This window comes from Dasypus novemcinctus, chromosome 23, assembly GCF_030445035.2.
Source record: "Dasypus novemcinctus isolate mDasNov1 chromosome 23, mDasNov1.1.hap2, whole genome shotgun sequence".
NCBI classification, from domain to species: domain Eukaryota; kingdom Metazoa; phylum Chordata; class Mammalia; order Cingulata; family Dasypodidae; genus Dasypus; species Dasypus novemcinctus.
The window spans coordinates 69634634-69740191 of NC_080695.1; the positions used below are offsets into that span (position 1 = coordinate 69634634).

General features: G+C 49.4%; 2 protein-coding genes and 1 long non-coding RNA gene across 5 annotated transcripts; 2 read left to right on the plus strand and 1 right to left on the minus strand.

Moving 5' to 3' along the window:
* Window positions 1-35184: 35184 nt before the first annotated feature.
* Window positions 35185-40105, minus strand: LOC131275631 (uncharacterized). Its single transcript, XR_011647232.1, has 2 exons — window positions 38193-40105; window positions 35185-36933 (listed from the first exon to the last, which is right to left on the minus strand). It is a non-coding gene; the product is annotated as an uncharacterized lncRNA (long non-coding RNA).
* Window positions 40106-40162: 57 nt separating this feature from the next.
* SLX4 (SLX4 structure-specific endonuclease subunit) lies at window positions 40163-64668 on the plus strand. Of its 3 annotated transcripts, none has more exons than XM_004474337.5 (15): window positions 40163-40585; window positions 42627-43348; window positions 44696-44920; window positions 47239-47428; window positions 48693-48905; window positions 50671-50876; window positions 50968-51281; window positions 51967-52231; window positions 52677-52765; window positions 53707-53853; window positions 54513-54682; window positions 56152-58397; window positions 62316-62418; window positions 62947-63336; window positions 63754-64668. In XM_004474337.5, the coding sequence occupies exons 2-15, from the start codon at window positions 43012-43014 to the stop codon at window positions 64106-64108; spliced, it is 5250 nt and encodes a 1749-aa protein (XP_004474394.1). In that variant the 5' UTR covers window positions 40163-40585; window positions 42627-43011; the 3' UTR covers window positions 64109-64668. The 3 variants fall into 3 exon arrangements, with proteins under 3 accessions (XP_004474394.1, XP_004474396.1, XP_004474395.1); XM_004474339.4 differs by having other exon boundaries at window positions 40177-40256; XM_004474338.4 differs by having other exon boundaries at window positions 40231-40476.
* A 16656-nt stretch (window positions 64669-81324) lies between these two features.
* NLRC3 (NLR family CARD domain containing 3) lies at window positions 81325-100733 on the plus strand. Its single transcript, XM_071211417.1, has 17 exons — window positions 81325-81408; window positions 81584-83580; window positions 83904-83990; window positions 85219-85302; window positions 85862-85945; window positions 87098-87181; window positions 88169-88252; window positions 89120-89203; window positions 89785-89868; window positions 90344-90427; window positions 90882-90965; window positions 91325-91408; window positions 93882-93965; window positions 94365-94448; window positions 95237-95320; window positions 95740-95823; window positions 96107-100733. Exons 2-17 carry the CDS (start codon window positions 81608-81610, stop codon window positions 96195-96197), a joined length of 3243 nt encoding a protein of 1080 aa, XP_071067518.1. The 5' UTR covers window positions 81325-81408; window positions 81584-81607; the 3' UTR covers window positions 96198-100733.
* Window positions 100734-105558: the final 4825 nt, after the last annotated feature.

The following is a 105558-nucleotide window of genomic DNA, read 5'->3' on the forward strand; positions in this document are numbered from 1 at the left end:
TAGAATAAAAAAATACATTTCATAAAGATAAAGGGTCAATTTATCAAAAGTACATAATCATCCTAAATGTATATGCGCATAATAACAGACACTCAAAATACATAAAGAAAAACTTACAGAACTAAAAGGACAAATAAATCCACAAATATAACTGGAGAATTCAACACTCCCTTCTCAGAAACGGATTGAACATTTTGAGACAAAATCAGTAAGGATATAGAATACTTGAACTGCACTATCACGTTACTGAATTGAAATTCAAAGAACACTAAAATACCAACAACAGCAAGACAGACATTCTTTTCAAGTGTACATGATTACACCATATTTTACAGAGATAAACCATATATATTCTGAGCCACAACAACAGTAATATATTTAAGAGGAATAAGAATACACAAAGTATGTTCTATGAACATAACTGAAGTAGAAATCCATAACAGAGATTTATTTTCAAAACCACTACATTTTTGGAAAGTAAACAACATACTTCTAAACAGCAATATAGGTCAAAGAAGAAATCTCAAGGGAAATGAGAAAATATTCTAACTGACTGAAAATAAAAACACAACATAAAAACTGTGGCTGCAGCTTAGAGTTATAATATTAAATTCTTATATTGCTTAAGAATTAATTTCTCAAATAAGTGATATATGAAATTAGAAGATAGAAGAACAAATTAAACTCCAATTAAGCAGAAAGAAAGAAATGAAAAATGAATACAAGTCGATGAAATTGAAATCAGAAAAGAAATAGAGAAAACTCAGTAAAACCAAAAGCTGGTTCTTTGACAGAATCAGTGAAATTAATACACATCTAGCCAGACTGATCAAGAGAAAAGAGAAGACACAATAAAAACATGAGGAATGAAAGAGGGGATGTTATTACAAATCTACCAACCTTGAAAGACTAGGAGACCAGAAGTGGCTCAAGCGATTGAATGCTGCTTCCCACATGGCAGAGGTCCCAGGTCCACTCCCGAGGGCCTCCTGTAAAGAGAACAACAGCAGACAACAGGCAGACAAGTGAAACAACTAGCTCCGGGGCACGGATGTGGCTCAGTGGCTGAGCGCTGGCTTACTACATATGAGGTCCCAGGTTCAATCCCTGGCCCCAGTTCCTAAAAAAAAGAAGAAGAATAGTAAGAGAATATGCCAAACTTAAGCTAATAAACTCAACAACTTACAAGAAATGAACAAACTCCTTAAAAGAGAAAATCTCATAAAACTCTTTCAGGAAGAAATAGTTACTTTATACATCCCTAAATACATTGAGTTTGTAGCTAAACACCTTTCCACAAAGAAAAGCCCGTGTCTCAGCTGTTCTCTGTGATGAATTCTATCAAAGGTTAAAAAGAAATAATACCAATTCTACACAAATACTTCAAGAATATAGAAGAGAAAGGAACACTTCAAATTGCATTTATGAGGCTAGCATTACCTTGATACCAATATCAATGAAAATTACAGACTAATAACCCTCATGAAGATAAACACAAAAATATTTACTAAAATTTCAGCAAGTCAAATTCGGCAATATATAAAAAAGAGAATTAATTAGAACTAACAGGACAAATCCCAAATAAGAAATTGTTTTAACACCTGAAAATCAATCAACACAATTCACCATATTAATCATCTAAAAAAAGGGGTCAAATGTAAACCCAAACCACCATGAGATACCACTTCACGCCGCAAGAATCAATGAGAGAAAGTAAGTGTTGGTGAGGTTGTAGAGAGATCGGAACTCTTATACACTGCTGATAAGATTATAAAATGGTACGGTCACTCTAGAAACGTTCGGCAATTTCTTAAAATGTTAAACACAGGAGTACCATATAACGAGAAAAGCCATTCCTCAGAATATATCTGGGGCAAATGAAAGCAAATGTCCAGACAGGACTTGCGCCTGAATGTTCATGGCAGCTCCAAGCAGTGCTCTTCAGCAGTAAAAAAGAAAGAAATACTGATGCAGGCTACAACACAGATGAACCTTGAGAACATCATGGTCATTTAAAGAAGCCAGACACAAAAGAACAGATATCATATTATTCTATTTATATGATATGTCCAGAAAACAGAAACCTATAGAGAGAGTAGATTTCTTTTGGGGAAGACTATAAATGGGCAAGAGTTTTCTTTGTGCAGTGATGGAAACATTCTAAAATTAGATTGTGGTGATGGCTGTATATATACTAAAATATACTAAAAACCATTGAATTGTACATTAGGATGAGTTGGTGCTGTAAGATTACAGTATACAAGAGCGATACATAAAAATCAACTGCATATATTATAAAAAATAAATTGGGGGAAGCGGATGTGGCTCAAGTGATGAGGCCTCTGCCTACCAAATGGGAGGACCTGGGTTCGATCCCTGGGGCCTCCTGGTGAAAAAGAAGAGAAAGCGTGCCCGCACGGCAAGCCAGTGCCTGCGTGGCAAGCCAAGTGCGTGTGCAGCAAGCTGGGTGCCCATGTGAGTGCCTGTGCAGTAGGCCAGTGCCCGCATGGTGAGCCAAGTACCAGCACAGCAAGCCGAGTGCCTGTGTGGTGAGCCAGTGCCCGCGCAAGTGAGTCACATGGCAAGATGATGATGCAACAAAAGAGAGACGAGGGGTGAGGCAAGGTAAAATGCAGCAGAGACCAGGAACTGAGGTCGCAAAATTGACAGGGAACCTCTCTCCATATCAGAGGTTCCCAAGATTGAATCCCTGTGAATCCTAGAGAAGAAAGACAAAAAGAGAAGCAGATACAAGAGATCACACAGCAAATGGACACAGGCAGCAGGGTGGGGTAGGGAGAGGGGAAGAAAAAAAAAAAACCACTTAAAAAAACAAACAAATTGGGGAAGCTGATGTATTTCAGTGGCTTAGCGCCAGCTTCCCACATATGAGGTCCTGGGTTAAATTCCTGGCCCCAGTACCTAAAAAAAAAAAAGTTGACTAAAAAAAAAATTTAAAAATCAAAAAAATTTTAAATGTCATTTATAATAACATTGAATTTGTGAAATTCTTAGGTGTGATGGTTAGGCTAATGTGTCAACTTGGCCAGGTAATTGTGCCTAGTTGTTTGGTCAAGCAAGCACTGGGCTAACTGTAATACAAGGGCATTTATGAATTTTAGTCACCACTGACTTTACTGTAGTGGTAAATAAAAAATAGCTAATTACATCAATCAGGGAGACTGCCATCAGCAATGAGTGACATTTATCCAATCAGTTGAATGCCTTAAAAGGAGAAGTGAGGGAAGCGGACTTGGCCCAGTGGTTAGGGCATTTGCCTACCACATGGGAGGTCCGCGGTTCAAACCCCAGGCCTCCTTGACCTGTGTGGAGCTGGCCCATGTGCAGTACTGATGCGCGCAAGGAGTGCCCTGCCATGCAGGGGTGTCCCCCGCGTAGGGGAGCCCCACATGCACGGAGCGCGCCCCGTAAGGAGAGCCGCCCAGCGTGAAAGAAAGTTCAGCCTGCCCAGGAGTGGCACCGCCCACAGAGAGCTGACGCCACAAGATGACGCAACTAAGAGACACAGAATCCTGTGCCGCTGACAACAACAGAAGCGGACAAAGAACACGCAGCAAATAGACACAGAGAACAGACAACTGGGGCAGGAGGAGAGGAGAGAAAATAAATAAATCTTAAAAAAAAAAAAAGAGGAAGTGATTCTAGCATTGAGTAAGAATTTTCCAGCTCGTCTTTAGACAGCCAACATCTCCCAGAACTCATCAAGGACTCTCACTGGACTGTCATCGGAGCCCCTGGCTGCAGCCTGCCTGTGGAACCTGGACTTGTGCATCCCCACAGTCACGTGAGAGACTCTGATAAAATCTCTTACTATTGACAGATATCTCTTGTTGATTCTGTTTCCCTAGAGAACCCTGACTAATACGTTAGGGATAAAGTTAACAAAATAATGCAATACCTGAACCCTTAAAATATATAACATTTCTGAGAAAAATTAAAGAAGACCTAAATAAATGAAGAGAGATACCATGTTCATGGATCACAAGAATCCATGGTTTATAATGTTAAAACGTCAATTCTCCCCCCAACCTACTCTAAATATTCAATGCAATATCAATCAAAATCTCCTAAAGTGTTTTTATAGAAATTGACATGCTGATTCTAAATTTTATCTGGAAAGACAAAGGCCTAGAACAGACAAAGCTATTTTGAAAAAGAAGATAATTGGAGGACTTACAATATCTAATTTCAAGACTTATATAAAGCTACAGTAATCAATAGTGTGGTACTAGCACTAAAGGATAGACAATGGGCAGAATACAGTACAGAAATAGACCCCCATAGATACAGTCAAATAATCTTTCAATAAAGGGTCAGGGTAATTCAATGGGGGAAAAACAGCCTTTTCAACAAATATGATAGAACAATAGATAATAATATGCAAAAAAAAAAAAAAAAAAGGACCTCATCCCTTACCTCACACCACACTCAAAAAATAACTTGTAATGATCATATCCCTAAATGTAAGAACTAAAACTCACTTCCAAAAGAAAACACATCAATAACACCTTTGTGACCTCAGGTTATTCATGAATTTTGTAGATAGGACACAAAAAACATGAATCACTTTTTAAATTAGATAAATTGAAGTTCATCAAAATTGCTCTTTGAAAGATACTGTTAAGAGATTAAAAAAGGCAAGCCATAGATTGGGAGAAAATACTTGCAAAACATGTATCTGATAAAGGACACTTACAATTTAATAAGGCAACTCAATTTTAAAACTAAGCCCGTAATAGGCAGTTCACCAAAGAAAATAAAGGAATAGCCAATAAACACATAAAAGATGCTTAACAGCATTAGTTATTAGGAAAATGCAAATTAAAATCCCATTCTACTAATTAAATTAAACTAAAACTATTCTACCACTAGAATGACTGCACATGGAAAGATAGACAGTATCAGTATTTACAAGGATGTGTGTTGTGAGAATGCAAAACTGCACGGCCAATTTGGAAAACACTTAAGCAGTTTCTTATAAAGTTAGACATATACTCACCATATGACTCAGCAATTCTACTCTTATGCAAGAGAAACACAAACATGTTCACACAAAGACTTGTACTGGGATCACAGCAGCTTCGTGCAGAATAGCCTCAAACTGCAAGCAATCCAAATGTCCTATTAGGTGGTAAATGGATTAAAAATATTGTGACACAGCCAGACAATGGATACTACTCAGACAAGAAAAGGGAAGGAACTACTGATACATGTAACGATATGGATGAATCTCAAAAGCATTATTCTAGGTCAAAGTGGCCAGTTACAATAGACGGTCTGATTTCATTTACATAAAATTCTAGAAATGGCAAAACTATAATGACACAAAGATCAATGGTTGCCACAGGCAGGTGGCTGGGGGAACAGATCGGCTGCACAGGAGCGTGAGGATTCTGGAATCGTGGTGGCAGGAGCTCTGTAAACCTGTTCCTCAGTGAAACAAGCATAACTGGTGAAAATTATTGAAGAATAACCATTTAAAGTCTCTGAAAATTGTCCTAAGGACATATGAAAAAACATTTTTTCTAGGAAGTCAGTATGAATGGTGAGAATCGGTGCCATTTCAACAATGGCCTGCTTCCTCCCCTATACAGCATCTCCACTTCAAGCAGGTGTGGCCAAGAAAACGAGGCGCCCTTCCCCCAGCTCCCAGTTGCCAGCGATGGTACTTCCCTGGGAGGAGCAGGATGCCAGTACTCTTCAGCCCTCCCCTCCCAGCTCCATGGTTCAGAGGCTGAATTCCAGGTAAACGCGCCTGAGTGGCCACCACCTCCCTTCCTCCACCCAGGCCCTCTTGCCGACCTGAGAATACACGGGGGCCCTGATTACTCTCACCCGCAGTCACCTGCAGGGCAGATAGTCCATGCCCAAGAGGGGCAAGCCAAGACCAGGAGTTCCTGTTAGAGCCGGGGTTACAGAGGCTGGGAGACAGACGGAGATTCAGGCAGGAGGTTATTAGGTCAGACGTGAGACCCAGCCGCCTGAGTGAGCTGGGGAGGACCTTTTGAACAGGTGGACTTGGGCAGGGTTGGAGAGGAGTGTGAAGGTATGGGGCGGCAAAGTGCCGTGAGTCCAGTTCTCAGGGCAGGGAGTGGCTTTCGAAGGACTGCGTCATCCTCGGGGAGAGAATTTTCTGTGGTTTGGCGGGGATGTGAAAGGAGCAGGTGCCGGAATGGGACATCAGGTGTCTGAGCACATACAACTCAGGAGGCAAGACCTTACATTCTAACAGTCACTCTGGTGGCTTTGAGTATGTATTTTTTTTTAAATTAAAAAAAACCCCACCTTATTGAAATATATCATTCACACATGAGCACATATAAGCGTGTAGCAAAAGTTGTGAACTTATAAAACAAACATATCCTACAAGTCTCCCATACATCACCCCCCTAACAACACCTCACATTGTTGTGAAACATTTGTTACAAACTATGAAACGCTGTCAAAATATTACTACTAACTGTAGCCCATATCTCTTACATTTGATGTATTTCCCCCAACCCACCTGATTATTAACACCCTGAATTAGTATTATATATTTGTTACAGTTCATGAGAGAATATTCTCATATTTGTTCTGTTAGCCACAGTCTATCTTCCACCACAGGATCCACTGTGTCACAGAGTCCTGTGCCTTGAAAAATCCACTCAAAGTGTACACTCACTGGCTCTCATTTTCATCACAGTTGTGCTGTCATCACTTCAGTCAACTTGTTCTCATCATCACTCCAAAAAGGAAAACCCCATATTTCTTTATACCCCATATTTTTGTTCCTTAGAATTGATATATCTTCTTTGCCATTGCTGCAAACAATATTATTGTTAACTATTGTCCATAAATTACATTTGTTGTAATTTTCTCAGGTAACACCATATCCTTAACTCTTTGTAAAATAAGAATATTCTTATATTTATACTATTAACCACAATCTTTTTTTTAAAGGTTTATTTTCTTTATTTCCCCCCACCCCCTTGTTGTTTGTACTTGCTGTGTGTGTGTTGGTCTACCTTGTTTCTTTAAGAGGAACCAGGAACCAAACCCAGCACCTCCAATATGGGAGGGAGGCACCTAATCACTTGAGCCACCTCCATTCCCTGCTTTATTTTATCTCTCATGTGCTTTTCTTTTTGTGTCTCTTGTTGCGTCATCTTGTTGCATCGGCTTGCCGTGCTTGCCCGTCACGTCAGCTCGCCGTCTTGTTGATTCTCTTTAAGAGGCACTGGGAACCTCTGCTCCCTACTTTGTTGTGTCTCTCATTATGTTTTTCCTCTTGGATCTCTAGTTGTATCAGCTTGCTGTCTTCTTTAGAAGGCACTGGGAACCAAACCCAGGACCTCCCATGTGGTAGAGGGGAGCTCAATCGCTTGGGACACATCTGCTTCCCTTAACCACAATCTTCACGCATCACCAAAATCATATTATACAGTCCCTAGATTTTTCTCTAGCTTCCTTTCAGTTGTTATTTACATCCCTAGACTAGCGCTTTCAGCCACAAACACATTTTAAGTCACCAGGGTTATTCTCGCTATAATGTATCATCAACTCTATTCATTTCCACACTTTTAAAATAAATCTTATTAAAAATTCTACATGCATTAAACATCAGCTCCCATTCCCAACCAGTCTACATCCTAGTAACCTGTAGAGTTTATCTCCATGAGTTTACTCATATTTAGTTCATATTAATGAGATGATAAAATATTTGTCCTTTTGTGCCTGGCTTATTTCACTCACCATGATGTTATCAAGGTACATCCATGTTGCATTATGCACCCCAATTTAATATCTTCTTACAGCTGAATAGTATTTCATTGTGTGTATATACCACATTTTGTTTATCCATTCATTGGTGAACACTTGGGTTGTTTACATACTTTAGCAATTGTAAATAATGCTGTTATGAACATCAGTGTGCAGATGTCAGTTCATGTCCTTGCTTTCAATTGTTCTGAGTATATTCCTAAGAGTAGAATTTGCTGAATCATACAGCAGCTCTATATTCAGCTTCTTTTTTTTTTTTTAAGATTTCTTTCTTTCCCCACTCTCCCCCCCCCAACCCCGGTTGTCTGTTCTCTGTGTCTTTTTGCTGCGTCTTGTTTCTTTGTCAGCTTCTTCTGTTGTTGTCAGCGGCACAGGAATCTGTGTCTCTTTTTATTGCGTCATCTTGTGTCAGCTCTCCGTACGGATGGCGCCATTCCTGGGCAGGCTGCACTTTCTTTCACGCTGGGCGGCTCTCCTTACGGGGTGCACTTCTTGCACGTGGGGCTCCCCTACGCGGGGGACACCCCTGTGTGGCATGGCACTCCTTGCGTGCATTCAGCACTGCACGTGGGCCAGCTCCACACGGGTCAAGGAGGCCTGGGGTTTGAACCGCGGACCTCCCATGTGGTAGACGGACGCCCTAACCACTGAGCCAAGTCCGTTTCCCTATATTCAGCTTCTTGAGGCACTGCCAAACTGTCTTCGACAGAACACCATCTACATTCCCACCAACAGTGAAGGAGTGTTCCTATTTCTCCAAATCCTTTCCAATACTTGCAGTTTTGTTTGTTTTTATTTTTTTAAAATAATGGCCATACTAGAAGGTGTGAAATATCTCATTGTAATTTTGATCAACATTTCCCTAATAGCACATTTTTCTGGGTGCTTTTGGTCATTTGTATTTCCTCTTTGGAAAAAAAGGCAATGAAGTCCTTTGCCCATTTTTAAATTGGGTTGACTGTCTTTTATTGTTGAATTGTGTGTGCTCTTTATATAACATGGATATTAAACTCTTGTCGGATATGTAATTTCCATTGAGTAGATTGCATTTTTACTTTCTTGACAAAGTTTTTTGAAGAATAAAAGTGTTGAATTTTGAGGAGGTCCCATTTCTACTTTTTCTTTCATTGCTTGTGCTTTGGGTATAAGTTTTAAGAAACTACTGCCTACCACAAGATCTTGAAGATGTTTCCCTACATTTTCATCTAGGAGTTTTATGATTCTTCCTTGACCCCTTTTGTGTTAATTTTTATATAAGGTGTGAAAAGAAAGGTTCTCCTTTTTTTTAGAGATGGATATCCAGTTTTCCCAGCACCATCTGTGCAACTGGGTGGGTTTGACAGGCATGTCAAAAATCACTTGACCATAGATGTGAGGGTCGATTTCTGTACTCTCAATTTGATTCCATTGGTCAATCTATCTTTATGCCAGTACCATGCTGTTTTTACCAGTATAGGTAGATAACATGCTTTAAGTCAGGAAATGACAGTACTCCAACCTCATTCTTTTTAAAGATATCTTTGGCTATTGTGGGGCACTTACCTATCCAGATAAATTTGATAATTGGCTTTTCCAATTCTACAAAGAAGGCTGTTGAAATTTTTATCAGGGTTGTGTTAAATGCTTAGATCAGTTTGGGTAGAATTGACATCAGATGGATTTTTAAAAACCCAGTTGTATTTAAAAGAAACACTCTAAAAAGCATAAGGAAAACAGAAAAGTTGCAAGACATGGAAATATTCACCCAAAGAAAATTGGTATAATCCAATTAATATCAGATAAAAAACTTTAAAGCAAAAAGCATTTATTTTTATTTTTTTGTTTATTTTCAAAACACATTCTTAAGGATAAACAGCTTGCTATACATTTATTTTTTAAAATTTCCAGAAAGATGTCAAATCTACATGCATCTAGTAACATAACCTCAAAATACTTAAAGAAAAAATGGACAGAACTAAAATGAGAAATTGAGTAATCCACATTCATAGTGAGTGATGTTAACACACTTCTCTCAGTAAACAATACATTAAACAGAAAAAGAATAGGAAGATAAAAATAATAAAAAATAGTAAGAAAATTTCAATAAGACAGTTTCAAGCATATATTAAACAATCAGAAAGCTAAACATTCTTATCAACCATTAATGAACATTTATGAAAATCAGCCTTGTATTAACCTTAAAAAATCACTATCATAGAGACCATATTCTCTACTGACAATACAAAGAAATTTAGAATTGGTAACAAAAGGATCATTAAGAAAACCCCACAGAACAGAAATTTTCAAACACAGTCCTAATACATGGGTCACAGCGGAAATAACATTAGAAGTTAGAAGATATTTAGAATTGAATAATAAAACATTACATATCTAAATATGTAGAATGCCAATTATTCAGATTAAACGAATATATTAGAAAAGGACAAAAGTTTAATATTAATGAACTGAGTATCCAACACAAGAAAAGTGAAGAAGTCGCCAACTCTCATTGTAGAGACATCTATTTCTACCTTCAGTTTTGCCAGTGTGTACCTCATGTAACTTAGTTAAGTGCGTTAATATTTATTGCAGTTATTTTTTCTTGGTGAATTGCTCCTTTTGTTAATATATAATGACCTCTTCATCTAACAGTTTCACATTTAAAATCTATTTTGTCCAGTAGTAGTATCACTACTCCAGATCTTTTTGGTTACTATTTGCATGGAATATCTTTGCCAACCTTTCACTTTCATCCTGATTGTGTCCTTACTTCTAAAGTGAATCTCCCATAGACAACATATAGATGGCTCATATTTTTTGATCCATTGTGTCAGTCTATATATCTATATATCTATATTTTTAGGCAAGGGAATAAAGAGTTTATTAAAAAACAAGAGTAATGGTGCTTCAGAGGTAATCACCGGACATTGTAAATCCTCACAGGGCCTACATGATGGAATAGAGGAGAGTATGGGCCATGATGTGAACCAATGTATATGAGGTGCAGAGGTGCCCAAAGATGTACTTACCAAATCCAATGGATGTGTCATGATGATGGGAACGAGTGTTGTTGGGGGGGGGGGGGAGAGGGGGGGTGGGGGGGTGGGGTTGAATGGGACCTCACATATATATTTTTAATGTAATATTATTACAAAGTCAATAAAAAATAAAAAAATTAAAAATAAAAAAAAAAAAAAACAAAAAAAAAACAAAAAAAAAAAAACAAGAGTATACAATCTGAGTATAGCAGGCGTGCTATATCTTTTTGATTGATGAGTTCAATCAATTAACGTTCAATGTTATTACTTTAAAGGCATTGTTACTTTCTTCACCCATTTTATCTTTTGGTTTTCCATTGCCATATCTTACTATTTTCTGTCATTTTACCCTTATTAATGATCTTCATTTCTACCATCTTCTCCAAGTCTCTCTCCCTTGCCTTTTTGTTTTGTTTTGTTTTGTTTTAGTATTTGTTCTCTTTTTTTTTATTTGCTTTTTAAAATATTTTTTTGGTTAGAGAAGTTATACATTTACAGGAATATAATGCATAATATATCCCTTGCCGTTTTCTTTCATGTTGTAGCATTAGCTTTAGTATTTCTTATAAATCCACTCTTTTGGTAAATACTCTCTCAGTTTTTGTCTGTGAAGACTTTAAACTCACCATCATTTTTGAAGGACAGTTTTGCCAGATAAAGAATTCTTGGCTGACAGTATTTCTCTTTCAGTACCTTAAATACATCACACCACTGCCTTCTACCTCCATAGTTTCTGATGAGAGACTGGCACTTAGTCTTTTTTTTTTTAAAGATTTATTTATTTATTTCTCTCCCCTCCCCACCCCCACCCCCCCACCACAGTTGTCTGTTCTCTGTGTCCATTTGCTGTGTGTTCTTCTTTGTCTGCCTCTGTTGTTGTCAGCGGCACAGGAATCTGTGTTTCTTTTTGCTGCGTCATCTTGTTGTGTCAGGTTTCCGTGTGTGCGGTGCCATTTCTGGGCAGGCTGAACCTTCTTTCATGCTGGGCGGCTCTCCTTACAGGGCACACTCCTTGTGTGTGGGGCTCTCGTACACGGGGGACACCCCTGCATGGCACGGCACTCCTTGCGTGCATCAGCATGGCACATGGGCCAGCTCCACATGGGTCAAGGAGGCCCAGGGTTTGAACCGCAGGCCTCCCATATGGTAGACGGATGCCCTATCTGCTGGGCCAAGTCCGTTTCCCTCCAGATAGACTTTGATGAGGGAAGTAACTTATGCTTTATGTCCTGGTATCTGTAAGCTCCTACCCCAAATAAATACCCTTTATAAAAACCAACCAATTTCTGATATTTCGCATCAGCACCTCTTTGGCTGACTAATACATCATGCAAATAGCAACTGTAAGAAAGCTGGAGTGGCTTCAATATAGACAAAATAGACTTTAAAGAAAAATGTAACTGGAAGAGTGACATTTTATAATGTCAACCTATCAGGAAGATATAACACTTATAAACATATGGTCACCTAGCAGCAGAGTCCCAAATGCATCCATCCATCCACTATTCAATAAACATCATGGACTTGCAGGAAGAAGGTGTACTAGAAAGATATAGGACTCTCTTTCTCCCAGAAAATTAGCTAGAGAACAGGGTGAAACAGTCTGGAAAAAAATCTAGGGTTAAGGACACCAGGTGAAGACTGGACACTGCCCAGAAGAAAGAGGGACAACGGAAGAGAATCACAATGGCAAAACTGTTGAACCAAGAATCAAAGAACAGGAGTAATACACAGCCTCCTGCCACTAAATCCCTAGGAAAGAGAGAAGAATTGAGCATCTGAGTAAACTACCATCCTAATCAGAAGCCTAGATATCAGCAAAAAATTATGAGCCATACTAAGAAATGGATGACATTGCCCAAGAAAAGGAATATATCAAAGCCCCAGAAGAGAAGCAGGATTTGAGATAACAAGATGCACACAAATTTCCAAAATCAAATTAAAGAGTTGAAAGACTATATGGCTAAAGAGATAAACGACATCAAGAAGACACTGAGGAAAGCAGGTGTGGCTTAAGTGATTAGGCTCCCATCTACCATATAGGAGGTCCAGGGTTCGATTCCTGGGGCCTCCTGGTTAGGCAAGCTGACTTGCACAGAGTGCTGGCCCATGAAGAGTACTGACCCACATGGTGTACTGGCCTGTATAGGAGTGCTGGCCTGTGCAGGAGTGAGTGCTGGCCTGTGCAGAGAGCTAGTGCATTGAGATAATGCATCAAAATAAGGCACAGAGGAGAGACAATAAGAGATGCAGCAGAGCAGGGAGCTGAGGTGGCACAAGAGATTGAGTGCCTCTCTCCCACTCCAGAAGGTCCCAGGATCGGTTCCTGGTGCTGCCTGAAAGAGAAGACAAGGAGACACAGAAGAACACACAGTGAATGGACATAGAAAGAAGACAGTGAGCACACAAACAACGGGGATGGGGTGGGGGAGAAATAAATTAAAAAAAAATAATAAGACAACATTGAGTGAACACAAAGAAGAACTTGAAATCCTGAATAGAAAAGTAATGGAATTTATGGGGATGAAAGACACAATAGGTGAGATCAAAAACACATTAGAGGCATGCAACAGCAGACTTGAAATGATAGAAGAAAAAATAAGTGATACTGAAGACAGAACAATTGAAATTGAACAGAGGAAAGAACAGAGAGAGAAGAGAATGGGAAAACTGTGCAGGGGCCCAGGGAATTAAATGATAACACAAAATGCAACAACATACGTGTCATAGGAGTTCCAGAAGGAGAAGAGAAGGGAAAAGGGGCAAAAAAAGTACTTGAGGAAATAATGTTTGAAAATTTCCCAACTCTCATGAAAGAAATTAACTTACATGTCCAAGAAGCGTACCTTACCCTAATCAGAATAAACCCAAATAGACCTACTCCAAGGCACATACTACTCAAAATGTTAAATGTCAAAGATAAAGAGAAAATTCTGAGGGCAGCAAGGAAGAAGCAAGCCATCACATACAAGGGACATCCAGTAAAACTTAGTGTGGATTTCTCATCAGAAACCGTGGAGGCGAGAAGACAGTGGTATGATACAATTAGGATACTGAAAGAGAAAAACTGCCAGCTGAGAATTCTTTATCCAGCAAAACTGTCCTTCAAATATAAAGGTGAGTTTAAAATATTCACAAACAAACAGAAACTAAGAGAATTCATAAAAAAGAATCACCTTTGCAGGAAACATTAAAGGAAACCTTAGACTCTGAAAGAAAAATACAGGAGAGACAGACCTGGAGGAGAGTTTAGAACAAAGAATGGCAGAAAAGATAATCAAAAGAGTAAAAGGACAGATGAAAATATGATATGACAATGAAAACCAAAGAATAAAATGGAAGAAGTAAATAACACATTTACAATAATATCATTGAATATTAAACTTGCCAATCAAAAGACATAGGCTGACAGAATGGATTTAAAAAAATGAGCCATCCGCATGCTGCTTACAAGAGACTCACCTTAGTCCCAGGGATACAAACAAGCTGAAAGTGAAAGGTTGGAAAAAGATACTCCAACAAATAGTAAACAAAAAAGAGCAGGGGTAGCTATTCTAATATTAGACAAACAGACTTTAAATGCAAAAAAGTTTAAAGAGATACAGAAGAGCATTACATATTAATAAAAGGGACAATCTACCAGGAAGAAATAATAGTCATAAATATCTATACACCTAACCAGGGTGCCCCAAAATACATGAGACAAACTCTGGCAAAGCTGAAGGAAGAAATAGACATCTTTAAAATAATCGTTGGAGACTTCAACACACCACTCAAATATCATTAGATAGAACAACTAGACAGAAGATCAACAAGAAAACAGAGAACTTGGACAATATGATAAACGAGCTATACCTAAGAGGCATATACAGAGCATTACATCCAAACTTATCTGGTTTTACATTCTTCTCAAGTGCTCACAGATCTTTCTCCAGAATAGATCATATGTTAGGTCACAGTGCAGCTCTCAACAAATATAAAAAGATTGAAATTATACAAAGTACCTTCTCAGATCATAATGCAATGAAACTGAAAATCAATAACAGACAGTAAAGAGGTAAATTCTCAAATGTGTGGCAGCTAAACAACACATTCCTAAATAATCAGTGGGTCAAAGAAGAAATTGCAAGTGAAATCAGTAAATATATTGAAATGAATGAAAATGAGAACACAAACTTATCAAATAGAGCAAAGGCTGTCTTGAGAGGGAAATTTATAGCCCAAAACACCTATATTTAAAAAAGGAGAAAGAGCTAAACTCAAAGATTTAACTGCATAACTAAAGAAACTAGAAAAAGTGTGGCAAACTAATCTCAATGCAAGCAGAAGGAAAAAAATAATGATTAGAGTAGAAGTAAGTGAAATTGAGAACAACTACAACAACAAAAAAGAGAAAATCAACATAACTAAAAGCTGGTTCTTTAAGAACATAAATAAAATTGACAACCCCCTAACTAGACTAAGAAAGAAAAAAAAGACAGAAAATGCAAACAAATACAATCAGAAATGAAAGGGCAGAAGTGACAACTGACCCCATAGAAATAAAAAGGATCATAAAAGGATATTATGAGAAATTGTATGCCAACAAACAAGACAACCTAGATGAAATAGACAAATTCCTAGAAATGCACTAATAACCTACACCAACACTATAAGAAATACAAGAACTTAACAAACCAATCACATTTAAAGAGATTGAATCCATCATTAAAAATCTCCCAGCAAAGAAAAGTCCAGAACCAGATGGCTTCACAGGTGAATTTTACCAAGCATTTCAAAAAGAAATAATACTAGTCCTGTTTACACACTTCAAAAAAAAAAATTGAAGAGGAGGGAAAATTACCCAACACATTTTATGAGCCAACATCATCCTAATACCAAAGCCTAAAAAAATAGAAAATTACAGACCAATCTCTCTAATGAACATAGATGCAAAAATTCTCAACAAAATATTTGCAAATTGAATCCAACAGCATATCAGAAGACTTACACATCACAACAAAGTAGAATTTACTCCTGGTATGCAAGGCTGGTTCAACATAAGAAAATCAATGTAATGCACCACATTAACAAATTGAAGGGAAAAAAATCATATAATCATCTCAATCGATGCAGAAAAGGCATTTGACAAAATCCAGCATCATTTCTTGATTAAAACACTTCGAAAGATAGGAATAGAAGGAAAATACTTTAACATGATAATAGGCATATATGAAAGACAAGGATGCCCAGTCTCACCATTATTATTCAACACTGTACTAGAAGTTCTAGCTAGAGCAATTAGACAAGAAAAAAAATTAAAGGCACCCAAATAGGTAAAAGAAATAAAACTATTTGCAGATGACATGATCCTATATTTAGAAAATTCTGAAATGTCTAAAACAAAACTATTTGAGTTAATAAATGAGTTCAGCAAAGTGGCAGGATACAAGATCAATACGCAAAAAACAATAATATTTCTCTACACTAGTACTGAACAATCTGAGTAGGAAATCAGGGGGAAAAATCCATTTACAATAGCAACAAAAGGACTCAAATACCTAAGAATCAATTTAACCAAAGAAGTACAGGACCTACATGCAGAAAACTACAAAACAATGCTAAAAGACATCAATGAAGACAAATGAAAAGACATTCTGTGTTCATGGATTGGAAGACTAAATATGGTGATGATGTCAACCCTACCCAAACCGACTTATAGATTGAATGCAATACCAATCAAAATTCTAAAAGCCTACTTTACAGAAGTAGGAAAATTACCAAATTTATTTGGAAGGGAAATTGTACCTGAATAGCCAAAAGCATTCTAAAATGAAGAGTGACATGGGAGGAATTTCACTGCCTGACCTTGAAACATATTACAAAGCTACAGTGGTCAAAACAGCATGGTGGGGAAGTAGAGGTGGCTCAAGCGATTGGGCCCCTGTCTACCATATGGGAGGTCCCTAATTAGTTTCCCAGGGCCTCCTGGTGAAGGCGAACTGGTCTGTATGGCGAGCTGGCCCATGTGGCAAGCTGGCGCAACAAAAGAGACAAAGAGGAGAGACAATGAGAGATACAACAAACCAGAAAGCTGAGATGGCTCAAGCAATTGAGTGCCTCTCTCCCACATCAGAGGTCCCAGGATTGGTTCCCAGTGCCTCCTAAAGAGAAGATGAGAAAAGACAAGCAGACACAGAGAGCATACAGCAAATGGGCCCAGAGAGCAGACAGTGAGTGCAAAACAACAAGGGGGGGATAAATAAATAAAATAAATCTTTATGTAGCAGTTTGATATTATTGATGAATTCCAAAAAGAAATATTGGATTATGTTTGTAAACTGGTCTTTTCCTCTGGGCATATTAGATTATGATCACTTAATCAAGTAAACCTCTTGAGCCTATAGGGCATTGAGTCCCCACCCCTTGGTGGATGGAGACTCACAGATAAAAGGTACAGAAAAGGACAGAGTTGGAGGACAGTTTGATGCTGAAGCCTTAAGCTGGAGCCCCGGGAAGTAAGCTCACAGAGGAAACAGAAGAAAGCCCCAGGAAGAGAGAAACACTGAACCCAGGAAAAAGAAGCCTGAGAAACGGAGGAACCCAGGAAGCCTGAACCCTCGCAGACATCAGCAGCCATCTTGCTCCAACACGTGAAAATAGACTTTGGTGAGGGAAGTAACTTATGCTTTATGGTCTGTTATTTGTAAGCTCCTACCCCAAATAAATACCCTTTTTAAAAACCAACCAATTTCTGGTATTTTGCATCAGCACCCCTTTGGCTGACTAATACACTTTAAAAAGAGCTTGGTGGGAAGTGGATGTGGCTCAAGCAGTTGATCACCCACCTACCACATGGGAGGTCCTGGGTTTGCTTCCTGGTGCCTCCTAAATAAGACTTGCTCATGCGATGGGCTGGTGCAGCAAGCTGGCGCAACAAGATGATGCGGTGAGATGATGCAATCAGGAGACACAGTGAGAAAACACAATTAGAGACACAACAAACAGGGAGCAGAGGTGGCTCAAGCAATTAGGTGCATCCCTCCCACATGGGAGGCCCCACGTTTGGTTCCCAGTGCCTCCTTAAAAAAAGATGAGCAGACAGTGAGCGCAAACAACAAGGGGCAGGAGAGGGAAAAAAAATCTTAAGAAAACAGCATGATATTGTTAGACACATTGATCAGTGGAATAGAATTGAGAGTCCAGAAATAAATTCTTACCTCTACAGTCAACTGGTTTTTGACAGACCTACCAAGTCCATGTTAACGGGACAAAATAGTCTCTTCAACAAATGGTGCTAGAGAACTGGATATCTATAACCAAAAGAATGAAAGAGAACCCCTATCTCACTCCTTGTGGCAGTTTAGTATTGCTTATGAATTCCAAAAATAGATATTGGATGGTGTTTGTAAACTGGTTTGTTCCTCTGGGAGTATTAGATTGTATTAAATTCAGAGGTTTCACTTGTACTTGATTAAATCATGATCAAGGCTTTGACTCAGCCAGGTCGGTAAGATGTTGAGTTCCCGCCCCCGCGGTGGAAAATTATACAGCAGAGGAGAGAGTTTGAGGGTTTTTTGATGCTGGAGCCCCAGGAAGTGAATGCATGGAGAAGGAGAATGTAGAGGAAGAGAGACAGCTCATTAGACAGGATTCTGTGGCCCAAGGAAGAGAGAGGAGCTGTTTCCTTGCTGCAGAGACCAGAGCCCTGAGCAGATGAGCCCAGAGAGAAATGAGCACGGGGGAGAGACACAAGTCTTATGCCTGCCTATACCTGTGATAGGAAGAAGCTGGGACCATGGACCCTTAGGAGGGAGAGGAAGGCTGAACCCTTGCAGAGACTGGCAGCCACCTTGCTCCAATGTGTGGCAACAGACTTTGGTGAAGAAAGTAACTTACAAATACCACAAATAAATACCCTTTATAAAAGCTAAGAGAGTTCTGTCTCTTTGCACCAGCACCCCTTTGGCTGACTAATACACTCCCTATACAAGAATCAACTCATAATGGATCAAAGATGGGAAACAGACTTGGCCCAGTGGTTAGGGTGTCCATCTACCACATGGGAGGTCTGCGGTTCAAACCCTGGGCCTCCTTGACCCGTGTGGAGTTGGCCCATGTGCAGTGCTGATGCACACAAGGAGTGCCGCGCCACTCAGGGGTGTCCCCCGCATAGGCGAGCCCCACGCGCAAGGAGTGCACCCGTAAGGAGAGTTGCCCAGCGCGAAAGAAAAAAAAAGTGCAGCCTGCCCAGGAATGGCGCTGCCCACACTTCCCGTGCCGCTGACGACAACAGAAGCGGACAAAGAAACAAGATGCAACAAATAGACACAGAGAACAGACAACCGCGGGAGGGGGGGGGGGATTAAATAAATCTTAAAAAAAAAATTAATAATGGATCTAAGACCTAAATATAAAAGCCAGAACTATAAAACTACTAGAAGAAAACGTAGGGAAACATCTTTAAGAACTTGTGATAAGTGGTGTTTTCTTGGACTTTATACCCAAAGCATGAATAACAAAAGGAAAAATAGATACATGGAACCTCCTCAAAATTAAACACTTTTGCACCTCAAAGGACTTTGTCAGAAGGATGAAAAGGCAGCTAACTCAATGGGAGAAAATATTTGGAAATCCCATGTCCGATAAGGTTTTATTTTTTCCAGATCTTATTTATTTATTTCCCCCCTCCCGTTTGTTATTTTTCATTTGCTGTGTCTGTTCATCTTCCTTGTTTCTTTAGGAGGCACCAGGAGCCAAACCAGGGACCTCTGATGTGGGAGGGAGGTGCCTAATCACTTGCGCCATCTCTGCTCCCTGCTTTGTTGTGTCGATGTTTTTTCTTCCCTGTTTCCCTTGTTGCATCATTTTGTTGTGTCATCTTGTTGCATCAGCTCACTGTGCCTACCTGTCATGCCTGCCCATTGCATCAGCTCACTGTCATTTTAGGAGGCACCGAGAACTTCTGCTCCCTGCTTTGTGTCTCTCGAATTTTTTCTTCTTGTGTTTCTTGTTGCGTCAGCTTGCCACGTCTGTCCGTTGAGCCAGCTTGCTGTCTTCTTTAGGAGGCACTGGGATCTGAACCAGGGACCTCCCACGTAGTAGGAGGGAGCCCAGTCGCCTGAGCCACAGCCACTTCCCCTGATAACGGTTTAATGTCCATGGTATAGAAAGAGATTTTACAACTCAACAATAAAAAGACAAATGACCCCATTAAAAAATGGGCAAAAGGCTTGAATAGATGATTGTCCAAAGAAGAAATAAATACAACAAAAAACACAAATGAAAAAATGTTCAACATCACTAATAATTAGGGAAATGCCAATCAAAACTACAATGAGATATCATGTCACACTTTTCAGAATGGCCACTATTAAAAAGACAGAGAACTACAAGTGTTGGAGAGGATGTGGAGAGATAGGATCACTTATCTACTGTTGGTGGGAATGCAGAATGGTACAGCCACCATAGAGGAATGTTTGGCAGTTCCTAAAGAAATTGAATATAGATTTTCCACACGATCCTGCAATACCACTACTGGGTATATACCCAGAAGAACTGAGAGCAGTGGCTCAAATAGTCATCTGCACACCAGTGTTCATAGCGGCATTATTCACAATTGCCAAAAGATGGAAATAACCCAACAACCAATGAATGGATAAACAAAATGTGGTGTATTTACACAATGGAATATTATGAAGCTGTAAGAAGAAATGAAGTTGTAAAGCATATGATAACATGGATGAACCTGGAGGACATTATGTTGAGTGAAGCAAGCCAGACACAAAAGGACAAATATTGTTTGATTGTGTTACTATGATTGTGTACCATATTGTATGATTCCATTTATATAAAATGTAAATATAAATCAATGTATAAAGATGAAACTTGAATAGTGGTTATGTAAGGCTAAGGAAGGTATGCTAAGGGGTGGAGTTTTTCTTTCTGGAGTAATGAAATAATTCTAAAAAATTTTTGTGGTGATGAATGCCCAACATTGTGATTACACAAAAAGTCATTGATTATACACTTTAGATAGAGCATATGGTATGTGAATATATCTCAGTAAAACTGCTAAATAAATAAAATAGATAGTGCAACAATAGTCAGAAATAGCAGTTATGTACAGCAGGGAGAGGAGGGAGAGGTTGAGAGATAAAGAATTTTCTTGTTTGTTTTTTGTTTATTAGTGAAATAATGAAAATGCTCTCATAATGATTGAAGTGATGAATGCATACCCATGTGATTATACCAAATACCACCGATTGGACACTTTGGAAAAAAAAACTGATAGAATTGATGGCAGAATTAGACAAGTAATAATAACAATTGGAGACTTAAATGCCCCACTTTCAGTAAAAATTCGAACTAGGTTGAAGATCAACAAGAGAACAGAAGATTTGCCAACACTGTAAACCAACTATCTAACAAACATCTCTAGATTATTTTACCCACAGCAGCAGGACACACACACATTCTTCCCAAGTGCTCCTGGGACATTCTCCAGGATAAACCATATGCTGGGCCATAAAACAGCCTCAATAAACTTACCAGAGTTGAAACCATACAAAGTATGTTCTCTAACCACAATGGAATGAAATTAGAAATCAGTAACAAAAAGAAATTTTGGAAATTAAAACATAATTGCAAATTATATGGGCATAAGGGAATCTTTTAGAGTAATGGAATTGTGGGAATGATTATATGACTGCATCCATTTGTCAGAGCTCATTGAATTGCACACTATAATTGAATTTTATTGTATGAAAATTATACCTCAATAAAGCAAATATTTTTTAAAAATCTGGCACCCAGGCTGCCTGTGATTTTCTCTTGCCCTAGTATACTCCTTTTCTACTGACCCTTGCCACTGCAACTGAAAAAGCCTTGAAGAAATCAAATGAAATTCAAAGTTCTTAATTTCACAAGACATCTTCTATGGCATACTGCTAAAAACAGATATCAGGGACGGGATGTCGCTCAGTGGTTGAGCGCCTCCTTTCCATGTAGAAGGTCCTGGGTTCAATCTCTGGTACTTCCTTAAAAAAACAAACAACAACAACAATCAAAAACAGATAGCTTAGTATTTGTTTACCAGGTGTATTAGCTTATACAGTACACAAAACTCTATTTGTGCCATTTACAGACAGAAAAGTCTTACAGTTATTTATTGTGCCTTTCAACTGGAGAATGAGGCAGTTGAGGGCATGGCCTCAGAGTGTGGGAAGGAGTAGGTGCGGGGAGGAGGTGGAGGGCTGGTGTAGGAGGGTGGAAGGATGGGATATAGATCTGTTCAAAGGGCTCCAAGAAAAGCTCAAGAGGTAGATATTGTTAACCAATGGGTGACAGGGTCACTTTCACATGCACAGAACACATTTATACACTTGGATCTTTAGGTTTAAAAACAAAATTAAGTATAATCGTTTGGTTCTATACCCACACAAAAATTCAATACAAAACCTGCTTTGTTTTTAGTTCTTCCTTAAGCCAGATCACACAACCTTTTTACAAACATAGGAGTTCAGTGAATACACGCTGGCCTGAACATACATAAACAAAAAACCTTTCTTTCCTTAAATCATTTGCAGAAAGAAATGCCTCCAATAAAAGAACAACTAAACACAGCAGGCAAATGCCCTACACATATTTGCTTGTTCAGTTACCCTCTGCCTAAGAAAAAGCTTGAGACTCTCCAAGCACAAACAGTGGTCTTAGCCAAACCACTGACCTCTTGGGTACAGAGCCTTCTTTGATCTGAGCCCTGTAATTAACCTGGTGATAGCTTCTCACCTGCTCCAGTTCACTAAAGGGCATGTTTACCCCCTTATTGACATTTAAGGGAAAAAACACTTAGAGTAGAAGTTCCAGGTGAAGGGAAACAATTCAGGGTTGCTTCCCATGGCCAAGGTACCACTGAGTGATAGCTGAAGCCGTCACTGACGGTGGCACTCCACTCCTCCTAAATCACAGCCCCCTTTGAGCCTCCTTTGTTTCTTTCCTCATCTACCCTTTCCCCCCTTCTCTCTCAAGTATTATACTTACTAGGGATCCTGTTTAGCCTAAGTAGTGGCACAAAAATAGTTGCTACATGTGCTGTACAGACTTACTTATATGGCACCTCGTCATATCCCCGAGTGGAAGAGGACTCTACTCCATGACCACAGCTCCAGACAGCTCAAGGGAAAGAAATGGACACTCTTGCATATGACATCAGTGGTGAAGATTCATTTCATCATTCCAGGATACTGCAATCCTGGAGATACTATATTTCTTCTCAAGTGGATCCAATTCCCCTGAGGGTGGTGCAGAAAAGGGGGGGCAGTTAGTGCAAATTTCAGACCTCTATCTCCAGGTATCAGAAGGTACGAGGAGTCAAGAACATTGGAGGCTTTCCAAATTCAAGTAAACTGCGTCAAGAGTTATAGTCATTCTTGCCAGAGATAAGCAGCCCCTCAGCAGGTGAGTGTGCACACTCACTCTTCCACTTCAGAATATACTAAACAGTATCTCTCAAGAAGCAAGACTAGAGACAGAAAAGCATCCTGAGTCCTCCAGCTCTGCTCTGAGCAAGCTGGAAACAGCGAACCATGCCTGACACTCCCAACACCCATGAGTAGACTAACAATTCTACCACGAGCAAGGAGGCAGGTATAAGGTGCAGTGTTGTTTATATTAGCAAAAAAGAAAAATAAACATACACCTAAATGTCAACATATACAGATTGGTTAATAAATGATGGTACAGCCACACCTTAATTTTAACTATTATGCAACAGCTTTTAAAAAAGAAAGTGGTAAATCTGAAGGTACATGGAAAGCTCTCCAAAACGTCATTAAATTAAGAACAAATTTTGGAACAAATGTTTACAACATGGTCCTATTTCAATTTTTAAAAATGCCTTTCTACATGTATATGTGTGTGTGTGTAAATGCAGAGATGAGGACCTGGAAAGGTACATACCAAATAATTGTTGCTACTTCTAGAGGAGGGGCTAGGGACAAAAGGAGGCTGTTAAGGGTATTATTAGAATTTCTTACAGAAGGATATTCATGTATTAATTGAATAATTAAAAACACACATACATACATACACCCTTTGAGAAGGGAACGCCAATTTCATCAACAGTCAGATTTGTGACCTATAGGCAAAGTCAGAGGAATAAGGGAATTTATACCTATGGGTATAAACCCATTGTAAGCAGAAGCTTTTGATGATGCTACTTCAGTTAAGGCATGCTCCACCTCAACCAGGATGGGTTGTTTTTTTTTAACTTTAATTTGTACATTTAATAACTGAAAATATAAACAATTAAAACTAAAAAGAAAACAGTTGAATAAAAACATTTCTCATTTAAATGTACTGGATACATATAAATTTTCTTTTGAATCATACACTATGTTACACAATATATTTGGTTCATAGTAATGCAATCAAACAGTATTTGTCCTTTTGTGTCTGGCTTGCTTCGCTCAACATAATGTCCTCCAGATGTATCCATGTTGTCATATACTTTATGACTTCATTTCTTCTTACAGTTGCATAATATTCCATCATGAGAACAGACCACAGTTTATTTATCCATTCATCTGTTGATGGACACCTGGGTTGTTTCCAACTTTTGGCAATTGTGAATAATGTCGCTATGAACATCAGTGTGCAGATGTCTGTTTGTGTCATTGCTCAGTTCTTCTGGGTGTAAACCCGGTAGTGGTATTGCAGGGTCACGCAGCAAGTCTATATTCAACTTCTTTAGGAACTGCCAAAAGTCCTCCACAGTGGCTGTACCATTCTGCATTCCCACCAACAGTGAATAAGTGTTCCTATCTCTCCACAGCCACTCCAACACTTGTAGTTCTCTGTCTTTTTATTAGTGGCCATTCTGAAAGGTGTGAAATGATATCTCACTGTAGTTTTTCTTTGCATTTCCCTAATCATTAGTGATGTTGAGCATTTCTTCATGTGTTTTTTTTTTTTTTTTTGCCATTTGTATTTCTTCTTTGGACAAATGTCTATTCGAGTCTTTTGCCCATTTTTAAACTGGGTCGTTTTTCTCTTTATTGTTAAGTTATAATGCCTCTCTATATATCCTGGATATTAAACCTTTAATGGATGTATGGTTTCCAAATATTTTCTCCCATTGATTGGGCTGCCTTTTCACCCTTTTCACGAAGTCCTGTGAGGCGTAAAACTGTTTAATTTTGAGGAGGTCCCATTTATCTATTTTTTCTTTTGTTGCACGTGTTTTGGGTGTAAGGTCCAAGAAACCACAACCTACTACAACGTTTTGAAGATGTTTCCCTACATTTCCTTCTAGTAGTTTTATGGTCCTGGCTTTTTTATTTAGGTCTTTGATCCATTTTGAGTTGATTCTTATATAGGGAATAAGCTTGGGGTCCTCTCATTCTTTTGATTATAGATATCCAGTTGTCCCACAGGATGGGTTTTAATCCTGTAACTGGAGTCAGTCCTTTATAAGTGGAATAAAATTCCGACAGAGAAAGAGAGAAAACCACAGGAAGCAAGAAGCTGAAATGGAACCCAAAAGAGACCGGGAGGCATCACCATGTGCCCTGCCATGTGACAGAGGAATCAAGGCTCACCAGCAGCCAGCCCAGGACACCACAGTCTTTGGAAAGAAAGCATCACCTTGATGATGTCTTGATGTGGACATTTTTCCAGCCTCAAAACCATGAGTGAATAAATTCCCACTGTTTAACTGGACCCATTTCATGGTCAGTAGCCTAGATAACTAAAACTAGTGCTGAGACTATTCAACGGTGGAAAGAATAGTCTTTCCAACAACTGATGTTGGGGGAAACGGACTTTGGCCCAGTGGTTAGGGCGTCCGTCTACCATATGGGAGGTCCGCGGTTCAAACCCCGGGCCTCCTTGACCCGTGTGGAGCTGGCCATGCGCAGTGCTGATGCGCGCAAGGAGTGCCGTGCCACGCAAGGGTGTCCCCCGCGTGGGGGAGCCCCACGCGCAAGGAGTGCACCCATGAGGAAAGCCGCCCAGCGTGAAAAGAAAGAGCAGCCTGCCCAGGAATGGCGCCGCCCACACTTCCCGTGCCGCTGACGACAACAGAATCGGACAAAGCAACAAGACGCAGCAAATAGACACCAAGAACAGACAACCAGGGGAGGGGGGGAATTAAATAAATAAATCTTTAAAAAAAAAAAACAACTGATGTTGGAACAACAGGATATCCTCATACAAGAGAATGAAGTTGGACCCTTACTTCACACCATATATGAAAGTTAAATAAAAATGGGTCAAAGACCTAAATGTAGAGCTAAAACTATAAAACTTTAGAAGAAAGCATAGGAGAAAATCTTTATACCTTGGCAATGGTTTGTTAGATATAACACTACCGAAACACAAGTAACAAAAGAAAAAAATAGATATATTGGAATTGATTAAAATTAAAAGCATTTGTACTTCAAAGGAACTATCAAGAAAGTAAAAAGACAACCTATAGAATGGGGGAAAATATTTTCAAATCATATATCTAAAAAGGATCTCATATCCAGAATTATAAAGAACTCTTGAAACTCAACAGTAAAAGGAAAATAACCCAATTTTTAAGATGGTTGAAGGATTTCTCCTATGAAGATATTTAAAATGGCTATAAGTACATGAAAAGCTACTCAATATCATTAGTCATTAGGGAAATGAAAATCAAAACCACAATAACGGGAGTGGATGTGGCTCAAGCAGTTGGGCACCCACCTCCCACATGGGAGGTCCCAGGTTCAGTTTCTGGTGTCTCCTAAAAGAAGACAAGCAGACACAGAGAGCACACAACGAACATACACAGAGAGCAGACAGTGAGTGAAAATAAATAAATAAATCTTTTTAAAAAACCCATAATGACATGCCACGTCACACCCACTAAAATGGCTACAATAAAAAAAGACAGGCAGTAACAGAGTTGTAGAAGATGTGGAGAAATGGGAACCACTGTACACTGCTGGTAGAAAAGTAAAATGGTGCAGTCACTTTGGAAAACCATCTGGAAATTCCTCAAAAAATTAAATAGAGAATGAGCATGTGACCCAGCATGGTACATACTCAAGAGAATTGAAGACATATGTTTACACAAAAGATGTACTTTAAAGTTCACTGCAGCATATTCATAATAGCCCAAAGATGGAAATAAGCCAAGTGTTCATCAATAGATGAACGGATTAGCAAATTGTGGTACAGGCATACATTGGCGATATTACAGGTTTAGTTCCAGACCACACAATAAAGTGAATATCACAATAAAGTGAGTCACATGAATTTTTTGGTTTCCCAATGCATATAAAAGTTATATTTACACTATATTGTAGTCTAATAAATGTGCAATAGTGTTATACCTAAGAAACAATGTACATACCCTAATTTAAAAATACTTTATTGCTAAAAAATACTAACCATAATCTGAATCTTCAGCAAGTTGTAATCTTGTCGCTGGTGAAAGGTCTTGCCTCAGTGTTGATGGCTGCTGACTAATCACGGTGATGGTTGTTGAAGGTTGGTGTGGCTGTGGCAATTTCTTAAAATAAGACAAGAATGAGGTTTGCCACATTTTCTCTTCCTTTTATGAAAGAGTTCTCTGTAGCATGTGATGCCATTTGATAGTGTTTTACCCATAGAAGAACTTCTTTCAAAAACTGTAGTAATTCCTCTCAAACCCTGCCATTGTGTTTTATCAACTAAGCTTATGTACTATTCTAAATTCTTGTTGTCTTTTCAACAGTGTCCACAGTATCTTCACCAGCAGTAGTTTTCATCTCAAGAAACCACTTTCGGGAAGCAGACTTGGCCCAATGGATAGGGAGTCCGCCTACCATGTGGGAGGTCCGCGGTTCAAATCCCGGGCCTCCTTGACCCATGTGGAGCTGGCCATGCGCAGTGTTGATGCGCGTGAGGAGTGCTGTGCCACGTAGGGGTGTACCCCGTGTAGGGAGCCCCACACGCAAGGAGTGAACCCCATAAGGAGAGCTGCCCAGTGCAAAAGAAAGTGCAGCCTGCCCAAGAATGGTGCTGCACACATGGAGAGCTGACACAGCAAGAAGATGCAACAAAAAGAAACACAAATTCCCGGTGCTGCTGGTAAGGAAAGAGGTGGTCACAGAACACACAGCAAATGGACACAGAGAGCAGACAACTGGGGGGGGGGGAGGGGTGAGAAATAAATTAAAAAATATGGGAACGGACTTTGGCCCAGTGGTTAGGGCGTCCGTCTACCATATGGGAGGTCCGCAGTTCAAACCCCGGGCCTCCTTGACCCGTGTGGAGCTGGCCATGCGCAGTGCTGATGCGCGCAAGGAGTGCCGTGCCACGCAAGGGTGTCCCCCGCGTGGGGGAGCCCCACACGCAAGGAGTGCGCCCGTGAGGAGCGCCGCCCAGCGTGAAAAGAAAGAGCAGCCTGCCCAGTAATGGCGCCGCCCACACTTCCCGTGCCGCTGACGACAACAGAAGCGGACAAAGAAACAAGACGCAGCAAAATAGACACCAAGAACAGACAACCAGGGGAGGGGGGGAAATTAAATAAATAAATAAATCTTTAAAAAAAACAACAACAACAAATGTTTGTAATTAGCAGTATTATTTTAAGGTTATGACAGTGGTTGAAAGGGAAAGTCTGTCATGTATATTACTAAAGGAAAGCTTAAAAATGTAACATGGGACTGTATAGCATAGTAAAACCTCATGTGAAATATGAATATGGGTATAATTGCATATACAAAACTGTTTTTCATTGAAACTGAATATATGTTAATGTTACAAGATGTTAATATCAGACCAAAAAAACATAAGTGAAAGAAACCAGACACAAAGTACTACATATTTATGATTCCAGTTGTATAAAATGCAAATATAAATCAATTTATAAAGATCAACTTAATTGGTGGTTACGTAGGGCTGGGGAAGGATGGAGGATTGAGAGGTGACTGCTAAGTGGTGTGGAGTATTTCTTTACACAAAGACAAGTACTGTATGATTGTGTTACTATGAACCAAAAATATTGTGTAACATATTGTGTATGATTTTAAAAAATTTATTTATATCCAGTACATTTGAGAAATGTATGTTTTTTATTCAACTGTGTTCTTTTCTTTTTAAATTATTGTTTATATTTTCAATGATTAAAAGTACAAAATAAAGTTAAAAATTTTTTTTTAATCAGTGATGAATGCACAACACTGTGAAAGTACTAAAAGCCATTGATTGGAGAGTGGATGTGGCTCAAGCAAGTGGGCGCCTGCCTTCCACATGGGAGGTCCTGGGTTCCGTTCCTGGTATCTCCTAAAGGAGCTGCAAGAAGCCATGCACAGAAGTGGCTCGAGTGTTAGGGCACTCACTTCCCACACGCGAGGCCGTGGGTCAGTTCCTGATGCCTCCTGTCAAGCAGACAGCCATCTCAGGCCATGGGGGGTGTGGAGGAATTAAAAAAAAAAAAAAGACATTGATTGTACACTTTGGATGGATTATAAGTTATGTGAATATCAATAAAATTGCATTAGAAAATAAATGTGCAAGAACAGCCAGACTCAGCAATGACACTATGATAAGGTGTTCAATGAGTGGTATCCCACACCAGTATATGACAGGTGGTGGAAGCAGACTCAAATGCAAAGGAAACGCGAAGAACTGGCCAAATCCGTGACCATATCTCTATCTAAAATGGACACTGAACGCCTACTCTTGAGATGCCTGGGAGCCGACACCCTGGGCAAACTGTACACTTACCTTGTGTTTGGAGAATCACATGAACTCTAATCAGAGTAATAGCACTTTTAAATTAAACTTCCTAGATTTATTATAGGAGTAATGCTTTAATCATGGATTTTGAAAGGGTGTTCCTCAGAGATGAAAGTTGCTGAGCACCTAAATGATATTTCACAATACTTTGGGTGATTCTACTGCTATTTGTAATTTGCTGTATAAAGTGAGCTCCACTTAACTTGCAAGCTGATTGCACTTGGTGTAAGTTTGTTCATTCCTGCTATTTTAATTTCTATAAAAACGTATTTTTGCAAAATGTTTTAAAAAATTGGACCTTCATTGATGATGAATTCCTTTTTTTTAAAAAAGATTTATTTTTATTTCTCTCCCCTCCCATATGGTAGGAGGACACTCTTATCAGTTGAGCCATATCCTCTTCCCAAAGTATTCCATTTTGACAGCGCTTTCAGGCATAAAGCAACAATGTGCTTTATACATTTGAAGTTTATTGTTTTGAACAGAGATTGTTATTTAATAGTGTTGAAAAAAAATTTTTAAAGCTTTATTTCTCTCCGCTATCGCCCCCCCCCCATTGTCTGTTCTCTGTGTCTATTTGCTGCGTCTTCTTTGTCCGCTTCTGTTGTCAGTGGCATGGGAATCTGTGTTTCTTTTTATTGTGTCATCTTGTTGTGTCAGCTCTCCGTGTGTGCAGCACCATTCCTGGGCAGGCTGCACTTTCTTTCGCGCTGGGCGGCTCTCCTTATGGGGCGCACTCCTTGCGCATGGGGCTCCCCTACAGAGGGGACACCCCTGCATGGCACGACACTCCTTGTGCACATCAGCACTGTGCATGGGCCAACAGTGTTGAAATTTGATTTTTACAGTTCTCTATGATCTCACACTGATATTGATTCATTCAGGTTACCAGATGATCAGCACATTCCATTTTGATTCAACAGATTTGTTTTGGAAGCCATTATTTTTCTAGAAATGGTCAATTTTTAAAAGAGAAACACTTAAGGGAAGGTTGTGGGAGAATTTTTTTTTCTTTAAGGGATAGTACCAGCTCTTACTTGAAAACCCATTTTTTGCTGATGGCAGAGTGGTTATTTTGTGTTCTGATGTATATGGTGCGTTGTCTGGTGCTCTCATTTGTTTTTATTTCTATCTGTAACTTTGTTAAATATTTTAACATGACATTAAACTTTGTGACAAAATAAATCTGCTTTATGTAGCTCCTTGGGTTCACTTTAGAGATTTAAAAACTAATAGCATAAATGCCTCCATCTAAACTTGGCCGTTCTTTGATAGCAAAAAAAAAAAAACCTGTCTAAATATTCTAGTTATTTTAAATTATCTTAAAAGGCAAAATAGGATTGCCTTGTATTCTGTAAAAATATCAGTATACAGAGCTTATATGGTTTGCTAGATCAAACATTGTTCCAACCTAATACCTATCTCATTTCTACTTTAGCTACTTTTAGTCATATTTTTTAAGTAATGTAGTTTGTGCTTTTTAATTTTGTAACATTTTGTGATTTTTGTACAATATTGTATTTATACAGTAGGGCGATTCTCAGTTGAATGAATGAAGAAAATGAATAGTTTCAGTTTTATTTAAAAAAAAAGTCAGAAGTAGCAGCTATGTACAGCAGGGGAAGCATAGAAAGATTGAGAGGTGATTAATTTTATTATTATTACTATTGAAATAATGAAAATGCTCTAATAATGACTGACGTGATGAATGCACAACAATGTGATTATACCAAATACCACTGACTATATACTTTGGTGGATTGTATACTTTATAATATTAATAAATTAACAAATAAAATTGATTTGTTTTTAAAAAATGAAGTAATCAAAGAAAACCTACTGAAAGACATAAATAGGGAAAAATAAAAGCAAACACATAGTCTGATCTATGGAAAGCAACAGTATTATAAAATTATCCATTGTCCAAGATTTAAATTAAATTAATGCATTCCTCATAAAAATACCAACATGAATTCTTTTTAACCAGACAAACTAATTCTAAAAGTTAATATGGAAAAATAAACTTGCAAGTAAAGTCAGGAAATTTCTGGGAAAAAAAGGAAGAGTAATAAGCAGGGACTAATCCTATGAACATTAAAACCTTATAAAACTAGTCACGGAAGCGGATGTGGCTCAAGAAATGGGGACCCACCTCCCACATGGGAGGTCCTGGGTTTGGTTCCCAGTGCCTCCTAAAAGAGGATGAGCAGACAGCAAGCACAAATAGTGACAGTGACTCTAAGTTTGGTACTGGTACGTAGCTAGGCAGAGAGTTTAAAAGAACTAGAGTCCAACAACAGCAGCAGCAACAACAACAAAACAAAACAAAAATCTTAGAGTCCAGAAAGAAACCTAAATGTATATGGGTATTCACAAAATGAAACAGGTGGCATTCCCAATAAGTAGAGAGAAAATGGTATGGGGACGACTAAATACCAAGACGAACAAAAGCCAGATACCAACTTCACCCATTACACCAAAATAAATGCCATATGGATAAAAAATATTTAATGTAAAAAGTAAAATAATAAAAAAGCTAGAAAACATGGGAAATCATTTAATAATTTCAGAGCAGAGAACACCTAGCTAAACAATTTACCCCCAGAAGCCAATAAAAAGATACATTTGAATACAAAAGTTTTTAAATTCACATGGCAACAATTCTATTAAAAAGTAAAAAAACAAATGATAAACTGGGAAAAATTATTTGAAACATATAACACAGAATTCATTTCATTAATATGTAGTTCTTTAAAAAGCAATAGGATATGGGATCAAAGCCCCCTCTCAGAGGTGGAGTGGGCATCCATCTCAGAATCCTCAGGACTGGGGAATAAAATATGGACTAGACTAGACTTACTGGTGTTCTACTATAGACTTATTGTGATTCTAGCAATGAAAGAAATTATATGATTGATGTGGAGACAGTGGCCACTGGAGGTGCTAAAGGCAGGGAGAAGGAAAAGAGGTATAATATTAATATAGCCTGTGCATGAATTCAAAATTATCTAATTCTGTATCCAAGTGTGCCTAGTTACTAAAAAGCCAACTAAGTATTATAGACTCTATATAGGCTTTAATTTTCAGAAAGGATGTAGACTGAACGTGTATTCAAAGTTACATCCAGATGGAAGGTGGGCAATACATTAATTCAAGCTTCCCTGGAATGTGGGGGATATGTTAATTCAAAACCTACCTGGTACTCAGACAAACACTTAAAACTAAGACACTAACAAAGAAAAGTCCTTTTTTCATAAAAGCACTGTTTCACTCCCCCGCACCTACATCCTCTGTATAAAAGGGACTCAGAAAGCCTATTCCAGATTCAGGTTGTTGGACAGGTGTCCCCGGGCCAGGCCAATCGTTAATAAATTTTTCCTTCTCAAGAATATTCCCAAGTCCTGGCCTTCAATATGCGATCATTAAATCTCTCTGCTTCCACAACAATATGGGGGCATTTTGGGGGCCTGGAATTGTCCTAAATAACACTGCAAAGACAGATACAGGACATTATCCTGAAATAACCTACAGAACTGAGTGGGAGAGATTGTAAACTACAATGTAAACTATAATCCATGCTGAGTAGCAATGATCCAAATGTGTTAATCAATTGCAATGAAATGTATCACGCTAATGAAAGAAGTTGTTAATGCGGGGCAAAGTGGGAGGTATGAGGGACGGGATATATGGGATTCCCTTATATATTTTTTATGTAACGTTTTATGTAACCTAAGTATTTTTAAAAATTAAATTAGAGTCACCCTCAAACTGGCTGCCCCTGACATCGCTGATTAATTCTCTTGGAAGAGGGCCATCTAAGCTCCTGGGCCAACCGGGACAGGCTTGTGGCTAGGGCTGAGAATACACTTCAACTATTTATGCAGATGGCGGCTTCAGAAATAATGGAAGAGATGGTGCACAAGTAGGATTTGGAGTTTACTGGGGACCTGGCAATCCTCTAAATATAAGTGAAAGGGTTTCTGGGATGGCAGACAAACCAAAGTGCTGTAACTGCTGGTAGCCCCTACAGCAACTGAACAAGCAAATCACTGGACAGATAGCAAGTTTATCATCAAAGGCATAACAGAATGAATGTCTAATGCTAAACAGTATAACAATAACCTACAATCTGTCTAACTGGAAAGAAAATGGATGGAAAACGGCCTCGGGAAGAGATGTTGTCAACAGAAGAGATTTTGAGAGGATTGATCAAGCTTCCCAAGAAATGGATATTTAATGGAAGTATGTGCCTGGTCATCGTGGCGTCAAAGGTAATGACGAAGCTGATAGATTGGACAGAGAAGGATCTAGAAAATAAGACAATTTTCATCTTAGGAGTTACCCATCATCTAGAAGGTTCAGCTGCTGGTCCATTTCTTATCCTCCAAAGAACATCTCCACATAGAATTTCTCTTCTCATCCTTGTTTTGAACTTTCCTTACGCCTCAAATTACCAACCTCTTTAACAAGTTTAACATAATATTCTTGCTTCAAAAAAAAAAACAAAACAATAGGAAAGACTAATCACATAATTTAGAAGCAAAGCAGAAACACATGGTCATAGAAAGGTAGACAAGTAGCTTTTAGCATATGAATGACCAAACTTCCTCAATAAAAGGAATTAAATAAAAGCTCTAAGAAACTATTTTCAACTTCTCCAATTGTTAAAGACCAGAACGTTTCATATTATATAGGTATTGATATGAATAAAAATTTGTCATGTTGATGGAATGGCAATTGTTTTTCAGCCCCTTTGGCATATAATTTGACAGTAATTACCAAAACATTCTCTGATCCAGTACATATCCTTTGACCCAACAACATCACTTACTCTATAGTTCTAAGTGCAAATTTGTGCATGAAAGTATATACAAGGATATTCTCTGGAGCATTGTTCACTGTAGAAACAAGCAGAAAGTCTAATTATCTATCAGTAGGGACTGATACGATAAAGCATGAATATATCCATCCAAAGCAATTGCTTAAAAAGAATGTATAATGAGGAACAGCTCCAAGGTATATTAAGTGACAAAAGCAAGGTACAAAACAATATGTAAACTGGGCTACCATTTATATACAGAAAATCACAGGGATGTATACTTACATATACTTGTATGTGCACAGAATATTTTCGTAAGATTACATATATATACAGTCTAGGGGACTGGGGGCCAAAAGTGGGAGAACTTTTTGTACCTTTCTGAAGCTCCTGAAAAACATTTTAAACAATGTGCTTGTAATACTTTTCTCCAAAACAAAAGGCAAAACTGAATAAAAAATATAACTTTTTAAATAAAATATTTCCCCCCCCCACCTTGTTTGCACACGCTGTCTGCTGTTTCTGTTCATTGCACTGGAAACCAAACCCAGGACCTCCCATGTGGGTAGGAGGTGCCCAAACGTTTAAGCCACATCTGTTCCCTGCTTGTTGTTATCTCTTGTTGTGTCTCCTCATTGTGTCATCTTGTTGTATCAGCTCACTGTCTTGCTCATCTTCTTTAGGAGGCACCAGGAACCAAACCCGGGACCTCCCATGTGGAAGGCAGGCGCCCAACTGCTTGAGTCACATCCACACTCCAAACATACTTTTTAACCCAGCATTACTATGCTTGGGACTCTTTCCCATAAAAATAAAAACACATATACACAAGGATCTATGTACAAGGACGTTTATTGCAGCCTTATTTTTGGTGACAAAAACTATAAACAATACATTTTTATCAGTAAGAGAATATTTTCTGACTTGAGAAATGTTTTTCTGACTTGAGAAATGTTCATGATGTAATAAGAAGAGCAAAATAAAGAACAGTATGACTCCATTTTTTAAAAGTATATCCAACAGAAAAGTCTATGTATGTATATATACTTATGAGAGCATACAGAAAAATTGTAAAGATGTTGATCAGATATTAACATTGGATTCCTCTGGAAGGTGGAAATATAAGAAAAGTGGAAGATTATTATTTTTTCCTTCAAATATATTTGTGTATTTTTGTAATTAAAATGTAATAAAATATTGCAGTTAATAGTACAAATATGAGAACATTGTCACATGAACTATAACAAATGTAAAATACTAATACATGGTGTTAATAATAGGGTAGTTTGTGGGAAAAATACACCAGATGTAAACTATGGACTATAGTTAGCAGTATACTTTGATGATTTTCTTTCATCATTTGTAACAAATGTTCCACAACAATGCAAGGTGTTGATGCTGGGGTGATGTATGGGAATCCTGTATGCATGATTGTTTCGTAGACTCACAACTTCTCTACTAAAAAAAAAAAAGGTAACAAAATAATAATTTACAAAGAGGGAACTGGAGGTGAGGAAGTAGAAATAGGTTACAGACAATTCTTCCAAGTTGTGCTATAAACCAAGCAGAACAGAGAAATAAGCAGAAGGAATACATGGCCAAGGGAACTTTCACTGTTGTTGACTGAATATGGGAAATGTCAAATGCACTTATAAACTAATGTGGACAATCTAGTCAAGAAGGGGAATGCAGGTGAATTTTAGCAGAGAAAAGTCTTTCGTAATATTACCATCCTGGTTTAGGTAGATGATTATGAATCTAAATTGATACCATCTGCCCTGTAAAAACAGTTATTTCCTCTCCTACTTTCAACAATTTTGGCAGTGTAGGAAATGGGATTATTGTACAATAAATAAAAGAGTTTATATGACTAGAGACAACTCAAAAGACAATTCTTCCTTTGTTCAATCTGCCCTTAATCCCCACTCCCTGCCAAGATAAATGAGAGGGAGCTGGTGGCTTTGTGATTTATAGGCAAACCACAGACCTGGGAGAAGGGCCTTTCACTTCTTCCTCAGAAATGTTTAACACATTAACTCAGTGGAAGATATCAAGAGTTTCCAAAGAGGAAATATTCCAGGAGGGTAAAAAGTGATAATAACAGCATATTCAACCTTCGTCTGCTTTCCCTAGACCCAGAAATGGTCTACTCCCAAGGGCTTGGAAAATCTCTTCTTGGCATTAATACTCTTCACGGCATTTCTAAAATTTTCCACACTGTATCCTTTTTCTCTTTCTGATAAATATTTGAGGTTTATAAATAACAAGGATAATCCTGACCTTTTAAAATGTGAAATGTTCCTTCCTCTCCTTGGCTTGAATGTTTTGGCAGAGAAGTGGGTTTCTGCCTTAAATGCTGGCAGAGAAAATATAGTAGCATTCCCAGTGAAATAACATGGATCTAGCAACGCTGTTTCTGGAGACCGTCCCTCATCTTAGTCACACTGGATGACTTGTGCCTAATTCCAGGGGAAGAGCATGAAACCGCAAGCTTCTGCTAGAGATAAATCACAAGTGCAGGTCAAGGAGGCTCCCAAGGCTCACCTTGGGCCAAAGAGAAACGGATCACAGTTACTGGATCACCTTGGGCCAAAGAGAAAGGGACCACAGTTACTGGATAACATCGCTCCTTGAAGCGGGAAAGCATACCTAAATCTACATTCCAATCACTCCTCACCCCCTTAGGCAACTTTTTATACTCAGCTCACAGAACCTGTTCAGTGGGTATTGGTTAAATGCAGTGATTCTTAATCTAGAGGCCATCAGAAACATCTGTAAAACTTTCAAAAGACACAGGTAGGGAACCCTTCCCCAGGATTTATTCAGTAGGTCTAAGGGTATCCAAGCACATCCAATTAAAACAAAAAAACAAAAAAGAAAACACAAAAAAAAACCCCACAGGTGATTCAGTTGAGAATCTCAGGATTAAGAAACACTCCCTTCTCCAAACACTTTTTAACTCAGTTTGCTTAAAACAACAAAAAACACAGTATGTCCCAATTCCAAAAAACAGAGTATCTACAAATGCAAGCAAAACAGTTCCTTCCATCTGCCCCATTATATCTAATCCCCTTCTCAATCTGAAGCAAACCCGGCATTACTATCCCCAAATCCACAAGACTGAGGAATGAACAAACCTAATGGAGAAATACAACCATGGGCCAAAGTAGACATTATTATTACTGTAACAGAAGAACTTGGAACACTGATAAAAAGATAGTGGTTAACAGAGGTTCTGTGGGAGAAGCGGAGGGAAGAATAGGTGGAACACAGGGGATTTTTAGGGCATTGGAATTATTCTGCATGATACTGCAATGAGGGAGATAGGCCATTATATATTTTGTCAGAGTCTATAAAATTGTACAGTTAAAAGTGTAAATCATAATGTAAACTACAGACTTTGGTTAGTAGCAGATATTTGTTCACCAAGTGTTAACAAATGTACCACAATGATGAAAGGTATTAATGGGTGAAAATGTGGGAGAGGAAGGAGGTGAGGTATATGGGAATCCCTATACCTGTGATCTAACTTTTATGCAATCTAAATTTCTCTGTAAAGTTATATGAAAAAAAACAAAACAATGTGGTCAGATTTTGGAGGCCAGGGTATGTTGGGTGGGTGAGGAGGGCTTTTTTCATTGGGGCTCTAAGCGATTTAAATCCTAAACTGGACTCAGGTCCTTCATTTCTGACTGGAAAAAATAATCTACACCTTTACAACTGAATTAGCCAAAAGGGTGCCGATGCAAACTCCCAGAAATCTGTTGGTTTTTATAAAGGGTATTTCTTTGGGGTAGGAGCTTACAGATACCAGGCCATAAAGCACAAGTGACCTCCCTCACCAAAGTCCATTTCCACATGTTGCAGCAAGATGTCTGCCGATGTCTGCCAGGGTTGAGGCTTCCTGAGTTCCTCTCTTTCCGGGGCTTGCATCTGTCCAGGCTCAGGGGCTCTGCTCTCTCCACAAAGCCAGTTGTAAACTATCAAGCAAACAGATAGTCTCTTTTCCCCGGGCCTCTGCCCTGTCTAATCAGACTTCTCTCTGCTCCTCTGTGCACTTACCCCAGGCTCTAGCATTCAAACTCTGAACTCTGTACTCTGCCAAGGCTTTTCTCTGTGAATCAGTAGGATGCAACATCCTACTGACATGGCCCAATCAAAGCCCTAATCATTTAACCAAGTAAGAGTGAAACCTCTGCATCCAATCTAATCTAATATGCCAGGAGGGGCAGACCAGTTTACAAACATAATCCAGTATCTATTTTTGGAATTCATAAATAATATCAAACCACCACAACAACTGTTCTCTGTATTGTCCCAGTCCAAGCCTCTGTGCTGCCTACCACTCATAAGCTACTTAACTAATCCAAATGGAAACTACATTATAAACTCAGACTTCCAAAACAACAGAGCAAGTAACACCTCCTAGCTCTTTATACAAAGCTCTATACGTCCTATTGGCATTTGGAACTCAAGACTCAAGAAGTAAATTTTAGTATGACTCAGCAATTCCACCTCTACCCAAAAGAAACACACAGAAACTTGTACACAGCAGCATTATTCTAACAGCCAAAAAGTGGAAACGATGACCCAAGTGTTCATCAACAGATGAATGGATACACAAAACACTGTATGCTCCTACAGTGGATTATTATTCAGCCAAGAAAAGGAATGAAGTACAGATACATGCTACAACTTTGAAAACATGCTAAGTAAAAGCCAGCCATAAAAGTCCACATATTGCATGATTCCATTTATCTGACCTATCCAGAATAGGCAAATCCACAGAGATAGGAAGGAGATTGTAGAGGGGAGGGGTTTCCTTTTGGGGTGATGAAAATGTTAATAGGGATAATGACCACACAGCTCAGAATATACTGAAAATCACTTAATTGTACATTTTAAAAGGGTGAATTTCAGGGCATATGAACTGTATCTTAAAACACATACAAAACGAAATGTAATCTTCCTCCAAACCTACTCCACCTGTGTTCATTACTTCAGTTAACTGGGACTAAATCGGATGTTCAAGCCAGAAACCTACAAACTGTAAGAAATAACTAGGTCATCATGATTCTACACCTTAATACTCTTGCATTCTCTTCACTCCTCTACAGTCCAACCCCTAATTCAGACCATCCTCATTTCTCACCTAGATTATAGCAGCCTAATGGGTCTCCTGGCCTCCAGTCTTGCCTCTCCCAAATCGAACAGTCTTTAAAAACAAAATCTTCAAAGGCTCCCAAGGACCCCAGGTTGAGGTCTAACACTTAAAAGGATTCATGAAGTCCCTCAAATCTCAGCCCGTGGCGAACCTCTCCAGCTTCATCTTTCCCCCAACCTCTGAACAATTTTGTACCAGCCAGGCTGATGTCACCTCCAGGCTTCGCCAAGAACCTTGAAGAGGGATACTTTCTTCACCTAGCTAACGCTCCCCGACCTCCACGTCTCAACTTCCGCGCTACACCCTGCCCCGGTCCCGGTCCCTTCAGCCTGCGTTTGGCGTCTCTCCAACCCCCCTCACTCCCTTTACTCGTCTTTTCCACAAGCAAGTGCGCCCCAAGGGGGCCGCTATTCGAGCTCACACGGCCTCTACGTGAGCCGGAGCGGAAGCAAACTTTAGTTTAAAACTGCAACGGTGCCCTAAACTCACCCTGGCCCTCCCTCAACACCTAACTTCTTCAGTGCGCTGCGGCCACGGACTCGGTCTGGCGCGACGCTCCCGCCCTGCCTCGCGCAGCCCGGAAACTCTCTCTGCGGCGGGTCGGAGCCGCAGAGGAAGATGGGAAACGAGCCTCCGGAACCACTTCGCGCCTGCGTGCCCGCGATTCTCCGCGGGGGACGCCAGACGGCGCATGCGCAGATGCGTGGGCCTCCGTTGAGCGCGCGCCGCGGCCGCGCCGGAGGTAGGAGGAGTCGGGCGGCGGGGCTGGGATCTGCGCCCCGGAGGAGGCGGTGCTGTCACCTCGGGCCCTGCTCCCGCTCCTCAGGGAGAGGCGTCGTTCTCGCCCGCCTCCCTTGCTGGCCCCCTGCTCTCGGCCGGCCTAGGGCGGCGAGGGGCCGGGACCCGCCAGAAGGAAGGGAGGGTGGGCGCATCCGGATCCCTACCGTGGTCACAGCCCCAGGGTCAGTCTGGCGTCCGGAGTCTTCACCGCGATCGGAATTCTCCGTCCGGCTCTATAGCCGTCAGATTCCTTGGCAGCCCTTTCCCAAGCTGATCCCCCAGCCTCCCTCCGTATGTTGCCGGGTTGGGGGTGAGGGGGTGAGGGTGGGCGCGCCCCGTCCTCATCCATCTATCCATTCATTCCGCGCGGACGGTGGGCCGGACGCCGTGGTGGGTACAAAGCTGAGTAGGCACGAGTCCCGCCCGTCTGAAAACTTGCCGTCTCTCGGGGCCCCTTAACGTCTTTCAGCAAAGATTGATTGAGCTCCTGTAGGAGACGGGCTGCTTTAAGACTAGTATCTACAGGGATGTGGGGACTCAACGCAGTTGTGGAGGAGGTGGAATTTTCACTACCCCCCTCCCATATCCGACGTGCTAGAATTCAGTTTGCTTAGCCTGTCATTTCAGTTCTTTGTGAACTGATCACTGCTTCTCCCTGCAGCCTTCTCTTCGCTAAGCTTAGGCTAAACTCTTGGCAGTTCATTCATTCAGCCAATCATTGATACAAGTCAAGCACTATATCAGCCAAAGGAGGTATAAAATAGATGAGTCTGCCGTGTTGATGTTCTCAGTTTAGCGGGGACAGATAATAAGTAAATGAATGAATATGTAAGAACAGGTGCTTGGCGAACCAGACTGCCCAGGCTTGATCCCAGCCCTGTCACTTCAAAAGCTGTGTGAACTCGAGCCAGTTATGCATTCTATTGTACCTAATTCCGTGCTGTCAGGAGCAAAAATAGAATTCAAACTCTGGCATTAAATTCTGCCTTCAAGGATTGTCGTAAGGATTAAATGAGTTACAGACTTCTGAGGCAATTGGAATGGTGCCTGGTACACAGTTAGCATTCAGTAAATATTATCAATTGTGTATGATTATATTCCTGGTAAATGCCAGGGGGAAAAACAGTGTGTGATGATAAAGAATGATGGAGGTGGAGAAATCCACTTAGAGAAAGGATCAGGGAGAGCTTCTCTAAGGAGGTGACATCAAAGATGATGAGCCAGCTACACCAGACTCTCAGAGGAGAGTCTGAGTAGGTACATCTATCCAGTTCCGGAAAACTAAATAATCAGTTGTGGTATGGACAGTGGGGATTGCATTATTGTATTTTAAATGAAGAACTTACTGCCATTGGATCATTTGATGGTTTGTTTTTAAAGATTTATTTATTTCTCCCCACCACATCGTTTACACTTGCTGTGTCAGTTCATCTTCCTTGTTTCTTTAGGAGGTACTGGGAACTGAACCTGGGACCTGTTATGTGGGAGAGAGGCGCCTAATTGCTTGAGCCACCTCCATTCCCTGCTTTGTTGCATCTGTCATTATGTTTTTCTTCTTGTGTCTCTTGTTGCATAATCTTGTTGGGTCAGCTTGCTGTGCCTGCGCATTGTGCCAGCTCTCTGTCTTCTTTAGGAGGCACTGGGAACCAACCACGGACCTCCCATGTGGTAGGCGGGAGCTCAATCGCTTAAGCCACATTCACTTCCCCAAGTCTGATTTTTGAACCCCACTAAGTTGTTTGCCAAAGTAAATAATCTTATCTGTAAGGCACAGCCTCTGCATTCTGCAGCATTTTGTCTTCTGAGTCTGGAGAGCTCTTGTTGGGCTGAGAGGATGGAGAAAAGTGGCCTTTTTAATTTGGAAAAATTGGTTTTATCAACGATCCTTCCTGTGCTCCTATCATTTGTCTCCTGAGTGTTCAGGTGCCTTTTTTTTCTCTCATGTTACAGTGTCTGCTGATAGAGTATCTAAAGCTGGGGGCCTTAGATCAGCGTAGGAGATAGTTTTTCTGGATTTGGGGATCATCTTGTTTCTGTAGTGACTACCTTTTGTGGGGTTCAGTTCCCAAATTTCATTAAAAACAATACTCTTCCAAGACACACTTTTCTGCCTGTGGAAGAATATGCTGTGACAGGTTTCCAGATCCTTCTCCTCTGTTGTGTTGTATGTCCTTTAGGATGATTAGTCTGTTAACCAAGCTGTACCCGAGTATTTGACAGGTATTGTTATTCTCAAGAGTTTTCCTGTGTCCCACATGTACCTTCCTGGAATCAATGGCATAAAATGGCAATATCTGCCTAATTACACATAGATGCTTTTGGTTTTCCACAGATGTGAAATTCAGTGGCCCTTAGCTGCCTCATCACCGTGGCGACCTTGGAGAATCATCTGAGCACCAAGTTCATATCTGTTCTATCTGAGACTTCTAGTGGATGACAAAACATTCTCTCAGATTTGTACTTTGGCAAAGGGAAGTTTCAGACATGTTTAACCACGGGTCCAATTTGAAGAAAGACGTTCTAAATTATTATGGAGTGGAAAGCAGCGCTTTTTGTTCAATTGTGGAAGCTCTTGGGGAGAAGTCGAGAGAAACCCTAATGAAGCTGTAAGTCTGAAGGAGGCTAAGCTAGACTTCTACTTGGGTTAACTCTCTCTCTGTGCACATGCACCCAGATCCTCTCTTCGAAAACAATCTGAAAGGCTTCAAACTGCTCAGATGATGGATGAGTCCGATGATGATTTTAAAGAACTCTGTGCCAATTTTTTCCAAAGGGTGAAAAAGAATGGAAATAAGGAAGTGTCAGAAGGAAAGAAAACACAAAGGGCCTCACAAGGCACTCAAATAAGAAGCAAATTGAAAAGGACCAAACAAACTACTACCAAGAGGGAAACACCTCAAGGTCCTGTAGAGAAGAAACCTCGGTCTAGCAGCCAGGTTCCAAGGACTAAAAAGCCAAGGACAACCAAGCCGCAAGAGAGTGGAACCGCTCCCACTGTGAATGGGGAGAGAGATGTGCTTGCCCCTGCTTGGGACCAGCAGGGCACCCGGACAGGTAACCCGGCAGGAGCCAACCAGGCATTTCCAGAGAGGAAACCAGAGTGATTTGTATGACTTGAAATCAGGGATTGGAAAACTTTCTGAAAAGAGCCAGGACTCGTCTCTGTCTCAACTACTCAACTCTGCATGGTAGTGAGAAAGCAAGCCATAGACACCATATAAACAAATGGGCATGGCTGTGTAGAATAAAACTTTATTTACAAAAACAGGCAGCTGGGCTATGGGCTATAGTTTGCTGACTTCTGTTTTAAACAGTCGTCACAAATGATTTGACCCCTACGTGAATTTTCCATATGATTATGTGGCACCCTCTGCTCATTCAGAACTTTCTGTAAAAGTTTGCATTTTGTATTTGGCATGTGGTCCATGAGCATGAAAATAATGCTGCTCCTCTCATTTTCTAGAATTTATTCCAAAGTGGGGACTTTGAAATGGGCCAACCAATTTTGTTAGACTGTTGAGCAGGCAGTATGAACATGGCATGTAGGGTTTTGGTCCCAAGAGAATCTTTCGGTCCTTCCTTTCTAAAGTTCTTGTTATGTTATGGTGTTTGTTTGTTTTTTCCAAGCAGCTCTGTTTCCCTCCTGCCTTTAGACAAAGCATATGGCTCTTTGGGCAGAACTGAAAACCAGCTTTGCATTTATAATTGAGCCCAAGATGTTTGGGCTCCTGAGTTCTATTTCCAAATAGTTTTCACCTGCACCATCCCATCTTATATAACATATTTTTCCTGGTGTGCTTAGCATTTCTTCTTCGTAGAGTGACCCTACAGACTTAGCTCACAGGCTGTAAGGCTTCGGGAATGGGCTGCCGTTGCTGAAACAGTCGTTTTCATGCTCCCTTTGCACGTACACTCGTACCTGTGAATTCGATACACACCAGTACGGGATTTGTGGATCCCCACTGAAGGCCGTCTGTGGACCCCAAGTGGAAGTAGAACTCCTGATCTAGGAAAATAGAAATGTTTGTCATTAACACGTCTTTCACAACAGCTCTATTGAGAAAAAACTCACGTTCTATAAAATTCACCCTTGTAAAGTATACAGGTCAGTGGTTTTTAGTATGCTCAGAGTTGTACGACCATCACCACTATCTAATTTTAGAGCATTTCATTACCCCCAAAAGAAAACCTGTACTCATTAGCAGTCCCTCCCCGACTCTCCTCCTGTCCTTGATGTTTACGTCTGTATTACCAGAGGGAGGGTTAGCAGTGAGCACTCGATCCTATTCAAAGGGATCTAGTTGGTAAGGGACCTTTGAAACTTGTGTCTCACCTCTATCTAGTGGGAAAGTCTTATTTCTCCAGCTAGGGCAGATGTGTGACTCTCTTCCTTCTTGCCAGGGGGTGCTCCAAGCAGCGACTCGCAGCCACCTCCCTCCTGTTTGACTGCTGTAGTGCCAAGTCCTTCCAAATCCCGGACGGCGGAACTGGTCGTACAGCGAATGCAGCAGTTCAAGAGGGCAGACCCGCAGCGCTTGAAACATGCTTTTGAAGAGTGCTCGGTGGAGGCTGCTGCTGAAGGAGATGTCCCAGAGGGCCCTCGAGAGGAGGCAGTGGTGGGGCATGGTAAGACGGGGTGTTTCTCTCTTCCCAGCGGAGGGGAGCCACAGCTGTGGGAAAAGAGAATCAGGAAGGCACCACCTCTCCCTGTCCTTGGGCTCCAGGCAGGTGCTCTGCCGGGCATACTACCTTGGTCACTTCATTGTACCTGGCGAGAGAATGAAGGGTACCTCGGCTCATTTTTCACGCAGCCTCTTTGAAAACCTACCTGTTCCTCTTATTTTCCTGCATTTCTTATCATAAAAATGTCAAACATACAGAAAAGTTGAAAAATTAGCACGATAGTCCACATACCCTTGGCCTAGATTTAACAGTTATTAACAGTTTGCCACGTGTATTTTATTTGTCTCCATAAATCCATGTTTGAAGTAGACGTGACACCTCACCGCTGGCTACTCCAGCGTGCATCTCCTGAGAAAAAGAACTCCCCGAGGCGCCCCCACACCGCCTTCACGCCTTGTTCCCCAGCATCGCCTGCCCGCCACCCCACTTGTCTCAGGAATAGGGTGACACCTGCTTCCTTTTCTCCGAACAGGGATCCAGTCTGTTGACACATTGCGTATGGTGTTAGCTCAGTGGTCTCTTAAGGTCTAGACTCCAGAACAGTCCCCCATCTTTTTCTTCTATGTTTTTTTCCATTGACATTGACATTTTGCAGTGCCTAGGACAATAACCTATAAAGATTTCCCATTTTCTGAATTTATTTGATTATTTCCTCCTGGACTCGTTTCTCCCCTTCCCATATCTTCCATATAGCTCTATTAATAAACTTGAGGTCTGAGGAGATGCAGGTTAAGTAGTTTTGGCAAGAATGTTTGCTTCACAGGTGCTGTGTACTATGTCTTGTGCCACCCCTGAGGTACGGCATGCCAGGTGGTCCTCTCCATTATCCCCTAAACGACTGGCTCCTCATCACTGATGAGATTATGCAAAAGCAAAAGAAATAGGGAGAAACTGGGTTGACCAACCTCTTGCTAATGAGCATGCAGTTTCTTGATATTGCACTAGCACATCTCACATTTAGAGACTGGGGGTTCTCAGGCCACCCCAGAGGTCCACTACGGGTAGCAATTGAACATCCTACCGAGGCACTGGGCCTCATGGCACCTGTGGGGTGCAGAGGAGCTGCTCCGTCAGTGCATGAGCCCAGCTGAGCAGCCGGCACCTGCTCTGCCCTGGACACCGTCGTTCTTCAGGTGTCTTCATGCTCATATCCCGTAGTGCCAAGCAAGAGAGTGGTGACAAAGATGGTTTGCAGCCTTCTGTGGAAGGGGTGATAGGCTGTAGGAACATTCTGTGAAACTATTGTGATTAGTAATGAAAGAAATTGTAGCATCGATGTGGAGAAAGTTGCCATAGTAGCTGCTGAGGGTAGGGAGAGGAAGAAGAGATGTGATGTGGGGGCATTTTCAGGACTTGGAGTTGTCCTGGTGGTGCTGCAGGGGCAGAAGCTGAACATTGTGTGTCCTGCCATGGCCCACTGGGTGGACTGGGGGACAGGGTAGACTACAATGTAGACCACCGTCCATGCGGTGCAGCAGTGCTCCAGAATGTATTTACCAGGTGCAGTGAATGTGCCACGATGATGGAAGAGGTTGTTGATGTGGGAGGAGTGGGATGAGGGGGGCGGGGGGTATATGGGAATCTCAAATTTTTTTAATATAACATTTGAAAGAAAATAAAAAAATAAAAATTAAAAAAGAATTGGGGGATTCGTGGGGTTCCTAGGGTCCACTGCAAAACATCAGATTTGGCAGGAGGCCGCAGTGGTGGACCGCGGTGTCGCGTGACTGCCTTGGGAGCCTTCTCGAGACACGTCCGTCCTTCGGCCGGGTGCCAAGTAAAAGATGCTCCCTTTTGATTGAGCAAGGCGTAGCACTAACTTGTGCTTCTGTGGTGGTCATAGCAGTAGGAAGGGTTGAGCTCTGATGGGAAAACCTAGCTTTGCTGGAATTAGGAGCCTTGCAAGTCTGGAATGCCCGAGGTAGCAGACTTTAGTGGAAATGGGGAAAGTGGAAGGTGAGTCTGTGGGACCTTGATCTTCAAAATATGTTCCTGGACCAGCAGCATCAGCCTCACGTGGGAGCTTGTTAGGAATGCAGAATCTCAGGCTCCACCTGGACTGACCGAATCCAAGCCTGCCTTTTAACAAGCCTCCAGGTGAGTCTCACGCACAGTGCCCAGGACGAGGTGGGGCCGTGGTGCCAGCGGCCGAGCGGTGCTGGGTTCTGGTCCCTTCCACGCTCTGTGAGACCCAACAGAAACCACGCGGGAGCCGAGTAGGCTCTCTCTCTGGCGCGTATCCTCATGGTGCCTCTCCACAGGGGACGGGCCCGGGCCCCCTGCCACAGAGAGCGACGCCGCGGTGGCCTCAGCCCTGCAGCAGGAGTTCGGGCAGGAATGCACTGCCGCACACGCAGATAACCTGGAGGAGAAGGGGTGGTTTTTCTGCCAGATCTGTCAGAAGAACCTCTCGGCCATGAATGTGACCCGAAGGGAGCAGCACGTCAACAGGTAGGCCTGCTGAATGCCCCCCCCAGGGCGGGTGGTCCCACCCCCCCCACCTCAGTGGTAACAAGTTTTGTGGTCACCCTATTCTTACTTTTCTTTTTTAAAGATTTATTATTTTTAAAAATTTATTTCTCTCCCCTTCTCCCCCCTCCCCAGTTGTCTGCTCTCTGTCCATTCGCTGTGTTCTTCTGTGTCTCCTTCTATTCTTGTCAGTAGCACCCGGAATCTGTGTCTCTTTTTGTTACATCAGTCACTCCTGGGCGGGCTGCACTTTCTTTCACGCTGGGCAGCTCTCCTTACGGGGCGCACTCCTTGTGCGTGGGGCTCCCCTACACGGGGGACACCCCTGCGTGGCACGGCACTCCTTGCGTGCATCAGCACTGCGCATGGGCCAGCTCCACACGGGTCAAGGAGGCCCGGGGTTTGAACCCTGGACCTCCCATGTGGTAGACGGACGCCCTAACCATTGAGCTAAATCCACTTCCCCTTACGTTCTTTTTTAACAGCTTTACTGAGTTAGAATCCACTCATTGCCATGCAGTTCACCCATTTAAAGTGTACAGTTCAGTGGCTTTCGCATGGTGCAGCCACGCCATAATCCATTTCAGAACACTTTCGTCACCCTGAAAGGCTGTGCACGTTGGCGGTCACCCCCCTTCCCCCAACTCCAGCCGCTGGCAACTGCCAATCCACTTTCTTTCTCAGTGGATCTGCCTATTCTGGGCCATTCATAGTAGAGAAATCACACCCCACGTGGCTTTTGCAGCGGGCCTCTCTCGCTGGGCGTGTTTTGTTTTGCATCCAGCATGTTTTCACAGTTCTTCCCTGTGGCAGCATAGATCAGCACCTCCCTCCTTTTTATGGCTGACAGCATCTCTTGTCTGGACAGACCACACTCACCTGTGCATCCGTTGACGGCATTTGGGTTGGTTATGCGTTTTGTCTCTTAAGCATAATGCCGCAGTGAGCATTCATGAACAGGTTTCCGTGTGGACAATTGTTTTCCTAGTGGAACTGCCGGCTCACATGGCAAGTCTGTTTTTAACCTGCTCACTTCAGCCACCTTTGCCAACAGGTACCTCACCTTCGTGCCTGGAGGCTGACCGAGTGCGCCTAGCAAAACGGCCAGGAGGTGGGCGGGCCGAGCGCAGGCACTCAGTGTGGGGGACGTGCTTTGCTCCGCAGCAAGTCCTTGCTGGTGTGAGCCCTGTCTGCTCCCATCCGTGCTCCTGGCCGGGATGGTTCTGTAGCTGCCGTCTCCCTCCAGGTGCCTGGACGAGGCTGAAAAGGCCGCCAGACCGCCCGCACCCCAGGTCCCCGAGTGCCCGATCTGCGGCAAGCAGTTTCTCACCGCCAAGAGCAGAAGCAGCCACCTGAAGCAGTGCGCGGCCAAGATGGAGGTGTGCCCCCAGCTCCTGCTCCAGGCCGTGCGGCTGCAGGCAGCTCAGCCCGAGGGCGGCTGCGGCCCTGCGGCAGCGGGGTGAGTCCGCAGGGAAAGGAGAACAGCGAAACACCAAGCCGTGGTGTTCACAGGAGCTTCGTTATTAAATGTTGGTGGAGAGCAGAGCCCTCCGCTGCAGAAGAGAAACAGTTGAGAACACTCAGGTGTAGTCCCCACGGGCGGGCAGGGTGGAGCGCACGTTCCGGAAGGCTGGGCGGCTGCCAGTCAGGTGTGTGTGGAAGGGCTGCTTGGAATGGTTTCCCGAGGTCCCTCCTGAGGTCTCTCTGGTCCCATGAGTCTGTGTCCACACCCACCTGAGAGTCTCCAACCCCACCCCTGACGTAAGGAGTTTTGCAGTCACCCTGTCCTGACTGTCCTTTTTAACAGCTTCCTGAGTTACAGTCCACTCATGGCCAGGGCTGTCCCAGCCTCACGAGGGACGGAGGCAGCCTCGGGCCCCGGCTTGTGTGGGTTGCAGCTGCTTCCCTTCAACGGCTGCCAAGAGCAAAGGCGAGGCCAAAGGCAGTGACCCTGGGTGGGCTGGCCACCGCCCCACACACGGGTTTTAGGCCTCAGAGCTGGGCCGGAGGTCCATTCTCTTCGCTGGGGGGTGACATGCTCGCGGCCTAACGAGCCCTGAGGCCTTCACTTGCCTTTCGGGAGGACCATACCTAACCCACCTGTTCAGGTAAAATATGGCGGGATTTTAAATTCCTCCAAGAAGTGAGACAGAATGTGTGTGGTTCCTTCTAGAAGGTCGTTGGAGCAGAATGCCATAGCAACCAGACACCCTCACTGGGAGTTTGAACTTCCGCTCCCCTGAGCCATGCATAGGGCGTTTGGAGCTCTGGGGGAGGCAGACTTCCCCTGCCAGAGGGGACCTGCTGGTCAGGGCACCCTGTCGCCCCCTGCACCGCTCACGTGCTTCCTCCTTGGCGGCCCAGGCCTTGCCTGTGGGGCCCACAGCAGCTGCCGCGCATGCGCGTCAAGTGGGGGCCTGGGCCGCAGGCAGCTCCTCTTCCCAGGAAGTCAGAACCGAATCCAGGCTCCTTTAGCTCTGCCTGAGATTCTCGAGCCTTCCCTGGCCCCGTGGGGAGCACAAGTTTCTACCGAAGCCTGAGGCGCGCCTCTAGCTGCAGGGAGGGCTGCCCTGGGTTTGCTCGAAGGCTTCCCTTTACCCTGCTGCTTCCTACCCAGCCCGGGGGACATCGGGCAGTCTGGGTTCTCTTCAGCCAGAAAATCCTGGAAGTCATCCCCCAGCCACAGGCAGCGGGGCCCACCGACTCCCCAAGCAGCCAGCCGCGTCGGGGGCTGAGCCGGGACGCCCTTCCTTCAGGCCTTGGGCAGAGGCTGTGCCGGGGCCCCTCGGGAGGGAAGGGTCCTCTCCTGGCCTGGCGTGGCCAGGACCCCTAAGGGGCATCAGAGCCGGTGGGCGCAGGGACTGCCGCGGGCCGGCCTGTGCTCCGTGCCTCTGCCCCTCCCCTGGGAGCCTGGCCGCGACCAGGCCGTGCGGGGCGATGCTTTGTATGTCCACCGGGATCCCAGCCAGGCAGCGGCGCACGGGAAGACCCAGAGCCACCCGTGCTCGACCTGCTCTGAGCAGCCCGTGTCGCGGCTGTGCCAAACGCTTGGCCTGGCATTGGGTGGCCTCTCAAGGCAGTAGAAGACGTGCCATGCCAACCCTTGGAGCTCCTGCCTCTGACTGGCCCGAGGGGCAGAACCGGCTCGTTCGTAAGGTGTGGGCAGCCTGGTGGGGGGCTGTGCCGCTCGCCCTCATGGCTCCGCTCCCTGGCCACCTTTCCAGCTTCAGCAACCAAGTGGGAGGTTTGAAACGGAAGGGAGCCGCCAGCAAGGAGCCCCAGAAAAGGCGGAAGATCAGCAAGGCTGAGGCGCCGTCCGAGGACCTGCTGGTGGCTGTGGCTCTGTCGCGATCGGAGATGGAGCGGCCTGAGGCTGTGCCAACACTCAGGCTGGAAAACGCCTTCTCTGAGAGGATAAAACTGGGAGCAGGTATGCGTGGCCGGGCCTCGGTGGCCCCCCGGCGGGTCAGGGGTGAGGGGGCCAACTCCCTGACTGGCCCATGTTGCCTGCTGCTTTCTAGAGAAGAAACGTCGCAAGAAGAAGCTGCCCGTCTCCCCGCCCCAGCTGTTGGTCCAGGACTCTGAGACCACGGGGAGGCAGATAGAGGATCGTGTGGCCACGCTCTTCGCGGAGAAAATGGAATGGTCCAGCACGCCGCCCCTTCCCATGAGCAGAATCTCGAAGGAGAAGCTGGAAATGGCAGGCTGGCGCCTGCAGCTGCCCGAAATGAAGAACGTCCTGTGGGAAGGCAGCGCCCTGACGGGAGCCTGGGCTTCCGCGTCCTTCTACACAGCCAGCCTGGTGCCCCCCATCGTGCCCCTGCGGGCCGCCCAGGTGAGGCCCCTTCCCCTGTGCACGCACCTGCCAACAGAGTCCGGGAAGAGGTTGGCAGGTCCAGAACGGCACTGGGCCCGTGCGGCACCAGGGACCCAAAGCTGGGCGGCGGGAAGGAGGGCCGGGCTGGCAGGAAGCCGAGGGGGCCGCTGGCGCTCGCATCTCCTTGTGGCAGCAGAATGGCCCTCCTGGGAAGGAGGGGGGCCACGGGCTCTGGAGATGCAGCGTGTCCCCGCAGGGCTTGCTGAAAGCGCACCCCAGGGAGGCCGAGGCGCCCTCTGTGCTGGGCCCGGGATCTGCATCCTAAATTTGCTCCAGACAGTTAGTTCTAGGGCGGGCGGTCCTGGGGCATAGAGGGCGGCAGACCCCCAGGGGCCCTTTCCAGGCCTGATGCCCTTTCCGGAAATAAACCATTCTCCAAACTTGGAGGCCACAGTGCACGGTCTTGGCCCAACAGGAGTCCCCCGACAGGGAAGCCGGTGGACACGCGGTGGAGGAAAAGAGCCCCCAAGTTGCTCTGGGCTGTGGCTGGCACCCTAGGGAACCTCCCGTCCCCCGTAGCCCTTGCCCTGCTCTGCGGTTTTAGGACGAGGATTGGCTCGCCTCCACGTCACCCGGCCAGGTGTGCTCTGTGCGGTGGCTGCTGCTGCCAATCTGGTCGATCTGTCTTTCCGGCTCATTCTAGGGTGTCACAGAGGAGCCCACGGGCCCATCAGTTCCACCTGAGCAGCCAAACCCGGATGCGCAGACGCCGCTCGCTCTCAGCTCCCCTCCCGCGGGCTGCAGCTACAGAGAGGACCCGGAAGAGCCCGACCCCAGGAAGCCATCGCCTTCCTCCAGCCAGAGGGAGCGCCAGGCCCTGCGGGACCTCATGGACCTGGCCGGGGAGGGGCCGAGCCCCAGCCAGTGGCCCAGCAGCGGAGGCCTGGCCAGCTCAGGAGGCGCGGCAGGTGAGGTGCAAGCAGGGGGGGCCCGGGCCAGCCCCCGCCCTCGGCCCCCACGCCCCTGGGGTGGCAGGGGCAGACGTGGCGGCAGCAGCCCTTGTGCTGGCGCTTGGAAATAATGTTCCGCGATCCAATCCCAAAGGAGAGGGGCAACACTCACATCGCTGGGCCGCTGCGTTTTAGTTTCTTCTTACAGGTCAAAGGGAAACAGATAAGACACCATGCTTTCCTTCACTTAACCAAGGAGAGCCACTGTCCAGCCTGAGCGACCGCCCGGGCTGATTTCCGCCCTTCCGCTCCCCGTGACCCTCCCCGTTGGGAACGGGGTGGGCTGGCAGCACGAGCCCTCAGATAAGGAACGCCTCCGCCGGGGCCTGCGGGCTCAGCTCGGCTCAGGCCGTGGCGGCTGCCGGGAGGTGGTGTTCTTTTAACCCGCTGACTCTCCACTCAGGGGCCGACCTGGTGCTGAACAGCCTTCCGTTGACTGGGTTCGTCCTGCCACCCAAAGACAAGCCCCTCGAGCGGGACGGCAGCGCCTCGGTAAGGACCGGAGACTTCCACCAGGGCCACGCCGCCTGCCCCGCTCCCCGTGCGCCCAGGGTGTGCTGAGGTCGGCCCTTTTGTGTGTCCACGCATCTCCTGAGCAGCAGCTCCGCTTGCCAGGACGCTGACCACGTCATCCTGCCTCTGAGCTGAACCCAGGGGATGTGCCCACAGCCTCCCGCGTCTGTCCGTGGGGCACGGCCATGATGACTTTTGTCCCTTTGTAGACCTGGGCGGGTCACCCCTGCGCTTGAGTGCTGAGGGCACCTTGTCCTCGGGGGGCGGCCGGCCTCACGCAGCGCCTCCTCTGCCAGTGGCCCCCCACGTGCAGGCCTTGGCTGGGCTCTGGAGCACAGAGGGCCGGGCGCCCTTCCCCCAGCAGTGGCCTCTGCCGTGTCGCCAGGTCGTCAGGCAGACGCTGGGTGTCCCTTAGAGTAGGCTGCATCCCATGGGCCCTTGCATGTCTACCACCCTTGACCCAAAGGTCCCAGCTGGTGACATCATTGCCAAGTCAAGACAGTGGCGTGGCGCTCCCACCTGGGCAGGTCCCCAGTGGGTCTGTCACTTTGTGCTGTGGGGTTGCCCTGAGCACGGAGTAGGCCAGCCTGTGCCGGCCGCTGAGCCCAGCACACACAGGCGCACAGAGCTGCTGGCACTGCCCTTACGCCTTTATCGTCACGGCCTTCCCTCACGTCTGAGGTAGGGAATTCGTCGTTGGAGCAAGGTTGAGAAGAAGCTAGGGTTTTGTTGCACTGCCGAGGGCCTTCGGGTCACTCAGGGGGAGTCTAGCATGGCCAGCTCCTGGGAGAGGGGAGATGGGGGGTCCTGACTCCAGGCCCCCCGCGGCGCCGCCTCAGTTGGGCGGACATTGGCCGGCTCAGGTAGGACGTGAGCGACTTGGTGGGAAACGGCAGCACGCCCCCGTGCCTCCGTTTCAGCTCTGCCTCGGCTTGCTGGCCTCCGACTTCGGCGCCATGGTCAATAACCCCCAGCTGAGCGACGTCCAGCTGCAGCTGGACGGCGGGGAGGTGCTGTACGCACACAAGTTTGTGCTCTACGCCCGGTGTCCGCTGCTCATCCAGCACGTGAGTGAGCGCTGCCGGGGCCTCCCCGCCTTGCCTTCCCTCCGGGCCTCTCTGCCTCTGAGCCCCTCCCTCCCCGTGTCCCCACCCCCTCAGCCCCTCGTCCCCTCCACCTCTGCTGCCTCAGTGCTCACGCCTCAGAGGGGAGCGGGCGGCAAAGGCTCGCTTGAGGTGAGGTGGGGGGGTGGGGGGAGCCTCAGGATCGGGAAACAGCCGGTCCTTCTGTTCCGTTGAGCGAGTCCTTCCTTTCACAGAATTGCTTCCTTTTCTCTCTCTGCATAATTATAAAGTCTTACAGTTTGCCTCTGTAAGGTTGAGTTCCTGAAGTGTTTTCAGAGCCTTCTGCTCTGACATGGGTTTGACTTGAGCGTCAAATGTTGTAGGAACCCAGGAAATTGTCAGTCTCTCCATCAGAAAGTTCTAGATCTTTGCTATTTCTATTGAGGGAGGGCTCTCTGGGCTCTCAACCTCCATCCCTAGTCTAAGTTGGAAAACAGACAAGTGTCAGGACATAACGTCTGGAATTCCTGGCCAGTGAAATATGTCAGCGTGGCCAGCGCTTCTCCTGGGAGTGGGGCTGCTTGTAAGACTCGAGTCCGAGGCCGCCCGACTGCCGGTTCTGCCCCACGCTCTGGCAGTGTGACGGTTTACTTCCCCCTCAGGTCAACAGCGAAGGCTTCTTTGTGGTAGAAGACGGCAATCTGAGGACCCAGCGTGTCCTGCTGAGCGACGTGAGCCCCGAGGCAACCTGCGCCTTCCTCCGCTACCTGTATGCTGGGGACACCGGCCTGCCTTCCCAGCTGATCCCTGACCTGAGCTCCCTGGCCCGCAGGTCAGCGTCACCTTTGATATGCACTGGCCCAGCCCCAGCAGGTTGATGGCACAAGGGGGGATCGTGCTACGGAGAGGTGGGGCACGACCCTCAGAAGTGAGTCTTTTCTTTACCCCTGGCAAAGCAGAGTTGACGGCCAGCGAGACCTGGAATGGGGTGTGTCCACTGGAAGTCCGACAAGGTGGACTCAAGGGGTGCCGAGCGCTGGCTGGGGAGGCCCATGACTGACTCGCAGGCTTCTAGCTCCCTGGCCCCACTGAGAGGCCTTCGGGCTCCACTCCCCCCACACGCTGCCGTGCCCGAGCCGGGTCCCTTGTTGTGCTTCTAGAGCAGAGCGGCAGCCCTTTCCATGGCCCAGAAAACAGAAAGGGGGAGGCCACTGTCTCACTCCCGGGCATCTGCACTTCCCCTGGCTCGGCTGCGCCAGCGTTTCCTAGGAGACGGCACGTAGGTCAACAAAAAGAGTTAGTCACCTCTGACAAGGTGGAGGACCTTGGGGATAAACCTCGTAGACTCTGCGTTGCCCGTTAGGTATATTCTTGAGCAAGGGAGGAGCGGCTCAGTCACGGGGTTTTCCACGCACTGACCGAGCCATACAGCCCTGGAGCAGGCGGCTCACCGTCACCTGTGCTGACCTCCCGGCGGGTCTGTCCATTTTGTTTTTTTTCAGTCCCCCCACCTTGTGGCTTTTTTGTGTGCTGGCTGCTCTTTGTGTCCATTTGCTGTGCGCTCTTCTGTGTCTGTATGTATTTTATTTTTTATTTCCCCTCCTCCCTTGCAGCTTGCTTGCTGTCTGCTTTGTGTCCATTTGCTGTGTGCTCTTCTGTGTCTGTATTTATTTTATTTTGTACTTCTCCTCCCCCTCTTGCAGCTTGCTTGCTGCCTGCTCTCTGTGTCCATTTGCTATGGGCTCTTCTATGTTTTTGCTTGTCTCCCTTTCTGTTGCGTCACCTTGCTGAGTCGGCTTTCCACTGCACTTGCAGGCCAGCACCACTCTGCAACGTGCAGGCGAGCCTGCCTTCCCAAGGAGGCCCCGGGACGCGAACCCAGGACCTCCCATATGGTAGATGGGAGCCCAACTGATTGGGCCATAGCCGCTTCCTGGGTCTGTCTGTTTTGTTTTGTGGCCAGTGCAGTGTTTATTAGAAGACCTTTGTCGAAGCAGCCTGCTTCCTCCACTTTGCCAGGTCCCCCCAATTCCTCTTCTCTTGAACTCAGCCCTAGCCTCCCACTGAGGTTTGCAGCAGTAGAGGCCTCCCGCCTGGCCTGACCATCACACGCCTCCGCTTTCTAGAGCTCGGTGCTGTTGCCAGGCATGAGCGTGGGCTCTGTCTGGAGGAGACGGGGACAGGCTGGAGGGCGCCCGGTTCTTCCTTCCCGAGAGGCACCCGTGCTGACCCTCCTCGCCGGGGCTGCACAGCAGGCTCCTCCACGCAGGCTGGGGCCCACACTGGCGTTTTGTGTTGCAGGTTTGGTGTGAGCGAGCTTGTCCACCTGTGCCAACAAGTGCCCGTGGCGGGGGAGGCAGAGGGCGGACGATGGGAGGAGAAGGAGGAGGACGACTGCGAAGGCCGAGAGGAGAATTTCCGAGAGCTCTTGAGGTCCATGTGGGCAGGCGAAGAGGAGGAAACAGAGGCTTTGTTGAAGTCTGAGGACTGCAAAGAAGACCGAGAAAACGTGAATGAAGCAGAAATGGAAGAAATTTATGAATTTGCAGCTACTCAGCGAAAGCTGCTCCAAGAGGAGAGAGCGACAGAGAGAGATGAGGAAGCTGACGACGTTGTGAGGGGTGGGCCAGGTTCTCCATGTGTCCTGGCGAGCATCCAGGTCAGCACAGGGCAAGTGGACTCGTCCAGGAAAGGAAGGGATGAGTCCCCGCCCAAACGGCCTGTCCTGCCACCACACGGCCAGGGCCCGGGCGGCGAGGAAGATGCGGAGCACCAGTGGGCGCTGGAGGAGCTGCTCGGCCAGCGCCAGACCTCGAGCCCTGCGGGTGAGGACAGGGCAGAGAGGAAAGGAGGCTCCCCGCGGCACTCCTTCGACGACACCGGGCAGCGCCTGTCCCCAGCCCAGAGAGAACACACCGAGCCTTCCCAAAAGACACGGGATCGGGACGACTGGAGGGGGACTGTCATGGAGAAAGGGGCGGGGGCTTCCCGTGCCCCCTGCCACCACCAGGTGCCTCCGTCCCAGCCATGCGGCTCCCCACCAAGGCCGCCCCGGGCTGGGAGTCCTCCCCGCTCACGCCTCCGTCCGCAGTGCTCCCGAGAATCCTCCCCGTTCACGCTCCAGTCGCCGAGCACCTTCGCCCCAGTGGGCTCCCCAAACCCACCGTCTCCCATTTTTCCACCAAAACAGAAGCGGGACAGGAGTGTTCTGACGTTACTTACGGATCCAGGCTGCCAGGAAGGCCGCGTGTTCGGTTACATGTGGGAGCGCAAAAGCAAGGGCGTCCTGATTGCCCCCCAGGCGTCTCCCTCCATTGACCTCACCCAACCCACAGCTGCCCCGTCAAGCTCGCGGCCCGGGAAGGCCCCAGGTCCCGTGAGCAGAGACGACGAGGTGATCCTTCTATTGGATTCGGACGAAGAGTTGGAGCTAGAACAAACCCAAATCAAACCAGCTTCCCACAGCCCCCCAGAGGAAAGGAACGCGCTGGAAACCAGCCACCGGTCCTCCGAGCTGTTCTCCGTCATCGACATCGACGCGGATCAGGAACATTCTCGGAGCCCACCTCCGAGAGCCGCCGCACCGCCGCCGGGCCCCGGGGCAGACGAGGGGAGTCGGGGCCCCTCGGGTGTCAGGGGGCCCCTCCGGCTGTGCTTTGATGAGGACAGCAGCACCGAGGAGGACGCCACTGCAGACACCTCGTGGCTGGTGCCCGCCACCCCGCTGGCCGGCCGCAGCCGTGACCGCTCCTCCCAGACCCAAGTCACAGGCCTGGGCCCTGGGGCTGCAGGGGATCAGAAGACTCAGCCCTGGCCCTGGGCCTTTCTAGAAAACAGGGAAGGAAACGAAGCCCCAAATAAGCTTTCAGTCATTGTACCCCAAGCGTCATCGTCGTACGGTGCTCCTCTCTCTCCAGGAAGCCCTGACGGCGGGAGGCAGGGCCACCGAAGCCCCTCCTGGCGGCGCCCCAGGCTTCGGGAGCACTTTGCTCCTGCCGCGCCCCGCGGGCTGTTGGGAGGGCCTGCTGAGTGCGCCGAGGCTCTCCGGCCACGCTCATCCCCCGAGCCAAGCCCCGCAAGGCAAGCCCCAGCGAGCGAGGTGGTGGAGGTCACGGACAGTGACGAAGAGCAGGAGGTGGCCTGCCGCCGGGCCAGCAGCAGCCCCCACGTGGGCAGCGACCCCCCAATTCCCGTCGACGACTGCTGCTGGAACGAGGAGCCCCTCTCGCCCATCCCGATCGACCACCTGAACCTGGAGCGGACCGGCCCCCTGAGCACCAGCAGCCCCAGCCCCAGGGCGAGGGCGACCCCCGGCCACCGTGACCCGCACTCCCCAGGGCTCCTGGGAACCACCCCCATCCGAGGAAAGAGGTCCCCAGAGAAGTCCCCCCGGGCTGGCTCCCCGGGCAGGGCCAGGCCGAGCTTTCTGAATTCAGCACTGTGGGACGACTGGGATGGAGACGAGCAGGCACCCGCAGACAGTCTGCCTCAGGCCCCGGGCCCCAGCGCTGGTCCAGCTCAGAAGTCCGAAGGGGTCGAGCGGCCCGGTGAGTATCCTGCAGGGCCAGGGCGGGCGTGGGGGCAGACCAGTAAGGGCAGTGTGGTGGCGGCGGTGCCGAAGGCCGCTGACCGGCGGACGCTGCCCTGGCCGGCCCCGCTCCCAGCCGAGGGCCAGGGCTGCTGCTCACCCAGTAAGTCAGCGATTCCCAAGCTTTCCTGGCTCAGAAGCCGCACAGGAGCACGTGTTGAAAATCCCTGTCCAGGGACCCCGCTCCAGAGCACAGATCTGAGTCTCCAGGGGAGCAAGTGTGGGACTGTCCAGGAGCCCCTTGGTGGTCGGGCTCGGGTGGGAGGCCCAGCTCGGCCCTGCCCACCCCTCCTCGTTCCTGCAAGAGAGGAGCCGCTGCCCGGCTCATTTCCTTTTTTTTCCCTTCTACTTTTGGCTTATTTCTTTTACTTATAAATGATTGGAATCCGGTAGATGTAGCTAACATATCAAAATAGACAAGAGAACTCCTTGATGGAAAACACTCCAAACACTCTCTTTGCCTGTACTAAACTTTCAGAACCTTCTGGCAGAAATCCTACCAATACTGACTAAACCGATATTCCACCTCTACGTGGTGTCCTCAAAAAGGCTTCATTGTCACTTCTTCTCTTTGCTGACTTGGTGACTGAATTGGTTATGCTTCGTTTCCTAAGTTTCCAACCTCATAAAGTTGGCTAGCAGGATATCATGATTATTAAAAACCCTAGGTTTTATGACAGAGCCTGTAATTCAAGAAAGAGCCAACCCAAGGCTTTGTAAATATTCAGATTCATGTATTCCATGATAACAAATTATTTCCCCCATGAGAGCTTTTATATTCTAAGAGCCATACCTTTCTTAGATGGTTTCACATTCTCTTTCATTTCTTGCCTCTAGCACCAGCAGTTCATTCTCTCTCTTCTTATGTGGTAACATGTACATAACCTAAAATTTGCCATTTTGATCATTTCTAAGTGTGTAATTCAGTGGCATTAATTACTTTTACCATGTTGTGCAATCACCTTCCATTACTAAAACTTCTTTATCACCGTTTACTAGCTCACTCTCTTTCGAGGACTATTTTTCACAGGAAAACAGAATTTGGGCCGTCTCATGATGTTTACCGTGTACACGTCGGTAAGTGGGGAGTAACTGACCTAAGTGAAGCTGCAGATGGTGAGGCCGGCAAGCCCCACTCCCAGGCCCCCGGCTGCCCCTAAAATGCTGCCCGCCCCCGCCGCGGGCTGGAACCCGGTAGGTTAACTCTGAACGCCTCCAGCCCCCTTGCCTCCAGCCCGGCTGAGCTGAGCAGGCTGAAGCTCCTCAGGCCCTGGAGCTGGGGGACGGGGGCAGGGCCCTCCCCCTGCCGGCCACGTCCTCGCCCGCCCCCTTCCCCAGGGCTGGCAGCGGAGCTCCTCTCCACCCTCAGGCTTGGAATCCTCGGCGCTTGACCACCAAGTGGGCAGTTGCCTCCAGCTGCAGGGGCCAGGATTGCAGGGGCCAGGAGCCTGGCGTTCAGAGCAGAGAGCCCCAGGCCCGAGGGGCAGTGGTCACCCCCCTGCTCGGCCTGCTGGCCAGAGGCCAGGCTGGGAGAGGGAAGGTGCCGCCACACCTGCCCGTGGTGCTTCCCGCAGTGGGAGCAGTGGCCCTTTCTTAGGCAGACACTTCAGGACAGGTTAGGGAAGGAGAGGACAGCTGCAGGGCCTCTCAGCAGAGGAGCTGGCATCGGGGCAAACTGAGCACCCTGCCTTGGGTGCTTGCTTCCTGCCCTTCGGGAGAAGCTGGCCCCCGAGCTAGGCCACCCCCTGCCGCCGCAGTGATTGATCGGAGGGAAGCAAGAGGAAAGCAAGAGGAAAGCAAGAGGAAAGCAGGCGGCCGCCGGCACGGGGTTTCATTTCCTCCTGAAGCCCTGGCCTGCCCAGGCCTCGAGCGGCCCCAGAGCCACCTGGAAGCCTTCCTAGCCCAGGGTTCTGCCTCTGTGGGGCCACGGCCAGGGGTTCCGCCTCGGTGGGGCCGGGCGGGACCGCGCATTTGCATTTCTGACCAGCTCCCAGCTGGTGCTGTGAGAACCGCGTGACGAGGCTCTAGAGCGGGGATCTCAGCCCGAGTTCTGAGGCGACAGACTGAAATGGTGTGAGAACCTGGGGCATTTTGGGCGAGACAGAATCCTTGGCGTTCATCAGTCTTGAAGAGTCCGTGGGCCTAAAAAGGTTAATAAACTTGAGAACCTTAAAGCTGCTTAGAGCCAAAGACATGTTCCTAAGTTGGCCCGTTTGCCTTCAAGATACTGATTTCTCCTTTTTCAAGAAAGAACTTTAGTGAGATAAAACTCATGGCACTTAAAACTCACTCGTTCAAAGCATACAGTTTAGTGTTTCTAGTATTTCACAAATTTGTACAGACATCGCCACTGTCCAACTCCAGAACCTTTTCATCACCTGGGAAAAGACCCGGGCCCCGGTAGCCGTCACCCCGGGCCCTCCCGCCAGCCCTGCAGAACCACTGAGGCACTTTCTGTCTCCACATCAGCCAGGGTCACCCACGTCGTAGCCTAAATCCTTCCTTTTACTGCCAAGTAACATTCCATCTTGTGGCTTGACCGCGTTTCGCTGCCCCGGTCATCGGTGAGGGACACCCGGGCTCCTGTGAGCAGCGCCGCTGCCAGCACGGCCGTGCCCACGTCTGCCCTTGTGCCTGCCCTGGGTTCAGCGGGCACGCGCCCAGGAGGGGGATTGCCAGTCATCTGGTGACTCCGTGTTTACTTTCCTGAGGAGCCGCCAAACCGTCTTCCTCCACGGCAGCCTTTTCCATGCCCCCCAGCCACGCAGGAGGGCTCCTGCTGCACATCCCCCCAGCGCCGGTTATTTTCTGTCCTTTAGAGAGAACAGCCGTCCTGCTGGGCGTGAAGGAGTTCACTGTGGTTTTAGTTTGCGGTTGTTTAATGGGTCCACGTATTGGCCATTTGAATACCCGCCTTGGAGAAAGGTCTATTCAAATCCTTGGCCCATTTTTAAATTGGGTTGTTTGTCTTTTTTCGTTGTTGCGTTGTAGGAGTTCTTTATATATTCTGGGTATTAAACCCTTATCAGATATGCAGTTTTCAAATATTTTCTCCCATTCTGTATGTTGTCTTTTCACTTTCTTGATAAAGTCCTTTGAGGCAAAAGGATTTTTAATTTTGAAGTCCATTTTATCTATTTTTTCTATTGCCTGTGCTCTTGGTATAAAACTGAAAAATCCGTTGCCTACTACAGGGTCCTAAAGATATTTCCCTATGTTTTCCCATCAGAGTGTTATAGTATGAGCTCTTACATTTAGGCCTTGGGTCCACTGGGAATTAATTTTGGTATGTGGTGAGAGGTAGGGTCCACCGTCATTCTTTTTCCCTTGGCTTTCTCATCCCAGCACTGTTTGTTGAATGAATTGGCACCTTCTCAAAAGTCAGCTGGCCATAGATGTGTGGATCTAACTCTGGACTCTTAATTCTACTCCATTGGTCTGAATGTCTGTACTTATGCCATCACCACATAATTTTAATTACCGTGGCATTATAATAAGTTGTGAAATCAGGAAGTATGCGTCCTCTAACTTTGTTCTTCTTTTTCAAGATTGTTTTGGCTCTTCGGGGCCCATTTTTAGGTTTGTTTACATACGGTCAACTCATGTGCACGACTGCTGGGTTGGCCAGCCCCCGGGGCAGTATTCACCTGGCACCTGCCGTGTGCGAGACGTACCCTCACTGTGTGCAGTGACGCTTTCCGACAGGAGGAGCGGACTCCAGAGTCAGCAGTGAAAGGGGTCATCAGCGCTGTCCTCGAGCAGAGGGGCGCTGGGGTTGCCTTCAGTGAGGTGTTGTTCTCCGCGATGCTGACAGGCTGCGGGAATGAAAGCTCCAGGTCCCTCGTGCTGAAACGCGTGTCTCTTTTATTCTTCCCAGAAGGTGCTAATCGGAGGAAGAACCTGCCGCCGAAAGTGCCCATAACCCCGATGCCGAGGTATTCCATCCTGGAGACCCCGGTGCTGAAGAGGGAACTGGACAGGTGCGTGTCGATCGTGGGAGCTGGCGCCCAGGCCGTCCTCTTCCCATAGCTGGGACCCCACCTCACGGCCCCCCACGCACTGTTCCCCAAACTCCCGGGGCCCTGAGAAGCTAACCCACGACGGACCTTCAGGCCACTCACCCGTAACAGGCCTTGTTTCGTGTTTGTGAAGTGGCGTCCTGACCACAGCAGTCTAAGGAAGGAGGCCTGATGTTAAAAATAGCACCCAAACCATCCCATCCAAATGCTTGCTCCTCTCAGCTTGGGCTCTGAGGAGCCAGTGCCCCCGCATTGCCCAGAGCACTAGGGGACGTCTCTCCTGGAACGTTCTTCAGCATGAGCTCGTTGGCATGTGTGACCGACGCTAACCTTCGAATGCTCAGAAAGCCGGGCGTGTAAGGTTTCAGTGGCACAAAGCCTTGGTGAGATTAGTTGATAATTTTTGCTCTGCTGAAATTTGGCAACAGGGCAGAGCACGTCCCGAGCCGAGTGGCGGAGCACTGACGCTCAACCTGTTTCCCGCCGCAGGTTCGGAGTACGCCCTCTGCCCAAACGCCAGATGGTTCTGAAGCTGAAGGAGATATTCCAGTACACCCACCAGACCCTGGGGTCAGACTCCGACGACGAGGCCCAGGCCCCACACGGCCAGACCCAAGCCCCCCACACCTCCCAGACCGCGAGGGCAGGCGGCTGCTCCCAGCTGGAGGCCACCGCTGGCCCCGCTCCCCAGGGGATCAGGGGGCCTGTCAAGGCCAAGGGCCCTGGGCGTAGAAAGCAGGCCCGGGTCAGCCCCCCAGCCCTGCGCTTGGCCCCAGCCGAGGACGCCCCCCGGAGCCCTGATGCTGATGTCCTGCTCCCAGCCTCCCAGGAACCCATGGCCTCCGCAGATGGCAGCGACAGCTCCTTTGGCTCCCAGAGGTAACGGGGGAAGCAGTGGGGTCGTTGGCATGATGGCTGCCCCGGTCCTCCGATCAGCGGGACCAATGCTCAGAAATTCCAGTGGCCTCCCAGTTTGAAAGTAGAGGCAGCCCGGGCAGTCTAAAGGGCACTTCCCTCTAGCCTCAGGAGCAGGACCTCCCAACACCCCACTCTCTAAGAAACCAGGGTGCTCCCTTGCGCGGCCCGGCCCGGCATGCCTTTCTGGTGCCACCCGGGGGCCCAGCAGCTGCCCGGACATGGAGGTGCTGCCAACTTTCCTGCCACCCTGGGGGGCCGCCCGTGCCTCGTGCCAGGCTCTGCAGGGGACGTGGAGACGCGCACGCTTTCCCCTGGACTTAGGGTGCGGGGGCCGGAGGGAAAAGGCTCCGCACACCCCTCGTCGTTTGGTTCTTTCAGCTCCTCTTCCAGTGAGTTCGGAGCTGCCCTCGAGTCTGGAGGCGACGACGAGGAGGGCGAGGAGGGCGTCACGGCCTCGCAGGTGGCCGGCCAGGCCGCAGACGCGGAGGAGGCCGTCAGGCGCTACATCCGCTCCAACCCTGCCCTCTACCGCAAGATCCTGCTCTACCAGCCCTTCGAGCTGGCGGAGCTGCAGGCGGAGCTGCGGCAGCACGGCGTCCGGGTGCCCGCGGCGAAGCTGCTTGACTTCCTGGACACGCACTGCGTCACCTTCACCACCGCCGCGGCCCGGAAGGAGCAGCTCCGGAGGAAGAGGCGGCCGCCCAGAGCCAAGAAGAAGGGGGAGCGGAACTGACCGGCCGTCCCCTCCTGCCCCAGCCCCGCGTCAGGGCCCGCCCCGCTGGCTGGCCACTGCCAGTTCCCGGGACCCCGCTGGCATCTCGGCTCTGGGCGCCCTTCAGCGCCCATCGTCCCTGGACTGAGGGCCCAGCCCCTTGGCTGCTGCCCCTGGTTCATTCCCCTTTTGCCACACCTGCCATGTGTGTTTCAGAGTGGGCCACCGCTCCACACTCCGGGCGCCGGGGCCACCGTCCAGGCCCTCCTGGGTGCTCAGGCCCCCTTCCCAGCTGCCACCCTCAGACCAGCACGCCCCGGGTCCCGGGCCCCGGGCCCCGGCTCAGCCCTGCTGGCCCAGCCGTCCTCTCACCAGCAGCCTCCACTGGGACAGCGCACAAGGGCCGCACAGCTCTGAGTCCCCCCAGGAAAGCATGGTCTTGGGTCCCTGGTCCCATTTTCTGTGCATTAGCGCTGCCTCTGGGCAAGAGCCATAGGGCGCGGGCGACGTTGGATCTCTGTGACCTTGTGAGTGTCCTTGTCTGTTTTACATGAGATGTAATAAAAAAGCCTTTGTAAAAATCCTCCGGGGGCCACACTGCTCCAGGCAAACTGGAAGGAAGCAGCCGGGGGCCAGGCCACCATGAGCCGGGCGGCACCGCGACATCAGCAAAAGGCCTGCTTGCCATTGCACCCCGTTTGGGTTCTCAAGTCATGGAGCGTTGACTGGTCCCTTCATCTGCAAGTCTGTCCATTTGTCGCAGAGCCCAGGCCCAGCTGTGCTCCAGCCCTGGTGGCACGGCGTGGCCCGTGGGTTGTTACAGATCTCCATCCAGGCCCACTGAGTCAGAGCCTGCGTGTCCACAGGCCCCAGGCCCTGCGCACGGGCTGTGTGCTGGGCGCGGTGGAGGGAGGGGGCAACGCTGCCTTGGGCCAGTGCGGGGCTCCCCACAAGGGCTGTGAGCTGGGCCACCGGGGCCAGGTGGAAGAGGGGCTCTTGAGCGTGGCCTGGGACGGGGGACCCGGCCCACCCTGGCGTGCGCTGCCCAGGGCAGTCGGCCCCGGGGAGCACGAGCAGGTCTTGGGGAACGTGAGCCGGCTTGCAGCCCCCGTTAGGAGACAACCCACGTTTCCTACTGGAAGGCGAGGCGGGGGGGGGGGGGGTTCGCGAGGCAGGAGGGGGCTCCGACCCGCCTCCGGCTCCCAGGCTTGGCGGGGGCCTGTGGACTGGACGGTGCAGCTTCCTGCGACCTTCCTGGGGAGACGCATTGGCGCTTTCACTGCCCCCCAAAGACAGCCGTGACTCAGAGCCAAGAACCGCGGGGGGGGGGGGGCGGGTAGAGAACCCGGCAGCGATGATGCCTGGAGGTGAAGCTGCAGCCGCTGAAAGCCGCGGGGGGGGGGGGGGGGGGTGTGTGGGAAGGACGGCCTGTGGCCTGGGCCCGCCGCGTGGGTGCGCCCCGGGAGGCCAGCAGGGGTCAGCAGGGGCCCGGGGCTGGTCCTGAGCCGCGTCTCCTCTCCTACCGGCCAGGCGGGTACAGCCGGGCCCGGCCGTGGGGACCCTGCTGCAGACAGCTGCACCCAGGAAACGCGCCGTGGCCCTTCCAGAGAGACTTCCCCGGCCGGCGGCTCGGGACGGCCACCCAGCGCCCAGATGAGAGGGCACTCGGTGGCTCAGCGCGGCCTGCTCGCTGCCCCTGCCCGGGAGGCGGAGGCACCTGGGGCGGGTGGTGGCCCCATCGTGGCGGGGGGCAGGGACCGTGCTGGGGGCTCCGGCACAAGGCGCGCCGCACAGCCACCTCTCGATCTGTGGGGACACGCTGTGCGCCCTCAGCCAAGGGGCTACTGGGGTGCAAAGACGGCACAACCCCAGGAGCGCCCCAGCCCCCGCGGGCAGGCAGCTGCAGCCAGGGCCGAGCCCCACTGCTTGGCCGCCCCCCCCCCGGAGTGGACAGGAAGTCCCGCAGAGAGAGGGGACCCTCGGGACGACCCCCCAGCGCCACCCGGACAGCCAGGGAGCAAGTCCTGAGGGGCCGCCCCGAGGCCGCGCCCAGGCCCCTCCACAAGGTGGGGCAGGGGGGTGAGGGCCGCGGGGGCTCTCGATTCCAGGGGTGCTTCCCGAGACCCCCCCCCGGAGCAGGCTCCTTCGACTCTGGGCCGGCCCCAGGAGCCCCGCAGTGGCGCTGAGGCGCCGCGCCAGCCGCCTTCGTGTCGCGGGGACCACAGGCCCCTGTGGTTTCCAGCATCCTGTGGGCGGCCGCGGCTCAGGCCCCCTCGTCTGCACCCCGGTGGGAGCCAGCGCAGGAAGCGCTGACGCACCGCGGAGCCCGCGCCGGCCCAGGCCTGCCCCTCGCCGCCCGCCCTGCCGCCGCCGCGCACACGGGCTGCCGCACCCTCTCTACAACCATCGCTGGCTCCCGGCGCCTCGGAGAGCCTTCCCTCGCGCTCCCGGGGCTGGCTTCCCGCCCTCGGTAGACGCTGTACTTTGGCTCCAACATAACCCTTCTGGGGTTCAGCCCTCTGGGCCAGGCCCCCCGTCCCCGTCTGTGCAGGCCACCCACTGGGCTCCGTGTCAGGGCCTGGGTGTTCTGCTGTGTCCCCTCAGGGCACTTTGGGGACCCCTTCACCCACAGGAAGCCTCTTGGGGTACAGCGGGTCAGAAGGTGCCTGCCGGGGCCAACGGGGGTGAGAAAAGGATGCGGGGGCCTGCAGGGGCCTCGGGGCGGGGGCTGGGGGCCAGGCTGCCGTCCCACGCGGTCGTTTCCCACCTGTGTGACCCCGGCCAGGTGGCTTCCCGTCCCTGAGGCTCCCCCCACCACCCGCGAGCGAAGCACCTGCGACGGGAGCCCGCGGCGCCCCGACCCCCGGGCTGCGGTCCTGCAGGCCCCCCCCCTCCCGGCCCCCGGGGGCGGGGACAGCGCGGCAGCCCCGCTCCCTGATTTGGCTGCGAGCTGCTGGCTTTTGAAAAGAGACAGGAAGAAGGTTGAGGTGGAGGCACAGGAAGAGGTGAGGCGCGAGCGGGGGGCCGCGGGCGGGGGCGGCCTGGCCACTGACGCCCACTTTGGAACCCTCGGCCCCGGCTTCCCTCTGGGGACTCGGGGATCCTCGGCCCTCGAGATCCCGCTGACCCCCCACCAGCTGCCGGAACAGGCCTGAGCCCCAGGGGCGCAGGATGCAGGCCGCGCAGCCCCCCGGCCTCGGCACCCCTGGAGCAGCAACGAGGCCCGGGAGGTAAGTTGAGTCCAGGCGGCCGCAGCGAGGGGGGGAAGGACGAGGGGGGCCGGCAGGGAGGACGGTGCCCTCAGACAACGCCCGAGCTGGGCTGGGGAGGGTCGGGGGCGGCAGGGGGCAAGGGGTCTGCGTGAGACGCGCAAGGTGTCCCTGCGGCGCTGGGAGCTGCGGGGCAGGACTAGTCCCCACCGTGGCACAAATAGTCCTGGGCCCAGAGGCGCCCAGGCCAGGCCTGGGGTCAGCTGAGCTCGCGCCCCGGGTACCCTGGTGAGAGGGGAGGGCAGGGGCACTGGGGAGGCGAGCGGCCCTGGGGCCTCCTCCCCCAGGCTGGGTGCCCTGCCCACGAGATGGACGTGACAGCCCAGGACCTGCCTCCCAGGGCCCTGGGTGCCGGGAGCCCTGCAGGTGGAAGGGCTGGGGCGGCGTCCTGCTGCTCCATAGCTGGGTGGGTGGGCGGCCCCTGGGGGCTCTCCTGGCCGCACCCTCGGACTGTCCTTCTGAGAGCACAGGCAACCTCAGGAGGCCTTCTGGGAAGAGGCGCCGCAGAGCTGGGCCGGGCTGGGTGCTGGCTGTGGGTCTTACCCTTGGGGTCCTCCCATGGCCGGGCCTCTGGGGCCCAGGGGGTGGAGGCTCAGGGCTGGGGGGCCCAGGTCCCCCACATCCGCAGAGCCTGGAGGCTGACCCTTGGCCAGCACAGGCCCCCTGGGGCCGGCTGCCAGGCGGGGTGCAGTCCGGGGTCCCCGGGGGAGGGATGCCCGGGGCCAGGGCTCCTGGAGCAGGACCCCCTTTCTTAGGGAAGGCTCTCTGAGCTCCCTGGCCGGCCACACGCACAGACCTGGGCAGTCAGGGAGTCCCCGGGAGCCGGGCAGAGGGAAGCAAGTGAGTCACTGGCCACAGCGCACGCCGTCACCAAGCGGCGGGCGGGGAGAGAAGGACCGGCCATTCTGGGGCAGGCCAAGTAGGGCCTCTCTCAGCCACCGAGGCTCAGGGCTGCCCTGAGCCCCTGGGGAGTTGAGGTGAAGATGGGGACCTTCGCCCTGGAACAAAGAGCCCACGGGACGGGGTCTTCCTAGGGGAGAGGCAGGGGCCCAGTTTCAGAGCCCGGGCAGGGGCGAGCCACACACACAGTGAACACAGGTCCCTCCACTGTCCCTCCTGAGGCCCCGCAGGGGGCCCAGGGCAGCAGGCGTCGAGGGAGGCGGCCGTGGGTCCGGAGCCCCTCTGGCCCTGCCCGGCCCTCTGCAGCTCAGGCCCCTGCGTGCTGATCCCTCGGCCCTCCACAGTGGCCCCGGGGTCCCTGCCGTTCCCGCTGCAGGCCGAGGGCGCCCAGTAGGCCTGGCCTGCCTCCCGCTGGATGGCGGCCCCCCAGTGCCCGCCTCCTGCTCTGGGGGGGCTCTGGGGCTGCGGGGAGGGTCTGTGTGCAGAGGTGGCGAGGGAGCCGTTGCCCGTCGGGGACACCCCCGTTCCCGGTGGCTTGGCGGCACCTGGTGCTGCCGGGGGGTCGTGGCATGGGGTGCTTCCTGGTTCACCGCCGGGGTCTCCTCTCTCCTAGACGGGAGGTGATGACCGAGGCCAAGGCCAGCCTGGGGTGGGGGTGGGGCTCTAACCCGAGCGGGGCCTGAGCAGGGGAGGGGGGGCCAGTAAATTCAAAGTTCAGCCTAAAAAGAGGGCACTTTTCTAGCATAAGTATATCCCAAGTATTACCTGGGACATAAACTAAAGACAAAACAAAGCTACTTGTTTATCCTAAGTTCCTCCCTTCCCAGGCACACATGGGTTCTGCCTCTTCCTTACCCCCTCGCTTTAAAAGGTTTTACTTATTTTTACTGTGGTTTTATATATATATATATATAAAATAATTTTATTGCCATTTTAACCAGTTTTAAGTTTATAATTCATTACTTACTACTATGAACAATGTTGTGCAACCGTCATCACCATCCATTACCAAAACTTGTTATAATCCCAAACAAACTCTGTGCGACTAAGTACCAAGTCCCGCTCCCCTCCGCCAGCTCCTAATCCAATGTGCTTTCTGTCTCCGTGAACTCGCCTATTCTGGGGTGTTCATGTAAGGGGAATCCTGCAAACGCCGTCCTTTGTGTCTGGCCTATCTCACTCAGCACGATGTCATCGGGGTTACCCGCGTACTCGAGTGCATTGGCACTTTGTTCCTTTTGATGGCTGACTAATATTCCACCCTATGGATCAACCACGTTTGTTTCTCCATCATCGGCTGATGGACACTTGGTGGCTTCCACCTTTTGGCTGTTGAGAATAAAGCAGCTGTGGACACTGGGATCAGAGTCCCTGCTTTGATTCTTTGGGATGCACACCTAGGAGTGGGATTGCCAGGTCACATGATACGTCTGCTCCCCCACATTTGCCTGCTGGGGCTCCCCTGGTTCCTCTCCCAGCCTCTCTCTGGTTCTCAGTGCTGGTTGCTCATTAGGATCACCTGGGGAGCTTTAGGGTGTAGCCACTATGGCCCACCCTGGGCCCACGAACTCCTAAGCTCAGGTAGGGTCCCCAAGCAGTGGATTTGTAAACTAGAGCCCCAGTTAATTTCCCTCCCAGGCCTTCTCCACCCACAGCCTGCCTGTCCCCAGGCCACCCCCGGCTGCAGCAGGGCTTGTCACCTGGTGGGTGCACCTGGACTCCCAACAACAGGAGCCGGCGTCCACCCCAGGGCTGTGCCCTGTTAGCAGCCGGCCCGAGAGCAGGACAGATGCTAACTGTCCAGTCCACCTCTCCTGGCCTCTGGCACCTGTGTGCTTCCGTTTGGCTTACCTGCATTGGACTGTTTAGATGGTCGCTAAATTTCAACATATAGTAAAGGGAGATCAATGGATTTTTACCTCTGTATCTACCTGTGCAAGCGCCACCCAGCTTAACACATAGAAAGTTCCAGCACCCTAGAAGGCTCCCCATACCCCGCAGTCAAGACTACCCCCAAGGGTAACCCTACTCTGACATTTATCATTTCAGGTCAGTGTGGCTTGATTTTAAGCTCAATGGAATCATAGAGTCTATTCTCTTTGGAGCCAGACTCCTTTTTTTTTTTAATTTATTTTATTCATTTATTTCTCCCCAATCCCCCCCCCCCCCCACCCTGCCTGAGTTTGCACTTGCGGTGTCTGTTTGTCTTCCTTGCTTCTTTAAGAGGCACCGGGAACCGAACCTGGGACCTCCAATGCAGAGGGAGGTGCCTAATTGCTTGAGCCACCTCTGTTCCCTGCTTTGTTGTGTCTCTCATTACGTTTTTTGCTTCTTGTGTCTCTTGTGGCATCAGCTTGCCATGCCTGCCCGTCACACCAGCTCACTGTCTTCTTTAGGAGGCACCAGGAATCAAACCAGGGACCTCCCATGTTCAGTCGCCTGAGCCACATCCACTTCCCAGGAGCCAGACTTCTTTCACTCAACATCATGTCTGTGAGATTCCCCCAGATTGTTCAGCAGGCCAGTAGTTGGCTTGTTCTCATTGCTAGGTAGTATTCGATCGCATGAACGTACCAGAAATACTTCCCATTCTACTGCTGATGGACATTTTCATTGCTGCACAAGGAAACCCCATCCCCATGAGCAGTCACTCCCCATTTCCCTCTCCCCTGCCCCTGGCAGCCACCAAGGTGCTTTCTGTTTCCGTGGATTTGCCGGTTCTGGATATTTCATAGAAGTGGAATCAGGCAATACGTGGCGTTTTCTGCCTGGCTTCTTCACCAACGTGCTTCATCCACGTTGTTGCAGGCTCGGAACTTGGTTCCTTCGTATGGCTGAGCGATGGCCCACCGCGTCTCTCTCCTCTCATCTGCTGATGGGCGTGTGGGTTGTTTCCACCTTCGGCTCTTGTGAATGACGCTGCTATGGGCATGGGTGTATGAGTATCTGTTTGCGTTCCTGTTATCCACTGTTGGGGGGTATAGACCTAGGAGTGGAACTGCTGGGTAATTCTGTGTTTAACTTTTTAAGGAACCGCCAGACTGTTTTCCACAATGACTAACCCATTTTCCACTCCCACCAGCAATGCACCAGCTTTCAATTTCCCCACATCTCCACCAACACTTTTTATTTTCTGTTTTTGTGATTATAGCCATCCTCATAGCGATGAGATGGTATATTATTGTGGTTTTGATTTACATTTTCCTAATGATTAATGATGTTGAGCATCTTTTTGCGTTTTTTTTGGGGGGGCCATTTGTGTATTTTCTGTGGCGAGATGTCTGTTCAGGTCCTTTGCCCATTTTTCAACCGGGTTGATTTTGTTGTTGCTGAGTTTTAAGAGTTCCTTATATATTCTGGATAGTAGGCCCCGGTCAGATATAGGATTGGCAAATATTTTCTCCCATTCCATAGGTTGTCTTCTCACTTTCTTGATGATGTCCTTTGATGCACAAAAGTTTTAATTTTGGAGAAATTCAATTGATCTGTTTTATCTTTCATTGTCCACGCTTTCGGGGTCACAACTGAGAACCCAAATCCAAGGTCGTGAATATTTATCCTGTCTTCTTCTAAGAGTTTTCTAGTCTTAGCTCACGCTTGGGTCTTTGATCCATTTTCAGTTAATTTTTGTGTGTAGTGTGAGGTAGGAATCCAACTTCATTATTGCAATCAACTTTTTGTGTATATTGATGTTGTCTCTAGAAATCTTGCTCAATTCACTTAGTTTTAAAGTTTGTAGATTCTTTTGGATTTTCTGTGTGTACAATCATGTCACTGTAAATAGTGAATATTTCTTTCTTCTTTTCCAATCTTGATACCTTTTCTCTCTTATAGTTCCCCTATCGATCCTGCACGTAAAGTTTTTAAACCTAGAAAGGGTTACCCTTGGGGAATGGAAATGGGATACTTTATTCACTTTTGTATTATCTAAATGTTTTTATTTTATTTTTATTCATTTCACTCCCCATCCCCCCTCCCCCAGTTGTCTGTTCTCTGTGTCCATTTGCTGTGTTCTTCTGTGACCGCTTCTATCCTTATCAGTGGCACCGGGAATCTGTGTGTCTTTTTGTTGCATCATCTTGTTGTGTCAGCCCTCCGTGTGTGCGGCACCGTTCCTGCACAGGCTGCACATTCTTTCGCACTGGGAGGTTCTCCTTACGGGGCGCACTCCTTGCATGTGGGGCGCCACTACACGGGGGACACCCCTGCGTGGCAGGGCACTCTTTGCGCGCATCAGTACTGTGTGTGGGCCAGCTCCACACGGGTCAAGGAGGCCCGGGGTTTGAACTGTGGACCTCCCATGTGGTAGGCAGACGTCCTATCCATTGGGCCAAGTCCGCTTCCCTATCTAAATGTTTTAATGAGCATATATTCCTTTTGTAGTTTTGCAAGCAATCTGTCCAAATGGAGCAGAAAAAAAGCAATACAAGTCTGCTAGCAAAATTTAAGGGACTAAAACTCACAAAATAAGAAATCAGCTCCTTAATCCCACTACCATATATTTCCAGCTTTTTTTCTATAGCTAGACAAAAATGGTGTTATATCATAATTCTCTCAGTACCGTGTTCTCTTTCCACATAAAAATTCCCTGTAGACCCTGTGTGATTCTACAACTATGAAACTCTGGAGAAGACAAAACTAGTCTACAGTGGTATAAAGCAGACCAGTGGGCTGGGACCAAAGGGATGGGGTGGTTGCCTGCACAGGGGCAGGAGGGGAGACTTCTTGGAGAAGGAAATGTTTGATATCTTGATTGTGTAGTTGTTATATAGGTGTATATGTGTAAAATTCATGTCACCGTATCCTTAAAATGGGTATATATTAATATTGCATGTGAATTCTATTTTAAAGGTGACTAAAACTGTTATGACATCATGAGGTAAAAAATACAGTGAAAAAACCACACTGTGGACATTTTTGACATGGATTGACCTTTTTTTTTTTTAAGATTTATTTTTATTTTATTTCTCCCCCTCCCCCTTGCAGCTTGCTTGCTGTCTGCTGTGTCCATTCACTGCATTCTTCCGTGTCTGCTTGACTCCCTTTGTCGTGTCCTCTTGCTGCTCCAGCTCTCCGCGGGCGCAGGCTGTCAGCTCTCCACGGCCCATGCAGGCGAGCCCGCCTTCACGAGGAGGCCCCGGGACGCGGACCCAGGGCCTCCCCTATGGTAGACGGGAGCCCCGCTGACGGAGCCACAGCCGCTCCCCTGACCTTATTTTCAATGGCCACATAGTATTCCACTGTATAACTGGATCGTCATTTATTTTACCAATCCCCTTTGGATAGAAATTTAGGTGTTTTCCTTTCAATTTCTTGCTGTACTAAACAACGTCTCCGTGTTTGTCTTCGCAGCCATTTCTTTGTGCATTTGTCTAATTATTTCTGTAGGATAAGTTCCAGAAACGGAATTTCTGGGTCAAAAGATATTTAATGGCATAGACAATGGCAAATTATTATCCAGAGTCATCGTGCCCATTTACATTCCCACCAGCTATGCATTAAGGTTCTAACTTCTCCCACATTGTCACTAATACAACCTGTTATGGTCTTTATAATCTTTGCCAATTAGACAGATGAAAATGATAGCTATTTTGTTTTTTTCTTGATCATTAGCAAGATCGAATATCTTTTCAAAATATTTAGTCGTTTATTTTCTTCTATGAATTATCTGTCTTTGTTTATTCTCATTGATTTATTAAGGTTCTTTATATATTAAGGATATTAACAGTCTTTCTTCTACATAGCAAATGTTAACTCCTGGCCTGTGGCTTTTCTTTCAACTTTATTTATGGCCTCTTTTAATATTCAGAAATATTAAATTTATGTGAAGTCAATTTTATTAGTCTTTCCCTTTGTGACTCCTGGAGTTTATGTCTTGCTTAAAGAAGGCCTTTCTTACACAAAGGTTTAAAAATATCCTCTCATATTTTCCTGTTGTGCTTTTATGAGGTTTGCACATGTAATTTTAATTCTGATCGAGCCTGGGACCTCATACATACAAAGCAGGCACTCAACCACTGAGCTACACCCACTCTGCAATTTTAACTCTTTCACCCGTCTGAAATTAAACTTTGTGTTCAAAGTGAAGTAAAGCTTAAAATTCTGTATTCACAGGCTGACCAATTGCCCCACCATTTCCATGGATTTGAAATGCTCTTTTCGTCACATTTACCGAACTCCTTTCTTTCTTTTTTTTTCAAGTGTCTATAGTTTGGGGGAGGATGTTGGTATTTGCAACTGATGCTTTTCTAAATTTTTTAATTTTTAAAAATTTATCTCTCTCCCCTTCCCTGCCCTCCGACTTGTCTGCTCTCTGTGTCCATTTGCTGCGTGTTCTTCTGTGTCCACTTGTATTCTTGTCAGTGGCACCCGGAATCTTTGTCTCTTTTTGTTGCGTCATCTTGTTGTGTCAGCTCTCCGTGTGTGCGGTGCCATTCCTGGGCAGGCTGCATTTTCTTTTACACTTGGCGGCTCTCCTTACGGGGCGCACTCCTTGCGCGTGGGGCTCCCCTATGGGGGGGACACCCCTGCGTGGCAGGGCACTCCTTTCACGCATCAGCACTGCACATGGGCCAGCTCCACACGGGTCAAGGAGGCCCGGGGCTTGAACCGCGGACCTCCCATGTGAACCTCCCATGTGGTAGACGGACTGTGAACCTCCCATGTGGTAGACGGACGCCCTAGCCACTGGGCCAAGTCCACTTTCCCCAGACTCCTTTCTAAACATCTTTGCTTCTGGACTCTATGTTCTGTTCTGGAGATCTGCGTATTTATTTCTGAGCTAGCCACCCTGTTCTTATGGCTTAATGGAAATGGAAGGTTATAACCTGGAACACAAGGCTGGTTGGATGTTAGAAACTCTACCCATGGAGCTCATAGACATCCGCCATGGACTCACTGCAGGGGCTTCTCACCACACTTAGAACAAATCCAGACCCCTCACAGCAGCCGCTGGAGTGTGACTTGGCCGGGTCCCCGCCCCTCGCCCTGGCCTGCACGTGGCTCCAGCCACCCCGGCCCTTCTCCCGTCCTCCAACTCATGCAGCGTTTGCACCTGCATTTCCTCTGCCCAGAATGCTCACCCCTGCTTCTCTGCAGGACTCTTTCTCGGCCTTCCCATGGCCGCTCCAATGTGGCTTCCCCGTGCAGGCCCCGGGCCACTGCCATACGGCCGCACCTCCCGTTGGGAAGATGACCCTCTATCTCGCTCCCGGCACTCATCGCCATCAGAAACTGCCTGGCTTATTTGTTTTCTTCATGTCATTCACCCCTACTCTCACCACACGCAGGATGCACCTTCAGATCTCCAGGGCCAAGAACTTAGAATAGGCCCTCGATAAATATCCGCTGGTTGAATGAATGGATGGAAAGAAGCCATACGGTGATATCAATACATCTGTACTAGTCAGCCAAAGGGGTGCCGATGCAAAATACCAGAAGTTGGTTGGTTTTGATAAATGGTGTTTATTTGGGGTAGTTGCTTACAGATACCAGGCCATAACGCATAAGCGACTTCCCTCACCAAAGTCTATCTGGAGCAAGACGGCTGCCGACGTCTGCGAGGGCTCAGGCCTCCTGGGCTCCTACGTTCTGGGACTCGCTTTTCTCTGGGTTCAAGGTTCCTTTCTTCCTGGGGCTGGCTTCTCCCTTCTCTGGGAGCTCACTTCCCAGGGCTCCAGCTTAAGTCTTCAGCATCAAACTCCAACATCAGAAACCCTCAACTCTGTTCTTTGCCTTTTATCTGTGTGTCCCCACCCACCAAAGGGTGAGGACTCCACGCCCTAATCATAACTCAGTCATGCCCAGGTACAGAGCAGATTACAAGCATAATCCAATATTTCTTTTTGGAATTCATCCATAATATTAAACAGCTACAACATCCTAAAGAGCCATTTGCTGCGTTAACACACATGCCTAACTTTAAAAAAATCTGCAGATGTTCCACGACAGGCAGTGGCGTGTGGAGTAGAGGGCTTGGTGGCAGTGATCTCAGCTCTACGACTTTCCAGCTGTGTGTCCTTAGGCAGGTCACTGTCCCTCTCTGAGCCTCAGCTTGCCACGCTTGCCACGCTTGTTGTTATGAGAAGCAAACGAGATGATGTAAATGCAGCGCTTAACGGAACATCTGGAACGCAGAGAGCATTCAGTAAACACGCATATTATTAGAACGGCGATCGGAGACGAGGCACTGAAGGAGATTTCCCCAATAGGAGAGGAGCACTCATTAGGAATTCGTCGCCAACGTCGTGTCTAACAGCGTGGGCTCGAGGCCAGGCGTGCGTCGTGGCTTTTGTGATAGCAGCTGACAATCAAGATCCCTCAGGGAGGGAGAGGGTCTGGCCAGTGCAGAAAAATTGTTCAAAGTGAGAGTTATAATTATAGAAATGAAGAGATACTATCAATCTTATCTGCAGTAATACAGAACCCCAAAGAGAATTAACTGAGAAACAAGAACTAATACGAGCGCTTACTGAGTTGCTGAGATATGAGATCAGTATAAAAAAATGAGTGTTTTCTTTTATACCAACAGTGTTCATGATAGCAATAAGAACTATAAAAGTACTTAGATACAAATAAGAAATGGGCCAGATCTGTATGAGGAAAGTACAAAGCTCCACGAAAGGACCCACAGGAAGCCACCAGAGAGCTGCAAGCCCGCTGGGCTGTCCTTGGTTTCGGCGTTAGGAAACAGTGAGGACAGCTGATAGGAAGTTTTTTTATAAGTACCAGGGCTGGGGATTGAACCCAGGACCTCGTATGTGAGAAGCCAGGACTCGACCACTGAGCCATGTCGACTTGTTTGCTTGTTGTTTGTTATTTTATCTTTACGAGGCACCAGGAACCAAACCCGGGACCTCCCGTGGGAAGCAGGTGCACAACCGCTGGAGTACTCCCAGGGAATCTTTTTTTTTTTTTAAGATTTATTTACTTTTTTTTTATCCCCCACCCCCCATGGTTCTCTCCTTCTGCTCATTGTTTGCTCACATTCTCCAGGAGGCACCGGGCACCAAACCCGGGACCTACAACGTGACAGGCAAGTGCCCAACAGCCTGAGCCACATCCGCCCCCTGCAGGCTGCGGCATCTGCTGGCTTGTGGCATCTGATCCTCGCCATGGGTGTGGTATCTGCTCATTGCACCGGGCAGGCAGCGTCTAGCTCATTACGACAGGTGCAGTGTCTGCTCGTCTTCTTTAGGAGGCACCAGAACCCAAACCCGGGACCTCCCCTGTGGTAGGCAGGTGCCCAACTGGTTGAGCCACATCCGCTTCCCCTGGTGGGAACTTGACGACGTATAATGAGAACTTCTCCGGGCTGACCGGGTGCCATCTACCTCAAACTCCTCCACTGCCATGCCCAGAATGGCGAGAAGAGGCCGTTTCACTTGTCCCCAAGCTCCTTTTGACATTCTCCACATAAAGAGCTTCACCCCGAGTTAAGACGCTGGGGCCCCGAACGCAAGCCCAAGGTGGGGGGGCCTGGTGGCCCCTCGAGACTGGAGCGAGCGGATCTCTGAGGCAGACGACCGTGGAGACTCAGGGTCGCGGGCTCGGCCTGGCCGTCGCGGGAAGGCTAGTGGGCACTTCCGCGGGCACACGCTCGGCACGGGCTGCGCCCTCCTGGCCGTGGCCCGGGGCTCCCAGCCGCAGCCCGTGGGGCACTGGCTGCCGGGGCTCAGAGCCAGAACGGCTCTGTAAATGGAACCAGAGCGGCTGAGGGGTCCTCGCAGAGCCGGGAGGGGCGGCCGCGCTGCGCCGGGGCCAAGCCCGGAGTGACGCTGTGAAGGGACTTGACCTTTCCAGACCCCGGTTTCTCCCTGCCGGCGGTGGTCCCCTCCCTCCCCACTTCGGAGCCACGCTCCGTCTGGGAAGCCCCTCAGACCCCAGACCCCTTCGCTTCTCGCCCGCTCTCTGCCCCTAGACAGAGGACTGACCCTGCCTGACAGATGGCCCACCTTCTCCTTGGCCACAGGGCCCAGGTGGGGGTCCCCCCAGCTTCCAGCAGCCGCCCGGGGCAGGTTTCCCTCTCGCCCCACCACGCCCGCCTGCTGGGCATCCCGGCTGACCTACTCAGGAAAGATAACATGGGCCGACCGCCCGGCCTCCGGCAGGTGCACTGTGCCGCCTGGGGCCAGCGCTGAGCCTCTCTGTGCCAGCCGCTCAAGTGGCTACGGCCTGAGCCACAGGGGCAGAGAGCCAGCTGGGAAATGGGGATCGGGGGCCGGGGGAGACTGTCGCCCTGAATCGGGGGACCTGCCAGGAGCAGGACCAGGGCTGGATGTGGCGGGGCCGTCCCCAGGCCCCAGAGGCAGGCCCCTGGTGCAGACCCCGCGCCGCCGCCCTCCCGCCCTGCCCTCGCCTGTCGCCGGGCGCTCCCCCCACTCCTGCTCCGACGCCGTCCTCAGCGTGGGCCTGGGGAGCGGGGCCTGGGGAGCCCTCTGCGTTTTCTCACGTGTGGAACGGGGAGGCCGAGTCCAGCCTGCGGGCGGTCAGGACAGGGGCAGGGCCTGGCAGGGCCACGAGGAAGCCGCGTTCCCAGCCGAGCACGCCCACCGGGCACTGCCCACGTCCCTCTGACCCGCACGGGGGGCCGGGGCTGCCGTGCCCGCCCCGCAGGTGCCTGTGGCCTGGCTTCCAGGCGCGCACAGGCTCGAGGGGGCAAAGCGCCGCCCGCTCCCCTGTCCCCCTGCCTGCCTGTCCACCTGTCCACCTGGCACCGGGACCCGCAGGCACGGCGTGTGGCCAGCAGGGGGCGCAGGCCCCGCACTCACAGGTTACCCCCGAGACTGAAAGCTGAGGACCGTCCAGAGGCCCCTCCCCCAGATCTGGGGTGCAGGAAAGGCCCCCCCAAGGGGCCGTTTCAGCAGAGAGCCAAAGGGCCAGGAGGAACTAGCAGGCCAGGCGGTGAGGGCAACCAACACCCAGCTGCAAAGGGGTAAGAGGGTGGGGGCGGAGGCAAAGAGCCCTGGGGGCAGGGCGGGTAGAGTCAGCGCCCGACGGCAGGGGCCTCTCCAAGGCCACTGGGAGGCGTGTGGAGGGTGTGTGGGGGTCACCGGGAGGTTTTTATTTTCTTCCTTTTTAGGAGGTAACAGGGATTGAACCCGGAACCTCATACATGGGAAGCAGGTGCTCAACCACTGAGCTACACCCGCTTCCCCACCAGCAGGTTTTGAGTAAGGGAGTCACATGCTTAGATTGGGGTGTTGAAAGCCCAGAGGCGTTCAAACATTAAGCACGGTGGGAAGCAGATGGGGCTCAGCCAGTTGGGTGCCTGCCTACCACACAGGAGGTCCCAGGTTTGGGTTCCGGAGCCTCCTAAAGAAGATGAGCAGATGCCACACCCGCCGCAATGAGCACACGCCTAAACGAGCAGATGCCACAAGCCAGCGGACGCTGCAGCCTGCGGGGAGCGGATGTGGCTCGTGCCGTTGGGCCCTCGCCTCCCATGCGGGAGGTCCCGGTGCCTCCTGGAGGAGGGGAGCAAAGAATGGGCAGACAGACAAGAGAACTATCTGTGGGAGGGGGGATAAGTTTTTTAAAATTAAAAATTAAATAAATCTTTAAAAATAAGAAAAGCAAGCACTGACTCGCCGCCCGGCACAGGCGATCCTCTCCCAGGCGTGTTCCCCTAGGAACCGAAAACAGGGCTCGGAAATGTGTCGGCCAGTTTCACGCAGCCTTGTTCACTATAGCCAGAAGGTGGACGCCCCCACGCGACCATCCACGGATGGACTGAGAAGCAAAGCGTGGCCTCTCCACGCGCTAGAATATCACGCAGCCGTAGAAAGGAGTGCGGTTCTGCTGGAGCTCAGCGTGGGGACCTTGGACAGGTTATGCTCCGGGGAGGAAGCTGGACGCACAAGGACGATCGTCGGATCCCACTGCTGTGAAATAGCCAGAGTCCCCCAGGGGAGGGAGGCAGGACGGGGAGCTGGGCCCGGCGGGCAGGGTTCTGGGAGGGCTATGAAACACGTCGGTAATGGCCGAGGGGACGGCGGCACAATGTTGTGTCATTAGCGCCACTGCCTTGCACACCTAAAAATGGGCCAGGAGAGCAGGGGGCCTGGACCTGGCGAATTCCATCAGGGCGCAGGGGAGGTCAGAGGGCAGGTGAGAGGTCAGAGGAGGGGTGAGGGGTCGCAGAACCCCAAGACGCCGGTTCCCAGGAGGAGGGGGTAAATCCTTCCCCTGCGGCCGAGAAGCCAAGAAAGATGCGGGCCACGGGCGCTTGGGTTTGCGCACGGGTGGGCGTCGGTGAACTGGTTAGGAGGCGCCGTGAGGGGGGACGAAGCCAAGCGCACGGAGGCGGGCGAGTGACCAGAGGTGACGGAGGGGATGGGAGGTGACAGGTGATGGGAGGTGACATGTGATGTGAGGGGAGGGAAGGAAATGGGACATAGAGTGATGAGGTGATGAAGGTGATACAAGGGGAGGGAAGGGGAAGTGATGGGTGGTGACAAAGGGGGTGGAGGTGAAGGGAACTGATGGAAGTGACGGGAGGTGATGGAGGTGACCAGGGTAGAGGGAGGGCACGGAAGCGGTGGAGTGATGGGAGACGGAGGCGTCGGGGCCTTGCTGTAAAGGGCTGTGGCATGGAGGAGGGGCGTGCCTGGCGTCTGCTTCTAGAAGGCTCTGCTGCAACCTCTCTGTCTGATCCAGCCTTAGCCCTGGACCCAGGACCCTGCACCCAGGAGACGGGGGCGCTGGGCAGCGGGAGGCCTGGGGACGTCTGTCAGTGTCCCCTCCCCGGGAGGGCGTCGGCCGCCTGCCGCCGGGGGTCATGACCCCTGCCCGGCCCCCACCTCGCCTCTTCTCTCCCAGCACCGTGGGCGAGGGGTGGGCCGCCCCCAGCGCCTGAGCTCCAGGGGCCCCTGCTGGAGGGGCTCCCTGCCAGGTGAGGGCGGGTCCTGGGGGGCTGCCTGCGCTGGGGGCGGGCCGTCCACCTGAGCCTGGACAGGGAAGGGGCAGCGGGCCGGGGGGCGTCCGGACATCAGCTGGCCCGGGGAGACCACCCAGGCGGGGCTCTCGGGCCGGCGCCCACCCCTCCCTCTTCCAGAGGCGCTGTTCCCGGCAGCTGCGTCGTCCTTTCCGGGTGACAAATGAGGACGCCGAGGCCCGGCGAGCTGAAGCAGCCTGCCCAGTGTCGCCCCGCGGGTGCGTGGCAGAGCACGGGGTCCACCCAGGCGCCCCCGTAACACCCGGGAGCAGATGACCCTTCCTGGCGGGGGTGGGGGGGGCACTTCCTGGGGGCCAGGCCGGGGGAGGGGAGCGGGAGGGGGTGGCTCGCCCCCTCCCACCGTCCCGGCAAGTCCAGGCCCTCTCCTCGCAGGTGCCGCCCGAGCCCCCCGACCCCATGAGGAAGCAGGAGGCGGGCCCGGGCGGGGAGGCCGGCTCTCCGGCCGAGCAGGTGAAGGCCCTCGTGGACCGGCTGGCCGCCAAGGTCACCCAGGGTCCCCAGGCCCCGCCGAGCCCGGCCTGGACGCCCGAGCCCCCGCCGGGGCCGCACGGCGATGGTAGGCCGGACTCGGGGGGCCGGGGCGGGGTGTGCCCCCTCCCAGCCCCCGCTGCCCTCCCCTCCGGCCTCTGCCCCGCAGAGTCGCGGGCCCAGAGGCACCGCGAGGCCCTGCTGAGCCGCACGGGGGGCGGCCCCGGGCCCCGGCCCACCGGCCTCCTGCTGGTGGAGGGCCTGACCGACCTGCAGCTCAAGGAGCACGACTTCACGCAGGTGGAGGCCACCCGCGGGCGCGGGCGCGGCGCCAGGGCCGTCGGCCTGGACCGGCTCTTCCTGCCCCTGTCCCGGGTGTCCGTCCCGCCCCGCGTCTCCGTCACCGTCGGCGTGGCCGGCATGGGCAAGACCTCGCTGGTCAGGCACTTCGTCCGCCTCTGGGCCCAGGGCCAGGCGGGCAGGGACTTCTCACTGGTGCTGCCGCTGACCTTCCGGGAGCTCAACACCCACGAGAAGCTGTCGGCGCACCGGCTGCTCCGCGCCGCCTTCCCGCACCTCGGGGAGCCCGGCCCGGCCGTGGCCGCGCCGGCCAGGGTCCTCCTCGTCCTGGACGGCCTGGACGAGGCCCGGACGTCCCTGGACTTCTCCAACACCGCCGCCTGCTCGGACCCCCAGAAGGAGATCCCGGTGGACGGCCTGGTCACCAACATCATCCGGGGCAACCTTTTCCCGGACGTTTCCGTCTGGGTCACCTCCCGGCCCGGCGCGGCCGGCCAGATCCCGGGGGGCCTGGTGGACCGAATGACCGAGCTCCGGGGCCTCGGCGAGGACGAGGTGGCGCTGTGCCTGGAGCAGATGTTCCCCGAGGACCGGGCTCTGGCGGGCCGCGTGGTGGCCCAGGTACGGGCGGACCCGGCCCTGTACCTCATGTGCACCGTGCCCGCCTTCTGCCGCCTGGCGGGCTCCGCGCTGGGCCACTGGTGCCGCCACCGGCCGGGGCCGCAGGACGCCTCGCCCCCGCGGACGCTGTGCGAGGTCTACGCGTGGTACTTCCGCATGGCCCTCGGCGGGGAGGGCCAGGACGGGGGCCCGGGGAGCCCGCGGATCGAGCAGGTGGCCCAGGGCGTCGGGCGCAAGATGGCGAGCACGCTGGGCCGCCTGGCCTTCCACGGCCTGGTCAGGAAGAAGTACGTGTTCTACGAGCAGGACCTGAAGGCCTTCGGGGTGGACCTGGGCCTGCTGCAGAGTCCCCTGTGCGGCCGCTTCCTGCAGCGCGAGGACACGGCGGCCGCGGGCCCGGCCTACTGCTTCGCGCACCTGTCGCTGCAGGAGTTCGCGGCGGCGGCCTACTACTACGGCGCGGCCCGGAGGGCCATCTTCGACCTGTTCACCGAGGGCGCCGTGTCCTGGCCGCGCCTCGGCTTCCTCACGCACTTCCGCGCCGCGGCCCAGCGGGCCATGCAGGCCGAGGACGGGCGGCTGGACGTGTTCCTGCGCTTCCTGGCCGGCCTGCTGGCGCCCCGGGTCAACGCCCTGCTGGCCGGGACGCTGCTGGCCGCTGGCGAGCACCAGGCGCACCGGGCGCCGGCCGCGGGGCTGCTGCAGGCCTGCGTGCGGCCCGCGGCCGCCGTGTGCGCGCGGGCCGTCAACGTGCTGCGCTGCCTGCACGAGCTGCAGCGCCCCGAGCTGGCGCGCGGCGTGGAGGCGGCGCTGGGCCGCGGCGGCCTGGCCGGCCTGAGCGGGCCCGCGCTGCCTGCCGCCCTGGCCTACGTCCTGCAGGTGTCGGACGCCTGTGCCCGGGAGGCCAACCTGTCGCTGGGCCTGAGCCCGGCCGTGCTCGGCAGCCTGCTGCCCCAGCTCCTCTACTGCCAGAGCCTCAGGTGGGCGCCAGGGCAGGACCCGGGTGCTCTGCCCACCCCCAGCCCACCCTCCAGCGGGCGCCCGACCTTGGCAGGGGGGAGGAAAGGACGCAGCAGGGCCCGAGGGCAGCTCATGTGGCCTCAGACGCACACGGCCAGAGGGCCGTGGGGGGCGACGGGAACCCCAAGGCTTGCGGCCCAAAGGCCGCGGGCGTGCTGAGCCACGGCGATGGTGCTGCACTGGCCCGGAGAGGAGGGAGGAGGGTCCCGGCTTGCCCGCTCCCCCTGCCCCGTGGGCCCTGTCCGTGGAGGGTCCCGCTCACTGCCACTGTCCCCTTGACCAGGCTGGACTCCAACCAGTTCCAGGACTCCGCGATGGAGCTGCTGGGCAGCATGCTGAGCGGGAAGGACTGCCGCATCGAGAAGATCAGGTAATGCCGGCCCGGGCGCCCCGCGCGCCTGGCCGGTGGTGCTCGCAGGGGGAGGCCCCTTGGAAGCATGTGGCCCGGGAGGCGCTCTGCCCGTTCCCGACCCTTCCAGAGAGTTCCGGAGCCTCGGGTAGCTCCTGTGCAAGAAGAGGGAAATGACGGGCTGAGGGCTGGGCGCCCGCGCAGGCCTCGGAGCATTTCCCGAGGGCTGTGAGCGCCGCCGGGCTGCCCCGCGTTCCCTCGGGAACTCCCAAAGCGTGACCTCGAACAGGATTCCGGGCACGTTAGAAATTGCATCTCTTTTTTTAAATTATTAAAAAAATCATTGGCATCACAGATACATAGAGTTTCACGTGTACAATTCAGTGGCATTAACGACAGTCACGATGCTGCGCTGCCATCACCACTGTCCACAACCAAAACTTTCCCATCGCCCCAAACAAACTTTGCACCCATTATGCAATTACTCCCTGTTTCCCTTCTCCAGCCCCTGGTAACCTCTGAGGCACTTTTTGTCTCTATGAATTTGCTTATGTGAGGTATTTCATATAAGTGGAATCATATGATATGTGTCCCCTTCTCTCTGCCTTAATTCACTCACCATCATGTCTTCAAGGTTTATCCATATTGTTGCATGTACCAGCACTTCATTCCTTTTTATGGCTATATAAAATATAATATAAAATAAATGGTTTGTAAGAACGCTACCATTTGCCACCAGATAAAGGGCTGTGATCAGTGCTGTGCTGAAAATGGTCTGGACCAGTTTGTGAGAACGTGATGTTAAATGTTCAGGCGTTTTGCCAGCCAGTTGAATTAAACCATCAGTTTTTCAAATAGGCAGTGGTGGGAGTGTTTACACCACGGGCTGGGCAAACACTAAAAACCAGGCGGTGGGAGTCGGTTTCCCGCGCGCCAGTTTAGCTGGGATCCTCACGGGAGGTTCCATAACTGCCCGTGCTCTTGCTGTGCTCTTGGTGTGGAAGCTGTTGTGTTGGGTTCTGCACCAACTTTCCCTTGAAAGCCTTTGCCACAGTGAGGTTCTGTCCGTCCACTCTGGCCCTCCCTCACCCAGGCTTGAGGGCTTTCCAATGGGCCACCTGCTCTCCAGCGTGTCCGGTCCTTGAGGACGTTAGCGGGTTCTAGGGGTTTGAATCCAGACATGGCGTTGAGAAAGTGGCCATGAGCTGTATTGGCCTGAAGTAACCACTGCTCTCCTTTCCTTGGGCAGCTTGGCTGAGAACCAGATCGGTAACAAGGGGGCCAAAGCTCTGGCCAGGTCCCTCCTGGTCAACAGAAGTCTGACTGCTCTGGAGTAAGTTAAGACGTCCAAGGCCAAATATTTGTCAGCGGGACAGGGAGAGCCATGAGCTTCTCGGGAAGGCTCCTCCCTTCCTGTGACAGGACTGAACTCTTTTCTATCCTTCCCTGGTCCCCCAGATTCAGGGTAGCCTTGGGCCATGGTACCCATATTCCATCCAGAACAGTTTCTAAGGTCTTTGAGCCCCTGCAGGAGTAAGAAATGGGAAGCCTTACCCTAGACCACTCTCCCATGGGGGGTTGGAAGGACAAGGAGCCAGCCAAGTCATGGCCCCTCCTCAGGTGCTCCCTGAGTATCTACCCCAGGACTGTTGAGCTTCACCCAGGAAAGCACCCGATTTCTGGCCCTGAATCTGGGGTGATCATTCTCCTCATCTCCACATGTCACCCAACCTGATACATCAGGTTCTTTCTTTTCTCCATCATGTGGGACTACATTGGAAAACTCCTTTCTTGTTTGTCTAAAGAAGGACCTCTGCCCTGGTTCCACCAAACAGGAAATCCTTTCAAGGATCACCGATTTAAAGAGAATGGTTCTTTCTCTCTTCCACCAGCCTCCGCTGTAACGCCATTGGACCTCAAGGGGCCAAGGCCCTGGCAGATGCTCTGAAGATCAACCGGACGATGGCCTTTCTGAGGTACTGGCCACTTGCTCCCTGTCCCTGCTGTCCTCAGGAAACGGACCAAAAAACCCTCTTCCCAGGTGCCATCCATGGAGTGTGAGGCAATTCAAAATGGCAGGCACGGGATACCAGTTCCAATCCCATTGGGTGCCAGAGTCTAATAGCCTAAGCAAGTTTCCACGTTCCAGCTCTTCCCTAGTCTTTGTGCTTGTATTTATGGACTGAGCAGGGGATAGAGGAGAAGCAGGGGGAGGGGTCCGTAGAGATGGGGAGGGCAAAATAATCTGTCAGGAAAACCTCTTGTCCTCCATTGAACAGGAAACTCCCAAGGCCGCGGTGTGAGAATTTTCCCGCACATTGAAAAGCCCTTCTCTCAGATGGCTCCTACGGTTTAGTATGTGCCTGTGGGGTATCCATCCTTAGCTGAGCATGGTACTAGCATTTTTTAAAAATTGAGGTGAAATTCACGTAACGTAAAAATGACCATTTCAAAGTGTGTGCTTCAGTGACATTCAGTACCACTGTTGGGTAACCGTCACCTCTATCTAGCTCAAACCTTTCCGTCACCCCCGAAGGAGACACGTACCCATCAGCAGTCACTCCCATGCCCCTCCCCGCAGCTCCGTGGCAACACTAGTCTGCTTTCTGTCGCTCTCGATTTACCTATTCTGGGCAATCACACAGTATGTGATCTTTTGTGTCTGCCTTTTTTCGCGGAGCTTGATGTTTCCAAAGTTCATCTGCATTGTAGCATGGGTCAGAGCCGCATTCCTTTTCATGGCTGAATATCCTTCCAGCATAGGGATGGACCACACGTGTTTACCCATCCTCCCACGAGCCATGCTGCCAGTTTCTCCACCTCCCCGCCAGCACGTGGGCACAATCGTTTTAGCAGTAATCAGGAGAGAGAGACGTTGTTAGTGTCATCTAGATGTAGATGCTCCCCATCTGCAGGCAAACGCTGAGGACCCGGAGGGACGCCTAAGCCCTGGGGAGAGGAGAGGGAAGGGCCTGTGGTCCTCCAGGCCCTGTGCCGTGGGCAGCAAGGGCCCGCTGGGGTCCCAGCCCTTCCCTGCCCAGGCCAGCTGCTGCCCCATTGGGCAGCAGTGAGTCCGGGGCAATGGGAGCTCAGGCCATCCTCGGGTGCCCTTTTTCTCACCTCCACAGCCTCCAGAGCAACACGATCAAGGATGACGGTGCCAGGTCTATGGCCGAGGCCTTGGCCACCAGCCGGACCCTCTCTGTGCTGCAGTGAGTGGACACGCAGGCTGCCAGAGGGCCTCCCCTCTCCTCTGCCTGTTTTCTGGAAGGTCTTGAGGCTTTCTGACCTGCTGGCTGGCTCTGGGAAAACTCGATGCCCACTTCTTTTCCAGAGAACAGGTGTTGGGGAAATAATTAAAAATCAAATCTCCTGCCAATCCTAGAAAATCTTCTCCAAAAATGTAGAACAGACCAACCTTTCATTGCCTGAGTAAGCATTAAGCCAGACCACGATGTGTATCACAGGCAATTTGCTAAAGAGATGCCAAAGAGATGCCTTTTTAGAGAGTCAGCCTGAGACAACCCGTTGCATCCTAGTTCCCAAGATAAACAATAACTAGTCCTCGAGTAAGAGGACTTGACAGCACCATTTGCTAGACACAGGTTCATCCTAAATTCACTTGGTAATTGGGGAGGCCATCTGTGTTAGTTCATTGTCTTTGTCGGAAGGAAAAAGGAAACTTCTCTCTTTACAACGAGCCGGTGGTTACAGCCAGGAGTCAGGCACCTGGGCTAAACTGCACAAAGGCCAGGAGAGAGGGACGACATTTCAAAGAGATGATTCCAAGGCCCTTACGAAAGACTTCCCTGGGCTGTAAAACTGGCAAGAGGCTTACTTAGCTTTTAAAAATATGTACATACTTCTCAAAGGGACAGAGAAAGGATGCATAATGACAGGTTTTCTCAAGGAAACCGCTCCAAGTAAAGGAAGGGGGAAGGTCTCTTTCCCTTTTGGCACCAGGAAAAATTCAATATTCTAGATTTGTATTTACCCTTAAACAGGGCGGGCTGGCTGCCCTTGCCTCTTCCTCTCCCACAGAGCAGGCTACTGGCAGCACTTTGGCAGTAATCTACAGCTCTTGATACAGGGAGAGGGCATGCTCGTTGTCTCTGCCCTCTCACCTTGACCCCAGAATGTCCTCTGCTAGGGTATGGTTGTGGCAAGCCTTACTGAGAGTCCCCTCTCCTCTCCCCCAGCCTGCAGAAGAACTCCATCGGGCCCACTGGAGCCCAGCAGATGGCAGAGGCCCTGAAGCAGAACCGGAGTCTGAAGGAGCTCATGTGAGAAATGCAGAAGGGCCCAATTGGTATCCTGGGTGCCTGGCACAATGCCCAATCCATTGCAAATACTTGTGAGCATGGGCATAGGTGGATGGATGGATGGATGACACATGGATGGATGGATGGATGGATCGATGAGTGGGTAGATGATGGATATATGGATGGATAGATGATTGGTAGATGGATGGATGAGTGCATGGATAAATGGATGGAGGGATAGATGGATGGGGGGTTGGGTGGGATGGCTGGCTGGATGAATAGATCAATATATGGATGGATGGAGGGATGGGATAGACAGGTGGATAGGTGGGTGGATGGATGGATAGGTGGGTGGATGGGTATATGGATGGAGGGATGGTCTGAATGGATGGATGGATGATGGATGGAAGGGTGGATGCATGGATAGGTAAGTAGATGGATGGAGAGATGGGTGAGTAGATGGTTGGATGCGTGCATGGACAGATGGATGAGTGGCTGTGTGCAGGGTGGCTGGATTTGGTATCTAAGTACTAGACCAGTAGAATGGAAACTTGGATCTCCAGGACTGGGTGAGCTCTGACTGTTTAGGCTCACATTTAATGCCTTCCCAGCTGGCAGAGAAAAACAAAACAAAACACAGCATTTCTTGGCTACACTCAAAGTCTCACCAGGGAGTCAAGGAAGGCTTTGCTACCTTGACCTCTTAGAGGTAGCAGGTAGTTACTTGCAGAGGTCAACAGGCCTCAGACACAACAAACCATGCACTGGGCCTCCTTGGTACAAGACAGCAGAGCCCTCCCTAGGAGGGGTTCCTGGACCCTAGTTCCTGCACCTGGGCCTGCCCAGTTGTTCCAGGGACCCAGCTCACCCATGTCCCATCTCTTGTAGGTTCTCCAGTAATAGCATTGGTGATGAAGGCACCAAGGCCCTGGCTGAGGCCCTGAAGGTGAACCAGGGCCTGGAGAGCCTGGAGTGAGTCTGCCTCACCACTGTCCAGGGGTGCCCTGGGACCCCCGCCTTGCAGATGGGCGGGCCCTGGAGGAGGGCTGGCGGTTGAGGCGACTTCTCTGCCAGAACCAAACCAACCACAAGCCCTGGCCATGCTCTGATCGGTTTCTCCCCTCCATATCCTCCCACCCCCCTCACCATCCTGTCCCACCAGCTCCATTTTCCCGGGACAATATGGGTTGGTTGGTTCTGGAGTTTTCAAAGTGACAATAAGCACCTAATGTCCCTGAGAAATTGATGCACATGGTTGAAGACTGGGGTGGCTGCAGTGGCCTCCGGGTGGGGTGGAGAACCCTGCGGAGCCCCCATGCTGCCCACTTGCTCTGGGGGAGACACAGCACACTCAGGGGCGCTTTGGAGCCATTCAAAGAGTCTAGCCTGTGGGGCTTGTGCAAACCTCACCTGCCCTGCCTGGGCAGGGGCCTGGAATGGTAGGGGGATGGGAGAGGAAAGTGTGAGGAAGGCGATGTGGGGGGACACCTCGGCGCCCGCGGGGCCCCAGGTCTTGGGACAGCAAGGCCAGCGGCCCCGCCCTCTGCCCGCAGCCTGCAGAGCAATTCCATCAGCGACAGGGGGGTGGCGGCGCTGACCGGGGCCCTCTGCGCCAACCGGACCCTCCTCAGCCTCAGGTAGGGCCTTACCCCCTCCCCAACCAGGGTGTCCCTGTGCACAGGGGTCCCCTGGAAGGCTGGGCCGTAGAAGGCCGCTGGGCCGTAGAAGGCCGCTGGGCCGTAGAAGGCCGCTGGGCCGTAGAAGGCCGCTGGGAAGCCAACGCCTCCCCGCAAAAAGCATGGTCCTGCGCAGCCTTGGTTCCCGACCCTGGCCCCGGGGGCGCTCTTCCTGCTGGGGGAGGGGCAGGGGACAGCCGGCCCTGCTTTGCTTCTGTTGCCCCCGCCCCCGGCGCGGGCCTCCACACGCTCCCCCGCTCCCGGCCCTCCCGCCTCTGAGCCTTCGGGGCCTCCCTCCTGGCAACCTGAGCCCGGCTTGCTGGATGCACCTGCCCCCCTGTGCCGGCGCAGGAGGCCCGGGGCGCGGGGCTCTCCCCCGAGGCCTGCCACCGACCGGTGGAGGGCCAGGGGCGCAGGGTCTTCTCTCTTCCCTCAGCCTCCGAGAAAACTCCATCAGTCCAGAGGGAGCCCAGGCCCTCGCCCGAGCGCTCTGCACCAACAGCACCCTGCGGCACCTGGAGTACGTGTGCGGGTGCGAGGGGCGCGCCTGGCGCCCGACCCCGCCTCTGCCCTTAGTCCGGGCTGGGGAGGGGCCTAGCCGGGAGGGCTGGCGGCCCTGGCACCCTGACGCCCAAGGCGAGCTCGATGGCACTCTGCCTGCCCCGCCGCGTGGGAGGCGCGAGCAGCGGGGAGGGCCCCGGAAACCGTGGGCTCGCAGGGCGGCGCGGCCCGGGGTTTGGGGGTGCCAGGGCCCGGGCGGGCCGCCGGCCTGAGTCCCGGCCCCGAGACTCGGAATGGAGCCCGGGTGAGCGGCACCGGGGCAGGGCCCGCGCGGTGCCAGCGCACGTGCTGTCCGCGAACGCGCTCTCGATGATTGATGGCTGTGCCCGGCGCGCGTGCAGCCGCGCTCCTCGCGGGGGGCGGATCGAGGGCAAGCCGGTTCACGCTCACTCGCGCCTGCTCCTTCCCCGCAGCCTGACAGCCAACCTCCTCCACGACCAGGGTGCCCGGGCCATCGCGGCGGCGCTGGGAGAAAACCGAGCCCTCACGTCCCTCCAGTGAGTCTGCGGCTCCCGCCCGCGGCCCCCCGCAGGGCTGCCGCCCTCCCACCCCCGCGGCCCCGGCCCCTGCCCAGACCTCCTCCAGGAGCGCGTGTTCTCCCCCGCGCCCCGCGCCTGGAGGCTGAGCCCCGCAGAGGCCAGAGGCAGGAGCGCGCGCCACGGCCGTGCCTTCCCGGGCCAACGCTCGCCTGGGTGCGCTCCTGCCCTTGGGAGTCGCGGGAGTCCTCCCGCCCACGCCGGTGGCCACCCGCCCCCACCCCGGGGGCTCCTCGCCCCGCCGCCGGCTCCCTGGGAGGGGCACCCTCTTCCCCGGGGCCCCGGGGTCCGGGCCCTGCGCTCAAGTCAGTGTCCCGCAGCCTCCAGTGGAACTTCCTCCAGGCCGGCGCCGCCCAGGCCCTCGGGGCAGCCCTGCAGCGCAACAGCAGCCTGCGCAGCCTTGAGTAAGCGGCCGGGACCCTGCCACCCGCGACCAACGCACCCGGCCACCCCCAAGGCCTGCTCGCTTCCGTCCGCATCCGTTGTTTTTATTTTTTTGAAGATTTATTTCTCTCCCCGCCCCCCATTGTTTGCACTCAGTGTCCCCTGTGTCTCTCTGTTGTTGTTTTTTTAAGATTTATTTTTTATTTATTCCCCCCCCCCCCAGTTGACTGTGTCCATTCGCGGTGTGGTCCTCTGTGACCACTTCTGTCCTTATCAGCGGCACCCGAATCTGTTTCTTTTTGTTGCATCTTCTTGCTGTGTCAGCTCTTTGTGTGTGTGGTGCCATTCCTGGGCAGGCTGCACTTTGTTTTGCGCCGGGCCACTCTCCTTATGGGGCGCACCTCTTGCATGTGGGGCTCTTCTACACCGGGGACACCCCTGCATGGCACAGCACTCCTTGCGCGCATCAGTGCTGTGCATGCGCCAGCTCCACACCAGTCCAGGAGGTTTGGGGTTTGAACCGTGGACCTCCCATGTGGTAGGCGGTCGCCCTAACCACTGGGTCAAGTTCGCTTCCCGTGTGTCCCTCTGTTTTGTGTTCTTTCTTTTAGGAGGCACCGGGAACCCAACTCTGGACCTCCCATGTGGTAGGCAGGCACACAAGTGCTTGAGCCACATCTGCGTCCCCATCTGCTTTTACTTTTTTTAAATTTAACAACTTTATTGAGATAAAATCCACATACCATAAAATTCCCCCACTTAAAGTGTGCAGTTCATTGGCTGTTAGGGTATTCAGAGTTGTGCAACCATCACCACGCCGGATGTTAGAACATTTTCGTCGCCCCCAGCCCCTAATCCGCTGTCTCTCTGAGTTTGCCTGTTTTGGGCCTGTCATATAAATGGAGCCACAGCAGGTGGCCTTTCGTGTCTGGCTTATTCCACCCTGTGTCATGTCTTCAAGAGTCACCCATGTTGTGTCATGTGTCAGAACCTCATTCCTTTTTATGGCCAAATAACGTCCTGGGGGTGGATGGACCACACCTTGTCCATCCCTTCATCAGCCGATGGGCAGCTGCGGTGTGTGCACTCTGACTGCTCTGAACAGTGCCGCTACGGGTATCTGTGTGTACACGAGTTTTTGTGTGGGCACAAGCTTTCCAGACTCTGGGTAGATTCCTTGGGGTGGAATTCCTGGGCCACATGGTAACTCCGTTTTATCTGTTGACCTTCACCTGCTTTTGACCCAGACCAGCTTCCAGGACCCTCCCCCCACTGCCCCCGGCTTCTCCTCCTCTTCTGATGACTCTTGAATCCTGGTGGTCCTTAGGTGTCTGCCCTCGGCCATCTTTCCTTACTCGACGGCTCTTTTCTGGAAGGTCCCCTCCCCTCCCAGGGCTCCCTTCAGGCTCCATCTCTATCCCAGACCTCCTTGCGGAGCACCAGACCCACGTATCCACTGCCCCTGCCTACCTCCACTTGGGTGTCGCACAGGTCCTTCTGCCTGGCCACCTGGTTTCCCCAGCAAGCCAGCTTCTCTCTTTGTGCCCAAGAACCAAGGGAATGGGACCAGCCAACTGTGCAAGCTGGAACATCACCTTCCCTCTCACCTCCCACTCTCAACCCACAACCACGTCCTTGCCGATGCTCCCTCCCAGTTCTCTCCACCCCCCACCCCGCGCTTCCCTCATCCCCCTCAGCCACAGCCAGGCCACCATCATGTCTCATCCACATAACTGCGACAGCCACGTCCAGCCCCTCCTCTCGTAATCTGGCCAGAAATCTCAAATGTAAACCTATCCTCCCCCAGTGAGCTCCCTAAGCCTGTGGCCCAGTCCCACCCCTCAGTGTGGCTCACCAGGCCCTTAGGGTTTGATCTGCTTCCTTTGCACCTCCAGCCTCATTTCCCACCACTCCAGGGACCCAACTTCTTTGGGCTCCTTGGATTCCAGCCCCTCTGGTCTTTGTCATCCTTTGAGTTTTGGTTCTTGGGGGTCGGAGACCCTGCGGGCTGCATTCAGACCTTTGTAACGGCTCCTTCATCACATCCCCAGCCGAGCTCCATGAGGGCAGGTTGGCGCCTGCTGCTCACACCACCCTAGCACGCAACGCGCACTCATGTAATGCATGCAGACTGCTCCCTCACACAGGCCCGTGTCCCTCAAGCTAAACTCTTAATCACATACTGCTCTGGGGTCTGCTTTCCCACAATCTGGAAGGTAGAAAACATAAAATGATGTGTGAGGATGCCCCTGGGATCGAGGGGGTCAATTTAGTTATCTGGTTGGCACTGAAAACCACGCCCTCTGTCCCCAGCCCTGGTTGGCCATAATTCCACAGTGTGCCTCGTTTTCTTGCTTGCCTCTGAGCCTCTGAATGTGAACGACCAGCGGGGGCAGGAGGGGGACAGTTATCCCCCAGGGCGACCCCTGGAAGCCCAGGTCTGTGGTGTGTCATCTGAAATCTTGAGGGTGCCAGCTCACTCCCACCTAACAGTTTACAGGAGAACGCCATCGGGGACGAAGGCGTGTCTGCGGTGGCCCGGGCACTGAAGGCCAACACTGCCCTCACGGCGCTCCAGTAAGTTCCCTGGTGCGCTCGGGGCCTGTCACCGTGCAGTCACGCGGCTCCCCTGGGCTCCCCTGTCGGCCAGTCGAGGAAGTTGTGCTTGGTTTTCCTAACCTCAATGATTGGGAAATCAAACATTTAGAGAGGAGGCTGTTCCCCCCACGCTTTCCAGGAGACTACCTCTAGCCGCCCCCCGCCCCCCAGGCGGCCGGTTCTCCTGGGCATCAGCGATGGGAGCTGTGCAGACTTCTGCTCAGGTCTTCGGTCACTTTTCAGTACCCTCTCACCAATTCCAGCCCTAATTTAAGAGATGGTCAGAATGAAGGGGAAGGACGGAAGGCCGAGCGAGGGGCCAGGGCTAGGGCGGGCAGGAGCGGCCTGGGCCCGCACTGACGGCGCCTCCCCTTCCAGCCTCCAGGTGGCCTCCATCGGCGCCCCCGGGGCCCAGGCGCTGGGGGAGGCCCTGGCTGTGAACAGGACCTTGGAGATTCTTGAGTAAGTATTTTGGTCTCCAGCTACATCTCTCGCCCGTCGAAACCAAGCTGTTGATTCAGAATGAGTAGACGTGAAAGAATATGCCAATTTACATGGAAACTCACAAGTCATTTTTGTTTTGTGGGGTTTTTTTTGGTGGTCCTGGGGCTGGAATTGAACCCAGATCTCGTACATGGGCAGCTGGCACTCAACCACTGAGCCATACCCACTCCCCGCGCAAGTCATTTTAATGATCTTCCTTTACAATCACATAAGCTCCAGCTTCCCCGTTCCCATTTCATGCCTTTTCCCTGGGAGTCGCTGTCGTTTGCCTGCGTCTCCTTACGTTCCTGCTCTCTGGGTTGGCTTTGCCCAGGTGGAAGAGCCCCTAGGATGGCCAGGTCTTTGGTCTGTGAGAAGATCCAAAGTCTTGGGAGTGGGCTAGCCTCAGACTCTGTGAGGCCCTTGGGTGCCCAGGTGCTCCCTGCTCTTGAGGCCCCCACGATGCAGGGTGTGCTAGGGCCCCACTGGGCGGTGCTGTCTCTCCCGTCTTAACCAGGTTTTCCCTTCTTTGGACTAACAAGGAGGATGTGGGCTTCAACAGACCCCCAAGGGCCAGCCACACTCCTTCCTTCTGTGACCCTTTATTCTGGGCTGCTGACCCAGGCAGCGAGGAAGGAGCATCCCCGCCCTGCAGGACTGTGGAAGCCTGGGCTTCATCTCTCAAGTTGCCCCCACACATCTGAAGGGGGCTCCTTCTCACCTCTCAGCCTGTCACCACGCCTTAGGTTTCCCGTTTTTCCCAACAGCTTAAGAGGAAATGCCATCGGGATAGCGGGAGCCAAAGCCCTGGCGAATGCTCTGAAGATCAACTGTAGTCTCCGAGGACTCAAGTAAGTAGCTGGGAGACCTGCCTGCGGCCGGAGCGGCACTCCTTCCTCTCTGCTGGGTCCCCACAGCACAGATGCTGCTGAGCTTCTCCACAGCTCTTTCCTCCTGAACAACTTGGGTTGTTCCGGCCGGGGTAGTCCATCTTCCATTGCAGATGGCTTTGTTCATTCCTCTGGCTTAAGCCAGTGGTAAGTCTCATCTGCATTTATGGTTTTCAGCAGTCCGTGGCAGTTGGCTACTTGTAGACATTAGGGTCTCAAGGGTTAAATGCCACCTTGCTGTTGCTATGGTAACAGAATCAACCCCAGACCTGCTCCAGGTCACTCTACTGCCTGTACAAGATAACTGAGTGTTGCTTCTTCTGGCATTTTCTTCTGTCCTGAATGTCTCACTGTGGTGTCTCCATCTTTTCTTTGTCTAGTCTTCAAGAGAATTCCCTGGGGATGGATGGGGCCATATGTGTTGCCACTGCTCTGTCTGGAAACCATGGACTCCAATACATCAAGTGAGTGGGCTTAGCAACCCATGCCCTTCCCTGGCATCCCTGCTCACCCTCAGAACCCCTCCCAGGTCAGCCCTGCCTGGCCCCTGATTCTGGGAACCAGCTGACCCCAATGCCCTCAGCAGCTCTGGAGTGAAACTCAGCATGAGGCATTCTGGAAGCACAAAGTTTCTCATTGAGTTCTGCATTTTATTATAGAATGATGATCCACTCTATGAAAGAGAAACTACAAGCCCTTAGCCCTCCAGCCAATTCTCTAAGCTCTGCCCCAACCCTTATTTTCTAGTCTCCAGGGAAACCATATTGGGGAATCTGGTGCCAGGATGATCTCAGAGGCTATCAAGACAAATGCTCCCACGTGCACTGTTGAAATGTGAGCAAGATGAGTTCCTGCTGGACTGGGCAGGAGAGGCAGAGATGCATCAGCTGGAAGTGTTCCAACAGGAAGTCTGTTTTCTGGGGTGCCTTCCTGCGATCTGGGAATGATGCTGACAAGAGCTGGTCCCCTGCAAGGAGGAAGGGAAGGTGCTACCAAAGGAGGCCACGGGCCAGGGCCCTTCCTTCTGAGTCAAGGGTCAGCATAGACAAGGGCTAGTCAGGGGTTCTTAACTTTTTTTTGTTCCATGGACCCCTTTGCCAGTCAGGTGATAACCATGGAACCCTTACTAAGTCCACACTATTCACTGTGTATTATTTAATAAATATATCACACCCACACCAACACGTCCCCACAAGATATTTTTTTGAATTTCAGTTCAAGCTCATGGACCCCAGGTTAAGAAGCCCTGGGCTAGAGGCGGGATGGACATGATGCAGGTGCAGAGAAGGGCCAGGGCTTCCACCGAGAGCCTGAGTATTGGGTATGAGTTGCTATCTCCAAGCCCATTAAGAGTACAGCTGGCAAGAGTGACAAAGGGGACCCTTTTTTCTTTTCTCAAAAAGGAAAGAAAGCTTTAGGGGTATGATCCTTAAAGATGGGGAATTTTAAAAGAGAAATGAAGGTTTCAATTCTAGGAATCTAGGGACAGAGATGAAAGTTCTCTGAGCCTTTATTCATTGAAAAGTCAAAGACATGGACTCTGCCTGGCACCTGCTATTTGGAGTCTGGCGCACTGGTTATCAAGAGCACATTGAATGTTGATGCTTTAATAAAGTAATTTTATAATAAGCTTATTTTATAATAAGCTTCTATTTTATAAGAAGCTTATTATCAAACTATAACCATAGTTTGATAAGGTTATGAATTCCAAAAATAGATATTGGATTATGTTTGTAATCTGGTCTGTACCTGGGTGTGATTGTTATGAAATAGGGCTTCGATTGGGCCACGTCACTAGGGCATCGAGTTCCCCTCCCCCCGTGGGTGGGGACTCATAGATAAAAGGCACGGCAAAGGACAGAGTTGAGGGTTTTTGATGTTGGAGTTTGATGCTGAAGCCTTAAGCTGGAGCCCCGGGAAGTAAGCTCACAGAGGAAAAAGAAGCAAGCCCTGGGAAGAGAGAAATCCTGAATCCAGAAAGAAGCAAGACCCTGTAAGGGAGGAACCCAGGAAGCCTGAACCCTCACAGACGTCGACAGCCATCTTGCTCCAACATGTGAAAATAGACTTTGGTGAGGGAAATAACTTGTGCTTTATGGCCTGGTATCTGTAAGCTCCTACCCCAAATAAATACCTTTTATAAAAGCCAACAGACTTTTGACATTTTGCATCAGCACCCTTTGGCTGACTAATACAGCTTCCAAAAACCACAACTGAGGATATAGCTTCCCTATGAAGGCAGGCAAGCTGAGCTTCCATGTGGCATAATTTCCTTCAGATGTCTGGGTTGAAAGAAAAAAAAAATCCAAATGGACATTACAGTTTTCATCAACTAAATAACCAATGAAAATGATTAAGAAAATAAAGTGGGAAGCGGATTTGGCTGAATGGATAGAGCATCTGCCTATCACATGGAACGTCCACAGTTCAAACCCAGGGCCTCCTGACCCATGTGATGAGCTGGCCCACGTGCAGTGCTCATGTGCTCAAGGAGTGCCGTGCCATGCAGGGGTGTCCCCTGCGTAGGGGAGCCCCACACACAAATAGAGTGTGTCCATAAGGAGAGCTGCCTAGTGCGAAAAAAGTGCAGCCTGCCTAGGAGTGGCGCCACACACATGGAGAGATGACACAGCAATGACGCAACAAAAAGAGACACAGATTCCTGGTGCCGCTGACAAGAATATAAGTGGACACAGAAGAACACACAGTGAATGGACAGAGAGAGCAGACAACTAGGGGGCAGAGAAGGGGAGAGAAATAAAAAATAAATCTTAAAAAAAAATATAAAGTGATTATCACATTTAAAGTGATTATCATGTTTAAATTTGAACAGGAATCACTTTTCTTTTGTTCCAAAATGTTTCCTTAAAAGCGAATACACAGGCAAAAATCATGAATGGATGCTAAAACCAATGGATGAAAGCCTGTTGGGAAAGATAATATCCACAGAGTCTCCAAAGTATCATCCCACAAAAGGTATCTATAAGGAGAGAAGGGACCTTAACAATGGAGAAATCTGGCAGATACCACCTTAACCAAGTGATCAAATGGAACATCGCCAAAAAATGGGACAAATGAACATCATGTGCCCCAATGAAATACACTGACAAGGACATATCACTGATGAAGTAGCCTTACTGAAAATATTTACCTGAGGGAACAGAATCCAAATTGAGGGATATTCTGCAAAACAACAGGCCTGACTTCTTACAAAATATCAATGTTATGAAAAATAAAAAGTTTGGGGACTGTTTTAGATAAAAGGAGATTAAAGAGACATAACAACACAATAGGAACAACTTTGATTGGATCCCACAGTGAAGGGGAAAAAATCAGGTATAAAGAATGTTATTTGGAAACTAGGGAATTTTGAATGTGGGTCTTGTAATATTGGATTATGGTTTTGAAAGATATTTTTGCTGGGTATAGAATTCTAGCTGACAGATTCTTCTTTTAGTTTTTTAAAGATGTTGTTCCACTGTCTTCTGGTTTGCATTGTTTCTGCCCAAATTGAGAGCATGGCAGAACAAAGAGAGTGTTGCAGGAGTCAAATGTTGTAGAAAGCTGTGCGCTGCAGGAACTTAGCACTGGAAAACTTCAGGGGCCAAGCAGGGGAAACACAAGTGTTCTCCAGGTATTTCAAGAGCAAGCTGCACTAGAATTAGGAAGGAAAGCCCCTTCCTCATCTGAAGTCTCTCCAACACCCTGCTGACAATGCCTAATAACTTGCTGGCTGGAAAAGGAAATACTTACAAGGTCTAGTTCATTTATCGCAGAGCAGGTAAAAAAGGTGAATTTGGGGCTTAGGCAATAAATTGATAACCAGTACAGTGGGTTTTCTTTTTCTTCCCCCCACCCGCTATTTTTAAATTTTGAACTATTTCTATTGTTATGTCTTCAAGTTCTGTGATCTTTTCTTTGGTAATGTCTAATCTGCTCTTAATCCCATCTAGTATATTTTTCAACTCAGACCATTTTTTTATCTTTAGAAGTTTTGAGATTTTTTCATATTTTAACATGCTTGCTTATGTTTTCTTCTACCATCTGAATATATGGAATACATTTATAGTAACTGTTTAAATGTTCTTGTCTATTAATCCTATTATATGTACATTTCGAGGTCTGTTTCTTGATTGTTCTTACTATGCCTGGTAATTTCTTATTGGATATGAGACAATGGTGATTTTATCATGCTGGTGCTGAATAGTTTTGTATTCCTTTAAATATTCTTGAGGTTTATTCTGAGACAAAATCCCTTGACTTAGAAACAATTTGATCCTTTCAAAGCTTACTTCTAAGCTTTGTTAGGCAGGATCAGATCTCTTTTAATCTAGGGCTACTTTGGCCAAACTACTGAGAGTACTTTTTGGGTACTCTACCTGATGCCCCATGTATTACCAGGACTTTCAATCCTTGGCTGGTGGGAACATGAATTATTCCTGGCCTGGTATGAGCTCTGAGGACTTCTGCCTGTTCCTTTTTGGCATACTTTCCCCAGCTTTGGGTAGTTTCTTCACATACCACACTGATCAGTCTTCAGCTAAAGACATGAGAGAAACTCGGCAGATCTCTGGAGGTCTCTCTGTGCACAGCTCTCTCTCTGGTACTCTGCTCTCTGAGCAATAGCTGCTTGGCCTCCCCAGATTTTCAACTCTGTTCCTTCAACTAAGAGAGACTATTGAGCTCTATTTGGGTTTTCTCCTCCCTTCACTGTGTCCTGGAAACTATCTCTGGTCAGTAAGCTGGGGTAATTATAGGGCTCACTTTGTTTGTTTCCCTTCTCTCAGAGATTACTATCCTATGCTGCCTGTTGTCCAAAATCTGAAAATCATTATTTTATCTGTCTTGTCCAGACTTTTAGTTGTTTAAGGAGGGGGAGTAAATTTGGTCTACTTCATCACTGCTGGAAGCAGCAGTCTGTACTGTATCAGTGTTAAATTTCCTGAATGCTATAATTATATAGTGATCATATAGTGTAATTAATACTCCTGTTCATAGGAGTTAACTGCCGAAATACTAGGAGGGGCATATCACATTTGCCAGTAACTCTCAATGATTCAGAAAAAGAAATATATACATATACTTGTTTATAAAGAGGAAAAAGGAATAAGGCAAATGTGGCAAAACATTAGTAACTAATGAATCTAGGTGAAGGGTATATGGCTGTACTTTTCATAAGGTTTGAAGTTTTTCAAAATAAAAAGTGGGGAAAAAAAAAGTACAAAATCTGCAATAGTTCTCTCTCCCAATGAGCCCTAAGCCAACAGCAGAAATATTCATTAACAGTTCAATTTAAATAGCACCATCTGACCTCCCCACTCTTTTTTGGTGGTGGTTGTTCAAACTACAAGGTTGGAAGAGAACATAATTCTTTTTTTTTTTTTTTTTTTTTAAGATTTATTTATTTATTTAATTCCCCCCCTCCCCTGGTTGTCTGTTCTTGGTGTCTATTTGCTGCGTCTTGTTTCTTTGTCCGCTTCTGTTGTCGTCAGCAGCACGGGAAGTGTGGGCGGCGCCATTCCTGGACAGGCTGCACTTTCTTTTCACGCTGGGCGGCTTTCCTCACAGGCGCACTCCTTGCGCGTGGGACTCCCCCACGCGGGGGACACCCTTGCGTGGCAAGGCACTCCTTGCGTGCATCAGCACTGCGCATGGCCAGCTCCACACGGGTCAAGGAGGCCCGGGGTTTGAACCGCGGACCTCCCATATGGTAGACGGACGCCCTAACCACTGGGCCAAAGTCCGTTTCCCGGAAGAGAACATAATTCTTATTTGCCAAGTTGTTCTCTGCAAGGCTGATATAACTAATGAACTATCACCATATATTATCCTGGGAAGCTCTGTACCGAAAACCAAAATCCTGTACTCAAATACTTGACACTGTGGTTTCAGATCCTATCTGAAAAATTCAAGAAACATTTCCAGTGGAACATTCCTCTTTATTTTTACTTTAAGCTTCTCTGGATCTCTTAATCATCTCCCAGAGAAATATTTTAAGAAATGCTTCTAAATAAAGGGAGGAAGTGCTATTTGCCTGCTACTGACTAGCATGTGCCTTCTGATGACAAGTCAGGACAACTGCTTTGGGCCTTATCTAAAATAGACACTACATATAACCAAGTGTTAGATGATTATGAAATCAACCTTAGGCTTCTTACCCCAAATAGTAGCATCAATACAAATAATTATCTGGTGTATTATGTTTTCAATATACAGTACAAATCTGAGCAGAATGACTTCTAAAGCAGTTTTGCTTTATCAATCACACATACACATACATACACACACACTTTTTCCGTCTCTTGTAGATTCAATCCCTCCCATTTCACTAGCTATTTTCCTTCATCCCTTTATCTAAAAAAAACAATCCTCCGCCTCTCCAAAATGTTCTATGATCCCTGCCTTTTCCTTAGCTCTGCCCTCTCTTTTGGCTTTTGACCATCAACCTTTCTGAGCAGGTCATGGATACTTAAGGTTCTGACCTCAAATCCCAATCTCTCTTTGAGCCATTACTTGCTATCTGACTTCTCCTTGCTAAGATCACCAAAGATGGCTACTAACCAACCTCAGTTGCCTCTTTGAGGCAATCTAATTCATACCCAGAATCTAGCACTTGTTTACCACTCCCTTCTTCGGCAATTCTCTCCTGACTTGGCTTCCATCACATTATGCTCTATCTTTTCTCCTTCTACCTTCTCATTACCAGTCAACACTTTTTTGAAAAATTATTAATACTTTTTTCCTAATTATAACAGTAAAATACATTTATTTTAGAAAATTTGGAAAATAACTTCCCAATCCCATTTTTTCATTAAGCACTGGTGTTTCTCAGGCTTCTGCCTCAGTTTTCTTCTCAGGCTTTTTGCTCTCCCCTGAGGAACCTTATATGCAAATGACTCTCAAACCTGAATCTGCAGCTCTTACCCCATTTCTGTCTGTATATTTAGCTTTTTAAAAATTCAATTTGTATAGGTAGTAATACTCAGTTTCAGAAGCCAGAAAGTAACTACTGGGCTTACAGTGGAACACAGCAGCTCTCTGTCTCATTCCTCACCCCTCCTAATACCCCTACTTCCAAAACCAAATATCCTGCATATAAGATTTCTTGCTTTATCTTTAAAAATTATCTGACTTGGGAAACGGACTTTGGCCCAGTGGTTAGGGCGTCCGTCTACCATATGGGAGGCCCGCGGTTCAAACCCCGGGCCTCCTTGACCCGTGTGGAGCTGGCCATGCGCAGTGCTGATGCGCGCAAGGAGTGCCGTGCCACGCAAGGGTGTTCCCCGCGTGGGGGAGCCCCACGTGCAAGGAGTGCGCCCGTGAGGAAAGCCGCCCAGCGTGAAAAGAAAGAGCAGCCTGCCCAGGAATGGCGCCGCCCACACTTCCCGTGCCGCTGATGACAACAGAAGCGGACAAAGAAACAAGACGCAGCAAATAGACACCAAGAACAGACAACCAGGGGAGGGGGGGGGATTAAATAAATAAATAAAATCTTTAAAAAAAAAAAAATTATCTGACTTCCTATTACAGAAAATGAGGAGTTAGCACTTGTACACCACCTCATGTCCCTACTTTTTCTTTCTCCATCTTTCTCCAACTTTCTAACACAGTTATAGCATGCTTTTTTGGCTAAATCAGTATTTCATGATTTTATCGGTACTGATTATTTTCATTTATTTTGTGTTTTCTTCCCTCTTTTTTGGTACTGATTATTGATGAGCTGTTTTCTTTCTATATAATTTGTTGTTCCTTCTAGAATTAATAGATGCTTCATTTTTTTTACTTATTTTCTATGTACTATTGCTTAATTCTTTCTTAACTGTCACACAGAATTATAAAGTCTCTCTGAACACTACCTCTTGCAGATGTATAGTACTTACATCAGTCCCATTTTCCCTTTAGCGAGATCCCTTCTCAAGCCTTCTGTCTTCTGGCTGCTTCCTAGTCTCCCAGAAAGTCATCATCCTAGGACTTCCCTTCACCACTGTCCTGGGTTAGATCCCATTTCCTGGATTGCACCTAGTCATTTTCTGATTTATTCCCTTTTTTATTGGGATGCATCCTCCACAAACTCTCCAAAAAATATATGAGGGGTCAAGTTTTGGGGAATGGATGATGTCTTTACGACATCTTCACATTTGATTGAAAATGAGGCAGGCTAGAATAGGGACCTAAGGAGGAAGGAGACAGAAGACCTAATAAGCCATACAGACAGAAACTGAGGCACGGCCTGCTAACTTACATCAACCTGTTGACTCACACAAGCAAGTTAGGGAGCTTACAAGCACACACACACCCAAGGGCTGAGTCATCAGAAGGCAGCCAGCAACATCATTACACGGTGGGGAAGAGGGAAGGGGTAGGAGGGGCTCCACCCTCCACACCCACTTTCAGGTTACCTCATGTCTAGTGGACAGTGACCAGAGGCCAGTCACCACCGGCCAATGCCTGCAGAGCTTGTGGACAGCAGCCAGAAGCCAGTCGTCACCGGACAGCAAACCCCACACCCCTAAGCAAATCAAACCACCCAACAGCGTTCCCCTGCTTTGCCTTAAATATGCCAATCAGTGCAGGCCCTGGAGTCCTGTACCCCCATAAAACAGGGGACGCCAGGGCAGAACTTCACATTTCTCTCCCTTGAGAATGCCCCCCTTCATTCTTGAAGGTGTACTTTATCTTGCTTTACACCCCAATAAATTCTTTGCTTATCTGATTAATTTGTGGCTCCTTCTTGAATTATTTCTCACTATGAAGCAAAGAACCTACACACCAGCTCTTATCAAAAAGTGGGCTAAATATATAGAGTTCTAGGTTGGAAAAAAATTTCCCTCAATTTTAAAAAAAGCATTGCTTCACAGAGCTAGCTAGTTCCTTCCAATATTACAGCTGTGAGGAAGGCAGTGTCATTCTGAGACCTGATTCTTTGTATGTGATCTATTTTTCTTCTCCAAAAGGTTGTAGAAGTCTCTGTCCCTGGTATTCTAAATTTCCTGATGATGTGCTTTGATGTGGATCTTTTTCATTTGCCATGCTGTGTACTTGCCCTTTTAATCTACAATTATTTTTCAGTTCTGGGAAATCTTTTTGTTTTTCCCCTTCGGTAACTTCCCTACTTGTTGTCTTTTTTTTTTTTTTGGTACTAGGGCTGGGGAATGAACCTGGGACCTTGTAAGTGGGAAGCCAGTACTCAACCATTGAGCCACACTGGCTTCCCTCAGTTGGTTTTTTCATTTGTCTGCTTATTGTTTGTTTTTGTTTTTAGGAGGCACCAGAAACCAAACCTGGTAACTTCCATGCGGGAAGCAGGTGCTCAACCACTTGAGTCACTTCTGTCCCCACCCCGGTTTTCTTTTTCCTCGAAATTGTATTAAGGGGGTTCCAGGTGGCCTCTGAGGAAGTTGAGGAGGGTGAGACCAGGATGGGGCCCTGGGTGTGCTGTCCATTCGATTAGCCCTGAAATGCTGAGGGTAAAAAGCTGGGATTGGTAGGCTGGATCCAGACCACTGACCAGGGTACAGTTCAAGGACAAGTGCAAGGTCGCACCTCCAAGGAGCATCATGTGCAAGAATGGCTTGACAAGAGGAAGTCCCAAATCACACATCGACAGAGCAAAGTTCAACAGTGAAAAACTCAACTTAAAGTTGAATTACTCAGATTTCCAAATTGTGAAATAATGGCTTTAAATTTTCTAATATACTCAGTAGTTTTGTTTTTTATCAATAGAGAATAGAACTATTCTGTGTATTCAATATTAGAATTTGCCAGTAAGTTATTTTAGTATCATATATTTGAATATCACCGTATAGTATGTGTGTGATGGAAGGATTCCAAGTATATACATAATTCTAATTAATTTAAACACATTAGAAATGTGCAAAAAAACTGGATTAGTAGAATCCCATCTTGAGATTGGTTCTCTCATTTTTATAACTTTTCTTTTTCTGTTTTTCTTCTCCTTTTCCTTTTTTCCCCCTCTTTTTCTTTTTATTCTTCTTCCATGGAGATTGTTTTTCAACTTTACCTGCTAACCCTTTGTCTTAACTTTTTAATTTTGGTTACTGTAATTTTTTTACTTCCAAGAGAATTTTCTAGTTTTTATTTTTATTTTTTTATTAAATAAAGTTGTAGGTTTACAGAAAGTACAGAGATCCTACATACCTACCGATTTTTAACATTTTAAATCAGTGTGGTACCTTTGT

Bases quoted from the DNA above. Each gene is read 5' to 3' on its own strand.
- SLX4 (XM_004474337.5), top strand. From the start codon at position 43,012: ATGATGGATGAGTCCGATGATGATTTTAAAGAACTCTGTGCCAATTTT. The intron at 50,877-50,967 runs GTATGCGTGGCC...GCTGCTTTCTAG, and splicing joins GAGGATAAAACTGGGAGCAG to AGAAGAAACGTCGCAAGAAG. The intron at 63,337-63,753 runs GTAACGGGGGAA...TGGTTCTTTCAG, and splicing joins AGCTCCTTTGGCTCCCAGAG to CTCCTCTTCCAGTGAGTTCG.
- NLRC3 (XM_071211417.1), top strand. From the start codon at position 81,608: ATGAGGAAGCAGGAGGCGGGCCCGGGCGGGGAGGCCGGCTCTCCGGCC. The intron at 88,253-89,119 runs GTGAGAAATGCA...CATCTCTTGTAG, and splicing joins CGGAGTCTGAAGGAGCTCAT to GTTCTCCAGTAATAGCATTG. The intron at 94,449-95,236 runs GTAAGTATTTTG...TTTTCCCAACAG, and splicing joins AGGACCTTGGAGATTCTTGA to CTTAAGAGGAAATGCCATCG.